This window comes from Sinohyriopsis cumingii, chromosome 15 (genome assembly GCF_028554795.1).
Source record: "Sinohyriopsis cumingii isolate HCF-2022 chromosome 15, ASM2855479v2, whole genome shotgun sequence".
NCBI classification, from domain to species: Eukaryota; Metazoa; Mollusca; class Bivalvia; order Unionida; family Unionidae; genus Sinohyriopsis; species Sinohyriopsis cumingii.
This window is the reverse complement of record NC_142975.1, coordinates 109,924,830-110,069,008: the sequence shown is the minus strand read 5'-3', so window position 1 is coordinate 110,069,008 and position 144,179 is coordinate 109,924,830. Positions and strand designations below refer to the sequence as shown.

General features: G+C 35.1%; 1 protein-coding gene and 1 long non-coding RNA gene across 8 annotated transcripts in view; one reads left to right on the top strand and one right to left on the bottom strand.

Moving 5' to 3' along the window:
* The window catches only part of LOC149782469 (uncharacterized), a 21,915-nt gene extending 15,234 nt beyond the window's left edge, over positions 1-6,681 (top strand). Inside the window, exons 4-5 of one of the 2 annotated variants that reach the window (XR_016414370.1) lie at positions 6,014-6,120; positions 6,573-6,681. This is a non-coding gene — a long non-coding RNA (uncharacterized LOC149782469). The other variant, XR_016414369.1, reaches the window with a different exon arrangement.
* A 31,476-nt stretch (positions 6,682-38,157) lies between these two features.
* LOC149782468 (mitogen-activated protein kinase kinase kinase 2-like) lies at positions 38,158-98,484 on the bottom strand. Of its 6 annotated transcripts, none has more exons than XM_089933880.1 (12): positions 98,382-98,484; positions 94,957-95,044; positions 92,864-92,982; positions 88,905-89,427; positions 81,896-82,036; positions 75,242-75,329; positions 73,146-73,178; positions 63,449-63,603; positions 61,801-61,926; positions 58,289-58,421; positions 40,706-40,883; positions 38,158-40,296 (listed from the first exon to the last, which is right to left on the bottom strand). In XM_089933880.1, the coding sequence occupies exons 4-12, from the start codon at positions 89,412-89,414 to the stop codon at positions 40,068-40,070; spliced, it is 1,593 nt and encodes a 530-aa protein (XP_089790006.1). In that variant the 5' UTR covers positions 89,415-89,427; positions 92,864-92,982; positions 94,957-95,044; positions 98,382-98,484; the 3' UTR covers positions 38,158-40,067. The 6 variants fall into 6 exon arrangements, with proteins under 6 accessions (XP_089790006.1, XP_089790007.1, XP_089790009.1 ...); XM_089933881.1 differs by lacking the exon at positions 98,382-98,484 and adding an exon at positions 96,488-97,025; XM_089933883.1 differs by lacking the exon at positions 61,801-61,926.
* Between the last annotated feature and the right edge of the window lie 45,695 nt (positions 98,485-144,179).

Genomic DNA, 144,179 nt, shown 5'->3' with positions numbered 1-144,179 from the left:
AGAGGACATGAGTGAACCAGAATCCAAACCCTCTAAACAAAGTTTACCACCCTTAGTCAACCCTGAAAAGTACTATGACATTCGAGAGACGGAAAAGCGTCCCTCTAGAAAATTTAGAACTACGGCTTACAAATACACAGTGAAGTTTAAAGATTTCAAGTCTGAAGTACTGTTAGAGAAAGCAAAAGGGTTCATCACCGACATGTGGGATTCTTTGCTCACCACACTCAAGCGACAATGTCAACCCAAAGAAGATGATCGCTTGAGACTTTCCATACAACATGACGGCTTGAAATCCCCTGTTTGGATCGAGTTTAGCAGCCCTGCAGAATTGACCACTTCCAAAGTCATGGACAAGATTCAACACGTGCAACAATCTAATGACCAGTTTGACATCACCGATGGAAAAGCCACACTGGACATGACCCACGTCTCTCCTCCTCAAGGGACCGGACAATGCAGAAAGACCTTATTGGTCAACAACCTTCGCATTACCAAAACAAGTCTTGTCCAAATTAACAATTTTCAAGACCACATGTGTTTAGCCCGAGCCATCGTGGTGGGATGAACCTATGCCGACAAGAACGACACGGTAGAATGGAAAAGAGCCTGGGAGAACATTCGAAAATCGAACCGAGCCAAACAACGAAATGAAGCAGAACTTCTGTTACAACAAGCATGCCTGTCCAAAGACACATCCTGTGGCATTCCTGAGATGCAAAAATTGCAAGATGCCCTAGCTCCACGATACACCTTGAAAGTGCACCCTCAAGAAGTGCGCGGGTCTCTGTTGTTTCGAGGGAAAGACTTTAAGGATGGAAAATACATTCACCTCTATCATCACGATGACCATTTCGATACCATTACCACTATCACTGGATTCCTGGGATACAAATATTACTGTGAGAAATGTGACTTATGATGGTTATAATAATCGAGAGCAACACAAACATTGTGGATCGAAATGCTCAGGATGTTTGGCCTCTCAACCCTGTCTGAGCGAAGGGCAAGAACCAGTGCATTGTCCTGCTTGTCTGCGCACATTTGTCAGCCCTGCCTGTTACCAACAACATCTGAAGATGCAAGGTTCACAGAAGAAATGTGCTTGTCAACTCCTGAGATTGTGCCCAATGTGTGGAAAAGGTCTATGTATCAACAGTACCAAGGCACACGTATGTTCAGGAAAGAAAAAATGTCACATTTGTCACTGCATTGTGGACTTGGAACACCAATGCTACATACAAAAATACCAATCCCAACCAGAGAAAGAGGATGGTCACAAGAAGAAGAAAGGCAATTTCATCTTTTTCGATTTCGAATGCATGCAAGAGATCAGTATTCACATTCCAAATTTCTGCGTGGCTCATCGAGCGTGCGAGAAGTGATTCAAGAACCTATCTTGAGTTATTGCCCTCACTGCAGTAAGATTCCTGGAGGGCGTGAAAAAATCTTTCAAGGACCGAACACACTAGCCGATTTCACACAATGGGTCTTAGACCCCATCGACAAGACGTGGAGCCAAGAGGACATCGAACATTATTATGGAGATTGTCATTGTCATGCCACGGTGATGGCTCACAATTTCTCCGGATATGATGGACAGTTTCTTTTGAGATGTTATACGGAACGTGGCATCGAGCGTCCTAAAATCACTTTGAACGGAGCCAAAATCATTTTCATGCAAGTGGGACAAGTGCAGTTTAAAGATTCGATGAGCTACTTAGCCATGCCTTTGAGTCGAATGCCTAAAATGTTTGGAATGACAGAAATGGCTAAAGGGTACTTTCCACACTTTTTCAATACAGAAGCCAATCAACACGCCGTTCTACCCCATTTGCCTCAGGCTCACTATTACGACCCTGACAACATGCGTACCGAACGAGAAACTTTCTACGCTTGGTACCAGGCTCATGCCTCCAACCCTTTCGACTTTCAGGAAGAAATGCTAAAGTATCGTCGTTCCGACATGGACATTTTACGGCGATGCTGTGGAAAATTTCGAGAACTGTTCATGGAACACGGAGGGGTTGATCATTTAAAAGAGGCTTGCACCATTGCCAAAGCGTGTTCCTTAGTCTACCGACAACGATTCATGCTTGAAAACACTGTGGCTGTCATCAGTCCTCGAACGACCAACTATGTCAAACGTCAATACTCGGTCAAAGCCCCATGCTGGTTGCATTACTTGTGCGACAAGGAAGACAAATGGATTCAGCATGCCCGCAACGGACAGGGCGAAAGATCATCGGAATGCATTCGGTCAATGGCTGGGACTTAGAAAACCCCAAGATCATGTACGAGTTTAACGGTTGCTTATTTCACGGATGTCCCGTCTGTTACCCTGACCGCGGCACTAAAAATCAGTTCTTACAACGAACCATGGAAGACTTGTACCAGGCCATTTGTCAGCCACGCCTAAAGTTAGAACAGGAAGGATACCAAGTGGTGGAAATGTGGGAACACAAATACAATCACCGTTTGAACACCGATCCCGAGTTTAAACACCTCATGGAAAGTTACCAGTTCATGGACCCCCTGAACCCAAGTAATAGTTTGTACGGAGGAAGGACCAATGCCACCTGTTTGCTGTACCAAGCTGACGAAGAGAAAGGAGAAGAAATCATATACTTGGACGTGTGTTCACTGTATCCCTACGTGTGCAAATATTGTTGCTTTCCTGCAGGGCACCCACAATTGTTCACCGAACACATCGACCTAAAAAACATTCGACAATACGAAGGCTTGATCAAGTGCAAAGTTTTGCCTCCCACGAACCTATACCATCCCGTCTTACCTCGCCATTGCCAAGGCAAACTTATGTTTCCTTTGTGCCGTACTTGTGCTGAAACGTGCAACCAAGATCAACCTTGTCATCACACCCAGGAAGAACGGGCCTTGACGGGGACATGGGTCAGCGTAGAATTGTTCAAAGCTCTGAACATGGGATACCAACTGTTAGAAGTGTACGAAATTTGCCACTTTCCCAAGACACAATAATTCCACAAGGGTGACCCCACGCAGAAAGGCATTTTCGCAGACTACGTGGATGCCTTTTTGAAACTGAGCAAGAAGCCAGTGGCTATCTGTCCTGGTGTCACACTCCCGAAGACCAAAAGACATTCAGAGAGAAATTCTGGGCACAAGAAGGCATTACTTCAGATCACATTGAGAAAAACGAAGGCAGGCGATCGTTTGCCAAAGTGATGTTAAATTGCTTGTGGGGTAAAATGGCACAATGACCGTGTTTACCCAAGACGGAGTATTTGACCGAACCTTCCCGCTACTTTCAGATGATTCACGACAAAGCCAAATTCATGAAACACGTGGACGTCGTTCGTGAGGATTTGATCTTGGTGAATTACGAAGAAGATCTGAACTTTGTAGAAGATGACCCCTTTGGAAATGTCATCATTGCAGCTTACATGACAGCTCATGCTCGCTTAAAATTGTACGAAGCTTTAGAACTGTTAGGGGAACGTGTCTTGTACTTTGACATGGACAGTTGCATTTATATCGATCACCCGAGTCAACAGCACCCTGACATCGAAGGAGACCGTTTAGGAGCCTGGACAGACAAGCACCCCGATGACAAGATTCTAAGTTTCGTTAGTGGTGGTCCCAAAAATTACGGCTACGAATACTGGGCCAAACAAGGAGAAGTGCACACGAAGTGTAAAGTGAAAGGACTTACTCTGAATTATCGTACCAGTCGAGTGGTCAACTTTGGCATATTGAAAGAAGCCTTGCAGTCTAGAGATAGTGACCACCTATCAACCCAACAAGATTGTACGTTTACCCACACACCACATCGTCAGTCGACCCTTGGAAAAAGTCTATCAAATCGTGTAGCAGAAGCGAGTGCGGCTTCCCACCCACTTTACTTTGCCGTATGGACACGTCGGTATAAAACATTGGTTGTAAGAGGATAGCCACCCACCAGAAGGATGACTTCGCCGCAGCAAGAATCGAGTGAGAAATCCAGTGAGAACTCCAAGTTCAAACCCTACCATTTTCCAGTCTTCTTACCTGACTATTGTGATTGTGCCCGTCGATTGGACATGTTTCAAAAATGGCCTACGGATAGGGAAGGATTACCTTCTTCGTATGTTTTAGCTAGAACAGGATTTGTCTACTTCGGACCCGAGTCAGGATTGGGATACGAAGTACAGTGTTTCGCTTGCGGACTGAAGTTACGAATGGATCTGTGTATCTACAAAGATTCAGCTATTCTGGAACATACTCGATGGTCTCCGCACTGCCCTTACCTTTCAATGGCCTTTCCACCCATTAAACTACGGTACAATTATGACGGTACCTTAGAGACGGTACCTTCCAAAACTAGACGTAAACACATTGCATCCTATTTCATTGTTGTTTCTTTTCCACATAATAGCTTATTTTTTATAAAATGTTAAACTTTACTAATCTTTTTTCAAGATCACTTTAGTTTGCAAAAATACATCTTGTCATTTATTGGCATTCTACATTGAATTTTGTAAACTAGCTATAAACCTGACCTAATTACTCAACTTAACTGCTGACAGAAACAGTCTACAGTAAATGTATTTCATTTCTATAGCTCGATGGATAAACATTACATCTTTTAAAGCTGTGCACAGAATAGGCCGACATATCACGAGTCAGGAAAACATGGGGGTGGTATCCCCTGTGTCCAAAATTAATATCATTTTGAATAGAATATTCTAGTGACAATTGCCTCTTTTCAAATGGTAAGCACTGCTTTTTTTTATTTTCATCAATCTGTCAAATTCGGTATGCATTTTGCTTTAATATTTGAGATGGAAACCTTAGGTGCATAGAAATGTCAGACAGCATTGTACATCATGGATGGTGTCCAACATACTTTTATGATCATAAAACAAAATCCCATTTTTTAGTTATGGCCACTGATTTAAAAAATATTCATCCAAGCTAAATATAATAATAATAATAATGAGGACTTTGTATAGCGCCTAATCTTTAGAAGCTCTAAGCGCTTTGCAACATTAGACAACATAAAAACATACACAATGATATGATTACAAAAACAAACACCATGAAATTAGAAAACATAAAAAACATGCTGAGAATATTTAAGGTAGTTAACATTATTAAGTCATTAAGTTTGTTTTTGTAGTCAGAATAAGTAGTTTTGAGAGCACTCTTGAATGGGATCACTGCGTCTTTGTGTCTAAGTTCAGTGGGCAATTCATTCCATGTTGCTGGGCCCTGGTATGCAAAAGAATGCTGTCCATGTGACTTTGTTTTCATAGTGAGAATAATGAGTATATGATTGTCGGAAGAGGAGTGTAAGTATCTTGCTTGTGTGTACACATAGGTGAGGTCGGATAGGTATGTTGGACTAGAGTCTGTCAGTGAAACGTAGCACAGAGAACTAATGTTGTGTTTGATTCTGGATCGAATGGATAGCCAGTGTTGGGTACAGAGCAGCAGGGAGGTGTGCTCTGATTGTGGTACTCTAAGTATGATCCAAGCAGCTATGTTTTGAACTTTTTGAAGTCTCTGCAGTAGATATTAAGATGAACCAGACAGAATTGAGTTACCATAGTCCAGTCTTGAAAGCAGTAATGAACACACAAGTGTTTTAGTGGCATCAACTGAAAGATATCTGAGAATGGAGCTGATGCGTCTCAGCTCAAGATACGCAGCCTTGCATATGTTCATGACATGTTGGTGCAATGTGAGAGTACTGTCCAGAGTAACACCTAGGTTTTGTACTGATTGTGTGAATTTAATGTTGGTGTTGCTGATATTTATTGTGTGAGGTAAAGGATGTGAATGAGAAAGTCTTTGATAAGTAAGTATGGCTTGATTTAAATTGTGTTTTTCATGTGACTTGCCAGAGATTTTTAAATGAATTGATAAAGTAACTTGAGACACATTTCAAAGTACATGTTTTAAAAATATTCCATTGATTATTGCTGGCATTTAGAAAAATGCAATGCATCCTTTGTTGTGAAACTTATTTTAAAACATTGTATTACTCATGCAGAAGCCTGCTTGAAAACTAATGGCAAAGCAAAGGCAAATGGAATGGAAGAGACCATATCAGAGACCCTCAAATATGCACCCAACCAACGCAGAATGATAAAAAACAAGGTAGTCCAAATGACTCTTATTTCATCAATATTGGATTCAGTTTCGTCTTTTAAAGCATAGTATTTGCAAAGCGGATGCATTTCTAAACTGATAACAAAATCAGCTTATCCTATTGCCCAGGACTATCAGAGCTAGAGTCCAGCTAACTACAATATGCATATATCTTGTCTGATCGGACAAGTGCCTCCATTTGGAATTTTTATTCACATGAAATATTTGGATGAAATAAATTCATCTTTGTGCAAATTGATTGCACCATCCACTTGCCAGAAATGACAAGTAAGTGCAAAGTTATCTTGTATCATGGCCTAACGATAGTAAGGGAAGCACAAGTGCAGTGAAGAAAATTTCATACATTTTTATAATGCTGATTAACATGACTTCTGCATATGTAACTAGTGCTGAGATGATATGACTTTATTTAAGCATTACAATTTTGTTTTAATTTGCAGGTGCCTGAGCAGAAGAAGTAATAGATAAACTTTACAGTGGAGTTGGAGACTGATTCTGATTCATAATCTTAATTAAATCTAGAAAATAAACATTAAAGTCATATTAAAATATCTGTTGTATTGTTTCCTTCTTTCATTTTTCTCTTAAAAACAAATGTCTGAACCTTTAGTCTGTAAATTCAGTGGATTCCTTATCAGCCCATCTACTTTTACTTTACACCATGCTACTTTAAAAAAAAAATGAATTATCCCCATTGGGGTAGGTCCCCCCAACCCCCCACCCTACTTTGTCAACTTACCTGCCACATTTAAATCTAATGGAAGGCCCTGCTGTAAAGCCTGTTAGTAAAACTACCCAACAAGAGGATTTCATACATTTGAAACTCCTAGATGGATGGTAATGTTTTCATTTTTGTAATGTAGATTTGGACATTCTTGCCACCAGTATGGAATATGTGTTTCAGAAACACAAGCAGCTTTCATCAGATTTGCATATAGGTTTTATATGTTGTGAGTATGTTGTAGGAAGTTTTTTTAAATAACATCATATGAGATGATGCCAGTGGAAATGGCAGAAAAGTGTCTGTATTGTTCACCAACTACACCTTGTTCTTACAAAATGTGGCTGTTACACATTCCCATGATGATGTCACTGACAGCCATCAGTGAGGAATGCCCCAACAAGCATAATACAAATTGCTTCCATTGTAATTGTTACAATTCCATTCTGACCACTCCGGTGTCCTAGTGGTTAGAGCGTCCGCCTCAGAAGCGGGAGGTCATGGGTTCAAACCCCAGCCAAGTCATACCAAAGACTTACAAAAATGGTATTAACAGCTACCTCGCTAGACGCTCAGCATTAAGAGGTTAGTGTTAGGACTGATCGGCCTGGTGTCAGGATAATGTGACTGGGTGCAACATCATACTACATGTTTGCAGCATGATGCCCCAGTGCTATACATCACTATAAACTGCCACACTGCAGACATCGTAGCAATATGACTGAAAAATTATTCAAGCTACGTTAAAAATCCAATCACACACACACAATTCCATTCTACGATCCAGAACCAACACTAATTCCGTACTACAGTTCTTGCATTTCAATCCAATTTTGCTTTTGAAATGTAGTGCCACTCAATTCATAATGAACCCATTCATTTCAAACACTCGCAAATACTTATTATTCCTGTCTACAACTGAAAAATATCTATATAAAAAAACGTGTAACTGTGTTTTATGCAAGGGCATGGAGATGCACAAAAACTTGCACCTGAAGCTTGAATAAAACCCCGACTGTGGATAAGACTTTACCCATCGATTACCCCAGCTTGGGGATAAATTCCGACCGTGGCGATTTATTATATATCCTATGACTGCTCCAGCTTGAGGGCAAAATCCAAGCACATCCCTAAAAAGATAACAAGTATAGCGGCTCTTTACCTTCTGTAAATGCCACTTGAGCTTCCTGATGCTGTTGTATCTGCCATTTGACAGAATCACGAATGTGGATATATTTCTTAATTGCCTCTAGTTGTTGAGTTAGTTTAGCTGTATGAAATTCCTTTGTGCAGACTCACTCATTATTAATATTACAACAGTGATTTAATTACACATCACCTGTCAGCACACCGATGATAAGTCAGTTATTTTATAACACACCAACAAGCTTGCCCCTTGCACCCCCCCCCTTTTTTTTTTATTTGGGCACCTGTGGACATGAATCTGCAAGGCTCAAATTGTCATTTTTAATATAAGATCTCAACATTTTTAAGGCCTTAATTTTAAAGACATCCTTAAAACCCCCAAAAGGTTATCAACTGGATCACCAGCCTTCGTTTAGAGTAACAGCAAGTATATATATATATTTAGGTCTAAGGAAACACAATAAAAATGTTTGATTTAACAATGACATATTTGCCTCAGGTCTGTGATCCTGAAGTGAATATTAACTGTCCATTTATTTTCTTGGCTTTTCTTTACTAGGAAATTGATTATAGAGATTTCTGCAATGGTGAAGGCAATGTAAAAATTGGTTACTATAACATACTTTTTACGCCATGTTTGAAAAAATAAATCCAATGGAAAGGTTATAGTCTGAAAATCTTCATTAAATTAAGTTAATATAGGGAAAAAACTTTAAGAGTTCATAAATATTTTTCAGTGCTGAATAAAGATATAACATAACACTTTCTGCTGTGATTTTAATAGTTTCTGAGAGCATGAAAAATTTCTAGAACTATAATGTATAAATGTTTTCAAAAGATTATATTAATATGAGGGAAAAATCTGTTATGAAATAAACTGACAAGATCTTGTATGAATTCATGTTATCTTTAAATATGATATTTGTGTGAAAATATCTGGAAGAAAAAACAAGATGGTGCCACTCACACATACAATGTGGTTGCCACAGTAGCCATATTAAGAAACTTTTTATCGCTACTTCTGAATGGATAATTGTGTCAGCGTGTCAACATGTGTACAAAATACTTATGTTGATGTCTAGCAGGTCCTGAATGAGAATTATGGTGCTGTACAGACATCCTATAAGGCCACCAATGTGGCCATCCTGAAAATCTTGGTATAACTACTTCTCCTGAATGAATCGTCATATCAGTGAAAGACTTCTTATGTCTAGTTGGACGTAAAGGAAAATAGTGCCAATCTAACCTCCAATATGGCTGTTTTAATGGGCATCTGGAAAACCCCTTCCTTGCTACTTCTCCTAGATGGCTGGTCATTTTGACATTGTGCTTTCACTAGATGACCTATTTGATGTCTGGTTGGCCGTAAATGGAACTATGCATATGGTTTTGATGTCTAGTTGGTCCTAAATGTGGTTTTTGCTGCTCATAAACTTCTAATGGTATTATAGTTGGTTCCTTAATGAAACTGCTGTACAAAATTAAAAGGCCTTCTCACTTTCTGTCAAGTTGGATACAATTATCTTTACCAGCTAGGATTTCTTGATCCTCTTTTTTATACATCAACCCTTCGCATATGTAGTTAGCTAAAACAGTATTTTGAACAATTAATTGCCCTCTTGCAAATACAATCCCAATTGCATGCTTTTACCAGTGTGAGAGCTCCTTATATAAGTAGCTAAGTATTCAGTAACTGAATTTCCACATCCACATGCATCAACTCAGAATTAAAAGTTGCAAAACATATACAAATTTGAAAATCTTGAGACATGTGTCACTTTGCATGGTGGGTGTTATGATTTAAATGCAACAAGGAAATTGAATTAGGGTTAATTTCTTTAAGCTGTATTCAATCATGGGGCCCTGGATTATAGAATGGTCTAGGCATACACATCACTAATCAACTCTCTCTAGTCCAACCAATGTGTGTATATGAGAAAGCTTGCCAGTAGCGTTATGTGTGTTGATTTCTTCCAATAAATATGTTGGCTGCCATGTAAAGTCTATGATGTCCTGAAAAATGGTGTTAAGCTCCATACAAGCAAGCTAAACAATCAATGATATAATGGAACAGTAGACACCATTTTAGCTAAATATGCCAAGAATTGATTTAGAGACTTGGTTAGTGATGATGACTTAAAATTGGCAAGGGATTAAAAAGATAAAAGAAATGACCTTTCATGGCACTGTAATATAACAAATGAGGAAAAACAAAAGTTTATTGCATTTGAACCTTTTGTTTTTTCACAGTTTCAATTTAAGTCATAAGGCCCCTTATTTTGCCTTACCAAACATATAGCAAGTTATTACCTCAAGCCCTAGCACTAATAATGCCTCACAAGTAAGCAGTCTTTTATGAAGTCTCAGGTCTGAGTATATGTCTAGCAATACTTATGTCCAGTTTGTTTATAAAATTCTTTCTCACATGGTACAGTTTTCAGAGAGACACGATAAATTCAACAAGTGTGGTAATGAAGGGACAGGCATTCTTTATTTATGCACACATCCCAAAGGGACATTGCTATGTTTGAATCAACACTGAACTGAAGAATGGAGCATCAGCTGCATCAATTAAAATATTGTGGCCCACACAAAATACTGCAAGGACTATAATCAATTTATGAGTGCAATGGGCATGAATTACTGTAGCAGACTGGAGGAAGTAATCCGAATTTATTAATATCTTGAAGCTAAATATAGTAAAGTTTTCATCTATAATCTGTGGAATCATTTTTGCACACAGTTTGCAGGATTTGTCTTTGGGTCATCGTTTTTCTTTTTCTTCATCTTTCTAGCTTATGGTATCTTGATAAGTCTTATGGTGCCGTGCAACTGCACTTGATGATTACCACAGCCAGTGACATTGTATCAAATCTTCTGGGATCAGATGATTCAATGCAAATTCCACATAACCTATCACCATCCTCATGTTTGCCATCTGACTTACTAAGTTATTTTGCCTAAATAATAATAAAAACAATCTGGTCTGATGTATTGATAGCGTTCTGAATGACCATAATATATTCTCTGTATCTATCCTAGAAAATCCTGAGTGGATTGCTGTTTGGTTTTAATAAACCAAAGTAATCCAATGAAAGGCATTTTACAGACACAAGTGTCTGTTTCCTGTATGCAGTGATTAAATGATAGTATTATGTCTTTATTTTTTTAAAACTGATGATACATATGATCACCTTCAATGTGCAATATTAGTTATGTTAATTAACGAGTGGGCAATATTTGAATTTCAAAGATAAAAGTGTATGCCATGATCACTTTAGTAGGATGATTTGTCAAGTGAGGTTATCTTTTCTGTTTGAATAAATATTGTTAACTAAACTATTTTCGCAAGTTATGACATAAGAATGATTCAAAGAAAGAAAATTCATTAAATTGAACATATAAAATGTAATACTGCAACAGAGTCTAGATGAACTATTTCTTCAGAGACACAATCCAGACTCTGTGGCAGCAAAATTATCAAATAGGACACAACTAAGAGACAATCACATTTTCAGTCACAATGGTTTGACAATTATCAATGGCTTGAATTCATTGACTGTGAAGGCAAAGTGATTTGCAGTTACTGCAAAAAAAGTTCCCAAACTGTCACAGATTTTAAATTCTACCAGTGGACTTGTAAGTGTAACTGACAAATTCAGGATTTAATCAAGCAAGTCTCATGATAGTATTATACCTAATAAAGCAAAATGTAGCACAGTATATTCATGACACTTAGGCCAGCATGTACAAAATATTCCTCAAGTTACAGTTGCTAGCACTCCACTAAGAAATGTCATTTTATAATAAATAAAAATGTAATGGAAAAAAAAATCGATAAAGTGATTGCACTCTTTAACATAGCCTACTACCTAACTCAATAATGAAAATGATTTGGTTCATTATATCTTTGTGTTTTATGGAATAAATGCATACATCTGATTGAATTTTAGGCAAGAGACTGAACTTTTGGGTTAAGTTAAAATGTATGTGGAACAAATGCATTTTCTAAAACTACTTGTATCAGTGTGCATTGTGACTTTTCTTTAAGATAACTCTAAATGGTACTGGGTATATATCATTTTCTTCAACTGCACACTGTTGTCTTCCATTTGATTTGATGACTTACAGCTATACTGTCTACACAGTAGGCCTCAACGTCAGGAAAAATTCTGTATACTTCAGTTACAGCTGAAATAAGTTTTGCATTAGTACCTGAATCAGACAAAAAAGGTTGTGTTCTGGTGTGTGAATAGAAATGGCTAAAAGTAATATAGACAAAAGCCATAAGAGTACACAAGTTACATATGAAAACCACCAATTCACTTGCATGTGTGGCATACAAGTTCAAAGATTTGCTTCATGTTTATTTCTGTACACACATTGTTCAACTCATAAGATATTTTAAGAGCTATTTCTCTATTGTATGCATAATTCATTTACAAATGTGATTAGTGGGCCACACCGAAGGCCATACTATTAGTTCACTTGGCAATATGGTAACGTCAGCTGAAAAGCATAATCATCCATTAAAAGAGCATTATGATATGAACATTAGGTATTTAGGACATATAGATTTTTCTTTTCCAAATGGAGTCCAAGTAATTATTGCCCAATCCAGGTATAATTTTTTTACACAAGTAAAGAACAAAATAAGATAAATCTTCATTTATTTGCAATTGACAATACACTTCTTAATGAATATACACTTTTGCATTTATTTTGTATCACTTGAATAAACAATATTTCTTTCAGTTCATTTTAAACTTTTATTTTATATCACTTGAGTAAACAATATCTCTTTCGTTTCATTTAACACTTAGAAACAGGTTCTTCCAGTTACAATAATCAACTCTGGAAACAATAAACAAACTGGAACTTTTGACCTAATTATATTACATTTACTAGGGTTAAAACAATAAATTCCTTAACATAATAAATTAACAGTTCCAGTTAATCAAACACAAAATCACCTTTTATACAGGGTGTGAACTGTTAATATTTACAGGATAAAGCTTATAGTTTCCAAATTGATTGAAGCTTACATGTTGCAGTTGCTGGCACATATCTATTTCCAGCATGGTTTGCATACATTCCACCTTTAATAATTTTGTTACTTCCCTACCCCACCCCATTCAGTAACAAGTATCAAAAATCAGGCTCATTCTAAGGCAAAGTCTGTAACTTGTGTACCACAGTCATCAGAGAGACAAAGATGCAAAACTTTATGATGCCTGTCAAAGGAAGAAAACAGTTTGTTGTTTACCCAAGTTTTGAACCAGTTAACTTGAATTCTCAGACCATCAATTGCTACAGCCCCACTAATTACAATTGTTAGGGAATAATGAGAACTCACCTTCAGTTATCTGTGTATATATATAATTTTAATAACCAAGAATACCGGATGTCTGGGAACATTATAGCATTCAATGGTAACGTCAGAACTGAGATGAGAGAATTAAACAAGCATAGTACATGACATAATATATCCATAAACTATTGACTGGGAAAAATACTACAGAACACCATTTCTGCTGGCAGTAAGATGTTGAACCTATATGTCATAAATATCAGGTTGGACATCTAGGACCAGTAATATTCATAATGGGCAGTACCCACCCCCCACCCCCCACCCCCCCAAGTGAGAAGGGCCTGATTTGTAATCTAAGCCACCCAACCTATCACAGCCTTTATAGTACTTGAAACAAATATTGAGTAATAGTAAAACAAACTCTGAAAGTTATTAAAACCAATTTGTTATATTTCCATAACTCTGCATAGTTAACTGTGCAAGCAGACTTAAACATATCAGTGTATGACAGTTAAATTGAGCTATAGCATCGATTAACAGAAGCTACGAATTCATCAACAAGCAGTGAACAATCATCTTCACAATAAATGTCAAACATTAGCATCCATAAGCTGTCAAGACAAGTTGTTACACTGGATATATAATCATCCATTTATTTCAAACAAGCTGTGAAAAACGAACCTCACGTCCGCTATATGTACGCTGGCCATTGCAAAGGATGCTTTAATAGATTAATGTTTATCGTCGTGTCTTGACAACCATTTTGCGCGCGCACACCGGAAAGTCATGCTATATATTTGTTACTTGTGAACGTATTCGTGGGCAGTACGCTATATATTGTTCCCGTGACCGTATTCACGGGCAGAATGCTATATGTTTGTTCTTCGTGAACGTATTTTTGGGCAGTTACTTTGTCATCTTCAACCTAAAGGTCAAAACTGCCCATGAAATATATATATCTGCCCACGAACCGAAAACATGAATAGGACTATAACATAAGTGTATATACTTATTTTCAACATATACATAATTACTATGTAAGAAATACAACCTATGTATATGTATTTTGATTTGAAATGTAAACTATATCATGTCCTTCCCGTAAACCCACTTTCGGGATGACTGCCCACAACGCACCTAAAACGTGTATATATATATATATATATATATATATATATATATATATGTGTGCCCCGATCAGATTAAGTTTCAAAGGAAAAAATAAACAAAGTACACAAAGCCTACGTTTGGCCACATAAACATACATCTGATCTTTGTATGAAATAAAACCTGACTGACAGAAAATAGGACCGAGTTTGTTTTTGTTTCAGTATGCCACAGAGACTAAAAAAATGTTATGTGGTTCCAAATATTTTCATGCATTGAGGGGTATTTGTACTACTTTTATGTGAGGCTAAGAGCTTCGAGGTTTTGAATACAGTGAAAGTAAATGTTTTAAAAATTATGGATCAGGAATTAAGATACAGGGTAAATTTTGAAATTTTTAAAGACACCGCAGATTTACATCATTTGGTTACATTAAATTATGCATGCCAGTATGTAAGCCTTGTGTGCATATATTGAAATATAGATGTAGTAATTTGTTTATTCTCTGGCCTACGATCAGTACCATCTTAACAAATTAAAACAGCTCAAACAAAAGCATGCATCCACGCCTACACTTAAGTAACACAATGCATTGAGGGGTATTTGTACAACTTTTATGTGGAGTGAAAGGCAATTTTAGTATGCTATGTTTGCATATATTTTAGATTTCGGGCATTCCAAGGTGTGCACAGCACATTTAGAATACCATGTTTACATATATTTTAGATATGGGGCATTCCAAGGTGTGAATAGCACATTTAGAATACCATGTTTACATATATTTTAGATATGGGGCATTCCAATGTGTGAATAGCACATTTAGAATACCATGTTTACATATATTTTTGACGCAGCAGCATTTAAAGGGGGTGTAATGCCATTACAGGAAGGTAAGGAAGAAGATGTTTTTCGTTTTGTCATTTATTGTGTCATAACACTTGATGCGCTAAGGAAAATCTGGAAACTAAGGTACATTTTTCTGAGACTTTATTTCCTTCCAGGTCTTTTTTAAAAATACCCTGGATAATGTCATAGGCTGAATGCGAATAGATTATTGAGACCTGTACCAGGAAAAGTACTTGGTGACACCAGTTGCCTTGCTTACTTGTGTACCGAACATTACATGCCTAATGAGTCACAAATCAAGTTGTTGCTAAAGTTCCTCGATGCCATTATTGTGGATTTGATTTGATTAGGAATTAAGATACAGGGGAAATTTTGAAGCTTCTAAAGACACCGCAGATTTACATAATTTCTTACATTAAATTATGCATGCCAGTATATAAGCCTTGTGTGCATATATTGAAATATAGCTGTAGTAATTTGATTGTTCTCTGGCATACGATCAGTAACATCTTAACAAATTGAAACAGCTGTAACAAAAAGCAATCATCCACGCCTACGCTTAAATAAGACAATACATTAGGTCTCTGCTTTTACATCTACACGTCACTTCAACAAATTTGGTGTCTTAGATGAATTTTATGGACATTTACATTACATTAGCTGAAATACGTTCCCAATTTATACTTCGTTATGTCAGCGTGCCACTGCAGCCAATCAGGTATCCGATATATGGGCTGCAGGTACATTCATTAATCTGATTGAAAAACCTTCGTTACTTGATATATTTCGTGCCTTGATGAAGAGCAAAGAGACATTGGAAGGATCACTGAAAATGATTTTTCATTAATTTCTCGCAATATTACTCCTTCTTTAAGCGTACAAATACTGATCTTGATTCTCTATTAAAATTAATCAATCGGCCATCTTTCATTGGACTAAGGTCTCACTGGACAGTTTATCTGGTGAATTTTCATTCAACAATGACCTATTGCAGAAAAATGACAATAATTTCACACTGAAGATACAAATAAAAACAAACTAATGATTTTTGAGGAAAGCATACATGTGATATTTTGACTGCAGCAACCAGGTTAATTCATGATGCAATTGATGGTTTTTATTCTGAACCAACACTATCACCAACCCCTAAATTTTAAATTCATTTTGACAGGAATTAGCTATTTTGAATATTTTCCTGTGACAAGGAAGCTAAAAGAATCAGTATGTACCTTATGCATGAATAATGTTCACTAGTACTATAACAAATTAGCATACTTTTAATCACTCCTCAACCATCTAGAGTTTTAGATATTTACCTCTGTAGCAGACACACGTAAATACGTAAGCGAAGTATGCTGCTCATTTGCAGCCCAAGTTACGTATTTGATCTCCAATGCTCATCTAACTGTGACATGCAGTCACCAACTAGCCAACTCATTTCCAAGCCTAACTCAAAGTGTATCTAAACTACATTACAGATTTAGCTTATGTGTTAATTTATAAATACTGGGCTTGTAATAATTAGACTCATGCCTTCTACCTTAAAAATTAGGTGGGTGTCAAAATAGGAAACTATCCAGTGAAACCTAATGAAAAGCAATTGCATTTGAATGGTATGGTTGAAACACAAGATATCTCGCCTATTGTATCTTCCACATGCAATACAGTTTCAAATGGACAAGATATAAGTCAGTAAGTACAAAGCAGTCTGGATCAGTTTTAAAGACGAGTGCACGTTTCAGATGACCTTCAAGTGAAAATGTCTTAAGTTCATTGTTCCAACCATGAGTGACAATAAAGTCATGATCGGGATCTAATACAAGATCCAGCAACCAGGGTAAACACTTGTTGTGTGTCCTTCCCGAAAATCTCAGTTTTAGGGAAAACACGGGCATGTTGACATCCGAGACCGAAAGCAAAGAATACTTAAGAAAGCTCACAATAACATTTGTAAAAATGTATCTTCTTAAACTTTTTACTTCATTAATTAGTATTTTAAAACTTGGTAAATTCATCCACTCACTCTGTCAGGGCAAACTTTGCTATGTTAATTTATTAACCGGCTTAATGTTTTCTAAGACCAATTCAATTAAGAATCAAATAAACAGTTTTCATTCTTTGGCTTTGGAGAAAGAAGACACGATCCATACATCAGGAACACAGATTTTACAAAGTGTTGGCAAATAAATACTTTATAAATAAATATAAAATATCTAAAGAATTGCTATGTAGTTGATCTTCATTTCAAAACAAGTTATCAATTTAGCTAAATTCTTATGTTATGTTCCCTGTTAGCTCTGCTCGCCATAAGCAAGAAATGCTCGTGCAATGGCATTTTGACCGCTGACGGTTGGCACGGTTATTTTATTGCTACCACTACTACTCCTGGACTACTGGAAGGATTGCTACCCGACTTTACAGACTCTTGTTTCAAATACCTGCCAACCATTATGCTTCTAGCACAATAATTACACATTTTTCACCAAATTACGTTTTAAACCAGATTGTGTATGGATTACTCTATTTTGTTTCATTAAAACTTAAAATATAAATAATGCAATAAAAGTTATTTTGTCAATTTTATTAACTCTTTAATGCCACACATAAATTTGAGAATATTTTTTTAAAGGTGAATACTGTGTAAGAATAGACTAAGAGTACTTTCCGTATTTGCTATTTATATCAACTGCATATAACCCATTCCCAAGAAAACAGACTTTCTTAAATTATGAACTTTTCTACGCAGATTTATGACACAGATAATCCAGTTATTAGGCGTACCAGTCTGTACTTTTAAACAGAATAACACCATATTCAAATGCTTTACGGTGTAAGTTGTGGATGTTATATGATGGAAAACATCATACTTCAAAACCATACGGATCCAAAAAAGATAAATCGCAACCACTTTGCAAACATCAAAAGAAGAATATGAGAGTAATATACTACAGCCCTCTGTGCAAATGACCATGCTCATCGGAAAATTGCAGTTCATGATCAGTCATCTGAAGTTACACATGTAGACTAGTTACAATGGATGCTGTAAAGAAATAAATTTTCATTATATTTTGCGTTTCCATTCTGATATTCTAATCCATACGGATGATGCCCTGTGTGACGAAAATTTTGACCAACTGAAGAATCAGGTTAGTAGCAAAAATAAATGCATCTTTTCAGTTGTGAAGTAATTCTGGTATGTAATAGATTACACATTTTACGCCCAAATTACTCTTTTTGCCACTTATAATAGAATAATTACACTTATACTTCTCGGGAGGTTGGCATGTATACTTTTCATCCCTTGGTCTAGTATAAATGAAAATAGTGCTCCTCAGATGGATAATATGGCCATTATAAAACATTTTCAAACTCGTATTATCGATGCTACTTGTATCACGAGTGGCCTAGTGGTCACACGAGCTAGCCTTTGTGATCACAGCCATCTCACCTCTGTCTGTCTTGGTTCGAGTCTCGAGCTCAGATAATGTAGGTATTAGAGATTACTGCCACTAAATTCTCGTAGGTCGGTGGTTCCTATCAGGATTCTCCTTGGGTTCCTACTCCAACAGTTATACTGGCCGTTATATATATAATCTATATTGCATTGAGAAATGACAATAGGCCCCCAAAACAACGACAGCAACTACTCCTAAACGGATGTTTGTATTTTGACATAAGGTTTTCATTATACAAATTCTTACAATATCAAAGTGGTCCTAAATTAAAATCGGTTGGATCTCACAGTACGTACGTCAAATATGGCAGATAATGTGCCAGTTTTGAAAATGCTGTTATTGCTACTTTTCACTAAAATGCATCAGGGATGAAACCAGCTTCAAAATAAAAACATAAAATTTCTTTATGCATCCAACAATTTCTGAAAATCTCCTAATCGCCATCTTTTTGTTCTAAACAAGCTCCATCTTAAACGATTTTTGCTGACTTGTTAATTTTAGTGATACTCATACAGTTTCCTCGAACAACGAATTAAAATAAAATGCCGTACAAGCCATAAACTTGTTTCAAACGATCTAGAGTGTGCGAAACATTGCTCAATACTGCAACAAAACGCATAAAGAAATAATGAAACCATGAAAACTATCCACGGGGACGCATAACTTCCGATACACGGTGTATTGGTGTTTTGTTAGTTTCTATTCAGGAAAATATATTCTGATTAAAGAAAATGGAAAAATGAACGCCCGAAAATTTCAACAAGAAAAGGAAAATCCAATGCATTAAAAAGCCGATTCCCCACTAAACCCCGAAAAGTCCCAACCCTGTGTAATGTCTAGATGGTCTTAAAATAAAAATGGTGCTGCTATGTCACTAATAAGGCCACAATGACAGCTTTCATGCAGATATTGTCAGTATATCTTTTGTATACTTTCACTAAAAGACTTCGCATAATTCTTCTTTAATAATAAATGCAAATGATGGCTGTTGGATATCGAATCTGGAACATCTTGTTATCAATACGCGTCCTGAATGGATGATCCTAACAATGTAGGGTTTTCACTATAAATACTTAATAGAACATCTAGCTGGTCCTTAAAAAACTGACCTAACTGAGACTGGATTCCAGCAAAAAGGCATTGCGTTCAATTTTGTGCATCACTGAGTTTATGAACTCTGAGAATTTTACATACAAAAGTGAATTTTGAGCAGACATTGTATATAGCTGCTTTCCAATAAAAACAATTTAGTCAGTAGTATGACTGTGATACTAAGGGCAATTATCTTGATTTGAGGTTTAACCGTTCTGGTATATGACTATCATAACAGAAACAACTATGAATGGATTTTATCATTAAACTAGGTTTGTGGATATATCTGAAGAATACATTGAATGATACCACTTACATAGCGTTGATATTGTCCCTAAAAGTATTACTTACAGATTTAAGAGCACGTAGCCGTGGGGTTATATGTTTACATTGAGACATGTTCAGAGAGTTTGTGTCAATGGTGTTAGGTTGAAGATCAAAAACCATGAGAAAGAATTCTGGCCTGATATTTCAAAGTTGCCAAGTTAGAAAATACAGGAGCAAGCACTGTAATCACACACTCAATGTCAGTCTTGCAACACACGGTATACCACAAGAAGAAAGGGGTGATAATGGCCCGCAGCTCTCCTCAAACGAATATGGTGTATTTGCAAAAAGCGGGGGATTCAAACACACTACAACAAATCCCAAGTATCCACAATCGAAAAAAGATTAGCAGAAAGCATCACACAAACTGTCACAAGAATTTCAATACGTGAAATAGATGGCATAAACCCATATTTATCGATACTGGAATATCGAAATACAGCAGTTGATGATATAGGATCTCAAGCACAAATACGGATGAGTCGAAGACTTCGTTCGACTTTGCCAACTACACACATACAGCTACGTCCCCAAGTTATAAAACACGAAACCCCAAAGAGGAAACTGACTTAAAAGAAATATAAGCAAAAGAAAGAGCATGATAGAACAGAAAAGAGCCTCCAAACCTTAATCTTTTAGACAAAATAAAATCAAGCGACAATATCTTTGTGACCAGCTTTTAGTCATTAGAAACAGAACATTCCAAGGTCGTTTAATGTGCAAACTCAAGATGGTGCTACCTACCGGAGAAACCGATGACGTCCGTTTCAAACAAACGAGACATTACCAGACACAAGATGCTAACAAGGAGGTCAATGAAATGAATGAGAAGGCGCCATAGGTTATGAGTGAGCCAAACCAGACTCGCGACGGGTGATTCGAACAAGGAGTGGACGTCTAATAAAATAAAAAAACGATTAGGTGCAAGATACAGAAATTATTTCCTTAAGTGAAATGAAAACTAAGTAACAGAAAAAAAACAACAACTGTCCGTAACATTACCAATACATTCGTGTCCCACTATTTTGACAAGAACTGATCATCCATTATGTATGCAAAATAAGCTTATATTAATTGTATAATAGGTCTGACATTGTTTTAGTCTCGTGCAGGGATGCTCTTATAGAAAGTCATTTATACCATCCTGTGTCAATTTTGGGCGATAATCTTTCAGAGTCTGATTACGTACTAGTGTAGTTCGATGTATGCCTGTCTGCAAATCTAATACTTTTAAGGCATTTTTGGCATGGTGGTAAAAAGACGCATATTAATAATTTAACTAATTGAATTTAAATTTGGATTTATAATAAGAGGAAATCCCAAATTACCAAAAAGAGCAACGTCAAGCCATAGACGAGACTATTTGATCGTAGCAATACTTGAATCGTTTCTTCTACCTATGCTATGGGAACTTGATTCTGTGAAATTTTTTAAAAATTGAGATTCCTATAACATGCAATAACTTGTTTTGGATGTGAAGTTTTGTGATGTGTTTTGGCATTTTTATTGTAATTCATATTTACGGGAACATGCCAACAACAAAAATGTAAGTATCACAATGTCTTTTTTTCTTTTTAGAACATGGATTAGATTCAGTCACAAACACACACCTTTGAAAATCTCTCTCTCTCTCTCTCTCTCTCTCTCTCTCTCTCAGATACACATCCATGTTTCATACTGCAATACTGTTTCCATGTTAAACTCAACTGAGACAAACAAATCTCAGTGTTGCACACTGAAGCTAGAGTAATGTCTTCATGTTCGATTGTATTGATACTACAGTGCCGTCTCCATGTTAAAAACTATTTATGCTAGAGTGCCGGATCATTTTCAATTTTCTCTCTTCGCATGTCATAATGACTAGCCTTTCTCGTACGAATAAACTCTGTAATATAAGCACTGACCAACGCTTTTTTAAACACCAGTATGTTTATCAAGCTACGATGCCATACCATTTCACGTCAAACAGGATCATCCAGTGAAACATATAAACCAAGTTTTAGTTATTACATCTTGTCCTACACATTGCAACATGCTGGCCTAATATTAACTTTCCAAAGTCGCTATAAACATCTTTACCCTGTAAACACAGGATGTCCGTTTGACTCTCAAGTACTTTGTTAAACTATGTATGTGCATCACGGGATTAATAACTATTTATTCACTACTCTGTGTCCTCTTTTTCTCTACAGATCTAACTCTGTGTCGTGCAGTGCAGATTTATGAGACCTGGTACATTTCAAAATTACATGGTAGCTCTCTAAACAATAACATCAATAATAATAATAATAATAATAATAATAATTTCTTACGGCAGCTGTGAACTAACTTCTTAAAGACTATTCGCACGGCAGCCGTGTAATTACTATATCAAATATTAACCACTTTATGACCGACTAATGGTCTATGAAGAGTCCGAAATATTCTAAATGATTTTTAACCATTGAAATTCTAATTGCGCACATTTTGTCAGCATAAGGCACTTAGCCGAGAATTATACCGCCCACGATATCTGTCTATTACAAACAATGTGTTTCAGTATATATGATGGATTATTCTGAAAACAGAGAAAGCAAAATGTGTTATGTGAAACCTCTTAGGAGCAGTTGCGCCATCCGTTAGAATTCATCAATTAACGAATGTGTGTCATCATAAGTGTCATAATCAAAACAGGAATATGCGGGAATCCATAACGTCTGCCTCCAATTTACTTTTCGAGTAATTTAAAGTAATGACTGGGACAGTAATGAGTGTTACATTGACATTTCATTTGAAAAATATTACAACTTTGCATTAATGGTTTTCATAGCAAGCACCATACAGTTTGTTACGACATGTATGCTCAGTGAAGCTAAGGTGCATTCTTTTTTCATTTCAAGTGTCTAAAGACAAAATAATAAAACATTAACTCGTGTACGGTTCTTTTTTTTTTTTATCTCATTTAAACTTATTGATTATGGCTTGTCTGTCTGTTACTTATTTCCTTGTGAGTTATTTTTCGGTGACTTTTGCACATTCGTCCGAAATAGTCTTATATTTGAATTTCATGGTTTTTTGTCATTTTGATTAAGCCTTATTTGGTAGAGAACATATTATTAGTAAATGCTTCCACTAAAACAATAGTATCATCTCATGCTCTTTATATTTTTTGTACCAACAAAATAACCCATCTTCATCTGTATTAGATCAAACGCTTAACACAAGCACAAGAGGGAACTCGGATGAGAAATATGCTGCAAATGAAGAGTTAAATCAAATGAAATGTGTTGAAACATATCTCAGATCTCGGGTAAAGACATGTCAAAGAAACCGTCTTGCAGCTACAATCTGAGGGTCGATTCATACGTCTCTGCTCCTAGCAGTGCTTCTAGTTTCTAAGGCAAACCGAACACCTATACATTCATCTTGAATTGACTTCAGTATACTCAGGTACATGATACTGACACCTGCCTAGCTATGTCAATCGGTTATCTCGAACAGGGTGTATTTGCCTAGTGAAATACGAACATCCTAATCGTACTGTTTAGATATATAAAGTCTGGTATCAAGAAGTGCCATTAGACATCATTACCTATCATTATTCAAATAATCGGCAAGCAGTAGACCAGGTTAATATTTAATTAGGTAAACTTGTACTTTGATCAGCGAGACAATCAGTCTTGCTGATACTATTGTCCGATTAAACGCATGCATACAACGTTAAATTGAAACGTTCACAGTCGGATTGTTTTAGATAAAGAGAGAATATGAAAAGTATGTGTTATTTATATGGTCACCTCCAAATCTCTAGCTATCATAAACTATCAGGCATTTACGGTGTCCCACCCCGAACCATTCTTCTAAATTTAAAAATTTTATTTATGTTTGTTTCCTCTCCATTTTCCGTATCTGAGTTGTATTTTTACACAAAAAGGATTTTCATTTTAAGAAATAATTTGTTTGGTTACGGTTTCTCTATTATTTTTGATCGGGAAGTACTCGTTTAGATTTCCGATGCCAGCTTATGTCCTATGCCTAAATTGTATTCCAAAACAAGTTTGTAATCATTTCCTTGAGGTTACACCTTTTGACTGCTTTCCTCTCTCCCAGTTAGAAACGTCCCTGGGATCCTTGCTAGCGATCGATGTATTTTGCCCTTTTCGTGTGTCGATAATATGTGCATCATTTGTTGCATAAAATGCAATAATCCCGTAGACATGTGTACATGTCAGACTGGCAATATCCTTACATTAAATCTGTTTTAAGTCACTAATTTATCTATTCCGTTGGGGTATATTATAAATATTCCACCGTTCCCACTGTTGCTTAAAGATTGTATATGGTCTGCTTTCATGTCTCTTATTTCCAGGTGTATTAGATTTATGTATGATCCAGTTGTACTTAATTTAAGTGATTCATACCAAAGTTCGCCTGCACAAAATTTCTTCCATGGTAGAAAGTATGCACTGCCAGAATAATATTACTCTTGTCATCGGGTAGACTTACGATCGATTTATGCAAATTTCCTTCCTCACTGTGAATGTAATTATGCGCGTTTTTATAGTACAACTGGAGTTCTTACTTCCGGGTCTTCTCTCATTCAACTGACGTGAAACTCGGGTCTTCATCCTTCAAAATGTCACTAAATTTATTACATTTTAATAGAGTAACGACTGCATTATATTCACAATTCATGTACGTAAGATATTAGTGACGAATTTCTCAAGGAAAAATTCCATCCACTGAAGATTATTTGAATATAATGGTTTTAAATCTATTGTAAAACTATGGTGCTCTTGGTAGAAATAAACAACTCGTAGTGTGGCAGTCAATGTTAATGAGACAACAGAGAATCATGTATGAAATTAAATTCATTATATTGCTTATATCAAAACTAATTATTGGTACAACGTTTTTGAATTATGTCAAAAACGTTTATATAAAATGTATTATGATATTAAACTGCCTTGTTTATTTCTCCAAAAATGACTTTATATATCATAAAAGCTTTTGCTAACAATAAATAGACTTTTGTTATGAAAACTATGCTGGAATTGTTTAAGTTAGAAAACCCAATTTTAACATCTAAAATACATAACTTTTTGTTTCATTAATTTGATATTTTCAAGTTCTTGTTTATTTATATAAAATCCTATTTTTTATATTAAATTAACAAAAATCTAATATTCATATATGAATTATTAATATTAACCGCTCGTCTGTTGATCAATACCCATTTATTAATCATTGAGCAGCTTGCAAGCATTAAATGGCGATTCCAGATTATGTTTGATCAGAAGCATTATCCAGTCCACCTTATAGTCTACTAGCCTATAATTACATGTAGTTCGTCGATGTTTCACACACTTTATCAAACTGCAGCTTTCAAAAACACTCCCGAACAAACTATACATGTGAAACGATTTGTTATATATTTGTATTGTCTTTTGAGTAATAAACTGGGTGCTTTTATATGTTTTGAGCATTATTCTTTAAAGAAAGATATTGAAATTGGCATGGGTAAAAGCTCGTATTTGAAATGGTTTATGCTAATCATTTTTGTTTAAAAAATATTTTAAAACATTTCTTGATCTACTTGGCCAAAGAATCAGTGCAATGCCGTAACGGAGAAACATAATCGAGGGACTCTTTTACGAAGCCATGCTGTCATAAAGTTTCATGAATATGGTCCAATATAAATGAAGCATGTATTGAAGAATTATAAAATAATTAATCGTTCGGGAATGATGTTTCCAACACCGACTTCCCATAAATAAAACAATAATCGTTAGGTAAATAATCATTAAAATCTAGCAAAGCTATAAAAGGGGACGTAAATACAAATAACACAATCATAGGTCTGTTATTGCAGAGAGAGAGAGAGAAAGAGAGAGGGAGGAGGAAGAGACATTCATGTTACTCCGCCACAAAGAAACTATATTTACATTTATGTTCAGTGCTTCTATCGCCATTCTCACGCATTTGCACAATTCGATGGAAATAAACTAAACTTGACCAATAATGGACATGATACCATTTGAATGGAAACTATATATGGGGGGGGGGGCTAGGAACAGAGAAAAGTAAACTTCCCCTATTCCTGGAACCCGTAGATGAAGGGGTTGGGTGTAAAACATTAGTTTAGTTTACTAAGAACGGTGCTACATTTTGTTTGTTTAAACTTTTGTATTGTCACAATAGGATACAATGGGATTGGGAACTAGTTCCAACAACTTAAATTAGCCTTCTCCCTACATGATACAAGTATTACAACATATTAAACATGACAACATAACAATGAAAAATTATTGGAGAAAGAGAGAGAGAGGCACAATGACAGTAATCACGATTTGAGTAAGTTACTGAAATCGTCCAGCAGTTGTTATATATTTGCATACATGATGTAAAATTCTGTGTTTCATTTGTATCGCCCTTTCCCTAAATCAGAAACTCTAAGCTAGTGCTTGCGCATGACATTGAAAGTAATTTTCTCATTAACTCAGTTCGATGTCTACTGTGCTGTAAAGTGCACGCTAGTTTCGATCCCACCGCAGGAACAAAACGAAGAGTCATCAGATTGAACATGGTCAAGATCAGCATTTAATGAACTTAAATTATGTCGTAATCTTATATGGAAAATATCCAATAAAACTTGGCATTTTGCTAGATACAATATTTGGACATAAACACTTTTCAAAGCACTGTACGACATTCAGTATATTGGATAACATTAACCAAGGGGTTACAGAAATCCTATCTTGCCCCTTTGATCTTGAAAGTGTCAGGTTCACTCTTTGCTAAAAAATTCTTCTCGTGATTTTCTTTTCTTTATTATTATTATTATTATTATTTATATTATTATTATATACTGCATGCTCATAGTTGTTTATCAACACTCTAATTACATATACACGATGTCAATATATTATTCAGGCTTTCCAACGCCGATCTCTATTTCCAAGTCAATATATATAATATTCACCTGGAATAATTACAATCAGACAATCAGAATTACAGAACGTGAGAAGTATATAGATGATAGCATAGAGAAATTACGGAGTTTAACCTTTAAACATTTAAATTAAAACTAAAATCTGATTAGTGTCAGCGTACAAATGGCCATGCTAGTGTCCCGTACTAACGCTCTAGTTTACAGGAAACAGTACGCATTGCAGTCAAAAAATAGAATAATGTTATTGTAATTAAAAGTTTTTAAAAAAAACAAACAGAATAAGGCTATCTTATATTACAATACTCAAATCATAATAAACAATAATATTGTGCAAACTAAAATACCAAAAGTATAGAATAATGTTTTTATAAATTAAAATGCCAAGACAGTATAATAATACTGCAAAATCAGTGTACTCCAATATTTTCACAAGCAATTTGCGTAGCTGAAATAAGAACTTACAGTTTGGGTATTGTAGCAGCGAATATTGCTGCAAATCTGGGCGCACTGTTACTAATGTTTGAAGATACGAGTTAGCCAGAGGAAGCTTGACAAAATAAGTAGTTAGAAATGTGTTAATGCTATAACGATTCTGTAGATTTCTCAGGAGTAAATCATTTCAAATTCAAATTGAGTTGTAACACTCAAATCTTCTAATTGATGATACATTGGCCTTATAATAACCTGTAATTTGCATAGTAATAAGCTCTACACTATTATGAGATACCAATTACATTATATCTAGAGGAATGAAATCTAAAACATACCTTTTCAAGATCTTTTTGCGACTGATATGTTACATACGCACTCCACATTTAGAGGAAGGAAATTTCCCCAGCATAATGTCCATTGTTTGTAATGAATCAATATTATATGTGTAATGTTTTACTGCTGCTTAACATAAACATATCAGTTTGTCGCGTGATCTTCTCCATTGTCATGGTTACATCATCATGGAGCTTTTATACAAATTAACTTTTTCTTGTCTTTCAAAATGCAGACATTCATATGAAAACAAGGAAGGGAGTTTCAAGATTTTTGGAGTGTATTTATGTTTCTGCTCCTTCTTTGTACCTTGTATAACAGTTTTAATTATGAATTTGTGCCATAGCCAGTTCTGTTTTAGATATTCAAAAACATTAATTTGCGATTTTGTAATAGCACCATGTTGAATTATATAACAAAACTGAAGAAGGTTTGGTGGGATAGCGTCTTCAACATATTCTTCATCTAAAAAATCGTCAAGTTAGCATTTGTGATCTAGCATATATAGTTGCATTATTTTAGGTGCTTTTGCAAGGAAGATAACTTCATTGTACACAAGAACGTGTTAGTGAACCACGCCAACATTTATCGTGAAAGCAAGGAATACATGCTTTCATTTCTGGTGCGATGTTATCTCTGGTTTTTAGGGCAGAACTGTTTTTTTTTTAAACTGGTTGAGTTGGCATCAGATAACTCTACCTCCGGTTGTTGAAGCCACTGTTTGAACGCTTGAATAATTTCGTTAGATCTGCAAACTAAAATATGGTGGGAAACGTGCCTTCATTGCAAGATCACAGGTCCGCTATATAGTTGACTAGTTCAGAAAGTGTCCTCTCTCTCTGTCTCTGTCTCTGTATCTCAGTCCCTTTGTCTCTTACACAGTTCTACCAAACAAGCAGGATGGCATGGAGCCACAACATCTCCACCTTGATTGTTGCCAACACCCTTCCATCACTGAGACCCCCTGCACATTCATTCCGTTTGTTCTTGAGTTGTATGGTTATTGCTTGTCTTAATGCATATTCCGGAGCCGATTTATCACTCACAAACAAATTCGGACGATTGCAAAATAATAGTTCTTGTATACAGCCAGGTTATATTAATTTGACCAGATGAATGGTCAAATCATTGATATCATGAAAAAGAGGAATATTCTTTGCAATGTTGCTATAGCCATCAATTTATTCCACACTATGTGAACTTGAACTCGTCTTTATTGTCCTGCAGACAAACGCAACATGTACTCAAATCGAACAGGAATGGCCATTTTGAGTGTTTCAAATTAATAGTTCAAGGTTGGGTTGAGGATTTATCATTTTACTACTTCTCTCACCTAAGCACTTTAATATATAGTATACAGTTAGATTTATGTCTTGCCTTGCACCAAACCCGATCTTTCATCCAGTGTCATTTAAGTCAAGTGTGGCTACCTGTAATGAGATCTACAAAGGTGATGCCTCCCTGGTGGTACACTGACAACCTTTCAACTCATTCTCATCACAGAGTCCTGAAGGGATACATAGACTATCTCGGAAGTTGGAAAATAGTAACATCAGTTACTACATGCTCTTAAACATATAAGTTGACACTTAAATCATCCAAACTGTAGAAATCGGTCAATTTATGTAATGCAAATAACAAATGGAAAAATGGCTAATACTTTATTACCCAAAGATACACAATTGTGAATATCTCGAGCAAACTTTAAGCTTGTATCAAAATTTGAACGATTCTTTGGGGCAGTGAATGGCAAGGATCGGCACTTTGGATTCAAGATTGGATGGTCATGATAATCAGTTAAATTATCTTTCCCGTGACCTGTGTTACAAACTCTAGTTGTAGGCTGCCATCAGTACACTTTAAATTAAACTGTTTCAGTTTGTAATAGCGTATTAACGAAATAAAACTTGAGAGAATGAATGATCGGCACGGACGTAATGCGTATGTGGTGGCTGGATTGTAACGCGATTTTGTGCACCCATACTGAACTGTGGTAGCATAGATGATATACAATGTTGTTTTATTCCATCTCGAGATATTCCCAAATCCCACAACACATAGATCTCGGCCAATGGGCTTAAATATAATTATAAACAAAACATCAATTTCTCTTCTTAAGTTAACACCAGAAGTATGTATGTTCACTCGTATATATTTCATCCTTAGTATAAGATCTAAAGGTATATATGTTCACTTGTATGCCTCTCATCATTGCTATAACATCCACAAATCAGTCTGTTCACTCGTATGTATTACATTCTTATTATAACATCAATAAATAAATACGCTTGTATGCATTGCATCCTTATTATACCATGGCGCTTCTGTATTTTTGGCTACTTATATCTATACCCCGTTACAAACATTGGGAACTGTCCGACCTGTTAAATATTTGCCTTTATGTCACGGATATGTTTTCATTAGCGAGTAACACAGGCCATGGAAAAGTAGTTAGCTCGCTGAATCAGCTAAAGTGTTATGCTCACTAACATTTGACAAAAATGACCAAATAGATTTAGAGGAATCATAATCAATATCTAATAAAGTCTCAGTCTGAGAAGTTAGTGAAACTGGGTCTAACATATCACAAATGCTTGATTCTTAGTTTGAACTCTGAACCAATAAAAGACAAGGTTACAAGGGCAAGACAAGAAAATTGATATGGGATGGGCTAACACAAGAGCAATCTTGTATTTATAAAAGAACTTTGTTTTCCATATGTATCCCTTATTTGAATGATTTACTTAAATATTTGTCATCTGGGGTAATATCTTTGATGCCCAGGTTGTACATGATAGCATAGTAAGCTGTCTTCACTTACCTTTTACTCTGAGAGAAATAGGTAACTGTATCTATTTCTCCAGGATTAAGGTAATACTTGTGTATTTTCGTAATTTGTCTTCATCAGTGTGACGAAATTTTGTCATGTTCCGTGTTGAATCTGTTTATAATTTATTGTGAAATGTGTGCCATTTGTACTTTGTTTAAATAAATCGGGCACCATTTCTACTACTGTGATACATTGGCTGTTCGGCTTCACTATTTGGTAATACTCGTGAAATCTGTGTCGTTGAATTGCCCGAGTGTATTCCCAAAACCTACAAATAGCGGCGAGATCCGCCGTTCTGGCAGTTGTTTTTCAGCTGGGTTCCAATGTAAAAGAACTTACGGTTTTACGAATTAAATTCCAAATAATCCTAGAATTTCTAGCACAAGTCGCAATGAATAAAGCTATGAAAAAACATTAGTAGCAATCCATAATACATTCAACGTTGAAGGTGTTGATGTGAATGATGGCCTGTAAAGTGGAGATGTGCCAAACAAAGGTCTTTTTTTTTAAAATCACAATAATGTTATCCAAGAATTTATCCTTATTTAATTTACATTATAACTTTAAGTCTCCCTGTCCAAAATATTATCTTAAAGAACTTTTTATTTCCAGAGAAGAATAATTTGAATAATTCCAAACCAAAATACTGTACACAGTGATACAAAGTTGATTCTGCTAAAATGTTAATGCAGGAATTATTAATTTTCCAGTAAACAAGATTTATAAATAAAAACTAAACCTGACATAAAAGAAAACCTGAATAGGGGTCAACATTTCATTGTTCTAGAATTATCTAAGTTATAACTAGAAAGTTTGTAAAATAAATCATAATAAAGCATTTGACAATCATCAGATCAAAAGGTATAGCTAGATAAATTACACAAATGTCCTTAACTCAAAATAATAATCCTAATTTTCTTCCTTCGGTAAAAAAAAATGATTTGTTTACAAAACTGTCACTGATTCTGGACACGATCAGCAACTAGATACAATTTTACATTACCCATATCATATTGTAACATCGCCCTCTTAGTATGATGGCTGGTTAATTGGATTTGGCTGGCGTTATCTAGGGAATGACCTCCCTCAATTTTATAGCCCGGTGGGAGTGGAAAGATAGAATATTAACAGAAAACTGAGCAAGACTATTGGGAAGAAATAGTGCAATACAAGCCCCCTTAGACAAGAAAAAAAAAAAACCCAAATTAATCAATAACAATTAACATCGGCAATTCCAATTCAACTTAAGTTATGTCAAAAGAATTTAATAGCAGTGTCTAATTTGGATTTATTTCATCATGATAACAAGTGATGAAAAGAGCGCAATGTCCTCGACTGACTGCATCACCTTCCTCCCTTGACCGTGTATCAACGTCTTCCTATTTCCTCGAGCCTTCCTATTCTCTACGCTTCCCGCCTTCCTGGACGTCCTAAGTCCTTATTCTAAACTCGTCACTTCTTTCTTTGGACTTCCGTATTCGGACTGTCCCGTCTCTCCCCAGAAAGCTGCTTCTCCTCGAAGGGCACAAACCCCTAAATCTCAATATGTATCACTTTCTATACGTACATAAAATTCCCTCACATACGTTACTCAGAAGCATAAATAACTATCCGAACACTGCATAAATTGTGAACTAATCCGATAGAACATCACCTTAGCGTCACAGCGACTGGCCATAAATTAACACCTGAGCGATATATCTAACATTATCGTATCTCTTTATCTATGCTACCACATGCTCGAATATTATTGCATAACATTCACAAAATTCTAGCTCACAGAAATCCCTAACTTATAAGATTATTTAAGCATTACAAAATCGGATATAAATGTGATTTTCGTTAACTCACGATAATCAGTATCGTCCTAACCGACAAAGGAAATTATTTCATATAAAACTCTGAAAATCTACACATATGAAAACTTGGATAGCATACAATCATCAATTCTATTAATGAACTAGTAACTGTAAAAATAAAGAGATAAATTGCATATCAACTATAGCATGAACAGCATTCCGTGAAATTGAATAAACGATACATAATATGGATCCTAGTCATATCAAACATATTTGAATAAAAGAAACAATCAAAATAGAAAATTACGTGAACAGTTTAAATTGCATACCTTAATGCTGCTCTCTTTCAGAAATTGTGTGTCCTAGCACTAAACCCTGTCTTCTTTTACAAGACAGCCACCTGGTCCCCTTTTCTTGTTTAACGAGGAAAGCACTATTCTTTTTATTCTTCCTCGGGGCCAAACTACTCCTCTCTGAGGAAATTTAAGACTAACGAATTTCGACCAATGTCGTCACTTGAAATTCACATTATGTTCAAAGTGTACGCCGTAATTTACTCTGCCTAATCGTAAGCAGCGATTCCTAAATTATCCCGAGATAATCATTTCTCTCGACAGAATTTAGATAGCATAGAATCTCTGAACTACGGTCATGTCAGTTTCCCTTTGAAAATGATAATTTGACATTGGTTCCTATCAAGCGGTTATGGTTGGTAGCTCAAATGTTTACTTTGTCAAGACAGCGCTGCAATGCCCTGATCAAATCTCAGTGAGTCATAAATGCCAGCCTGTCAAGTTTTAACACTAACACGGGGGGCGGGGGGGAGAAGAAAGGTCGAAGTGACCCTTCATAAAGACTTGTTGGGGGCTTAAATGTGATAAAATGTTAATGCTCAATGTATTCAACTTTAAAGTTCATTACTTCTTCAAAATTCGACACTTTACACATATAATGAATTAAGAATGAAAACTAACAAGCAAGCATGCAAATTAAATATAGATAACAATCACACAGAAGTCTATCTCGCTCATTTGATCTCGACTGACAACTCTGTGTGGGGGGGGTGGGGACTTGGATTTTTAACGTAACTTGAACAATTGGTCAGTCATATCGATACGATGTCTGCTGTGTGACCATTTATAGTGATGTATAGCAGTGGGGCATCATGTCCCACCCAGTCACATTATACTGACACCAGGCGGACTATTCCTACAACGTAAGACACATCGCCCGATATTTTTGTTCTGGGAGAGGGCTGTTACTAACTAACAGCGTTGTGTAGCGTGTTTTGATGTCGACTAACAGTGTAACGAAAGTCAAATTTTCAGGAATATCATACACAACTGACAACCAATAACGACGCTATTCTACAAAGTAAAGTTATAATGTTTTTATCAGACTTTACTTACCATTATGTCTTTTCTCTAATAAATCCAAATTCTCATAAAAAAATGGACCTGTTTCTTTGGCCGACATTTCAACTGGCTGGAAAGCGATGAAAACCGGGAATATCGAATAAAAATATATTATGCCTATTGGAACTGTAAGCAACGTTTCATTTCGTTCAAGAAACATATCCCCCACATGAACCTACTTCAGCATATATCGACTACCGTCGCATTGCAACAAATTCAAATGTATGTAAACGGAACATGAAAATGCATCCATTTCCTAGTGTCATATTATCATTCCGCCAAGATAAAGACAACACAGTAAGTATATTAGTTACATATAAATTAGTGGAAAGAGTGTTGATATAGACTGCCAAGTGTGTGAGATATTCCTGAAACTTTGACTACTCATTCTGATGTCAACCGAAATCGGAACACGCTATACAAGGCCGTTACTTGGGAAGTAAGACATATTACTAAAACAAAAACAATATGTGCTATGTTGGAACTAAAATAAAAACAAAATTTGCTATGTCTTACATTGTAGGACTACAGGCCGACCAGTCCTAGCACTAACCTCTTAATACTGAGCGCAGCTAGTTAGCTGTTAGTACCATTTTTATAAGTATTTGGCATGACTTGGCTGGAGTCCGAACCCGCGACCTCCTACATCCGAGGCGGCGACTGATCATTAATTCGAGCATTATTTAGCAAGGTAGACTATTTACTTCCGACACATTAAATTATCAAACATGCATTAGACCTAGATTCATATAGTCATTTTTAGTTCTGACCGTTCGGGTGTCTTCACACGCATGGCAGACCACATATTGAGAACGGTGTTTTATTGGTCATTTTCCAGTATCAACGTTGTTCGTTGAAACATGCTATGTTAGTACAAATAATGCTATCCATTGGTAAATTATTATTTCGACTGGCATTATCAAATTTACTACACTGTTACATGTATTATTTTGAAATCACATATTTGCATCCATTTTGTATGTTGTTTTGTTATGTGGATGTTGAAATAATATACGCGACACACCGACAAACTTTGTCGCTATACAGAAATACAGAATGTCTCATCCAACCCACGCAACACACTACTGGTATCCTTTCCAGAATGAGTCAGAATTGGGTCACAATTATTACTTTCTGTTCAGAATGTAATTCCATGCTATTTTTGGAGCATTTTCTTCTCTCTCCTATTGGTGGTGATAAAAGATTTAGGAATTCTTAGTATTGATTTATAGGTAATTGTATGTTCTTTGGAATCTGAGCATTATGGTGTGGCTTTCTGTGTATTTCTGTGACAGTGACCAGAGAGTAATGAGGAATTCATGATGTTCCAGTAGTCAAATCTGTGACACAATGTAAAGTGCTTTGTTTACAGTCCAGCACCTCCAAAAATTCCGGATAACATATGACACGAACTTCACCATAACTTTAACTTTGAGGCTACTTAGAATAAGATACGATTTATCATCATTTGGACACAGTGGAAGAATCAGTACAAAGAAACAAATGTAGAGAACATAGAGTAAACTTATTTGTGACCCGAGTCAAGTCACTACGAAACGACAAACTTTATCGCATCCAACTTACGCAATACACTTGATATCCGATTCCTGACTCCGCGTCCAACATATTTACCATCATACTCTAACCACAAACACAGGTCTGGTTCCAAAACTTGATTTGATTCGCAAAATCACTACAACTTCAGTACGTCATATGAACAAACTTTGGTGACTATTAATGTATTATTTTGTGCAATATCAGTTATGAATTATGATGAACAGAATATTTTGGTTGGTTTTCGCCCGCTATTGAACACTGATATCAGTGCTGTCAGTTCAACCTGCTTCATCACTCGTCTGTTGCTTGTATTATTCTGCTCATTGATAAATATTATATTTCGCCATTTTGAATACTACATTTTGTGTGAGGATACACATATAAGTCTTGCCGCAATATAATAAACTATGTTGATTATTTCTTTGTTTTGTTTTGTAACTTAAGTTATGTCTGTGGTGAAAACATTATGTCTTGACACTACAATACACTGGAGATATCTAGTAAAAGAAACGGTTTCTTCTGTCCATCTATTCATTTTATTTGGCTTTGATTGCCAACACATTAACATATCGTGCAAAGAAAACAGTAAAATGCCTTTCACAGGTTTCCTAATCATCTGAGCCCTTAATGATACAAGCATAAAGATAATAACTGCTTTTTTGGGTTGAAGTGCTCAAACTTGCTAAAGTCGCTCACCTTCCTGGGAAAGTAAATACCAGACTGTTATACATGGTAGCTTGGTAGTCTTTCATAATTACATCGATTCTATCCTTCTGCTCTACAAAGATGGCAGGCCTGGAACACAAGATCCAACCCTGCACCTTGGAGACAGAACATGGAATATATAATATCCGTTAACTGGATTAAGTACTCCTCATTCAAGATTGCACATATTCCACTTGTGGGGCCCAGTACTTTGGTGCTGGGGACAAGAGATTCAAACTTGTGCCAAGGGGCTGGTATCGGCGGCTCCATCCTATGCTTGGGAACTATAATGGTGTGGATGAATGAAGAGCCTTGGTTGCAAGTATTGTGTCACAGCGTAATGATATTCATCCCTTGTTATCAGTCTTGTTCTAAGCAAATCATTCCGTTGAGTGTTGGTAGTCATTGCTTGTGGTTTATAACAATTCAAAACTATGCCTTCTACCTCCTTGCATACTAGCATATCTGCACTTGGCTGTCTTTATTACAGCATTGATATGTATGTGACTGAAACATTCTCATCTGCGAAAAACAATTGACATAGTTCTGCTAATTGGACCCAAACAGTTTGGGTATTCGCTCTTCCAGCTCCTGCTTTGCTAACTATGACCTTTTTCATACTTAAATTGCCAGAAACGTCACCATGTGGATTTTATTCGATTAGTGAATTATTAGCCAAGGGTGGATCACAAAGGGTGATGTGAACTATAATTTGCCAAGTAGTGCCATACAATGAGGAACTTGTGAAACAAAGTTTGTATGATGGGGATTCAGTGTCTTTACCTCCTTTACATAAGGATTAACGTTCTCAATGTATCATTAACATACCGCTGCGCATCTAATTTAACTGAAATCCAGCAATCCTTAGTACAGTAATGCTGCAGATACTCAGACGGACAGGTAATCAGGGGCTATAACTCTTTTCAAAATGAAATAGAATGCTAGAAATTATATTTATTGACTCTTATCAATATAACCTATATACCAGATATAGTTAAAACTAGGAATTATTGGTAAAGTAATAATGTGGAAACTATATATGCACTGTGAAAGCCAAGGCAGGAAGACAAATATTCACTTCTCTAAACAATGTCACTGAATGAACTTTCAATACAGAGCACACATTGGTTGAAGTCCAATAATCCTTGGTAAAGGTAATCTGTACAAATTAATGTTAAGATGACATATAATTCGGGGTCGTCACTCCCTTAATTGATATCACAGGAGTAAAATTGGACTATTTTGAGGTCTCAATCGGTGTTAATTTATATAACAAATTTAGCTGAAATCCAACATTTGCAGTATCTTTTTTCTTACAGAAACCAAATTGCTGACCGATGGACGTTTTGATGGATTGATGGATGTGAACCTCACTATAGATTTTGGTCATAATAAATAATCTCGAATGTTGAATGATTTGATATTGAATGTATGTAATAAGTTGAACAATTTTGCACATTGTTTGCACGCACAAGACGGGAATCATTCAACGAGTTTCAGAAATGTAATATTAAATTCTTACCCATCTGAGAGTCTGTTTTTATACATCTTTTATTTTGTGGAAACAGTTTAGATAAAAAGAACAAACACAGTCAAAGAGAAACAGCCCTTCAAAATCAATAAAAAAATTTGACAAGGATATAATGAACTTACAAGTTCTGTCCATAAATGTTAATGGAATAGACAGAAATAAACTACTTAAATTTCCAAAAGATTTAAACTATGATATTATGCTTTTTCAAGAAACACATAACGGTTTTAACAATGAAATTAAAGCATTATGTTTAGCCATTTAAATGGTATTCTTTTAATTATGATTATACAGGAAATGATATAAAAGGGGGAGTAGCCATTTTGATAAAAAATAAAAGAAGTATTTTTTGGGGAAAAATAAATAAAGATAATAATAAATATATCTGATGGTTATATAGAAGTGAAATACAGAACATTATATACAAAACAGATATAATGTTAGCGTCATTACATATGTCTCTACTTTAGTTATGAGTGAAAAGTAGTAAATATTTATATGAAAGTTTTATTCACGTAAACGAACTGACAGAAGTTAAAAAGTTGGACATTGATCTACACAATCTAGCTCATGCAGAATGGCAATAATTTTATTTATTCTTGCTAAAGAGATATATTGGTCAAAATCTTGCATCTTCGTTAAAAACAACTCCTTACAAAAAAATGAATAAATGTGATTAAAAAAAAGAGCTATCGCAGGTAAGGAAATAATATATAATTCATCTAATATTTGAATACAGTGGGTTGACACATTCTTGTAATGTTTGAATGCAATAGGCTGAGACAATTTTGGAATCACTTATGTCATTGACTTCAGATCAACTTTAACTTACAATACTATAAAACCATAATACAAATACCTTCTTTTAGAACATTTAGGTAATTATTACAAAAATGTTTTTTCATGTAAATATGTGATCAAAATAATAAAAGGATAAAAAAGAGATAGCTTTCTCACATGATATACGCCTGGCAATTATTATTTTATAATATATTTAAGGATTCCAAACCCCATGATCACAGTCTCCATGTACTTTTGAATACAACATAAAATATACTAATTTCAAAATCTCCTTACACAATCTCTCTGTCTGTCTGTCTGTCTGTCTCTCCCGTGTCACTGTAGTTCACCGTAAAAAAGGCTGAACACAAATTATAAAATTAACATATACAGTTTCACTCACATACCCTCATATCTCCCATTACATTCCAAAATATATAACCTGTTATATCTTAAGCCAAGCACATCATTGAAAATTCAGATGGCAGCTCTCAGTCATTTTTATCTTTATATTGCTCCATCACTTACATATGGTGCCACCAGGTTGTATATGTTTGTAAGGCGATGATCCTAATGTTTCCAAAGCTTAAAACTGCCTTATCACACAGGGTTAAATATTAGTAATCTAGCTTGTATTGTATTTCTTACTGTACGAGTTGCATGTTAGGTCAATAACAAGTGATCTAAAATCCTCTACTTTACTACAGCTGCATTTATATATTTTCATACTTGACTCGAAAGCGTTTTATTGTTAATTTTTGCAATAATATATAACAGTAATTATCGAGTTAAAATGTAAGGGGAATGATGATCGTTGGCCTCGGCATGTGTAAGTATTAGGGAACAAAGCACACTATTTGATTGGTAAGTCCTATGTCGAGCTAACCAAACGAAGCAATATATTCTTGCATGTTACGAAATAAACATTGTTCAGATTAATTTTAAGCACAGTTAGTCAAATCCTCTGTAAAAAGTCACAACTGTTATTACTTCACTTGAAGAATTGTAACATTCCCCTTTATCCACTCAAAAATGTATCTAAGACTTTGTTTTGATAAACATGTTTGATCCTCCAAATTATCAAGATCTAAATAACACAGTCTTATAAATGAGTGTTTTATTTTTTATTTTATTTTTCTTATTGTCTGCTTTTTCTTTTGTTCACAAGATGAGTGAAAATGTGAAACGTAATGGTCACACCTGCACTATCTGTAAGTGTTCTTACAGATTATGCATCGTTCATCCTGTAAAACATATAACAATTATCCAGGAATGTAATGTAATGTAATCTTAATCATTAAAATAATATCGTGAAAGTAAATGGGTCATAATTTAACCGTTTGAGGAGGATGATAAGGTTATGTTTCAAAGCTGGAACATTCTTCCAAATTATGACAATTCCATATTCGTGCAACAGTCATAAATTATGTAGCAACAATTCATGGCAAAAACGTTATAACTATTGAAACCAAACTGTGCGAAACGATTGAAATATCGTTTCATAAACACTTGTCGCAATGTTTGCAATCTCTTTCTCTTGTGTTGAAACATCCTTGAACACTACTGAGCACAAAATGTCCCCAAATTAGTCAGTTCATCACTTAGACTGATCAAATCCTATGAACGAATGAATGAATGATTCGAAAGTTCTGTCGCATTAGGCCTCTCTTTGGATTTTTGTCGGAAAGTTTGGCTCAAAAAGTCCTTTAACTTGGCGGATGAATCCGGTGGTAAATGGTATATGGGATCAGTACCGAGACCAATTTTGAAGATAGCAGCATGGGTTTCTAACTCGTGCCAAGGTGGGTGCATTGTAAGCATCTCTACCACTGTGCATCCAATGCTCCTAAAATACAAGTTTATAGATCATGTGAATAAGTTAAAGAGACATGGGGAAAAAGACAGAGAAAAATGTGAAAGGGAAACAAAAGAGATAAAGGAAAGAGAAGCAGAGGGTAGATATAGATCTAAAAGGCTCCCATCGGCCACTAAATGTATATGAAAAATGTATTTGACAACAAAAGATGTTCGTCTGCATTGATGTAGCATCAAATTAAGACACAAAAGAAATATAGCTGTAATTTATTGAAAAAGCAATAGAAAAGCGAAACAAAGCATAATGATATTTTTTAACAAAAATAAATCAGTGATAATTGTTAAAACTGATATTTATAATTGGAAATCTCATATCGGAAATTTGGGAAAACTTGAATATCCTAAATCATGAAACAACATTTTATGCACAATTAACATACCAAATGTCAGCTCTTTTGCCATATTTTTCTGCCCTGATTCGCTCAGGTGACATCCAATATGGAGATCCCACATATGTATTACAGCACGTGTTACTATTGGTCAGAGTTTGAATTTCCTTTGATATTCCAAAATCACCCAGCTTTGCATTCATTTCATTATCAAGAAGCACATTGGAACCTGAAGAGGTAAATTAAATAGTCATGAAACTATAAACTAATTAATGTCTAGAATTTAATGTCTTATTATGAAATATTACATTTATTTTGTTCAAATAGAAGTATGCTGACGCATAAAATGAAGCTGAAAATCATTCTTAAATAGTTTAAAGTTAACATTAGGGTCTTATCTACCATATTATTGTCACAACAGTAATGGTGTGAAGTGCATCAAGTGCTCATGTAGTCCTTCTACGAAATATGAATGATAAAATCAAATATAGGATTATATAAATCGCACTATAATGCATTGAAACACCCATTTTTCATAACTTAGGATGCCATCACTCTCGCATGTATGAAGCTATGTATGGAAAGGTAGAACCATGCTGCATTTTAAAAAATGAACTATACCTAAATCATCAACATAACAAATAATAACGTTGTTCTTCCTCCACAACACGATGTTCATTTTGTTTTATTCATTGATGATACTGTTTGCATTTTAAAGATCATAATTAGTAGTGAAAGTGGGCCTAATAGTAGTAGTATTAACAAGAAAAATAACAAAATATTTGATCTAACTATACAACTGCATAACTTAAATACTATACAAGACACTGACAACAAAGATCGTCTAATATGTAACCCAAGGTCAGAAGTGTGGCAGTTGTAACATTAAATACTGTCAGTATGCACTCAGATCCAGCCAATTATTTATGTTTTTGTTTGTGTTTATTTACTAAATAGATTAAATTTTTTAATGAATTAAAATGAGTTAGTATATATGGTATAGCAAAGAAAATATTCCAACTTACGTCGATGCAACTCTGTTTACCATTTAGATACAATTCTTAATTTCTTTCATGAAAATGTGTCAGTACATTTATTTGCTACATAGTGGCCTTTGAATTTTCTTTCATTTTGTAAATGTGCATGTCAAACGGAATAGTATTTCAAGTATATAAGGGATATCTACATATTTTAGTAGATATCAGACATTATGTTATGAGTTAAGTGGAAACATTGTATTGTCACAAATGACTACAAAATGTTTCCACTTAACGAGTGTCAGCTCATGAAAAGTATAATTTCTTTTCCTTGTATATTGAAAGGCAAAACCCTTCGATTTGCACAAGTTTGGTTCTCAGTTATGTGTCAATGACACTAACGCCAGCATTAATAAGTTGACAAAAGAAGTTCCAAAATTTTTGCAATAAGTTTAGGACAGCTCCTTTTTAAAAATTTAGACTGTACATATAATGCTTCAAACTGGGTATTTTGTCATATTAATGATTCTTTTCAAGCAAAAATGGAGAGAATTGTTTATTTTTGTTAACATATTTCTTGCGTGGATTGATACTGTTAACATTGCTGAAGAGGGGATACTATTTCAGCATGAAAGAGCGCACCAATAAATTTCAGAGAATAAGATCATTAAACAATACATTTTAGTGAGTGTGGGTTTTAAGACTATTTTTGTTTACAGTTGCATTCAGAGGTGAATTTTGTGTTGTTTGCAGTCTATTGCAGTAACAGACACTGCATTGAAATCTCGTTTTTCACTTAATTTCGGTTTGCAATCGACACTAGTCAATGCTTGATTTCTCCATCGTTTTCAGACATGATTATGACTGTGATTACAACTAAATTCACTACTTAAACAATTTTCGATGATATGCAATCAAGAGTTTTCATTATATATTTTAAAATAATGAAGCTAAGGACACTTAAGTTTTTTTCTGTTCTTGACATCCAATAGGTGTAGTTTAATAGCAATCTTGAAGTAGATCACAGATGCATTATGTCTAATTTCAAGTGACACTTTGTTCCGCGTAGATATGCCGTTATGCAAAGAAGGGTTGTACACATGGGTGAGATCAGATTGGTATATTGGACTTTAGGTAGTCAGTGAAGTGTAGCATAGACAGCAGATTTTATGTTTGATTCTGGAGCGACTGGTTATCCAGTGGCAGGTAAAGCGCAGAGTAGCGTTGGGTTCTTGGTACTCTATGATGATTGCAGCAGCTTGAAGAGTATGTAGTATGCATTGATACGAGTCTGATAGAAGAGAATTACAATAGTCCAATCTAGAAAGTAATAAGGATCACACACAGTGGCATGAACTGAGAGAAAATTATGAATGGTGCTGATGCATCTCAGATCCAGATATGCAGCCTTCCATATGTTCATAACATGTTGGTGTAATGAGAGGGTACTGCTTAGAGTGACATCTGGGTTTCGTACTGATTTGTGAATTTAATGTATTTTGTTTGCTGACACTTATGTTTTAGGTAAAAGACGTGAAGAAAAAAGTTTGTGAGTGGTGACAAGAATGGCGTCAGGTGCATCAACATTCATCTGCAGCTTGTTACATATCATCCAAAACTTCTTCTCGGAAATGTACCTCACTACGCCTTGGATGGTAGCATCAACTTCAGTTGTATGCCTATATCTGCATATATGGGTGTCATCTACATACAACTGTTGAGACACCAGATGACAATCAATGGCACTGAAGGATTGGTGTATAGAACGAAAAGCATGGATCTAAGGACATGAATAAACTGAGCTAGAATGGTTTCCATTTACAGACCCAATTTGTGGCTTATCAACGATATTTTACTTTAAATATAGTAAGCCTGTATCTCGAATGCCAAATGCATACTGGAGACTGAGAAATAACATATTATGGTATATTGTGTAAAATGCTGCAGATAAGTCAAGTAATGTAAGAACTGTAATCTTCCTACTAGCCAAAGCAGAGGGAATGTGGCTAATTAATTTCAGAAGAGCTTTTTATGCACCATGTGTGTGTGTGTGTGTGGGGGGTGATATGAAGGATGTACACTGATAAAAAGACTATATAAAATCAGGTGAGATGCAAGTTGAGACAGAACACCTATTTGTAAGACTGTTGACATGAATGGGAGGTTAGAAGAAGGGCCGTAGATTGTTTTCTTAAATCATTAGGGTCAGGCGTTGACTTCTTCAAAAGAGACTTTACAATAGCAGATTTGGAAAATGATTGGAATTCCTAGGCTGACAGAGTGGTATTGATATCATTTGTTAGTAATATTGACACTTAACACTCAAGTAGCAATGAAGTCGGAATCTGATCAAATTCACATGACTTGGGGGGGGGGGATCTCTCATCATCAGAATTTAACGTAAGAATTTGGCAGAGACAAGCTCAAATATTGTTAAGCTGGCTTTGAAATTATGTAGCTTCACGGTGTGATGAGGATCAGTTGATTAAAATTGGTTTGTCAAATTGATCTACAATATTTTGCAATTTATTATGGATGGAATTTGACTAACATGAAGAAAATTGCATGTTTATTTTTATAAAGCAGAACAAATAATTAATAAAGACAAGAAATATATAAGCAAAACAGGTGAAAATTGAGCCTAGACATGCTTAGTTTCAACAGATAAAAATGATTTAACAGGTCCGGGCATAGCAAGCTTAATTCCAAGTATTATACCATATATTGTTTGTTGTATACATGGATAAGTTGGAGACAAAACAATCACTGCATTATTTGTTTTGACAGTATCGTGCACCACTAAAAAGATAATTTAACTGTTAATTTCAGGACAGTGAGAACCATAATAAAATATTCAAAAGTGTAACTAGATATTGATGCTGTTCCATTTTGATTACTGCAATTTTACTACTGAATGACACCGCTAAAGGGTAGTATCATTGGAAACAAATGTAGTTTACAGTCATTCAACCACATTCTGCATAATGTGAACCAAACACAGAGCCCTATGTGTTTATCAAGTCAGGAACTTCAACTTCATCTGAAATTAATTTTGGATTACGCAGGGATATTAGCTCATCTGGTATCTGCCTTATTATTGAATTATGAATAGAACAGCTGTCTAAATTGTATTACCATTTGATTTGAATCCTTTAGGTGTAACAAGTAATGCCTGGGTGGTTATTAATGTTTGCAAAAAAAACAGAGAAAGAGACAGAGAGAGGCACTCAACAGAAAAAAGTAATTATAATTCCCAGACAAAGTATATATTTGCTTAAACACCTCAACATCAAGTGACAAATGACATAATGATCTTCTAGAGACTAGAAGCATGGCAGGCATGACATGTATGACATGATTCATTATGCACTATAACCTGATTATGTTACATCCTTTGGACCATGCATATTGTGTAAGGACGTTTGTTGAACTTACATATTATTTGTATTGTGTGCATTAATAATTATGTACTAATGACTGTCATTTATATGTCACGATCCAACATAGCTATTCATTACCCATCATAGTCCTATTAACTTTTGCATTCTATTTTTGTACGAGCAGAGGTTTAATGATTCCGTATGTATGTATGTATGTATGCATGGATGTATGTATGGATGTATGTATGATGGATGCATGCATGCATGCATGTATGTATACTTATTGCAGTAGACATCTGAAGATTTAGCAGCAAGAATACATGCTTCATTTTCCTGTCTCTGCCATATTTATCAGATAACGTCAATTGTTTATTATTTAGTTCCAAAATTCAGTATAATTACAGTCATAGTGAACTATATGTGAAAAAAAAAAAAAAAACATTTACCCACTTTCTCACTTAGCATCAATTGATCCAGCAACGTTGCACTGCTGTAGAACTTCATACTTCAAGAGTTCATCGTGCTCACATTCGAGTAGTGTATCATTTGTATAAATGAGCTATATTAAGTTACAAATTATAAGACGATTAAATTACATGCATAATGATGGTAAGATTAGTAAAAATTAATTTCGACAGCCATCAGCTGTCTTCTTGTGTGAATGCATTGCACATCTCTATTTATCTGTATACACTTTAACTTAACCTATCTTTATTTTGATCATCTTTTCTTTAATAGTTGATTGGCAGCAAATGCATCCATTTTTAAAGCTGTTTCTGATCCCAAATATTTACTCCATGTCTTTTAAGTATCCTGAATAATGATTACATGACTCACCGAATCGTAGTTGGACCATTTAATGGTAGATTGATTTCAGTGAATGAATTCCCCAAAGATATTACAAATGATTCATTTATGCTAGTCTGGTAAGTTTATTTTAAATTAATGGCAGTATTAACTACTTTGACAAAATACCATTTTGTCTTTTTTCGGCAAAGTCTTTAGGAAATACACTGAATTCATCTTTACTCGGGATCTTTTAGGAAGATGAGAACTCAGAATTCAAACTTCACAAATTCGACTTTGTATATCACTTAAATGTTTTTTTTTATATCAATGTTTGAGTAAAGAATGTCATATTGTATGACTGAACAAAACACGTTTAGATCACTCATTTCTCAATTCGGATTTTGCCATTGTGTTCCAGATTCAATAGGCAAAATCATGGCTGATGTATAGCATTGTCGTGCTGCACTAAATCAAAAGTTGAAAGTGGATTCAATTAGCTAACCAATGCTGCAATATACGTCTTGGCATTACCTACTACAGAAACGTTAAAAATACAACTGCTAGAAATCGCTCGTAGCCTATGCAGAACTGAGCATACCGCCCTCTGTTATGTAACTTCCACTGGCTACAGGTTTGATCCAGAATCAAACACACAATCTGATCACTATGCTACATTTTGTTGACGGGCTTCAGTCCAATATACCCATTTAACTTCACCCAAGTGTACACTCCTCTTCTTACAATCATATTCTCATTGTTCACTCTGTTAAAACGAAATAATACAATGTTCTTTGCGTAGCATTGCCTAGCTATAAGGGATGAATTGCCTTAGATGAGGGACACAATGACACTGTGATTTCATTCAAAAGTGGTATCAAAACTTACCAATTTTGACTACAAGAACAGACTTAAAGACCTTTATTTCAGTAAGTATTGTCAGCACGTGTTTGTGCTCTACTTTCATGGAATTTGTTTTTGTAATCTTGCTGTATATGTTATAAAGAGCTTAGAGCTTCTAAAGATTAGGCGCTGTGCAACTTCCACATTATCGTTATTATTATTATCTACAGACGCTAGTCCAAGAACAGCACCATTTGGTTACCATTTCAACAGTCTGTTGAAACTGCCAGGTAAGTAGGTCACTCAATGAAAGGGGTTTTAAATGATAATTAGCTTCTAAATGCACCAGTGTCACAGTTACAAGATCTAACTGAAATATACGGTTTGTCGAAGGAGATAGATGACCCAATAAGGATAACTACAACGACTCAATCATGAATTGATCCAAGACTTATTTCTGAATAAATATATATATATATATATATATATATATATATATATATATATATATATATATATATATATATATATATATATATATGTGTGTGTGTGTGTGTGTGTGTGTGTGTGTGTGAATTAAAACAGTTGGCAGTTGATTTTAGAAACGAAGAAACGAACCATGTGATCAAACATTCACATATAAGTCTTTAAATGATAAAGTTTCTGTTGTATCTGACAATCAAGGAATTTATGTTTTTCCAAACAGTTATTATAGTAAGACAGATAACCCTAAATTTGGCATAATTCTGACAGAAACATATCATATTTATGGCGGGCTTGTGTAAAGTATTGTTTTCACAAATAAAGCCGAAAAACAATCAAAGCAGCCACACACACGCATAAACAAAGTTTCAAACATGAAGACACATGCCCGTGAAACCTTTTTCTCAAAGCTACAGGATAGTATCTATGTTATAAAAGAACTGATGTTAAATCATTTTGAAAGCTGGTGGGAATATTTGTTAAAATTCTGGTTATTTGGAAGCTATTTCCCTACATTACTTATGCAATAAACCGAAATGTACAGCTTGGGATGACCATTTATGATCTATACCATCACGTAATAATTATGATATTCCACTTGTTCCAGACAGAAAGAATAACGTCTTACAGGTTTTGTACTATGACACATAAATTGGTGATGATAATGATGATATATCTTTTTTAGATGCAAAGAAAGCTTCAGGACTTGATAACATAGCCACTTAAATGATGACAACTACTACCCACGAGATTTCAGTGCCATAGAATCTAAAATATCAACAGTCTCTTTGTGCGGGTTCTTTCAATAACCACTGCTATACCTTTGGCCAGAAATCTCCGGATGATCAAGACACAGCATGTACAGTCAGTCTTCAGTGATATTTCAAAGCATTTGATCTAGTCAGGCATAGAGGCTAGTTTCACTCATTTTCTTTGCATGACATGAGATTGTTACTGGTCCATTAACTGTGCATAATTTATCAACTTTTACAAATCTTTGCGCATTATATATTAAGTAGCTCTGTATTGGATATACAACCTATTATAAAGTACGGTTATTGTCAGTTGGAACAATGGACATCGAAGTAGTTAGTAAAACTTAATCCGGAAACAAATTTCTTGCATGTGTTTTCTCTATTCGTAATAATGATTTAACGTAGCTGATTGCCATACAAATCATGGCATAACTCTAGAAACTAATTCTATGTGTGACGTAAATATAAAATAATGTTCTCAAATTTATGTATGTATTATCAATTCCAAACAGAAGTTATTTGACAATCCTTAAGCTGATGCCTGAGCATGTGATGTGAAGGAAGATCTCTCAGATTTGTAACATATGGACAAGGACATATTACATTTGAGGCATATAGCATAATTACCGACTTACCAATCTATGTTGACAGCAATGCTATTTACTTTGAATAAGGATGGGATGAAACATTTGCAAATTATCCATGTAATATAGAATCCTGCATAGTAAGGTTTCACACTGTTTGTCTCAAAAATCTACATTTTTCTTATACACAAAGTGTTTCTTTCTTGAGATACATCAAGCTACTTGCATGAGTCCAGGATCGAATAATTTTTTACCCATTGTTTTCAATGTCCAGTTAAATATTGGAATTCCATCCCTTGGAAGGCTTAAGAAATAGAATATTACTTCAACCAACATGATATATAACTGAAATAACTTAGAATCTTAACTAATGTCAGCATTATATACTAACTACCTTGGTTATATCGTCTCCATTAAAAAATCTTCCACACCAATTACCAACTACACAGAACTCAATTCGTTCAATTTATTAAATTGTTGCTTTCTCTGACTATCTCCAACTAAGAAATGATAATATTTCTTTTCAAACTATTACAAAAATTTATCCTGCAACAACCTCAAAATTTAAGCAGAAAATGGATAGATTTGACTCATGCTTTTACTTTTGTTCACTGTGTGGGCCAGATCAATCTAGTTTTTTATGTCCATCATTTATTGTTTTTTCTCCATTTGGTCCTTGCTCATTTTCAATTCCATTACTTACCAATTATTGTAGTAATGTGAATCTCTTGTTTGTCCTTTGTATGGTATTTGCATCATTGCATGCCAAATAATAATTGGTTTACTTAGATATCTGTTTATACTACTTGCAAGGGATAGTATCCATTATGAATTATGAAAACATGTGGTCCTATCACATCATCATACAGATAGGCATAAGAATTCTTTAAATAAAATGAAAAAGTTCGACAAAACAAGAAAAAGAAATACAAAGCCTCCTTTAAAGTAAAATTATAAACAACAATTCTTATCGTCGTAATGAATGCGGGTATTTGAAAAAAGCTAATAAACAATAGATGACAGTATGCCAAGAAATTTAAGAGGACACAATGAAGACAAAACAAATACAGTTATGTAAAGAAGAAGAAATATCACAATATACTTGATGTCCAATCTAGTCATACTCGGAATTTCAGAAAACGCATGAACTGTTATAAAGTGAAAATCAATATTATTTAAAGAGTTAAGCTTCGCTAATTTTATTCTGATAGATTAATGGTTTAAATCTTCAATCAAGCATGCAAACAAGAAAGCCTCTTATGGCTAACACAAATCTGATGGAAAGAAATAAAATACAACCATTTGCAAAATCCAGATTTTTTTACACTACCAATATTTCCAATAATTTATATTTTACACTACTACCAATAATTCTAGGCATTCATCAAACAAATAATTAATTACCAATATACATTAATTCCGTTTTAATGTTTGATCAACAAAATGATTCGTCGATGACCCTTGATGAAAACATGCACCATATTATCGACATACTACAACAACCACAAACCTTTTACAAGTCAATTTTGGCAGAAATAGTACATGTTGATAATGTCATATCTAAAGCAGTGGCTGTAGCAACTCTTTGCATAACACATTCTTGCGATCATTGTTGTAGTGTTTCAAGTAACATACTTTTTTTTATCTAAACTTCTAAATTATTTCTCTAAAATCCGTATTTAACTATATTAGATGTCAAAGAATTATGCTCTTTCACTTTTGAAAATATAACTTACTTCGGTTTTTTAAATGCGGTACTTTTGTTTGCATGTGTTTGCTTGGTCTTGGCTTTTCCTTATCTGTAATATGTTTTCTTTTATGAGAGAATTCAGGCTTGATAGATTATATATTTGATTTTCAACATATACAGCATTTACATGTGTTCATTTCACGTGTATGTTCTACGTCTGAAGTCTTCATGGTATTTGTCTATTAAGGTATTACTTAGTGATAAAACAGATGAATCGTACTTATTATGTTACAAGCAATTTCCTAAGTAGGTTTTATAGCTTAGCTTTGTATAACAGTTGGTTGAAATGCATGTTAAGTTTGCATTGATCTTTGCACAGACTAACTCCATTCAATTTACCGTGAAATTCAAATCTTGGAAGTAGGAATAGTTTGTTTATTTGCTGAATGCTAATATAAAATCTGATCCTCTGGTGATTTCCTCTATTGTATGGTTTGCTAAAAGTTTTGCAACAACCAGTTTGGATGATCGTTCAATCGACAACATTAAAAAATCTATCTATGGATTTAATATATACATCCTCCATACTATCTCAATACATAATTTTTGCATATTTACCTGCAAAGACCAAACCTAATTTATCATAAAATTTGTTTTGAAAAGCTTTCGGAATTTCATTTTGTTTAGTTTTTCTTATAACTGTCCAAAATTTACTTCCTTAAAAAACACTGCACTGCAAGCCTACTAGTATCATCATTATCTTATGCTTTTGTGCAGAACCATTAATTTTGCATGCTGGATTTACAAATGTATAATCAAAGTCACCTTCATCATCCCAAGCCAATATTTAATTTATTTAAATAGCTAAACTTTATCGTTAGTTAAAATGACTAATTACAACTCTAAAGAACTGGACTTCATCGAAGACAAAAATATATACAATATCAGTGCAAACATAAATTGAACTCTTGCAAATGAAACATAACAAAGAGAAAGCAAGTATGAACGTAAGTGAGGGAACTTCAATAGATGGACGGAAAGCACATTCAAGAAGACATATACAGTCTGAGTAGCGAATGCAAAGGCTATTTAAATTTCTAGGACAATGTTTGTCACAGTTGGCAGACAATTTGCAAACTTTTTGCAAGAATTTAATGTATTTAAAGCAATAAGATTAATGGCCAAACAATTAGAGTGTATTACACCAATGGATAATGCAAGTACGCTGCGTGAAATAATTGACAAAAACTCAAACAGTGTGCCTTCCTCACACATGCAAAACATAATATATTATAGATGGCGATATAGCCGTCTGTGGTATTGTGTTCACATGGTCTGAAAACGAAACCGCCCATGTCTTGAAGGCTGATTATGTGGCACATAATGTTGATATTGTAATGATAGATATCAAGAAAATAAACTCTACTAAAGAACAATAGTAATGCTGTGCCTATGGCACAAGTGCACATCATGACATGTACACCTCTCCGTCGATAACACGCGCACATCGGGGTCCAACAACAAAGACTGCACTATAAGCAAGAGTGCGATTTACTGAGGGACCTCCCAAAAATCAGCTAGACAAATGACATCCAGAGAACCGGGTGGTGAGGGGATGGGGGTTGGGGTTGGAGGGTGGGGCTGAGCTGTTTACTGACTGAATCCTTGTTTTATAATCGAGTCGAGAATAATTGTCAATAAAGCGCTTTTTCTGATGAAGTTCTTTGTTATTCTATATAAATCACATTTATTTTTATAATGTCCAACATCTGAAAGACTGATAACATGTTTCCAACGGTTTCAACAACCAACACGGTACGCAAAAACATTCGTGTATTAGGTCACGTCTTTTTGTTTTTGTTGATTAGTCTGCTTCCCGGAGTGGTGTGTACTCAGTTTTTCGAAACAAGGAGTCTTCGAAGCCCGGAACCAGACTAATTGTTGATATAATACCAAACAAGATTCCTTTTTTTAAAAAAAACGCAATATTTCGTGTTATAATCTTTTACATCGAAACTTAATTTTTGGATTGTTCAATTAGTAAAATATTGATATCATGATTTCATTGCAAGTAACAGTGAAACGTCTTATCATCCTTGTGAATATCTCTACGTGCGAATTCACGAATTCTCTTAAACTCGTTTTCCCCACAACTGTCCATATCTGTGAAACAAAGCACTTTCATTTACTAAGTACTCATTTCGTTTGGTTGCCTTGCTATCTTTAATCACAGTTATGATTGAGTAGGTTAATTTAAGGTAGTTTAATTAGATTATGTACACAATAACGTTGATAACAGTGTTCGATTGATCAACTGAAATGAGTTACCTGACAGACAACCGGAGGCGCTGGTTCTTAAGCATGTAGGATTTTATGCCTTTTAATTATTTTGTTTACTCCATCACCATTTTTAGATTCAAAAGACATAATTGACGATAACAGAAAAGCATGCTCGCATTTTATTTAGTGCGACAATACAACAAATGTTTACGCTAGTCCGATATCAAAATACTGTCGGCATTTAATTAGGTTCTCAGAGAAACGCTTGCGGACAGAGCTGTAACGGTATATTTACAACTGTACATTTAATTACAACAGGACACATTGCATTTACGATGATTACACTTAAAAGAAACTAAAAGATGGAATTAGAACACAAATTTCAATTGATAAAAAAAATTATTTAATTGGCATTTATTTATCAAAGTACTGCCTCCACTAGGTGTGATTTGGATTTTTAACGTAGCTTTAACAATTTTTCAGTCATATCGCTACGATGTCTGCAATGTGGCAGTTTATAGTGATGTCTAGCACTGGGGCATCATGCCGCAGACATGTAGCATGATGTCCCACCCAGTCACATTATACTGACACCGGGCCCACCAGTCCTAACACTAACCTCTTAACGCTGAGTGCCAAGCGAGGCAGCTGTTAGTACCGTTTTTGTAAGTCTTTGGTATGACTCGGCCGGGGATCGAACCCACGACCTCCCGCATCCGAGGCGGACGCTCTAACCACTAGACCACCGGAGTGGTCCACTAGGTCTAAGTGACATTAAAATTGATTTTAAAAAAATATTGAGTATCGTTAATTGCAGTGTACTAAGAATGTCATTTGGAAAGAAAATGTAACAAATGTTACGACTTTTTTTAACAGTTGATAGTTCATAATGTTGATTACAATTTCCAGGTCCTATATACTGTTTCCAACGACAAAACAAGCGATATATCAATTTCTGTCACCAAATTTGATCTCGATTTTCTTCAAGTTCAACAAATAGGAATACATTTTGTTTTCTTTCTAGTTTTAAAAATTGGATCCACTCCTGACCCATCGCTACAAGCGGGTTCGTGAGTTATCAAGGCATGATTTATCGAGGGACTGGTGTATGAAGTTCACTATGAGATGATTTTCTCTGCACGCAGTGGCAAAACAGAAGTATCAAATAAATACATCATGTCCTTAAAGAAGATGGTTAAGATTTCCACACTTCCAAATTCCACCATCTAACATGGGTATAGTGGACATAACAAAAATAGTTATTTCATTTTTATTTTGAAATAGGCCTATCATAAATTATTGCCTGTTAACAATATACGTTCACCAGATAAAACTGTCAAAACTATACAAACAAAAGTAAACTCAAATTTATATTGCTACCAGTTTAGCGTTTAAAATAATGAAATCAGCACACTGTTTCTTGTTAAAGCAGTACAGCAAATCAAGACCTAGAGAAATTAAATGGGAAAATAGGTTTAGGAGAAAGGAAAGAATCTGAAATAGGAAGAGAATCAATAAACATTTGAGAAAAAAATGTTTATTAAAGAAGCTTACAACGAACAAAATCACACTGAGTAAATAGAAAGTGTAAATCTCGGGTGTTTAAATATGTACTATACAATTGGAAAAGTAGATTGCAATAGACAACAATCGAAATGTTAAAGTTACATTACATTGCATAAAAAAATATTTTACCCTTAGTCAGTTAGTTGCTGCAATATTTCACTTAACTAAAACACTAAAATTGTACTACAAAATTGACAAGAATGGAACAAAAACTGTTTTGATTTAATGTTAATCATTTCATTACATGAATGGAAGAAATATCATTAAGAGGCACAAGTGAGTTGTTACCTTTTAAACACTGAGACGAAAACAGCAACAGCAATGAAAAAGTCAATGACCATTTTTCAGCATACAATTACATCAGTCTATTAAATTAACGAAGGAGCTACTAGTTAGCTTTGACAAATATATTTTAGCACTAAAGTAGAATCTAGGATAATAATTTTAAATCACACTATATATATATCTATATCTATATATATATATATATATATATATATATATATATATATATATATATATATATATATATATATATATATATATATATATATAGTGTGACCCCGCTATAGCATGCTCCGTTATAAAGTGAATTCGGATATAACGCGGTCGTGACATGGCTCCTGAAATTTCATATGCATGTATTTTTCATGTGCACAAAATAACTCTTAAAAAGATGCTTATCATTTTGGGGAAGAGATCGCATATGAATAATACAAGACGATCGTGGCTTGGCTCCTGAAATTTTATATGTATTTTTCTAGTACAGGAAACAGTATTTTGTTTTTTCTTCTTAAAATTAAGAAGAAGAAAAAACGCATAAAAGGTTTATTCTGGGATCGCGTAGGTCTTCACCAATGTCGCAAACTTGGATTGTTTTTCCTTATTGGCTGCAAAACATATCATGTGGCTTTTTTATTTGTTGGCGACATTGTTGGCTGTTTAAACTTTTATATACAACCATTGCTTTGGAGTGCAGAAATTTAGAGACCCCATGAAAGAAGCCGCAAACTGGATATAAAATGCACTGAAATTTATCAAGTGTTACATGAACAAATTCTTTGTCCATACTGACAAACCACCTAAACAGTGCATTGTCATATCATAATCCGCTTATCTTGACATCTAGCACGAGTTCTGTATGTTGTGAAATAAACGATTTTTTGTTGTTGACATTTCTGGTAACGGAGATCAACCGGACGAGGCATTGTTTTGTAATCTATCTTTCATCGGATTTTCGGCTGCTCGCTAGTAATTAATATATTTACAAAGACTGACACATGTATGTGGATGGTAAGTAAAATTCCTCTTCGTTTCACTCAGAATTAAATTCTTCAAAACGCTCATGTTTTCTGCAATAATCCCTGTCATCAGAACACCTGCATCTCTATCGTCCATTGACCATTTGTTAATTTTCAGAGGCATGCGTGGAAGGCAGCATCTCACTGCTACCACAAATGTAAAAAGATTAATAAATAAAAATAAAACAATCTTACTTATTGGTTTATTCAGTAGGCATGGAGGGACAGTAACTAGCATAGTCTAAACTACGGCCAATTCCTTTTTTAAAATGTACCCAGATAAAATAGTTTGCTGAAATTTCAAAGGAAACAGATTACCTCTGAAGCACCGACTGTTATGAAAATGTGCTCAGCAAATGGACAAAATACCAGTCTCAATCATGCAATACAATTATTTGATGTTGCCGCCACAATAAGAAATGGGCATTCGTTTGGTTCTCCAAAGCTGTCCTTTAGCGGTGACTTCAGTAGGGCATGCAGCCTTCATCAAAGAAAGCCGACTATAATCTTTCAATAACAGCAAAGAACTTTTCTTCAAAGGAAGTCAGTACCAAACTTAAATAAAAGTGATGGAATTTGATGGATTTTTGCATTTTCCAGTGTGACTGGAACACGTTAACTGTGCTGTGAAAGTTTCATTTTTGTAGGGAAAAAGTTTATGCAACGGCAGCTTAAAACGCAAACTAACTTTTACCGACTTGGAACGTACTTTAAAGTAAATGTGCTTCGTCATTTGTTACGTGATTGTGCTATGTTTTTTCAACTGAATTCAGACCAATATGACCCGTTACAAAATTAATGAATATTTTAAAGCTGTGTGTGCATATTTTCAATGGAATCACTTGTATTGTGGATTCAATGTATAAGATGAGGTTCGCAGGTGAGTACACGGTCTTGATACTATTCATGCTATACAGTAGACATTTATATATAAACAGGATTCACGTATATGTACCAATTCATGGTTCTCTCAATAAAGTAAACTATTATATTATAAAGGTCTTCTCTGTTTTCACTACAGGTGTATTTCTCGTTTAATATGCATCAAATCAAGATGGTAACTGTGCCGACGAAGCACGTATTTTACCGCCCCCATTTATTACCCACACACACCCACAATTTTTTTTTTGTGGCGGGGGTACATTTTCTTCCACTAACTGACTTGGTTGCATATAACACAGTTCGGTATATAACGCGGTCGGGTGTTATGGCTCCCAACTACCGTGTTATAGCGGGGTCACACTGTGTATATATATATATATATATATATATATATATATATATATATATATATATATATATATATATACTGTATATATAAACTGCATCAGTGCCATCTGTCGCAACTGCTCTTTACCACATGATTGTTAATGGTGAGTAATTATTCAAAGATGAAAAGGTGGTTGCAATACTTCATGAAGGTAAATTAGGTGAGTGGTTAGCGATATTTGTTGAGGTTTACCAATGTACGCTTACCTTTTGTCAAATTCATGAGTGTGCGAATTTAGATGACATACAAACCAAGTAGCATAACCCAGCTAGATGCTAGTGATAGTCAGTTTTGAAATATATGTTTGGGTAATAGTAAAAGTACATCTCTGAGTCATGTTCAAAAGTAAAGGACAAAATTGCAGATGAAACTGTACTTGGACCAAAATAGCATTATCTCACACAAAACGAAAAGATAGTATGATTCCTGAAATATTCAAACTGAACATTTAATGTGACTTTAAGTTTTCTTTTAACTTGAATGTGCTTGTACTCTGCAGTACATATAATCTCTCTCATACTTTCATACCAGTGACGTACTGTCAATCAAACTATATGCTATAAATTTAATGCCTTTATGATGTTATTAAATAACCGAAAGTTGCCAAATAAAACACACTTATTGTCCTATATACACCAATGCAATTATTCCTTTTTGTGCTTTAAATTGCATGACTGTATGTTCCTACTACGTGATTTTACAGGCAAACCTTTCTTGCGGTTACATAGTTAATCTTGGCACAACCTATATTTCAGATCTTTCTGATCGCGCATTTTGTTAATGTTTTACAATTTAATTCGTCATGGATGAAAAAAGTGTTATTATTAATCCACAGAACCACCTAAAAGTCAACTGTTTACTTCAGGAGATAATACAATAGATATGTGACATGTATATTTTGTCTGTAAGGGACAATTACATATAGATGCTACAGATTTCACACACACACACACACACACACACACACACACACACATATATATATATATATATATATATATATATATATATATATATATATATATATATATATATATATATATATATATATATATATATATATATATATATATATATATATTATACTAATGTCATAAAACTGTAAAGCATCCTTTATATCATTGCAGCTGCTGCCTTTCTGATCAGCTGTGCACAACAAATCAGCAGCAGCAAGAGGAATCCCAGCTTTGTTGCTACATTTGTTTAGTAACCTTCATTCCTTAGCCATTTAATACCCTCCATAAATTAATTTCGTATATGGATTTCTGCAATATGAATTACAATAGGCATTTTTAATAGTAAAGTTCGCATACGACATTTGTTCTCGCCAGTCTCCTCGCAGATCTGATCCTTACACTACTTTACTGCAAAGGCTACAGAAACCACATTGCAATGCTAAATGATGTATCTCATTTTCATTAACAAATGTTAAAGTTCAGCATGATTAAGATTATGAGCACTTCATAATTTTAATGTTAATATATTATGAGAATGTCGAAATATCATCATATGATACTTACATTAAAAGATTTAATTCCACTTTTACTTGTAAGCTGTGCTCATGAACCTTAAATTAAAATAACGATAAGATGATACAATTATTCAACAATGTCTATTCAAACTTGTTTCGCCTAATAAAAAAGCAACAAAACTTGTAATTTTATTTGCTGGATGAAAATCAGTGAATCCAGTACAAAAAGATATTTGAATGTGAAATACCTTTGACATCTCTATGCAAAATGTCTCTTCCATGTAGGTAAATAATTCCTTCTAGAACGTCATTTGTTATTTTGGCAGTCATAGACTCGCTGAATGGTTCGTGATGATTGGACATGTAGTCTTTCACAGAACCCTGGAAATTAGGAAATAATCATATCACTAAAAATATATAAATGTGAGTGTGTGTCTATTGTTTTTGTTTTTAATGTAACCATCTGAGTCATATTTCTATGATGTCTGCAGTGTCAGAGTTTAGAGTGATGTCTAGAACTGGGACATCATGTTGCAGCCACGTGATATCATGTCCCACCCATTCACATTATCCTTACAACAGGCCGAACAGTCCTAATACTAACCTCTTAATGCTGAGTACCAAGCAAGGTAGCTGCTAGTGCCATTTGAATAAGTTTTTGGTATGACTTGGCTTGGTTTCGAACCACGACCACATACATTCAGGATGAACAAACTAACCACTTAGGCCACTGGAGAGGTCAAATAATGTATAAGCATCAGGCCCATATATATCCCCCACCTGCAGTTGAAAATAACATTAGTACAGAATAGAAGACGTTTATTTATAACTCTATAACTCCTGTAATCAAATTGTTTTCTTGCTGATTAAAAATTAAATCATCTTACCTGGTTATATGGAAAAACTTTCAATAATTCATATTTTTTCTTGCATCAGTTTATGTGCTGCGTATGACATTGTCTTGTACTCTTTCAAAAAGGTAAGATTTTGAGACAACCTAATTCAAACACAATTGCAATGTTTGCATGATTTATTTTGCAGGTTTGCATCAACAGGGTTAGACCATCGGTTGTCATGAATGCTAACAGATCATGAAACAGAACCTCCCTTTGGAAACAAATGATTCTATGGCATGAGTAGTGTTGATACTTTCATTATTAAAAAATAAACCACATATTAATTTCTAATTGTAAATAATGGTGCTGAAGGCAACTGGTACTTTACTGTGACTGACAAAAACGGGGCTCATTAATATTGATACTTTATAGTGTTTCTGCAAGGTACGAAGAAAGGGTTTGAATTAAATTTTTCTGTTTCATACATAGTTATATTAAGTCGAGATTTGTATGCTAGAGTTATATATTTCAGATTTAAGAACGCATCAAAATACCCTCAGAATGGTGGTAATTGGTCCCTTGGCTCTATAGATCTATCTAAATGTTTGGGTTGGATTCTACTATTTTTATCTCTGAAATGCACATGCATAATAGACAAATGACGCATCTGCATTTAGTAAGAAAATTACATACTAAATAGACACAGTATTAAAATTGAAAGAAACTGATGGGTTTCTTTAGCTATATACACTTTCCAGGATATTTTGTGCTACTAATGATAGCTACGTTCTTTCTGATTAAGTCAAACTTTGTAGCTCATACTTAGCTGTATTTAGGTGTTTTCAAAAAAAAAGCTATTAGATTATTTACCGAGAAAGCACAATTTACTCTCAGTCTCGGTTCAACTAAAACCCGACAGAAACGTCATTTCCTATTGTCTTGAACTGAAAATTTGACTGTTTGTTTATAACGGGCACAGTGTAGAAGAAGACCTGAGTTCTTCATGTAGAATCCACACCTGAAGCACTGCAACTCTGAATTTGATCTCAAGGTCAAAAGGAGAGCAAGTTTCGCAAGAAAACTATTCTGACTTCGAAAAGCGAAAGACCGAGTAATAACATAATCCATCATGGTGAGCAGAGAGCATCAGTAACGCAACATAAACGCAATCATTTATGCACCTGTGAACTTGACCCCAGAGGTAAAAGGGACAAATTAGTGTCTCTTAGCATAAATTGGTTTCGCTGCATGAGTCTTCAAACCCATTATGAACAGAATTAATTAATGAATTTAAGAAATATAAACATGAAAAACTTCAATCTAAACCTGTTCTTAAACTACTATGAACGTAAAATTGACATCAGGGCCCAAGGGGCAAGCCAATGTATTATAATCAGAAATTGCCTTTCCCTGGTAATGAATCATCCAAATATGAATGGAATCCATCTTGAGGCGTAGGAAATATAAGCATATAAATACAATTAACTAAAGCCAAAGCACAACTGTGAACATCGTCGAGACAGAAAATGTAACTGTTGTAACTCTCCTTTCTGTCATTATGGCCTTTCCAAAAATAGTCTGGTAATGAAAATGATATTATGGTATGGTATAGTTCATATACGTCTTCATAGTAAGGTATATGTTGATGATGCAGAAACGGTTAAATAATAATTAAAATGCCACTCTTAAGATCGGCGTTTTTGTTTCAAGGTCAATCTTTGCAGACATAAAAACTGATATATGGAGAGTAAGAGTTTCTGGATTTTATTATTCATTAAAATAATTGATAGCACAGTAACTTGTTTAACATATAACGAGTGCTCACACACTTCTGGATAAATATAAGTATAAACAAAATGGTACTGTACATGTCATTCTTAGGAGACAAAGCGTTTCATATATTATATTATCGGAAAATCCAAGGCAGAGTTGACCATTTATTTCAAGAAAAGTTGAATGATTCAGAACAGACACAATGATTGAAAATAAAAATGGCAAATTATATATATGTTGTGGACATACAGTGAATTGCATGCGTGTGTGATATGGATTTTTAACATAGCTTTAATAATTTTTCAGCCATATAGCTACGATGTCTGCAGTGTGACAGTTTTTAATGATGTCTAACACTGAGGCATCAAGCAGCAGACATGTAGAATGATGTCCCACCCAGTCACATTATCCTGACACCAGGCCGACCAGTCCTAACACTAACCTCTTAATGCAGTGCACCCAGCAAGTAAGCTGTTACAACCATTGTTATGTCTTTGGTATGACTTGGCTAGGGTTTGAACCCGCAACCTACTGCATCCAAGACAGACCATCTTACCACTTGGCCACCGGAGCGGTCTACAGTGAAATGTACCTGTGTGTGTGATTTAGATTTTTAATGTAGCTTTAACAATTTTAGTCATATCGCTACGATGTATGCAGTGTGGCAATTTAAAGTGATGTCTAGCACCCGGGCATCATGCCGCAGACATGTAGCATCATGTCCCACCCAGTCACATTATCCTGACACCAGGCCGACCAGTCCAAACACTAACCTCTTAATGCTGAGCGCCTAAGTAGCAGCTGTAAGTACCATTTTTAGAAGTGTCTGGTATGACTCGGCCAGGGTTTGAACCTACGACCTTCTGCATCTGGAGTGGGCGCTCTAACCACTAGGCCACTGGAGCGGTCGTGAATTGTATAACAGGAAAGATACACAAGATGTTGCATCATAGTATAAGTAACTGACTAGACTAAAATACCCAATATGAATTATCACATTAGATCAAGCAAATTGAAGACAAGAGCTTTATTTTGAACATTTAAACATGTTCATTTAATCTATGCACAAGTACAGTATTCTTAAGAAAGTTAAAATATCACCTATTCCCCAATTTGAGATAAAAAAATTAAAAATCTTAAATAAACCTTACATTAGGCACATATTCAAGAAAGATCTCTATGTATGTCTCCTCTTGTAAACATCCATGGAACTTGATCAGTCGGTGATGGTCCAGTTTCCTGAGAATTTCAATCTCATTTTTAAGGCTACATAAAACCTTAATAATAATAATAATAATAAAAATAATAATAATAATTATAATAATAATAATAATAATAATGATAATAATTATTATTATTATTATTATTATTATTATTACAAGAAAATTTATTCAAAGGAAAATCTGATACCCGATTTATAGCAGCATTCACCCAGCCATATCACTGTAGATAAAACCATGAGCTTATTATAGGTTATAGATCATGTAGGATTCATGAAAATCAACATTTTTCTCTGTCTCTCTTTGTTTCTCTAATACATACACACACATGTGTGTGTGTGTGTGACAAAGGTACACAAAATTAGCAAGCTTGTCACATTTAGATAGGTTTCTGTGTTGTACTTTCATCCTCAAGAAAATAGTTTAAAATTATGGTAATTTAGTAAACGTTTATTTTAACTAACCTACAGTAAATTTTTCCTAAGAAAGATCTGTTAATAAATGAGAATCATTAACTAAAATTTGACACTTTTCAAATAAAATTTAAAACTGAATACATTAATTGCAAACTAGATTATATCTCATTTTTTAATCTTTGTAAAACTGAAGAAATAATTTATTTCCTAAGAATATAAAATGAAAACGAGAAAATAGAGCTTACGGTATAAAAAATAATCCAAGAATTACAGACACAAGTCCTCATAATTTAAAGTCCTGAGTGAAATTCAGTACAAATCCGGAATAAATCCAAAAACGAAAAGTAATGATATGTCTGTGGTAGCTTGTAGAGTGCTAAAGTGCCAACAGCCTTTTGTTGAATCACAGTAATATAATTCCAGGTTTGAACTCACTATAAATTCCACTGAATGTCTCTATCCAAGAATTTTAACAGAGCACTTTTGCAATTCCAGAGAAAATCACTTGAACTCAACAATTTGAAGAAAAACAATTCCAGCCCAAAATGAAATACTGGTTAACAACATATAATACAATTTAAAAGTGCTAGATCTTAAAGCACGACTGAATAAATCCTGTCAGTTACAAGATTTTATAGTTCTCTACTTGACCCCAGGTCACAATTAGCATTTTCTATTAAACCCATTACCTAATGGAAATTATCTGTCAAGAAAGATCATGATTTTTACTAAATAAAAACCATCACTTGGATTATGTAAAATTTATGAAGGAAAGTGAACAACCTAGACCCAAATAAACATATTTATCTCCTCTATTAATAATGATACTGATATTAAGCCCATACACAAAGAAAACAATTTAGCTATGTATCAGTTGTTTTTACAGAATAAAATAAAAAAGTAAATTCGGGTCAAGCAGAAATGAACTCGATTTTGGACAAGGTCAAGTCCAACATACAGTGTTACATTACAATAATATCTAATAAATTATAAAAAACTAATAAAAACAATCCTAACTAAAACACTGTGAATTAAAGATACGTATATATCATGAGTATCTACCGTATTTCTGCTGATCTTCTTCTGGAATTTGCAGCTCTGAATACATATTTTTCAAAGATGCATTGTTAAAGGGACATACTAGCCACAAAACATACAATTACCTCTGACATTGTTCCACAATGATTAATTATTTTCACTGCTATTGTAGTATTAGATTCATCATTGTGCCTTCTATATACTTCCCCAAAAGAGCCTCGACCTAATAGCTCCTGGCCATTTTTCATTCTTTTCATCTCTTTACGCAACAGCGGAGTTCCTATTCAAAAGTTGGAAGATGACAAGTGAGATAAAATTGATTTCAATATTGAAGTGCATTTGCACACTTCTTGAGCAGAAAATTAAGAAAAAAGAACATTTATTATATATATAAACATTTTACTGGAAGTGTTTAGTCATAGCCTAAGACAATATTAGGAGATAGAGGTAATTATTTAAGTAATTCTTGATCGTTACGAATGTTGGAAGATTATTATAAGACACGTGAACTTAAGTTTGTTTGCATCAGTGTATAACATATACGAAGTGAAGGGGTGTTAGCTTACATTCAAATAAGGGTTGAAAGATGTGGTTTGCAAATATTAATATTTGAAACAAGCTGAAAGTTCCACCAACAGCAAGACAGACATTTATGACTAAAATATGTAACTGTTTATTTGTATACACATCACTGAAGAAACAATGACATGTATATTAAGATAACATAGGCCAGACTGTGGTAAAATATATTCGAAATACTGAACCACTGAACCAGCATACACAAATCAAATTAAGAACGTATCATTTCAGTTTGGGATGATAACATTAAAGAAATACAATGACATAGATGGCAAAGTATTATACATTGAGCGCAGAATTTCATATCCTATATTGTTTCCCATAAATTGTTATTTTCACTTAAGCATATATGCACTAATATTGATATTTATATTACTAGGTATTAAAATTATCAGGAAACAATTGCAAATTCCAGAAATTGCCGGGGAAACTCTATACAATCGATCAAATATATTATGGAAAACAATTTGGGGTCATCTTCTTCAACTCTATTGTATTCTAAAATACCTTTCTATTTTCGGGATTGCCTATCATACAGAAAATGTGACGTGGTTTATACAAGTCATGTTTCTTTAGCTATAAGACAAATTTGCTCCCTCCCCATGATTACCTTGTCTATAGCATGAGTTCAATCACTTCATTGTCGTGAGCTCTTGATAAAGTCAAACGTGACAAATTTAACAGTTTACAAAATAGTTAATAAATCTGAAAACGGTAAGTTACTTAAGTGATCACGATCATCTTGCAAGAAAGTACAGAGGTCCAGCATACAGGTTTTGTAATTCATATCTCAGATGTGCACGGCATATGTCAATGTTATCACATAACAATTATTCCAATGTGGCGTTGTCTTATCAGACCATCAAGCTAGTTTAAATATTTACCACACTGCATCTCTTCTAAAACTCGGACAAATGGTTCCTGAACCGTAAGGGTTGTCGAGTCAAAATTCATGTCATTTTAAAGTTTGAATAAACTGATTTATGAATGACAATAATATGGTTCAGGAATAAAACCACAGATTTAAAACCAATGTATTATATAACACTACAAAAATAAATTGCAAAACTTGTATGCTAGCCTACATGCTTCTGCCATTCATTGAGTATGTGTCAAAGAAGGTAGCAAACCTGAGCCAAACAATAAACACAGAATAACCCATTGAATAAGTAATATGTGCATGATTATATCTAATGCAGTGAAAGTGTTGACTATGGGGCCTTTTTTCTGAGGTACAGTGTTGTACTCTAGACACAGTGTTTCTGTAGTAGCAGTAATAGACAATTACTAATGGAAATAATACCAACGAGAAATACAAAATCAGTAAGTGATATAAAATATCCATAATGAACTAAATTAGCGAATCTTGCTACTCGGACATAAGGTCTAGATTACGATGTCTTCATTATACATGTATAAGTCACTTTGTTTCAGTAATCAAAGGAAAAGTATCCAGTATGATTCCGTTCCTTTATTGGTTTCTGGAATCCATTTGCAGCTGTTGGCTAGTTGCATGCTAATGTTGAAAGTATCAGTAGTGGAGGAGACATGTTCTGCAACTGGACATATGCCCAGTTTCTTTGTCATCTAATTAGCATGGTAAGGATTCATCCTTTTGCTTACATCTTACAGTTCCTCCGGCATAGTTTAGATTAACAGATCTTACATATGATAACATAGAGTATTGCTATATTTTGCATGTTTATCTAGACCATATATGTTTAATGTTGCTCATAAACTGTTGTAGAGAAAGTGTTGATATCTGTTATATGTTGAGAGGAATTATCACATCACGTGCAAGATTTTACATATTCCGCATATCGTATTTTGTGTTTTGTTGTTGAAGAACTGTTTGCGGAGGAGACGTTAGCGGGGAACTGAAAAAGAATATTCACCGTAAAGGCTTCAATTCATGCATTTTCACATATGTATCTAACTATAATAGCTACTCTATTTTATTCCGTGCCATGAAACTTGAATGAGCAGATTTATAATGTCTTCAAAAGGCATAGTGGATGGTGCAACAATTTCCAGCTGATAACGCTAATAAAAACATTTTATATGTAACGCTGTAGTTATTTTATGTTACAACATTTATTCTAATATCGCTAGCTCTGAACGACGCATGGTAAATATTCTTTAGCAAATACATTAAAGAAATCCTGCAACAACATTTTGCAATCTACACTGTTCAATATATTTGACTGTCACAGAATATCATACAATGATCTGTTTGTTCTCATGTAGCAATTACTTCCACATTTGCATGCATAGTTATTAAAGATGTTTATTTTCGTAGAAGTGAATATTAAGTTGCAGTATAGTTAATCATATTATTACATGCTCATTGTTCTTCTCTGTTAGCTATACATTGTTAGAATCGTGAGGTATTTTTCATCACTGGGACGGCTTGATACTGCACGACACTTGTGTCTAAAAATAGCATCGCTTATTAGGAACTACTTTCCAAACAAATAATGTACGCTCATGTAGCAAATCCTTTAGCTTTTGGTTTATAATAGATTTGTTTGTAGATGAACTAAACAAGCTGTTTCCTTCATTTCAATGTAGAGATGATAATTTTAAGGATATGGATCAGTCACTGAGTCCCAAATCTAACGCTCAAACAGGAAAACAAATGATCGCAATGTCCATAGCAAAAGTGAGGGACGCCATACTAAAAATATCATTTTCATCATTTAAACAGTTATTAAGAAGAACTTTTCATCATTTTTCGCAAATAGAATAGTTCAGACTAAGACGAGTGATCTCTAGGGTCTATAGAAATAACATAGGAAAGCATGTTGAGGACAAATGGTATCGCATATCTATCAGATACATACAATTTGACAAGTCGGTTAAAACACTAAATTCGAGAAAACAATGCAAAGGAATGTTTTGGTAGACAACCATAAGCCTGACAGCCAAAAAGCCAAGACCACGAGGTCTTATTTCCACTAGTTTGCAAAACTTGATACACACCCCAAAATTGTACTTTAATTTCGACTACATTTCCAACAGAAATCAAATTCTCCTTACCGCACTTAAATAGCAATGAATGTAAAAATCCACGGCATCCTTTTGATAATTTTAATTATAAGAATTCATTATGATCACAAACAATCAATGCCAGAACATAAACAGAGATACTGATTCGAGCAATTACGATGAATTGTGCTGGGCAAACAAATTTTGCCATGATGTTAATAAAACACCCATGTTTGTCAGGTTTGGTCCTGGTATTTTTCTTGGAGTTAACTAGCTGCACACACCATGCCTGTGGTCCCTTGTCTCTTCCTGAATAAAAATTGAGATGCCTATATGACTATCGCAGGACTGTATGTTGCCTTCTGCTTGTACGAATGGACAATGGATGCCTCTTTGTGCTCCTGGGGTATAGTTCATTGAATCTACATTGACTGGAAGAGTTGTGTCTGTCTCAGTGCAGTGCGCAAGGTTCCGGCTTTGTAGTATTCTGCTGGTATAACTGGTTCCTCCATATTCATTCAGTAGTTCACTCTGATCAACATGTCCTCCATACTCACTCAGAAGGTCACATTGGTCAACATGTCCTCCACACTCACTCAGTAGGTCCCACTGATCCCCATGTCCTCATTACTTGCTCAGTGGATCTCACTGATCAACATGTCCTCCATACTCACTCAGTAGGTCCCATTGGTCAATATGTCCTCCATACTCAATAAATGCCAATGATCAAAATTTCCTCCATACTCACTCAGTAGGTCCTATTGTACAACATGTCCTCCATATTCATTCAGTAGGTCCACTGATCACCATGTCCTCGTTACTTGCTCAGTGGATCTCACTGATCAACATGTCTTCCATACTCACTCAGTAGGTCCCATCTTCCATACTTTCATTATGGGTCTCATTGGTCAACATTTCCTCCATACTCACTCATTAGATCCCACAGATCAACATATCTTCCGTACTCATTCAGATTAGTGGCTTTCATTTGGTACCAATCAAACAAATAATGTAACATTGCCTGATTATTTGCTGGCTTTGCCTGGTGATCACTACTGCCAGGAGTTTGTAAACTTTAAGTGACATTAGTTTAGTATTTGGACAGACATATGGATGAACACCACACAGACACCAATGTAATTTATATGTAGAGCTTCAACCAGGGTGTGCTTGACAAAAAAAATTACTTACATGAATAATAGTATCAGAAAGTAACTTATGGCTTTTTTCTTACCAACAAAATGTAATACAACATGAGGCCTCAAAGAAACTGATACTTTACTGTGTATGCATTTATGATGTGCGATTCCCACAATATTGTGAAACATGTCATAAAAGTATGGTGTCATGAGGCTTAAAATGACAGAAACAATAAGCACTGTTCTACAAATTAATATAAATTTCATGTTAGTCTACACTGGCACAGTCTGGAAAAATAAATACACCTGTCAATGATGTTATTCTCAGATGTTAATTTCTGACTGGTTGTCCGCCCAATTCCTAAAGCCTATTATATGACAGAATGGAGAAACGCTAAACTTTGTGAACTTTTTTTTAGAGAGAAATATTTCATTATCAAGCACTAAAAGTGTCATGGGTAAACAACAGGAAAGTTGAGAAACTGAAGAATTTTACAATGCTTTTATACCATCCCATATCAAGTTCACAGCACACTTTTCCTTATAACTGACCTGCAAAATTGTTTGACTTTTTTATTTCATAGGCAAATGTTATCATAATGTATTTCATTTTTATGAGCTTTTAGTAACAAAAAGCCCACCTGAAACAAAACAGTTGAGTTAGATCATCTGAATCATTCTGCGGCTGTTAGACTACTAAAACACAAGGCCTCAACGATACTGACACTCTACTCTGTGTGCATTTATGATGTGCAATTCCCACAATTGCAAAGCGAAACATGTCATAAAATTAAGGTCTCCTGACGCTCAAAAGGACATAAAAACTATAGGTGTGTGTGTTTTGCTTTTTTGCTTTCTAACGTAGCTTTAACAATATTTCAGTCATATCATTACAATGTCTGCAGTGTGGCAGTTTATAGTGATGTCTAATACTGGGGCATCATGCCGCAGACATGTAGCATGATGTCCCACCCAGTCGCATTATCCTGACACCAGGACGACCAGTGCTAACACTAACCTCTTAATGCTAAGCGAGGCAGCCATTAGTACCATTTTTGTAAGTCTTTGGTATGACTTGGCCAGGGATCAAACCCACGACCTCCTGTATCTGATGCGGATGTTCTAACCACTAGGCCACCGGAGCAGTCAAAAAGAAAAGAAGAAATCAGCTATAGTGCACGTATAGATAAAAAAAAACTATGATTAACATGTTTCCCACTGCACCAGTAGCAAACAATTCTCCACTTTGCATCACATACACTGGACATGGAGTGTCTTCTGGTCTGAACGATGCACCTGACAACTCTACTGAAATACTTGAATTGCTTCAATTAAGCTTAGTGTAAATATCGATAATCTGTGCTGGGCTGTTGTGTAAGAGAAAGCCCAGTGCTGCCTGCAATGTCCTGGGCTGGTTTACTAGCTGGTCAGGAAGATTGCTGATCCTCTATCACTGGGGCCACAGATGGGGTTATCAATTTTTGGAGCACTTGTGGAATCATCCAGAAGGGTGGGAAGGCATAAGCAAGTAGATGATCCCATCTTAGACTGCAAGCAATCACTGCCAAGGTCATCTGGTCTGGGACTTGGGGGACACAAAAGTGGAGCTAATTGTCCAGTTTCATTGTGAACAACTCAACCATGTGTCTTCACTACAGCCTGAACAGGGAATCGGATTTGGACTGATGCAGAGACTACTCCATTCTTCCTGGGATCAAAAGCCCTAAAGAACTATTCTTCCTTCTGGCTACAATTGAGTACCTCACCCAGAATCTCTCACCACCATGTACTAATAAGAGTGGATTTCAGAGTCATGCAATGGAACTCCAGTTAGAAACCTGACCCGATTGGAACACCAACTCGGGTGATGATGAAAATCCAACCCCAGATAAATCCAAGCTTACAGGAGATCCTCGTGCATTTGGAACAAGTCCTAGCTGGGTCACTGTTGACCAGCAGTGGTACACAACTTGAAAGCGGGACTCTATGAAGCTCTTATGTAATAGACAATCTTCAAAATAAGGCATAATGGGGATCCCCAAAGACCTCACGTTGGTAGCAACTACTATTACCCTGCTAAAAGCCCAGAGTACTGTGGCTAGGTCAAATGATAGGGTTTGTGACTAGTGAAAAGTATAGGGGTTCCAAAAAAAAGATGGTGTTCTTGGAAATGAAGGTGGTAGCCCTCCCTTAGTATTGAAATGCCCCATGTATCTTCCATGATGTCCGATCAAACCTCTGAAAAGAGTGCTATCTGAATAACTCCAGATATCCTGGAAAGAATGATGCATGGCAGGAGACGGACTTAGTCCCTAGGAACCCCCGACATAAGGAAATGAGGAGGAACTTAGACTTCCTCACTTGGCCTTCCCAGCTGCTGCGTCACACTGTAGACCGGTGAAATCACTGCATCCGCATAATACTCAGGGCCAAGAAGACCTCATCAAGTCAAGTCATTAATATCCTGTACTGCTTTGTTGCACTTTTTTTATTATACAGATGTAATTACGTGTAGCAAGACTAACTTCAATATGGATTTTTTTCAACCAATTATTCTTGTTCTCAATACAATTTTACCAGTATATTACTTGTTACATTAATCTTTTTTGTGTAACTTCCATCATGAGAACAAACTATTGTCTGGGTCTATGTATACATTAAAGAATGCACCTTTTTTTTTTCACACAGACGAATTAGCTTAGATTATGATTGTATGTCCTTCTCATGTGGCAAATATGTTGCAGGCAAAATGCTCCCTTTGAGACACAATTTATTGCACTACACAATCTTACTGAGCATCACCCACTGACAAAGACCATGGCCTCTCATATTTGTAAACAGTATACTTATTGTGACAAACTTCTATAAAATGAAATTTATAAGTGGCATGTGTTCTCTTTTGTCCCCTATGCCTGTGCAGAACCCTAGTGAGCCCATGGTGCATGAAATTATTTTTGTACCAAGACAAGCATATGATAATGTGGTACCATGATGTAGCCTTGGCCCCAACTGCTGTACTTGAGAAAACTAAACTGGTGTCATTGAATTAACAGAGTGTCTGTTGATAATTTCAAATGAAATCTGATAATCAATGGCAGTCTAAATAAAATGTTTTTTTGTTTTCAAAAATTAATTTGTTTGAAATATCTCATTACAGGATTAGTTAATATTAAAATGTTACTGGCATCATGGGAAAATTGCTAAAGAGTGTCTTATCTTTTTTATAATCTAGTTATAAATCACTGTCATCTTTAAACATCTAATCTATACCCTAGAGGTTCCCTTAATATGAACTATTTACCTTTGCCAGAAAATCAAAATAACATAAAGTGAGTAAAATATTCACATACAAGTTACCTAGAAAAATGTTCAAATATAGTTGTTGGTCTCCATTACTTTATGGGGTCTCAAAAACATAAACTGTTCCAGAATAACTATGCCAAAAGCTTTACAGTGAATCATAGGTGACTTCAAAACAATTTTGATAATTAGGATTCTTCAATTTTAGTTTTATCCTGAAGCACCCTCCAGTAAGATCAGTGTTTATTTTACATGAAAACTGAAATGACATCAAGAGAGCTAATGACTGACAGGAACATGGTTTTAAATTTATGAAGATAGTTTCCAGTTTTGTATTATGATGTTGAAAGTAGTCTAAAAATGATTTCAACCCTCCCCCATAGTAACCATGCCAACACAGCTTTGACGAATGGGATGGGACAGGCATGGTGAGCACTATAATATGCTCATTCTACTGAATCCTTAAAGACACAAAATGCATAGTCACATAATCAATAGATGGATTTTAAAAGAAATCATGATGAGACATCTTCACACATTAGAGACATAAAGATTGGATTTATACCATGGAACACATGAAATTATCAGATTTGTTTAGTCACAATTTAGTGGCTTGTTTTTAATAGATTGAACAAACACAGGGATTTAATGAGATGCCAGTTTATATACTAATAGACTGAACAAAAATAGAAAGTTAATGAGATGCCAGTTTGTATGCTAGCAGAATGAACATGAGTAGATGGATGCTTAAGATTAGCCGTTTCTGAATTTTATTATAGCCAAAAACAAGGTTGAAAGTATTTAGATGCATGCATCTGTTTCAAAGACACAATGAAATCATAAAACGGTAATTCATTAAGAAAATGTACACAAAAGGCAATTGATGTGATTTCAACAAATGATATAAGCATTTGATTCCTCTGAACAACCTTCATTTTTTTTAAGTCAAATCTATTGAGAACATATGTGACTATTTCAATAGCATGGCCTAAACTGTGGAAGCTTTCAATATCATGGCTTAAACTGTGGAAGTTTTCAATAGCATGGCCTAAACTGTGGAAGCTTTCATTAGCATGGCCTAAACTGTGGACGCTTTCAATAGCATGGCCTAAACTGTGGAAGCTTTCAATAACATGGCCTAAACTGTGGAAGCTTTCAATAGCATGGCCTAAACTGTGGAAGCTTTCAATAACATGGCCTAAACTGTGGAAGCTTTCAATATCATGGCCTAAACTGTGGAAGCTTTCAATATCATGGCCTAAACTGTGGAAGTTTTCAATAGCATGGATTAAACTGTGGAAGCTTTCATTAGCATGGCCTAAACTGTGGACGCTACCAATAGCATGGCCTAAACTGTGAAGCTTTCAATAGCATGTCCTAAACTGTGGAAGCTTTCAATAGCATGGTTAAACTGGAAGATTTCAATAGCATGGCCTAAACTGTGGAAGCTTTCAATAGCATGGCCTAAACTGCGGAAGCTTTCAATAGCATGGCCTAAACTGTGGAAGCTTTCAATAGCATGGTTAAACTGGAAGCTTTCAATAGCATGGCCTAAACTGTGGAAGATTTCCATAGCATGGCCTAAACTGTAGAAGCTTTCAATAGCATGCCTAAACTGTGGAAGCTTTCAAGTCCGTTAATTGCATAAAATGTTCGAGTTTTGAAAATAAGCAGAAAAAATATTTAACAATATCCAGGAATTGAAACTGCTAACAATCCATTAAACTAAGAGCAACTAATTTTTATACATTATATATTATTTATATATTATTGCAAACACTATTTCTCACAATCAATTGGTTCAGTAAATTCTTACCGATCTGCATCAATGCGTGTGTACCAGATGTATCTAAGAAGACAGATAAACCCCTTCGTGATTTATTTATCAGTTTATTGCAGTAGTTGATGACCCACTAAACCTATGCTTAAAGAAAGGCACTATGAATGACTGAGGTGAAAAGATTTCTTTACGATAATTCTGCTGTTATATAGCATGACATTTAGACAGCTGTAATTGGCAATGGAGTAAAACATACTGCTGCTCAAAAACAATCTATAACTCATTATTAGCTGACTTATCAGTGCTTCCTTTTAGCATCCATTTTATTTATCTTTAATATAACTTGGTGATTTTAGAAAATACCCCATATACACTAAAATTTGTACCATATGCACACTATACACTATTTTGCTAACCTCTAAAAGTAATGATTTACCTTTGATGGTATTTTTGCATAGTCACATAATTGAGAGATGGGTTTTAAAAGGAGTCATCATGAGACATCTTCACACTTTAGAGACATGAAAGACTGGATTTATAACATGGAACACATGAAATTATCAAATTTGTTTTGTCACATTTTAGTGGCTTGTTTTTAACAGATTAAACAAACACAGGTATTTAATGAGATGCCAGTTTGTACACTAACAGACTGAACAAAAATATAAATTAATGAGATTCTAGGTTTTAAATTAGCAGACTGAACATGAGTAGATGGATGCTTAAGATTAACCGTTTCTGAATTTTATTATAGCCAAAAACAAGGTTGAAAGTATTTAGATGCATGCATCTGTTTCAAAGACGCAATGAAATCATAAAACGGTAGATCATTAAGAAAATGTACACAAAAGGCAACTGATGTGATTTCAACAAATGATATAAGCATATGATTCCTCTGAACAACCTTCATTTGTTAAGTCAAATCTATTGAGAACATATGTGACTATTTCATTAGCATGGCCTGAACTGTGGAATCTTTCAATAGCATAACCTAAACTGTGGAAGCTTTCAATAGCATGTCCTAAACTGTGGAAGCATTTAATAGCATGTCCTAAACTGTGGAAGCTTTCAATAGCATGGCCTAAACTGTGGAAGATTTCAATAGCACAGCCTAAACTGTGGAATCTTTCAAATCCATTAACTGCATAAAAAGTTCGAGTTTTGAAAACAAGCAAAACAAAATTTAACAATATCCAAGAATTGAAACTGCTAACAATCCACTAAACTAAGAGCAACTAAGTTTTATACAGATTGCAAACACCATTTCTCACAAATCAATTGGTCCAGTAAATTCTTACCGATCTGCGTCAATGCGTGTGTACCAGATGTATCTAAGAAGACAGATAAACCCCTTCGTGATTTATTTATCAGTGTATTACAGTAGTTGATGACCCACTAAACCTATGCTTAAAGAAAGGCACTATGAATGACTGAGGTGACAAAATTTATTTGGTTAAGATAATTCTGCTGTTATATAGCATGACATTTAGACAGCTGTAATTATCAATGGAGTAAAACATCCTGCTGCTCAGAAGCAACTTATAGCTCATTATTAGCTGAATGATCAGTACTCCCATTTAGCATACATTTTATTTATCTTTAATATGACTTGGTGATTTTAGAAAATACTCCACGTACACTAAAATTTGTACCATATGCACACTAGCCACTATACACTATTTGCTAACCTCTAAAATTATGGATTTACCTTTGATGGTATTTTTTGTGTATATTTTATATGTTTGTACTACGTTTTATCTCTGAGTGAAATTAAGTTTGATTATAGTCTATAGTTAATGATTTACATTTTGATGCAGTTTTGTTATACTTGTATTTATTTAGTCTGTATTTGATGATTTACATTTTACTGCATTTTGTTGATATTTGTATCTGTTTACTATATGAGTAAATTTAAGTTTCATGGTAGTCTACATTTGATGATTTACCTTTTACTGCGTTTTTGTTTTAACTTTTACAATAAATTTTAACTCTCAGCAGATTCGATTTTGATTGTAGTCACCATGTTATGTGCAAGGGCATACTGAGTCATACTGAACACATCCTTTCCAAAACTTGGGCCAACTGTGATCAACTTTCTGAACATTAGAGCAACACAAAAATGTCCATCATACCAGTTTGCAAAGAAATTTGTTCATCATTCTCCATTTGTTCCTCAACAGCAGTGTTGCTTTGTTCTTCTTCCTCATGACTATTTTTGAGCTGAAAGAGAAAAAATCTCCAGTATGAACTATTCCAGAATTAATTTCATTTAGTACAATATCTAATTATATCTAGCAAGAGTTTCAAAATAATAACAAGTTTATAAGTGAAACCCCATGTTGATATGACCGTACAAGAAGGATGACTGGCAATGACAAGATTTTCAAGATGGCCACTGTGGTACAAATATCAGACATCAAATTGGCAACATTTTCATTTATGACCAACTAAACATCATGTAAAGCCTTTTGGTGAAAAATCTCATGCATTAAGAAGTAGCAATAACAATATATTCAAGGTGTTTACTGTGAAGGTCATACTGGATGCATGCAGCAACATTTTTATTCAGAATTTCAGACTGACTAAGCCATGGGATGAATGTGTGTCAGGTAAGTTATGGCAATCCCCCAAACAGTTTATGAGAAGAAACAATAATAAACTTGTGTTAATGGACGGATGGATAATGGACAAAGGATCATCCCATAAGCGTTTCTGGTCTATAACCAGCAGAGCTAAAACAAAGATACTGTAATCTACCTTTTGTGGATGTGAATAACTACAGGTATGGTAAGAAATTTCCTCACATAAATATACAGACACCTCTCATACATTACACCCACATCCATGATGGAGAAGAATATATAGTACAGTCTCAGAAGAAAACAACTGTGACTAGTTGTATCAGAAAAGGGAAATAATTTGAAAATGTAATGGAGCACCTGCAAGATATTTATAAATGATGTTGGTGAAGATGACGATGATGACCAAACCAGCAAAACAATGACCAAGAATATATTGGGAAATAAATGTCTTGACCTACCGACCACAATGAATAAAACCTCTGTATTATTTCTGATTAAAAACTGTAGTGTGTATGTGAGATAGTGAGAGACAGACAGACAGTCAGACTGAGATAGAGAGATCATTACAAGCTACAAATCAATGTATGTACAGAAGTGAACTTACTTTCTGAATGAAACAGCTACACCATACTTTACTTTTTAGCTATATCAAAATGGTTATCTAATAACTGCACTATTTTTAGCTAGTTTTATTTATGTTTTAAATACTTGAACCTTTTGGAGGTTCTCAGGTTGTCATTTCCAATTGCAGACAAGTAGCAGTGTCCACTGTTATAAATCAGAAGGTAAATGTGTGTTTTATGCAATACTTTGTATTCTACAACCTTCTGAGCTTATCTGATAGTAATTGCAATACAAAGAGTATACTTTTATAGTGAATTTTCATTTCACTATTTGCAAAATAAGATCAAATTCTGAACATAATCTGTCATTCACTCCTGGTATGAAAACCCCCTTCTCTTTATTAGCTTGTCAAGCCCTGTTGGAAAATCACAATGTATACAGATGGATATGATGTACATCCATTTCTTTAAATCAGGGTGTGTCTCAAAATGAGCTCTTTCTCTGCGTCACACATACACACACACATACACACACACACACACACACACTTCATAATTATAGTAACACCAGGATTAAGTCAAGTGAATCACTATATCTGATCAATGCTTTTATATACATAATGAAAAATCTTTAAAAATGAAAAAACTTAATAACACATAAATGTAAAGAAGTAACATTTGATAAACTATTAGGTTAAATATGAGTACTGAAAGAAAAACACTTCTATTTTTACTGTTAAAAATGACATTTCCACTATTTATATTCATCCTAATCAAGATTTTACCATATAACAACCTACGTTTTGGATAATGGTTTATGAGAATTGTGTGGATTTTGTAAGCACTAATGAGAAATGCTGACAATATCTGGTGATGGAAGAATAGATTAAGATAATTTGAATTTAGGTTGTGCATATATGTTTTGATAGCTCTCACTGAAGAGGGAAGCCATCACAAACATCTGTGGTTTTCTTTAAATATGAGTGGTCCCATGCCTATCCTCAGAGCTGCATTCAGCATTATAAATATTTGTCATCATCTTGGAATTTATCACAGAAGAGTATCTCCAAGAGAGACTCACAATTATGATTAATATAATCTTAAAAGTATTTTAGGCATTTCGAACAACAGCGACCATATATTCACATGTTTATATTTCATCAATTTCAGAGATATTCCTATTTTATATGATTGCAATGGCACCTTTTATTAGAGTTATTGCCTATGTACATTCTCAATGTAGCTAGAAGCAAGTGTAAAAAGGGATGGACTGGAGGACTACATTTGACAGTCATAAAAATGTCCCTCAATTTCTGAACTACTTTTGGTACCAGGACTGACCGATTGAAGGTGTTAACCCACATTCCATCCCAGCTGACTGATAGACCATTGACCACACATGCTTGGCTCTGCAAAGGGGGGAATGAAGGTGGGCCCTTTGTTGTTTCCCTCATTGTGAAAAGATATATCATCAATTGGCCCAATAAGGCACAAATTCAACTGAATGAGTAAGACTGGAGAGAGATCATTATGCATTAAGTAGCTGTCCTCCCCATGCCAGTGAGTTGAGTAAAACATTGAGCTGTCCTCGTATGTGGTAAATCTGAATGTTTATCTGGTACTAGGCACAACAGCGAATTTAATCCGATATCATGGCAAAAAGGTCCACTGATTTCGTCCCTCCTTGTTTGAGGATGTAGCTGATCAATAGCAAATTGTCGATAGTATCAGAACTATGTCCGTACAAGCATTCTACCCAACTGTTAGATGTACTGAGGGTGGCCTTCATTCTAGGAGGCTGATGTGAAGAACCATCTCCTGACACATTCACTTGCCACTGACCTGAGTCCATTGTCAAGTCTGGCAACCAGTGTGCTCCCCAACCCAGACAGAAAGGCATCTGTACAGATCATAATTTAAAGTTGTGCTTTTTGTGGGGTAATCTTGCTGTAAGCCACTTCCTGTCTTGCCACTGGAGAAGGACATTTTTTATATGGGTTGATAACACAATATTCTGATCGAGAATGCCCATGAAAGGTCACCACTGGGATAAAATGACCCATTGGTAATAGGCACATGTAAATGCAGCTCAAGTGTACAAAATATGCTACTGCACTGAACAAATAAATGTTTCTTTTTCTTTATGAGCGGAGGTTTTATGTACATCTATATTGTATGCTTAACTGTAGTACACATCTGTAAGTTGTAGTTAATGCAACCGGGGCGTTTGTAAACAAATGTTTAGAAAGCAAACGTTTGCCCTTAGTTGTGGTTTGCACATTAAGATACAATTTGTAAACATGTTCATATGGCCTTTTGACAGTTTTGGAAGAGAATGTATGACCCACATTTTGGTCATTGCATTGTGTCTTACAACTTTATATAAGGTTCTGACAAACAGAATTATATTATTCCCACTTTAATTTCAGTCTCTTTAATCATTGTTAGTTGTGTTCAGATATAATTTGAAAAGAATCATTCATTCAAACATTTATTAGAATTACAAAGTGCTGAATGATATTTTGGACTTTTGGACTAAATCATTTTTTGGAATACTGTGAATTTATTCAAGAACATTATGAATTATAATAGTGTGATACATCAAGACTACTGGCAAATCAGCACAATCAATACTGGAATTCATCTGAAACAGTCTAAGCTTTTGGACTTGTGATATAAATTTTATAATTATTTGGGATTTAATTCACAATATTGTCAGTTCTTCTTATATTTTTACTTTGTAACTTAGAGAAATACACATGTCTGTAGATTTGAATAAACGTGTTGTTTTCACTTCTCTAAGTTTAAGATAAATGAGTTGTAACAGCAGTAAGACGAGAAGGCAACTGACTGGGTCAATAAACAATTTTTGTAACTTTTGCTGACTAAGGCAATGTCCAAAATGATGGACTGTCAGTGTCATCCCCTACATTCACAGAGGTTTTGACCTTGCAGATACGGATGACAGTACGTAGAGGTGGAGATTTGGATGGAGGCAGGATACAATAGATTAGTTCTATATCTCCTTGAAAGGTGAATTATGTCCATTCCATTGTGAGACTGGATGATTCAGGCATTTTTATTTCACACCTTTCTTCTAACGGGGAATTACCTCCTCTTGTATACTTTAGGCAGAGCATTCCATATGGTAACAATGATACCATATATTCTTGGCATGCATACTTTTTTCATAGGATATGCCGCTAAAAGTGGTGTTATACTAGAATGCTGATTTGGCTTAGCTGGCTGGTTCTATGAATAAAGTCGCTTTGCTATGAAGTACTTTACTAATATTTGGACCAGCTGATCAGATTCATTGAACTACTCCTGTGGCCTAATTGGTTAGAGTGTCCTCCTAAGATGTGGGAGGTCGTGGGTTCAAACTTCGGACAGGTCATACCAAAGACTTATAAAAATGCGTGCGATACTAATGCTAGATGCTCATCATTAAGAGGTTAGTTTAGGACTGGTTGGCCTGGTGTCAGGATAATGTGACTGGGTGGGACATCATGCTACATGTCTGCAGCATGATGCCCCAGTGCTAAACATCTTATAAACTGCCACACTGCAGACATGATAGCAAAATGACCGAGAATTTTTTTAATCTATCCAAAACACACAAACACACACTCAGAATGAGTGTCCGGTATCTTTGGCAGAAGATAATGTAGCTGTTGACATTTTGTGGATGGCTGGCTCACCGTCCAAAATAAGCAAATCATTACCACTGTAGTCATATACTGCACTCTCATACTGCTCTATTGGTTGGTCGACAGTTGGAACGGTATATGGTGGGTGATAAATGTCATGGTGGTTGGGATGAACAGAGTTGTCCATCTGTCCATACAAGTCAAATTGTAGCTTGTTTTGTTCCACTGGCTGTCCTTTATGAGTCAAATAAAAGACCCTCATGGCTCAGTAGGAAGACTGACGTACATGTACATGGATAGAGTACTGGATATTGTATAATCACACATTATGGGTCAAGATAAGTACAAATCTGCACCCTCATGCCCCATATGCGGGGTTGTATTTGACTTCAAATTATCATGTCTCATGATTGGAGCTAAAGGCTTATCCTCATTGAGATCCTGAAAAATGTCCTGTTCCATAGTCCACAATCTTGATTATATAGCCTTATTTATATAAGACTGCATGTGTGATTTCAACTCTTAGTTGGAATCATCTTTCATCCTAGCTGTATCAAGATCTGGTATTGTCTTGTAAATCTTCATGGAGGTTGGAGGGGGTCATCTCCCATAAGTCTTGTTAGAGATTCTTAAGTGGTAACTCATGCTGACAAGAAATAGATATTGCTCTTTTTGTGGCCCCTGAGTTCTTTTTTTAGAGACAGTACACAATATTCTGTATCCACATTGTGACACACTTTTATTTGAAGAATATAATGGACTGTCTTGAGGATATCCCGATATGAGGAGTACATGCCTATCAATTCTCATGCCAAAAAAAAACTCCTGATTTTGTGTTGTAACACGTACTACCTCCTGATTTCATAACATCTCCCAATGTTTGCAAAGAACTCCCAATTATTACATTATGTCTTACATTATGTCTGTCGATTTGCATTCTTCATAAAGAAGACCACATAAACAGATGTCTTATGTTGCATCCACAGATGCAAGGTTCTATTTTATCACTCATGAATATTGTTGTGACGAAATATTATCACACTATAAAGAATGTTTTCTTTAGTAAATGGAATGTTAAGTTTAATCACTCTTAATGTCATTTTATTTCTAAGACGTCACACCTGGCCATATCAAAGTCTACAAACTGGGAACTTGTCCATATGTGCTCAACCAGTGCACACAACACGCTTTCTGACACCTTACAGCATTAAAAGCTCTAAAATATAAAGTTCATGCAAAACAAAATGATACAGAACCAAAAGTGGGTGCATAATACTTACCCTAGCACTATAAGAATGAATTTGCTGAGCAATGCACAAAAACTCTCCAAAATTTATAAAAACAACATATATAACACTCAAAACAATGGCTGGGGAGAGACATACACTAAAAATTGATACACAAAGGTAAGTCAAATGTTGAAAGGACACTAAAAGATGAAGCCAAAAGCAAATTGCGTTGAGCAATATAGCACACATGTAATGCGTACGATGTCCACTCATACAAAAAGGATGTTATTTTTTAATTTAACAAAGGAGTCTGAGTCAGACTGGGATCATGCTATGTTCAATTGTGACCCTCCAATACTAACTGAAGGAGGGAACAATTGGAGACTAAAAGTCCTGGAAAAGGAAAGCAATTGAAACAAAACGCAGTATTAGCAGGTAAGGTATCATTGGTTTGATGACATCCTCTTATGGCAAATTTATTCCATACAAAATTGAGATGACTGGAAGTAGACATCTCTTGGACAAAAAATGTGAATGGCCTTAATATGTAACATATGAAACAAATATAATACCTGTCCATTATATTTTGAGGCATGTTAAACAAAATGATAGTGGACACCCATTCTAAAGAAAAGTAAATCTGACTGGAATTAAATCCTTATCTCTAGAGTAATAAATTTGACCATCATAATATATTCTAGGAATATTTTTGTTTGTGTTCAGATGATGCTAGAGGATGTTTTATCAAATGTATAGAATTACCATCTTTAATTCGGCTTGGGCATCATCTTGTATTTTCAGGTCATTGAGAAGCTGAATCATCACGTCAATCCAACTGTCTTTATCGCTGTCTGCAACTTTCATGTCACCAGAGTGTCGAAGCTTATTTTGAATATCGATCAACTGAAAAATTAAAATGTAAATTAAAATCAGCTTCTGCAATCATGTGTCTGTGTAGTAATTGTCATTTTCAAGACTAAATACTCTATATTTTAGTTACGATTTTCCCGTCTGTTTATCTTTCATTGACCACAGTAAAACCTGAGAGTGAATACACATGAGCTTCATACTGATGTAGTCATATAATACAGGATCAGATATACTGATTTCAACGTTGTAATTTTTACATTTTGATATCAACATTTACTATTTACTGGATGTGGTACATATCACATCTTGCCTGGAAAATAAAGTGAAAACATAAATTTGTAAATACTGAAACTATGGAATGCAAAGTCTTATGTAATTTGACTACATTTTGATAGTTGCCTCTGAAATTCCAACATTGATGTTTTGCTTGGCACTCCTGGTGTCAGGGACCCTCTTGGCACAGCATGGAATCAATCACTGTTTACTACAATAATCAAACATTTCTAATAATTTCAGCTATTTTGAAAACTTTATTTCTTTGGCCAAACAACTCTGAAATTTGTTAGAAAATATCAATTGATTTTACTAATCTTGGCTTATGGTGAATTCTGATGTTAATTTTTTTCTCAGAGAGAACGAAAACCATGCCTTTGGGTCAAACAGCTGAACAATCAAGTGTCAATCAAGTATATATTTAACATTTGATAAACTAAATACTAAAATAGCTGAAAGAGAGATGACAATAATGAATTTCTTTCACCTACAATTATGGCACGATTCCAAGAGTATGTTTGAAGTGATATATTTAATTAAGACTTATTAAAAAAATACAAAAATAACCATGCACGAAAACCTTACAGAAATTCAAGGTGTGAATGGCACTGTTACTTATTATTATTCAAACTCTGTTGGATGCACAATAATGACAGACCTCTGTGATGAAACTTAAAAATAATATTGAATACAAATGAATGAATTAAAATGAATAATCATCAGCTACAACGGGAAAAGAATAAAGATGTCATCTGCTACTCATAAACTTTTCATTACTTTGAAAGCTTTGTCTCTGAATGATACCTCTCATGGGAACAGTGTCTCTGAATGATCGAGCAGTGTCTCTAAATGATGGAACAGTGTCTCTAAATGATACCTCATATGGGAGCCATGAAATGCAGTAATGACTTATGCTTAAGAATTCAAATATAATAACATATCTTTTATCATGCTTTCAAGAAAGATTTATTCCAATTATCTGAAAATTTCATCCTTGGATAAATTTAAGCAATAATAACTCCTGTTCACATTGAGACTATATAATCCCATATCTTGAAAGGCTGGGGAAAACTTTGGTGTACAGGCCAATAGATACAGTTTTTGCATTGCTATAACAGCACATCAATGAATTAAGCATTACATTAGGCACATTTTCCCAGGAAAGTCCGCTGTCAACAGCATTTTTTCGTGCAAACAATATGGTGAGCTTTCTAAGAGTTGCAAGAGTCTCACTTCTGTTTCAAAGACAGTTGGCACTGATAATATGTATGAATGGGGATAATCTTAGATATGATATGTATATCTATATTGTTTTCTTAACTTCTGTTAGTGATCCCACCAGATTTTTGTCATGATTCTAAGATGTAAGTCAGATGTTTACTTGGACCCGAGTTCAAGACTTAGGTTTTTCCCTCGGAAATTATATTGTATCTCAGGTCAAATGAAATTAGTATATATAGGATATGGTAATCAATTATTCACGATCAAGCCTAAATAAGTCTGCTTATCAATGAGTATCATATACAGAGCCTTTTTATTTTGGGAGATAAACTGTATCACCAAGAGTCAGAACTGTAACATGCTTGAAAACTGCCAACTTTAAAATTTTCAGGGGTGGTGGGTTAGTGACTCCAAAGTATTCCTTCATTGCCTAACCAGAGAGAGAGGGAGAGCATGAAAATCTTCTATAAATTTGCTTTCCTCTACAGTCTCTCTCTATCAACAATCAAGTTGAAAAGGAAATTGATGAGAAAGAGGGGGTAATAGATTAATTGCTACTTAATTAAGTCACTTTTATGACAGTAGTAGGAAGTGTCTGTTACTTTGCAACCTACTTATCAAGACCTGCAAGTAATTTCTGGACATTTGACCTTATTGTCAATTTCTTTTTATTCAGCTTTGTGTTGTATAGTTTGCATAGAGCTAGTTTCAGAAGTGGAACCTACCAAGGCAAGCTGATTATTTTTCATTTTTATCTTCCTAAAATGTTTGTGAATTGCAAGTTACATAAAACATACTAATAAACATTCTTGATAAAATTATGTATGAAAAAAATGTTAATCCACTATTGCCATTTAATGCATAATAGATATAACAAAATATGCTTAATTCAAATTAAAAATAAGATTTCAATAGCAACTTGAGACCAAATGTTAAAAACTCACATAAAAACTGAATCCATTAACAATTATCAAGTGATTCAGCAACATCCAAAAAATGCTTCTTTCCTTCACAGAATATTTTTCGTCAGGAAAAATTGCTTAATCTTGGCACTCTGTTCATAATTAAAAATCATCAATTTTTCAAATTTCACAATAATGAAACTTTAAAAGCTTGATTGTAAATTTCTTTCTGAAAACCAACGACACGTGCATACACGTGTACTTCAATCTAAAGCTCTCCTCAGTGTACACACTGTTGTGTATTTCAGTCTTGTTTTGTATTCCAAGTAGCTGAATATTAGAAGATATAATAAAATGTATAAATACTAGTTTTCAAGCAGTTACACGGATTTGGCTTAAATAATCTGTATTGTTCTGAAACAACTCAACATACATAGATGGGGCTATTAGAAACAATTCAGCATAGGTAACGACATCATGCGCATCAACCTAGCACTACCAGGGTTAATGGTTTCTTTTTTCACTCATAGCAACCATATTTGATGGAAGATCAGCCTCTTTAGTCCAAATCTGAAAGGGTTTTAAAAGCTAAAATCCTTTATGTCACATCAGATCCATTTCTGCTGAGAAAGTATTAGAAGAATATGTTCTGTTTTTAGTAACAACAGTCACAATGGGCAGCTAGTCTGCATCATCTGAATAAACTATATGGGATAATGTCATGAAATTTGACATTCTATTGAACTGTATTTTGAGATGTAGCTGTTGAAAGGTTCTTCTATCTGAAAATAATTGTGGCCATATTTGTTGCAGGATTAGTTTACATAAACAATTTGCTTATGGTTAGAAGCACTTTAAGGGTTTCTAAGCTATTTTAAGGTATTTTTGTTTTTAGTAATGCTGGACATATTTTATGGTATATTGGCACCATTTGTGCAACTTTAAAAGGCAACTCATGCCAGGATACTTTCTGTAAGAAATGGTCAAATGATATTGATTAGTTTTCAAGACGTTTCTTAAAGCAGATTCCTCCCTTTTTTAGTAACAGTGGCCATATTTTGATGGCAGATAAATATCACTGGTAACAATATGAAAGGCCTTTATGTCTGGATATGCCTTGCTAAATTTGGATTATATCAGTCTGGTGCTTTTTGGAAAGTTAAAATAGTAAATGTGACAAAGAATGCTAGAAGACAAATGACGAATGGCAGTTGCTGGATACAAGAGCTAAATAAAACAAAAGACCCAGTTGAGACTGAACTCACTTACCAGTTTGACAACTACTTAATAGTTAAACAGAAAAGAAAGCCAGGAATTTTTGTTTGTTAGAATACCTGGTCAAAACTTTATTAAAATTCTATTTATCTGTTATGTTTTCTCCATCTCGGACCACTGATCAGCATCATTTGTACAAAACTGAAAGATCAGCATCAGTTGTACAAAACTGAAAGATCAGCATCAGTTGTACAAAACTGAAAGATCAGCATCATTTGTACAAAACTGAAAGATCAACATCAATTGCAAAAGAAAAGGGCTTCATGTTTGGATGCATATTGAAATTTGTTGTCAAATTCTTATAGTGGGTTCAGTGGTTTAATTTATTTTAATGCATAGTAACATTCACCATATTTGATGTCAGATGAGCATAATTCATACATAATACACTGGCCTTAGTGCTGCTTTTTATGTTAAATTTGATTATATTCTGAGAAGTGGTTTGGAAACAAATTTGTCTACAATTTTCTTTTATGAGCAGCCAGCTCTGGCATCACAATAAATATAAATGACAATCTGAGGCCTATCCAGAAATTTTGAGGCCTTCTAGACAGAATTATCTTGGCCCCAGTTGGATGATAATAGCAAAGGGTGATGGAGGATTGATACACAATGGAGGATGCATAAAAAATGATGCATAATGGATTAGTGTTATACCATAAGACTTAGGGTCACATGAGCACATGAAGTAAAGCCTTCCTTTTAACAGAAACACAGAATATTTAGTAGATAGAGAAGTATATTTAATATAGTTTCCTGATCAAAGACAAAACGTAAGCATGAACAATTATTTTATTTGACAATGCATATAGTGAAAATTTATTCCAAGTTTACCACTATTTCAGTTCAGATTTGACCATTATTTACATCTGACAGTATCTGTACAATTGGGAGATCTTTTCTGAACCATTTGCAGTATTTCATAAGTGGCAAAATCGCAGAAGCATCAAGACCCTCTGGCATCATGATAGTCTTGCGTTGGCCTTGTGGCATGAATATTTTGGCAACCTGATAGCAATCAGTAGGCCACATGCGTACGTCAGCATTTTTCCAATTTATGATACAGCTCTAGGGATCTTCATGAACAGCAAGAATCTGTAGAAGCCATTTGTCACATATGCTATTCTTGCAGTTTATGTAGCAATCTCCACTTCTTCCCAATCTGTCTGCATTAACTTCATCTGCCGGTACGTCAATGACTGAGCATTCATGTGAATGGTGTAGTTAACCATGTGTTTATAATGCTCTACTTTTTTCATTAAAACCATCTTTCATGTTTAAATTATAAGTGTGTACTATATTGGTTTAATCAATGTGAAGAGAAATAGAAACTCAGAAAAGGAAACAATCAACTTATCAATATGCAAAGGTGATCATGAATAGCCACAAAATACACAGAACTACACTTTGTAGCGGATACACTAGGCAGGGATGTGAGTAGTTCATTCACTCAGTCAATACACAGTTGCCTGTAGTCTGTGTGTGATTTGGATTTTTAATGTAGCTTTAACAACTTTTCAGTCATATCGCTATGATGTCTGCAGTGTGGCAGTTTATAGTGACATCTAGCACTGGGGTATCATGCCGCAGACAAGTAGCATGATGTCCCACCCAGTCACATTATCGTGGCACCAGGCTGACCAGTCCTAACACTAACCTCTTAATGCTGAGCACCATGCGAGGCAGCTGTTAGTGCCGTTTTTGTAAGTCTTTGCTATGACTCAGCCGGGGATTGAACCCACTAGCTCCCGCATCTGTGGCGGACACTCTAACAACTAGGCCACTGGGGAGGTTCAGTTGCCTGTAGTAAATCTTAACTTCATTCAAAGGGCAAATATACGTATTTGTATGTGATATAAATAAAATATATTGATATTATGTACGCTGTATCACTGATACACCACTATGTAATAAACCCACTCTTTGGACAGCAACAAGAAGCATCTGTTTCCTGGCAATCTGCTAAATCAAGATCATTATTAAATACCTGAACTTTTGTATTTTTGGTCAACTTTTTTGTATTCAATATTGTAATGTTCAGTTTTTACACAGCAAATTTCAGAAGTTGGGCAATGAATATGCAAACTTGATTTAATACTATAACGAAGGTAAGACCTACCTGTACAAAACAAAAATGTACAATAGTTGGTGTCCCAACACTTACAAACGTATCAAGACGAAATTGGCAAGATCCCCATACATCACACAGCAGTGACCAGATCTTGTTTTATTACCCTGTCAATAAACTATTACAATCTAATATGATTGTTTTTATGTCGTCTATTTTGCGTGTGTATATTTTCTGATTTCTCCATTATGAAATAAAAGAAGAGTAAACAGATTTCATACTTCAAAGGCTGCTTAGATTAGTATGTATACTCTTGTTTATTCCTAAAAGTATAAGATGCATATTTGCTTCATTCCTCATTTTTACCAAATTTCATTCTTCCAGATCACATTTTAGCTACGTGTCCATTGCTGTTTCAAAGACCTGGTTTCATGCACTCATGACTTACTGTTTTTCAGTGATATAAACAATCCTACAGTAATTTATATGAAATGACACATGTTGAATGAATATTTATAAATATATTAAGCACATAACCAGCATACACCTCTCCCTCAATAACTCGCGCACAACGGGGTCCACAAACATAGACCACACTATAAATGAGGCACGAGTTACCAAGGAACCTCCAACAATTTTTAAAAAATTGCTTTGACATCGAGAAAACCACGGGGGCAGCAGCGTTAGGGAACTGGGCTGTTTATTGACTGAATCCTGATTTTACAATCACGTCAATAATACTTTTTATTAACGTGCTTTTTCGAAAGAAGTTGTTCATTATTCTGTTTAAATAACATTTATTTTTCAAAATGTCTCAACATATGAAAGATCGTTCCAACTGGTTTCATCAACCATCACGTGTACGTGAAAATTTAGGCAATGGAGGCAAGACACAGTGGAAGATGCATGACAAATGACATAACATGGTGCCAGACCATAAAACTTAATGACAAGTGAGCTAAAAAATATGAACACAAGTCTTATAATTTTCACAGAAGGATAGAATATTTAGTACATACAGAAATATATTTGGTATAAATCTGTCAGAAAATTATAACTACACACTACCATTAAGAGGCATTGCAGAAAGGAAGCAAGATTAGTCATTTATATTTGCCTCGATATATAATAAAAATTCAGTTCAAAGTTGACCATTACTTACATAAGTCAGTATCAGCGTATTAGGGAGGTCTTTTCTGAACCAATTGCAGTATTTCATTAGTGAGAAAATTGCCGGAGCATCGAGGTCCTCAGGCATCTTTGTAGTCTTGTGTTGTCCTTTTGGCATGAATATTTTGGCAACCTGATAGCAATCAGTGGGCCACATGCTTATGTCAGCATTTTTCCAATTTATAGCTGAGTAATGAGGATCAGCATGTACAGCAAGAATCTGATGAAGCCATTTGTCACATATACTATTCTTGCAGTTTATGTACCAAGTTCCACGATTTCTTACTTTTAGTTTGATATTCTTCCATGAGCATGAGCCACATTGATTTCCAGTTGATGAACCACATGGTGTGCTGAAGACTTTTTGTGTGATGTCACCATGCAGTTTTTTAACCTCGTCGTCTATATAGTCATGAAGAGCTTCCTTCATGATAATCAAGGACTGGCTACATTTCAGCCAGTTCTTGTACTCTCCATCACTGAATCTGCCTGGTGTACTCATGGCATGATAGTCCCTAAAAGAACATTAAAACAATGATGTATACTATATATGAGTAAGACTCCAAGGTGCAGCACCAAAGGAGCAGGCCTTCTTAAACCCATGGGTAAAGATGCGACAGAGTATCCGGGTACCTGCCCATTAAAGTACCCAAATAAGAAAATGAGTCATAGGATACCTGCTTAGTTCATATAGAAAAACAATGTTTCCAAATTCTGATCAAAGATTATATCTGGTGATGTCAGAAGACTGCGAGTCACAGAATAATGAGTTCGTGGAATGATTGATCTCTTCTGTAAAGTAACCGGAAATATGAATCTAAAAACATTGTTTTTCCTATGGTATGTGCATTCAGAATAAATGGTACATTTGTTATGCAGCTAGATCATTAAAGCACAGTTACAAGATATAGAGATGATACTTTTGAACTACCTCATGATTCCTTACTACTCCAACTCAGCTCATGCAACGCTTGATCTTTGTATTTCAGGGGAACATCATAACTTATCCTCATACTCTATCTGATTTAATTCAGACATTTCATATCTAACAGAACAATGGGAACAGCATAACTTATCCTCATACTCTATCTGATTTAATTCAGACATTTCATATCTAACAGAACAATGGGAACAGCATAACTTATCCTCATACTATATCTGATTTAATTCAGACATTTCATATCTAACAGAACAATGGGAACAGCATAACTTATCCTCATACTCTATCTGATTTAATTCAGACATTTCATATCTAACAGAACAATGGGAACAGCATAACTTATCCTCATACTCTATCTGATTTAATTCAGACATTTCATATCTAACAGAACAATGGGAACAGCATAACTTATCCTCATACTCTATCTGATTTAATTCAGACATTTCATATCTAACAGAACAATGGGAACAGCATAACTTATCCTCATACTATATCTGATTTAATTCAGACATTTCATATCTAACAGAACAATGGGAACAGCATAACTTATCCTCATACTCTATCTGATTTAATTCAGACATTTCATATCTAACAGAACAATGGGAACAGCATAACTTTTCCTCATACTCTATCTGATTTAATTCAGACATTTCATATCTAACAGAACAATGGGAACAGCATAACTTATCCTCATACTATATCTGATTTAATTCAGACATTTCATATCTAACAGAACAATGGGAACAGCATAACTTATCCTCATACTCTATCTGATTTAATTCAGACATTACATATCTAACAGAACAATGTCCATTTCATATTAGACACCACTGAAGTATGGCATTGCACTGATCAGGACTGTGAGTTTTGCTGACATGAGTCATGTACAGAACAAAAAGAAATTCACTTATAAAGCAACTTAAGGTCTCTCCAACTTTAATAGCATCATAAACAATATTCTGACACAGACACAGAGACATGTCGAGCTTTTTGGTAGAGCTCCAGACACACAGGCAATACACATCACTGGCCATACAAAGCCAAAGTCCCCCCAAGCGCTACTGCAAAGCTGTCAAAAACCAGAAATGTGCTATCTCAAACTGGTTTCTTTCTAACTTTGTCGAACACCCACAATCCACCCCAGTGGAATCAAATACAACAATGAGATTGCAAATGTAAACTCGCGTACTTGCCAACCAGAGTGGATCATTCACCAGTGAACATGCTATTCCATAAAAAAAGATTTCCATGTAGTGTTTCACTGCACTCATAATAGCAGCACTTGTCATATCTTTAGGACAGAAACTATAAATTTCCAAGAAAGTAATGAATTAGGCATTTCCTTATGTCACAACACACTTCGTTAGAACTGTACACTGTAGGCATACTGTAATGCACAGTGTCGTACCATTGTTTACCATGGAATGTTTTCCAAATCAGAACTGACGAAAGTTAAATTTTAACCGTATACAAGATATCAATTATCAATTTCACATGACATCCATCGATTACATGTGATAATACAGTAATAATATCAAATGATTTTATGTTTCTATTTTCTCATGCTTATAACTTGTGTACTTCGGGTAGACAGATCACTGCCCTCATTAATATGTTTGTCTTAATGCACAGCACATGTATTTGGAAAACCAAAAGCATGTGGCTCCATATGCGCATTGTGCAATACTTCCAACACATTACAATTATGAATTGTATCTTGATTTTTTTTTCTTTTCTAAGAGTGGCATAAACATATTCTACTTAAATAATTATTCAGATTTTCATAAAAGAGTACAAACTTGGTGATCTTTATATAGAGTGAGAGGCAATAATAACACCTGAAAAATACTGTGTTTTCAATCTGCTAACTAAACTGCAAGTGTACACGGTTATTTTACATCAATTTGGGAAAAGTTGACTTAGAAAAATAATCTATGTCAATCTTTGCACCAAGACAAGGAAATCCCAGTAGCAGTGTTGTATTATAAATAATATAAGCCCGGATTTCCTTGTTCCACGGAGATGAAAGAGCAATGCTTACTATGTCTAAGCATGACAGCTATCCATCCAAAGCTTTGACATACATGATTATATGGTCCAAGTATGACAGCCATTTAAAAAAGCTGTGAGACATATGATTATACTGTCCAAGCATGTTAGTTATGAATCCAAAGTTTTGTGACACGTATATGATAAAACAGAAAAACTTAAAATACTTATACCACAGTTTATGCTGCTCACTGAATGAGTGTCTTCACATTTTCTTTGCTCTAGTAGGCAAGGCAAAAGTAAGAATGGCTATTGTGCCTATTCCGCTGAATGAGTGGCTGCATATTAGTGTCTTTGCTCTAGTAGGCAAGGCTAAAGTACGAATGGCTATTGTGCCTATTCCGTTGAATGAGTGGCTGCATATTAGTGTCTTTGCTCTAGTAGGCAAGTCAAAAGTAAGAATGGCTATTGTGCCTATTCCACTGCATGAGTGTCTGCATATTAGTGTCTTTGCTCTAGTAGGCAAGGCAAAAGTAAGAATGGCTATTGTGCCTATTCACTGAATGAGTGGCTGGATCTTAGTGTCTTTGCTACAGTATGTAAGACAAAGGTAAAAATGGCCAAAGTGTCTATTCTATTGACTGAGTGATGTATAGTGTCTTTGATAAAGTAGGCAAGACAAAAGCAGGAATTGCTAATATATCTATCCTATAATACGCCATTTTACTTTCATCTTTGATACATGTTGTATAGCAATCACTGTGTCCGCTAATCAAACATCTGAAATGTTTAGTGGTATAATGGAACAATACAATATAATACAAGGTGGATAAACTGACAAGAAAAGGACATTTGTACCAGTGATCAATAAAACTTAGCAACGAGGAGGTACTGTTTCTAAAACATTTTCTACTGGGCCTACTTATAAGTTTCTTTTCTGATTTTGGCACTAATTTAAGTGTATTTTTTAACATTACATGCAAACAATTAAACATATGCAAATAGCCCTTACAATATATTACCTGGTGAGATTATGACAGTATCTTCAATCATCAATGCAAGGCCAGCAAGCTGGAGTTTCCATGATCTCAAAGCAGCATAGATATTTCAAACATATATGCTATTATGCTTTATTTCTGCCCTGAAACAAGAGTCACATTGTTTTTACTTTATCAATATTTGTTCAGCATCATTTGTCCAATAATAAAAGACTTTTTCTAACAAAATTAAGGACATCTGAGGCTATATACACATACTGGCTAAAGCAGTGCATAACATAAAAAGTTGCATATTTGTAGCTTTTCAAGAAGAATGAGTTTGACCTCAGTTTAAATCATTTACCACACATGGTATAGTGACTATAGTGGAGCGTAGCATAGTCACTATACCATCTATATGCATCCCAATCAAGGAATCCTACCTATGCTTCCAAAGAGCCATATTCAAGGCAGCCACTAAGTCTGTCCCTCGTGGTCATCGTCCAGTTTATAGACCCTGTTTGGATGAAGAATTTCATCCTCTTCTCAAGCATCGGGTGACCCAGACATAGCAGATCACCTGATCGAATCCCTGGACACTGCCAGGTGCACTCGCTGGGAAGGAAATACAGGATCACTCAACTTTACATGCTCCAGCCAGAAATGCTGGAACTTGAAGACTTGGCACCGCTCAGCAACCACCAGTTCAAGCTCACCCTGTTGTCAAACCAAATGTTGTAGCTAGCCACTTATTACAAATGGCAAAAGCACCCCTGGAGAAACAGCACCAATGTCAAGTACAAGATGAATGGTGACAATAATGACATCGGAAGTCAGATGAACTAGATCAAAATACTCCAGAGGCATTTACAGCAACAGAACCTGAAATGGTGCTATGCATCATCAAATCAACAGGATATTTTAACATCCTGTCTGAGTTCTTGAAGCATTATGGCCCGAAGGCAAAGGAATGGCTCGACGCTTTTTACACCTGGGTTGTTAGGGAAAAGTGCATGCCAACTTTGTGGCACCAGGCAAAGATTAGTATGATCCCAAAGCCTGGCAAAGAGTTATCAGCTGATCTCCTTGCTTTCAGTCTGTTTTAAAGTACTGGAGCACCTGATTCTCCAAAGAATATTATAACTGTTGAGCAGGCAGGTTTCACGCATGGCAGTAGCACTTGCGATCAAGTCCCTGCCTTCACTACATTTGTTGAAAATGGTTTTCACAGGAACCTTGAAACTGGAATTGTTTTCCTTCATTCAGTCAACAGTGGTAACATGGACAGTTTCAAAATGTTGGTTAAAATATATAAGTATTCACACATCAGCATAGTTAGTTTATTGTATGCAAGTATTCACACCTCAGTAGTTAGCTTACTGTATGCAAGTATTTACAATTCAGCATAATTAGTTTATTGTATGCAAGTATTTACACATCAGCATAGTTAGTTTATTGTATGCAAGTATTCACACCTCAGTAGTTAGCTTACTGTATGCAAGTATTTACAACTCAGCATAATTAGTTTATTGTATGCAAGTATTTACACATCAGCATAGTTAGTTTATTGTATGCAAATATTTACACCTAAGTATATTTAGTTTATTGTATGCAAGTATTCACACCTCAGTATAGTTAGTTTATTGTATGCAAGTATTTACACCTCAGAATAGTTAGTTTATTGTATGCAAGTAGTTACACCTCAGCATAGTTAGTTTATTGTATGCAAGGATTTACACCTCAGTATAGTTAGCTTACTGTATGCAAGTATTCACACCTCAGCATAGTTTATTGTATGCAAGTATTCACACCTCAGCATAGTTAGCTTACTGTATTGCAAGTATTCACACCTCAGCATTGTTAGTTTATTGTATGCAAGTATTTACACTGCAGTACAGTCATAGTTTATAATAAAATCTTAAAGGAGTGCAGCCAGGAACATTACCCTTGCTAAACTAACTGATCTGATACCAATAACATTAAAACTTCTAAACTGCCTTGCCAATTATATCAGCAAAGGAGATGATCAAACACTAATTACCTATAAATATGTGTATTCTTTAATAATTGTGAACATAACTTAATCTGTGCTGGCCTTTAAAAGACATGTCATACGCTTATGCTCTACATAAACTTACCTTTAGTAGACAAGTTATACATGATTTCAAAGAAATATCTGTAGTGTCAGTCATTGTATTGTGTCATGCTCGGATTCGTTGTCAATATCTGAAATAAATATTTAGATATAATTTATCATTCATAAATCTTGCCTGGCTGAGTTTGTAAAAAGGCCAGGGTTGAATCATAGCCATAAGTAGTCTGTATTCAAGCATTCATTTATTTTGTTTAAAACAGTTATCTGAATATTATCCACAAAGATCTAGATATGTCTAGAATCCAATTTATAGATTTGTTTTATAATTATAACACAAGGTGTAACAAAATTAAATTTAGTGGTAAAATAGTGATGATCAATAATGTTTACACATCTTATGATTATGCTAAATGGACATTCCTCATAAAAATATTTAATGAGTACCATGCAGTAATAATTGTTTCATTCTATCCTAGTGACTGATTTTTGAGTTGGGTTTAAGTTATTAATAAATCTTAGTTTTATGGCTATTTGGAATTTGGTTTTGAGGTTTGTAGCATTTCTGTCCGTCTTATCATTGTATTGTTGCCAGGATAAAATAGTTGGAATAACCTGGAGGCCATATGACAAAAAAAGAAAGAAAAGAGAAACAAAATAAAACATCTTGCTATATCAAAGTAAAAGTATGAAAGGAACTTCATTCAACATTAAGCTTATGCACTGAAAAAATATAGATTACAAACAATTGCACAACATCTTGTATCATTAACATGAAGAAAATAATAATCAACAAATAAGATAACATTTTTTCTAGTACTGTCAGTTTAAAAGATCTCAGTACTGTCTTTGTCATATTGTCTTTGTGTTCTTGCTAGTCTGTGCTATCCTGATGTGTCTACACCAATCTTTGCCTGTCTTTGCAATGTCCATTAGGACTTAAATAAGGTCATCATAAAAAATCTCAATCTAAACAAGCCATCCTATATCTTTCTGTAGATTATTAACTAAAACACAGCATGCACCTTTGAGAATACAACTGTCAAAATATCTAAAGGGGGTGGGGGCTGCAATTGTTTCGATGGTACATACAGGTATAATGGTATAAACAGCACAATCGATACGAGGTGGAGCTAAAGTGTAGGGAATACATTATTCAGAAATAAACAACAAAGCTGTGATTAGTGCATTATTATGAAATGTAGTGTATGTCAGGTAAAATTAAAGTTGTGTCATTGGCTATATGTGAGGTTAAGTCAGTTTATAGTGACATGATGCTTTGTATTTTTCGTGACTTTTTTAATGTGATACACATCAATCTGATGATCAGTGAAAATGTATCTCTTTTTACAAGATTACCCAAGTCTAGTTCTAGCAGAGTTACCCCTCTTAAATGCAGTGGAAGATAGTTCTCTCGTGATACCTACAGACCCACTCTCCACTAGTCCTATGATGTAAAACGCCTTCCCTGATATTTGTGTTTTGGGGGTTTGTGGGACCCCAATGCTATGCCAGTCTCACAATTTTATTTTATCTAAATGTTTAGTACAATTATTTAAAATGTTGCGTACATGTACCTTGTTGCACACTATTACGTTGCCTTGAGACGGTCCCTCGTTGAAAGCACATGTCGGCTTTGAATGAGATCGACCGACACTCATTTCATCCATTCTGATGATTATTTCGACTCGTCACTATGTTTCGAGTAACTGTTAGATAATTATGTATTATTAGATGACAATATTTTATTTTGCCTTACTTGTTTACAGTGTATTTTAATCAAATATTGCCTCCCGGATCGTGTTCCGCTAGATTTGTAATGGCGCCACTGTTCGCAGTACTTTAGGTTGCTGAGCGCGAGGTGGTAGCGTTCTCGTTTCTAACCCGTATCTGGAGAACCTCGAGTGTCCCCGTTGTTTATGTTTGTGTAAACATCCGAGGTTCTCCAAGGGTATAGAGAGTATAAATAAGGCCCCCGTCCTTGCAGACGAGGGACTGACAATATTGAAATCACAACCGTCTGTCTCCTTTCGGATCAACATTCTAAATCAAAATTTGTATCAGTCATGACTACTTTTATTCAGGTAAAAGCCCTTTCTGAAAGTGTTTTGTTACTACCAATATCAAAATTCGGATTTGTCCAAAACTTGGATTTACCCGAATTTTGATTTATACAAATTTCGGATTGGTCCAAAATTCGGATTTGCCCAGATTTGGATTTATACAAATTTCGGATTTGCCCAGATTTTGATTTATATAAATTTCGGATTGGTCCAAAATTCGTTTTTGCCCAGATTTTAATTTATACAAATTTCAGATTTGTCTGAAAATTTGGAGTTACCTAGAATTCATTTAAAGGTTTTATTTGACAGAATTTCTATTAATAGGGTTAGTACAATCAAATACTAATAGAATTTTACTTTGATGTTATTACATCAAATCTAGTTTAAAAACGTATTTATGCTGAAATTGTTATTTCTTAAAATATACATATACACTGGCGTATTTAAAACAATAATCTTGTTTGGCTTGTGTTGTATAGAAAATGTATGGTCATGAAGTAAAATTATTATTGTGTATGTCAATGTAATTGTGATTTGGTGAGAATTAGAAAAAGGAAATAAGAGAACACAATAAAAAGTAAAACATAATTTATTCTGTATTTATTTACAATATAGATAGCACACATTTCTTCATTCTTCTCTATAATCTCCTCTGTCATTCTAGCCTTTTATTGAAAGAAATATCAATACAAACACTACAATCAAAAGGTTATATTCGTTTCACCTCAAGAAAGTACCTGGCGAACCCTAAAATATTTTATGACTGAAAGAACCGTAGGAAACAGTCGTAACAGTACATACAGGTATAATGGTATAAACAACACAATCGATAGGAGGTAGAGCTAAAGTGTAGGGAATACATTATTCAGAAATAAACAACAAAGCTGTGATTGGTGCATTATTATGAAATGTAGTGTATGTCAGGTAAAATTAAGGTTGTGTCATTGGCTATATGTGAGGTTAAGTCAGTTTATAATGACATGATGCTTTGTATTTTTCGTGATTTTTTTAATGTGATACACATCAATCTGATGATCAGTGAAAATGTATCTCTTTTTACAAGATTACCCAAGTCTAGTTCTAGCAGAGTTACCCCTCTTAAATGCAGTGGAAGATAGTTCTCTCGTGATACATACAGACCCACTCTCCACTAGTCCTATGATGTAAAACGCCTTCCCTGATATTTGTGTTTTCGGGGTTTGTGGGACCCCATAAACACAAATATCAGGGGAAGCGTTTTACACTGTAGGACTACCCCACCCCTTTCACTATCCAATTCCTCTACTCTGTAGTCTCCACGTTATGGACCGCTGAAGATATAGGCTGTAACCGTCCTTAGGTTCCTGTGAATATATGTAAACGATACACACACTCATTTGCTATACAGTATGAATTGAAAAAGGCTTACTATATTTTGGATACAAAACTTTGAAGTTCTTCTTTAACTCGTAATCTATTCCATCTCCAATCCAGTTTAACCGGAATAATCCTGCAGATTTTGTACTGAAAAGGAAACTTCCGTTTGCACACGGTCCTAATGGTTATTCCCCAAGTTTCGCTTTTACGTTTGTGTCATATTTTAATGAATAAAAAGTATAATTTATTCTTTGGTTTGGAAATATTGTTTTGTATTTCTAAGCTTTAATGGAACTTTTAACGCATATTGGGTATGAAAATAGGAACACTAAAGCTGCTCTGACTTCATTCCTTTCAGAGTAACCATAGGAATGCAGGGGATGTAACTCATTTTAACTTACGGGGCAGGACTCTGTTTTTATGCACAAATTTAGCGACAACAACGTAGCTAGAGGGCGCTTCAGTCGGGCCGAGTGCCGACATCTTACTATTTTTGTACCGAGAGGGTACCCTTCTTTACAGGGCTCCCATTCTTTTAATTTTGAACGGATAATTTCATGAATAGCGGGAAAATTTTACGTGATAACGTGCGCAAAGGAAATCATTTGGATTTCCTTTTAAATTATACGTTATTGGTAAGAATTTGATACGGCTCAAAGAATATTTTCATGAAAAGTCCACCATCATGGATCATGGAGGGTTTCACAAGGGAGAGGTTGTATTTATGTATCAAAATATAGAATGTGCCAAGAATATTGTCGTACTTATCTTCGTTTCGTGGGAATAGGGCTGTATTATAACATACTATATGTCTCATCGTCAACCGTAAATATGTGTCAGTTTTCTCCCTTGAGCACCTGGTAGAAGTATCAACCACAGATTCTGACGTTTTATCAATAAAGTACAACGAAATCTGTGACAACACGAAATCACCTTATCAGTATAATAAATATACATATATTTATAGTACATATAGTACATTCAGGGAAATTATTGTAAGGTACTTTGCTGACAAAATGTCAGACTTATTCGGTAGCAACTATATACTCAATAAATATAAATATCGTTGCTACCGCTACCTGTAACCAGCAGCTTGTTTTTATTATTACTGCTACAAAATAGTATTAAACCTGTTTGATACCTTTGGACATGAAATTAATGTAGTAGTAAGAAAGATTAATACAAATGTATAGTTGTATCTTCACAGATGAAATGTGATTGTTTTCTGTTTGAAGAATAAGATACACACACACACACACACACACACACGTAATAATTTAATACAAACGTTTGAAGTTTTTAAGGTTACTCACAGTTCAGGCTATTGTAGCATCCATACCCCCTGCATAAACATCTTCATTTGTCTGTGATTTTATTGTAATTTTACACTGTTTAAAATAAGTTGATATTTTTACGACAACAAAACAAAAAAAAAATGCCAGCACGATCCAATTATGCAATAAAGCAACTGCAAAATATATAAATAAATAAATAAAAATAAAAAGTATATACAGTACTGTATTTAACTTTTCACAGGAAATATTAGAGAAAAATAAATACTTTATGCAAACTTTCAGTCATAAAAACAATATTTTTGATGAATTAGTCTAAACAGATTCTAATATAGGTAGTTATTAAAAAGGAATAAATACCTGGATTTTCTTGTTACATTCTCCTTATAGATTTCTTTTGAAAAATAAGGAGGCATATGGTACCAATCCATTTTTTTTTCACTTTCACATGAATAAAACATGAATAAGAACAAGCTTTGCACATAATAAAGCTTTTGGACTGGACATACACTCATAATCGTAAATTCGGAGCAATTAAAACTGTAAATTCTGGATTGTCCGTTGCACATTTCCCCAATATTTCCTTTTGCATACTACATACATTTGTAAATTATGCCTCAAGAACCGTCTGGCTATATTCTCTAGTGACCGCTTAATCCCAAAAAAATTTCCATTACGGATTTGTTTTCAATATATATACTGTACAAAAAAATGTTCACTTTTTGGAGAATTCTTCTTCTGTTGCAGGCAATAAAATAAGTTATTATATGCTCATTTTTTTCCCCGTTAACTTTACATTGACAGAATCGTTCAATATTCCCCGGTACTGAAAGCGCACGACAATTCACATATAGCATTCACGCGAATAAAGGAACTACTTTCTTTTGTAAATAAACAATGGACTCAGACGCCAGCACTTTTGATTTGTAATCAAATCATGTACAGTCGCGTAAGAGGCTCTTTACGTTGTGGTTGTTTAAATTTGTTTCTAAATGAACTAAAACATGTTTCGTGGACTGCAAAAAACCCCAGCTGTCTTGACATTTTGCGTTGATACAATGTTACGGATTTAGGCTAGCTATCTTATATAAATGACGGATTAGGTCCTTACAAATAACAAGGCATATACTGTTTTCTTTAGCTGGTGATAAGAATGGCAAAATAAAATATACTTACAGTTTTACGTCCTAAATTTCCTCAAAATGTTTTTCTTAATTCTGCAATTCCGAATTACATGAGCCATGTCATAGGTTTTCAATCTGGATTACACATTTCGAAAGTGAGCTGTAATTTCGATAAGTGCAATTGCATCCTCCTTACTGCACTCAAAATGAAATACACATTAAATTCCATAGCGTCTTTTTGAAAATTGCAATTGGAAGAATTCATATTTTTCCCACGTTATGATTTCAAACATTCAATGACATAAACAGAAACACATTTGCAGACGTAAACACGCTTCTCCCGCGCCACTTCAATCCAATGTATTTCATGTATAATTTGCACATATGAATCCAGTCCAAAATCACAAACTTTCGTCGAATCGAAACAAAATACCAAAATATATTCATTCCAGATCAAATGGAAAAGTCGCTGCAATGCCCATTCATTCACAATATAATTGCAATGCCAGTAGCTGGTACAGGAAAGTAACATTTCCATTGGTCAGAATGTTACCACGTAATCAAAACGAATTGCGTTCATGTCATTTTGTAATGTCCAATCTGCGCTTGTGTATTTAGTTTGGAATACGGCATTCATTCATTTACGTTGTTTCTTGTGGTGTATTTTGTTTATATAATTAAACCTTAGGAAGAATAAAAAAATGAGCATATAATAAAAAGGTTACTGCATTTGTATGGGAAAATATGAACTCGTTTTGTCGGAAGGATATACTGCACTCACAAGTTCGTGCAGTATTCATTCCGAAAACTCGCTCATATTTTCCCATACAAATGCAGTAACCTATAATTGTTTGCACTTGCTATGAGCAAAAACCATGAAAAGGAGAATACTTTATTTGCTAATTTGTTATTTCTGATGCTTTGACCGTCTCAAAAATATCATATTTATTAACCTGAGATGAAATTTTAAATTTGGCCTGTTATCCCTAACAAGTTTAATGCCGCAATCACCGGCCTAGTATTTAATAAAAAAATCATAAAAAATCAAATACACAAGTGAGGTCAAAAAGGTCAATATTTTTGGATAACTATATTAAAACAAAGCATAAGAATATTATCCACTTGACCAGAGGCGGCGTTAGGAGTACGCGGGGCCTAGGGCCGACCATGACCGCGCGGGGCCAGAGTATGTATCGGTATCTCGATTGGCATGCTACTGCAAACACTGCTTATGTCTAGACTAGATCAACTTTCGCGATTTGGTGCACGAATTTAGTTTTTTCATTATTCATAAAAAAATCCTGTTTGTGGACAACGTTTTTTTTAATCGAAATATTAACATGGCGAAACCATTTTGAACCACTATTAATAAATGTTACCGCGCACACCGCTATTGAGACACTAGTTGAAGGCAGTGTTTCAAGAAGCAGACTGAACTAAGTTACTGTGGTATCTATAAGGGGTTTCACGGTTTGTATCTCCCCTTGAAAACACCAGAGGGCATCTCTGTACAACTCACTTCCGGATAGTTCAATCAATTAAGATGGCAGATGTAAATCAAGAAAATGTGACAGACCGCTCACATTATGCAAGCAGGATCGATATCTCACTATCTTAAAAAGAAATTCTATCAATATTTAATCAATTGGTTTTACATCTTTCTTTTCCCACTAACTTGCGCTGCTCCCAGCTTTCAAATAAATATTCTCTGCCCATTTGAGAACTTCATTATCTTTCCATTACTACCTTATGCTCTAATCTGTATTATTTAATTGTACGAAAGTGTATCGCTGCGTAAAAAGTTCTTGCAATTTATCTCGCTTGAAGAATATTAAAAATATGTTTATTATTTACAGCTTCAATCATAGCAGTTAATGGAGGTTGAACGACAGCGAGAAAAAAATCTAACTTCTTAAGGTTCTTTTATTATTGATTTAGACTGTTGCTTTTTACTAATGTTCATTATATTTTTCCATGAAATAAATTGAGCTTTTTCAAAATGTACAAATGTCATCCACGCTTGAACAGAGAGGTGCACGTGCGAGTCTCCTTGATCATTATTTTAATTGTATTTCCTTGAACGGTTGGAAATTTTAGAGTATACAGTTTGGAGAAATATCAGTGTTAGACACACTATGCATGTATATGATATTTGTGGCTCTCACTTATCTGCCTGTCTGTATGTCTGTCTTATTTCATTTGGTGCATGGGTATGTATATCCTCAAATGAATGTGTGTTCGCATGCGTATATTATATAAACATACGTCTGGTTAAAAACGAGCATAAAATGATGCTAAGATAGAGTGACTGATAGATAAAGACAAACAAATATGAATATTTGTGAGGATCCATTTATGATTGACCTGTAGAGCATGTTCTTACAAGCAGTCCCTTTTTTAAATTATACTGTTTGCAATTTCACATCCGATCACGTGGATCAATGAAAGTTAAACAGAATTAAATTAATTTTAAGAAGGCTGTTCTAGATGAATTTGCTGGTGGCAATCAGAAATGTTGTCTAAAGACCCCAGCAAATTTGAGAGATATTACCTGTCGGCATAAGCAAAGAAAATCATGCTGGAAACTATTGCATATACCGTCAGATACTTGATGTTTCAAAAGTATAAAAAAAGAGAAAAAAAACGTCATTGTGCATGCTATTTAATCTGAATATTGTACGAAATTTACACCCAAATATGAATAAATATTCCGTCTGCATTAATTACCCTCCTTTATCGTTATGATAGCTAATGTAATTATTGCTTTATTAAGTTCCTCTAAACACATTAAAATACTGTGTTCCATTTAAAAAATAAAATTAAAAAATTTCTGGTTAAAAATATTCAGCATTACAAATCAGCTGACGTATCTAATTCGTGTTAAAATTTTCTTATCGAACTTGTGTTATAAATTTCTTAACTCATGTTATAAACGAACTATTAGCCTTGCGAAAGTAACTGAGAAAGAAGGATGTATCAACATATGAAGAATGCAAATTGTTGAGATTGTTTTCGTTAAAGTTATATAACCGAAAATGTGCAATAAATGATTAAAATCGGAGAGAAAAGTGAAATGTTCTTACGGATGTATCTGAACTTATGGATAATGAATCTATATTATCAGGTATGGACAGTGCATTTAATTTAATTTTTTTATATCATTTAAGTATGGAAGGTAAATATTATTTAATTATCCGATATAATGTAAGTATGAACACTGAATCTAATTATCTGATTTAATGTCTATAATTATTCACTTAGCATGAACAAAATATGTTTGACATATATAATTGATACATTGGATTAACCATAATGATCTTTAGTACAGTTAAGATTCCTTCCTTTGATGACTTTATGTTTCGCTAACCATGTATAGAACGGTGAACTATCCAGAACTGAAAATGTTTTGTGGGCATGCGCATTGGAGCTAAGGGAGCTAATTTTAGGCGCTACGATCAGTAACTCCGTTGAAACCGTGAAACCCCGTATAGGCTATCCGGGTACTATGTGCGGCCTGTATCAGCGTTTCCAATTTACCGGAGAATATAGCTTTACAAACTCATAAGGACGACCTTAGGCCTGAAGCACGGGGCCCCCTTAAGAGCGGGGCCTGGGGCGGTCGGCCCACTTACCACCCCCAAACGCCGTTCATGACTGGACCAGATAAGTCAATGACAGTTCATAGCAGAAAAAGTTTATACACCCAATCCCAAATTTATACGTGCAGTTTTCACGTCCGAAGGTCATTGTTGACACCATGTGATGCTCACAATGCAAAACCGCAAGCCCGTTTCCTAGATGATAATTCTGCAAAACAGTGAACACTAAACATGCTGATGCAATTGAAAATAGTTGTTATCCAATCCGTTTTTGAGATATGCTACTTGCCCCATAGCTACGATGTCGTAGCCTCAACTTGATTTGTTGTGGTTGAGGCTACCAACTTATCCCATATCATGTAATGGAGCGAAACAAATCATCACTAATGTCAGAAAAAGAAATAGTGTAGAAATTTACTACTTAAGTATAATCATGTTGTGAAAAAAATTTGGCTTATTTTGAATTTATTAAGCCTTTACACGATAAAATGAATTGGCATGGTTACACTAACCTCACCGTGTCCGCCATGACAGATAAAGCGAGACTCTTGCCGTGACCCCTTTTCTAAATAAGGCTTACCAGACGATATGTAGATATCCTACGCTATGTTATCATTTGTTGAATGACAAAGCGCGAAGACGGAGAATGGATACTTGCATTAATTGCGACAAGTAATTTTTTTGGGAAAAGGCAAAGTCAACGACTTTCCAAATCCAGTGGGTAGCATGACTAATGCATCCTTTTTATCAACAAGTAGCGAATAACGGCTTCTTGGTGGAATTTCAAAGTTATCGATAAACCGTATTTACTTTTAATGCGCAGAATTTCTGGCTCAAACCGCGCCATATTTTTAATACGATTTGTTTACGTTTCCAAAAAAGGCCTCAATGTCCTTATATGGCATACAAACAAACGAGGCTGAGAACTGGAGTAGTCATTATTTCAACTAATATGGCAGACGATCTAAATAAAAATTACGGATAAGAAAGGTAAACGAGATTTCACAACTATTTCTACAATGATTTGCGATACCTCGGTATTAAATAAGAGGACTACTCAGTTTATTTCATTATATGCGAGGAACATGTTCAAATTGTTGCTATTAGGCTTTAAAAAAGAGTGCGTAGTGTGAATCACACCTGGCTTGCTCTATTGACACACAGAGGCTCATGTTAGTACCCCGTCCACGCGGTAGGAGTAGGGATACTAATATTAGTACTACTTGCCCCAAACCCACGTGTTTACTGCTATGGGAAGCTAACTCTTCATTCCAGCCGACTATTGCTACTTCACTGTCTACATACTGCAATAAAAACAATTCGTCTTTGAAACATGCGCTTTGAGTGGAATCCATCATGTTTAGGTTAAGGCTTCTAAGCTGACTCTGAAACAGGATTCGACTCATTAGCGTCAGTGTACAAAGTAATTGTCACTCGGAATCAAATGGTCATTCAACTAAATAAATGCAGTCCCAAATTCAATAAAATAGACTCACAGGCGTCAGCGTACTCAGTAATTGTGTTTCAGAATCCAAAGGCCATTCTACTAAATTAGTGCTACTCATTATTATTCATATATTATACCATTATAGAGACTTAAAATTCCGAATAAGTGTGCAATATGTATATGATCTGATACCTTTTAAACACAATAAATACAATTTTAGCTATTCAAATATTTTAGATATCCCAAGAATTAAAACTTCTTCTTATGGCAAAATGTAATTTTAGATATAGATCTGCCATTTTAGAGAATCATTCACCAGATCACATTAGACAGGAATAAAATTTTAATTAATTTGGACGAATAATTGTATCTAGGAGACGTAAAGGCTTTAAATGTAATATCTGGAAATAATACCCGGCCCCCATCACTGCCATGGTGACGAAAACATTTTTCTTTTTGCTTTGAAGTAAGACTTAATTTGCATCTCGGCATGTTTTTTGTCCTAAGCTGGTTCTTTGTTTGTAATTTAATTTTAATTTAAAATGTAACTTATAATTTAAGTTATCAAGATTTCTCTTTAGCATCTATAAGGTCCTAACCTGTGGCGTTTTATTTTGTAATCTAAATACTAAATACGCTTTTAATTACTGCCTTTCTGAAAACACTTTCCTTGCTTATATTTTCATGTTATGTGCTATGTGATTTGCTCTATTGTACTTTGTGCCGTTGTTGTTGTTGATGATGATGCTGTGGGCTTAACGCCAGTTTTCAGCAGATGAAGGTCAGTATATCTGGTGGAGGAATAATCCTGGAAAGTATGAAGTAGGATTATGTAATTTTAATGTACGGTAATATATTCTCCCGATATATTGTAGCTCAGATTCCTAGATAATGTAGTATTTATGGTCATACGGTTATGCAGAATGTTATGTCTCGCCTGCTTCACCAGTACATACTGCGAAAACATATGACAGACGCTTGACTTTGTCAAGAAAAGTGCGTCATTACAACCACAATTTACTTATAACGAATGTTATCATAAGTGATGCATGAGAACGTGCAAGTTAAATTTAATGACCATGTGAAAATGTTAAAGAAATGAAACTACAATATTTAGTGATAAAACCTGTGTCTGGCGTAGTTTACCCAAGAAATTATGACTGCTGAATATATCTAAGAACAATATGCTTGAACACTGTTTTGTTTGTGTGTCACACCTAATTTTAGTTGCTCACAGTAATGATTAAAATTATCACAGATCTGTTTTGAGTCGATCCACCTCCCAAATACAGACACAACACACTCTGAAGTGTAGGGTGTATTTACGCAGATACCATGACATGCATGCCTAACTTAAAAAGGATGCCCAATAAGCGGATAAGGATAAGATCAATTTGTTTGAAGCAAATTATTATTTTCAGTTTGGTTCATGCTTGGTTTCGTTCCTAAACGGCATAATTTAATTGACAAAATTACACTTATTCAACGATGATTTGACTTTCACTTGATAAAGCCGTGACAGACAGTCCAGTATTCTCGGCCACACTCTTGTGTGGGTACTGGGTACACAGTTCTCTTTTTCTAGTACAACTTTCTTGCATCAGTCTAAGAAAGGCAGTCATAAGGCTGCAAGATTTAACAAAATGTTTAAACAACCGAAATGATGTCGTTTCAGTGAACTCAACTTTTTCCTTATCGACATACTTGGCTTACTGACTAGCTGACAACTATTACAATCTGCATGCTGTACTTTGCTCAGCATAAGATTGTTTTCATTTGCCCTACATTATTTGCCACCTAATTTAATAGGATTCAGTTTGTAAGACTTGTCTGTGTTAACTACATCTGACAGCTTCAGACTGTTGTAAATTTTTTTCTAATGCTAGATGTATGTTAATGATGAAACATTCTATAGCTGAACCAGACATTCATTCACATGGAACACTTTTGTAGGATCTACAATGGCTATAAAACAATGCACTGGCTTACAAACGAGAAAAAGATTTTGCTTCAAACATTACAAATCAGATGTCTTATAAACAAACATATTCTTTAAATGTAAATGTTGTAGTTTAAAGACATTTTTTTTGAGTGTTAAATGTAAATCAGCCTGATCTGTACCTTTGTGCATTGTACACTATAACAATTCGTGTAAATTTTTTTTTTCCCTGCTTTGCCATATTAGGTGTGAAAGTCAAATATAAACACTTTTAAAAAGAATGTACATACAAATCATATAATAATCTTTAGCAAAGATGTACAAATTCTTTAATAACAGCTACATGCCTGTTCATTTACATATTTACCGATTTTGTAGACATTCACTGGCAGTAAAGTAAACTGAGTTGTTGACAGGCGTAAAAATGGCAGCCTTCAAACAAGGAAGTACATTTCTACTTCAAGGAAGAAAAACACCCTCGCCTCCAACTCCCCCAACCCCCAAATGTAGCAAACCAAATATAATCAAGCATCCTCTAACAAATATACACAGATAACAATTTGACTCTCTACTGGTCAAAGATTTACACCTTCTTCGCAAACTGAATCGGATGCAAGACCATCCATTTAATTGCGGGGATAGGGGTGCGGGAGCTTAGCTTTTTAACAAACAATTTCCAGCAATTGTGGGAGAGGTTACATTATGCATATCCTCTTATAGATCTGTTGAGGCATCCAGCCCACAATTATCATAGAATATATTATGGGCTGATTGTGGACAAAATATTCATCAAACGCGTCTACGTATATAAAACAATTACCTCTGACAGAATGTATTGTACTCATTAGAGAGACTATTGTCCATTCTGGATGTTCCATTTTGATGAATCCAGAGAAAAAAATGTGCAAATTAGTTAATAAATCTCTTTTTATAATAATTGTCTCAGAACTAATAGTGTCTTTCAGAATTATTTTGGGATGGAGAGAGGAAAAGGACCCCCATGAACTGGAAACGTAATGTTATGACAAGTAAGTTTTAATTTTTTTGTGTGGATTTAACAGCTCTTTTGACACATTGGCTATATCATGATGAGGAAATTGGAGAAAGGACACACCGAGGCAGCCGGCCTGACTAACCTGAGCGGATATCGAACCCAACAACCTTCAATTATGAGTAAAACACTCTACCATCTGAGCTACGGCGGCTTCCCAAGTGAGTGTGAATGCTGAAAACTAATGAATTGTTTTCTAAAAATAGAAACATTTAAATGTCACAAAAGCTCTCATCATTGTTTGCACATTAATTATTTAATACCAAGGTGACTAAAAGAGCTAAACTGAAAATCCATTAATTTCACTATAATATACCCCATATTCTACAAATAAATTTTTATCAAACTTTGCTAGTATATGCAAATGCCAAATTTATTGCACCCAGACGTGCACAATAAAGTTTGATTTTCTTCAATCATTCACATCACACTAACCTACATAATATGCCTGGCATTATCTTCTAGTCACACGGTAACCTATACATAACGCCTGGTAATATCTACAGTCACACAGTAACCAATATATAATCAGAGAGGCTCGTATCTTTGATAACAATATACCTATCGTCATCATGTACTATAAAAAATATTACAAGCGAGGAAACTTCTCTTCTATATCGCTCGACCTTTTTAATTATAAACGCTGATATTTCAAAATCAACTTTGCGTAGCGTAACAAATTTGGTATCGATATTTAGCTCAAGCAATTGGCTTCTTATGCCTACTCACAATTTGACGTACTAGTATACCTTTTAGGAATGACTTACCGTTTTCCCAGTCTACCGCTCGACATGGCTATGATCGCAACCGCTTAATATGCAAGTGCAACACACTGAATGAAATACTTCCCCCTTGATGATCAAATATAAATCAGTTTATCTCTAGGTTCAATACGTCATTTTCGGTCGGCCAATGAGAAGACAGTATTATATTCAGCTCGTTGCATCATGACCTAGTCCAACAAAATCCACAATGTAATACATGTGTTATGCATGAATATGTTGTGGTTTTGTACTCATTATGCTTTCTTAATTATACTGTCAACTTGGTTAACTTCGTAATCATTGACAGTCAAAGATCAAAGTATGTATAGTCCTTTTTGTATTGTATATACTTCCAGACAGGATGAGGGCCCTTCGGACAGTTTATGGTACCACTGCACTCGCAGAACGGGGTATGTTGCTTTCAATAATTTGTATGTGCATCGACAACTAGCACTACTTCACCTGTGGTCTCATCATGTATAAATCAATAACAGTGCACCCATTGCTACCAGTGACTTCAGAAATTAAAGTTGTATTCCTATTCATGCAATGATAGACAAAATAAGACACAGAGAAAGTTCGATTTCTGAAAATAATCTCCTTAAATTTTTTTAGAAATCTTAAAACTGGCCCATAGAAATGGACAGCTTATGGGATGGTATGTCGTCCATCATCCGTATAGGTTTGTTATCGTTACCTTTCTTCTGCTACTTCGACGGTTGCCATGACATGAACATGCTACCAATCTGACATCTAGCAGGGCCTCTATAGCTGCTATCTTTAAAATCTTGTTATCCCTACTTTTACATGAATGGTCATATCAAAATGTGATTTTCACTGAAAGATTTCTTATGATGTCGATTTTGTCCCAAATTAAAAGGTTGTCAATCAGATATCATGTAAATCTTGTTATTGCAACTTCTCCTGAATGAATGGTCAGTTTCCACTAAAAGGCTTCTTATAATATTTTGCCGATACTGAACAGATGGGCGAATCAACATTAGATTTTAACTGAAAACAATTATGGTGTCTACCTGGTCTTACATTAACTTGGAGCCGATCTGACATCCAACATGGCCACTGCATCAGCCATCTTGAAAATCTTGTTGCTGCTATTCCTCATGAACCGAAAGGGATATATTTATATGGGGTTTCTACCAAAATACTTCTTGATATCTAGTTGGTCATAAATGAAAATTGTGCCGATCTGATGTCCAACATCTCTACCACGACTGTTATCTTGAACATGTTGTTGTCACTACTCGTGCTGTTTTAACCAGCAGAGTTCTGATGATGCCAAGTAAGTCAGAATTGAACATGGTATCTGTCTGATGTCTAATATGGCTATCATAGTGGTCAGCTTAAACATCTTATCATTATCCTCAATGAATGGTCATACCAGCATCGCCTTTTCACTAAAAAGATTCTTAAAAACGTTTGCTAATCCTAAATTTAAGTGGTGCTAAACTGACATCCAATACGTGGCCATCTTGGAAATGTTGTTTTTGCTTAGCCTAAATGGAAAATCATTTTGACCAGAAGGGTTCTTTTGGTGTCTACTTGGTCCTAAATGAATATGACTAAAGCTCAATATGACCACCATGGTGGCTATCTTGAAAATATTTTTATGTCTACTCCTCCCAAATGTATATATCAACATGGGTTTTTTAACTTTATACTTTTTATGTAACCTAGTGGGTCCAAAGCGATGATGGTGCCACTTGTACATGCAATGTGCCTGCCATGATGGCTGCTTTGAAAATCCTGTTGTAACTACTCCACCTAAATGCATGATCATTATGAACTGGCGTTTTCACCGCAAGTCTTCTCATGTTTGTCTATGAAAATGGTACCCTCTGACATCTGGTATATCCGTCACTACACCTTATTTGAAAACCTTGCTATAGCTGAAAAATATAAGAGATAATTTCAACATTCAGCAGTTTAAAGGAAGAAATGATATTATATAAAACTCCTTTTTTCTGCAGTAGAGGCAAACACATGTCTGTGTAATATTGCTGTCACTGAAAATTCTACTAAATGATTATTAACGGTACATTTTCATTTCCTTTGTTGTTGCAATAGATAAAGGTGCTCGTGGAAAGTAAGAAAATGTATTGTGGACAGTGTCTGTTGTAAAACTACTACAGCATTCTCTTCAAACAGATGGATGTCTGTTTGGCACTTTGTTGGTGGGATCTTAGTCTGTCAGAATGATACATATTTGGAACATTTATTTTTGTGGGTAATACATTTTGATTGAAGCTTATTTCACCATGTCAACTGGAGACGGTTAAGTCACAAACATTTCCTCACTAATATAGTAATTCACAATACGATATATGATGCTTTTCTGCAATTCTGTGGTTATCAATTTATCACAGTATTCGTATTTTGTGTCTACTTTTAATCGATTAATATATATTTTCCAAAGATGGCTTTGGATCTGAGCTACATTTTTGTTAAAGGAAGCATTCATAACGTGACCTTAACAGAGGAAAACGAGGCACATAACATCATTGTTAATGTTACTTAATCCTTAAAGCTCGATACCCTTATGGGCTCTTCAACTCTACATCATAAAACAAAAATACAAAATTGTCAGATGACAAGTAAAACTGACACCTCGTATGTCTATTCTTCCTGTGGGAAAATATTTGCCTACGTACAGAATCTGAAACGCCATGAGGAGAGTAAACATAAAAGTAATTATAAACACATATTCACATATTGCAGTAAAGGATTCCATACAAGAGGTCACTGCTGGAGCGTATTCAAAGCCATGCTGACATTAAGATATATCAATGCTCGGAATGTGGGAGAGGGTATTCATCTAAATATGACATACAAAGGCGAATGTGTGCATGGTTTTCAAAATAAGGGGAATCATACCAAGCAAAATAGATATACTTCTGAAATATGCTGTCCAATTCGGTATTGACAAGTTTTTTAAAATGTTTTATTTATGACAGTTTTGCGTACACATTGTCACTGTTTAATTGAGATATATCAGCACATAAATAACAATGGAAAAAAAAATATAACATAAGAATTTAAAACTGGCAACTGTTTTCAAATGCTCTTATCTGTGTAGTTTTTCATGCAGAATAGTGGTACACACCATTCATGTACCATGGTTTATTTTGGTAGGAAACAATATATTTAATCTAAGGTTTTCCATTGAAAAACTAAGCGATTAGAGGAAAGTGCCTTGCTCCAGAACACACAATAGTTGTCTATCTGGGTTGATCCAATGGTAATATTTGATTATGCACCCGTTCGCTCATGAGTTCGGAATGCCAACCATTGAGTCAATGTGGCTAATTCCAGAGTCGAATATAAAACAACCTTCAGTTGTGAAATTTGCGCGATTCTCCATCACCCACCCAACCTTGACACGTCAGAAGACTTTCTAATGAGTAATTTTGCTGTCGTTGATCATATATTTATGCTGTAAAAATAAATTTGAAAAGTAATAATTCTCTCACTTTTAATATTTAGTTAGCAAAATTATTTTCCCTTGCTTTAACTTTTTGTGCAAAATAAACGATAAGTCTGTTACCTTTCAAGAGATTATAATTCTTGTAATATTTTATACAACTTTTAATGTAACCTTTAATCATCAAGATCTCAGACTAGTTTGGTTATGTACACGATTTATAATATAGTAATTAATGATGCAATCCTTCTTATTGTTTACTAATTGGTAGAGCATTAGACTCGTTATCAAACTGTTCCAGATTTTGTTCCTACGCAGGATATCCTGGACCAACTGCCTTAGTGTATCTTTGTGAATATGCACTTCACTTCCATTTCTTGTCTTCCAGTTGATGATTTAGCCTTTAATATATTGCAAGTGCTGTTTAAGCTACGGTCAACTATTGCGACACATGTCAGGTAGGAGATATCATGCCTTCTTGGGCCTCTTGGTTTGGTAAATCTTTGGGTTAATATTTGAGGTTTATAATGTTGGTTTTATGACGGCAAGTAGAGATTTGCTGATGAGCACATCAACAGAGCATACAAAATAGAATTGCCACATAAAAACGACTTTTAACGTGAAAATATCTTAAAACGCACGTATGTTATCGCTAATCTATAAACACTTTTTTAAATGTATTTGGAGCAATAGAAAATGTGCAATTGATAGAGATAGAAAATGTTTCCCCATTGATATCATCAAACTTCCAAAACAACATTTGCTTGGTAGCACTCTATTAGCTAAATTTCTCCTTTGATTTTGCTCAGACCTGGAATATAGGCCCGTGCTATCAAAACTAGGATGAGTTTGATGATAAGCTAGATTGATGCTTATTAACGAGATAATCTTGCATCTGATTGGCTGAGCTTACTAAACAATATAAAGACCATATATATGATCTGACTTCGTTCAAATTCGGAATATGCACGTATATCATTAAGGAATGGATGAGCTCAAGAATGAGCAAGACTCGTGCATATTGATGAGGTGATTATGCTTCTGATTGGCTGGGATGATTACCACTGACTGATGAAGGTATATTTCTGATCTGAAAACTTACAATATGGGCTTATATCATAAAGACCTTGGAAGAATTTGATATTGAGAGAACATAATTCAGGTGACCTTAATGCTATTTGACTGAGGTTGATGGAACTCTGGAAGCATCATTTTTGACCCGATTTTAAACAAACTTGTAATATAGGGTTATATGATAAAATACCTCTCTTAAGGTAAATGATGCTTGAGATCCATGCGTTTTAATAAGCTGATTTTGTATGTGATTGGCTGATTTTGTATGTGATTAGCTGAGTTTGTTACCAAACCATGATGTATGTCTGACCAAATTTTAATCCAATTTGGTATATAGGCTTCAATTATTAAGATCAATACACGGGGTGAGTTTTCATTGATTGGACGATCTTGTCAATACTTAAGAAATTATATTTCTGAACTGTTGTTTATCAAACTTGGTAAATAGGATTATATTTTCAAATTATCCAATGAATTTTTTTTAATAATGAGATATATGCATATTAATGAGGGGACCTTGAAAATGATTAGCTACGGTTCCTGCTTATTGAGAATGGATTTCTTGCCTTTTTCAATCTTACTTGCTTATATAATCAGGATGCTGGATGATTTGTACTATGAGCGTCCTATGAATATTTATGAGATAATCTTGCATCTGGTTGGATGAGTTTTGTTACCATTCCAGAGACTGTATTTTTATTGGAAATTTAGGAAACTTGGCAAATAGGCTTATATTTAACAATATCACAGCTGAGAATTACTATGAGTAAAATCCATGTATACTATTGTACGAAGAAAATGTTTATAAATAAACAATTAAAGTAAAGTTTGTTATATGGTTTTGATGAAGTGTAGAGGGGCGTTTAATTTTGTGTGCAGAACGGCAGGTAAAACATGATGTTACAATTAGTTGTACTAGTGTACTCAGAATACTCTATCTCAGCACCAAAGGCAATTCAATGCCGAAATTAGGACAACTGATTTAAACATCTGACGCACGTTGTCCTGCACGGAATTAAGTGTGCCATACAGAAAATTCTTATGGCTCCTACATATAAAAGAACAATCAATATCGTATCTGATCAAGAATTTCGGCCTGCAAATCAAATGTTTGAAGAAAGATGCAAGTTGTATTTCTAATAGAATAATGCGACAGCAGAGTACCATCCTAAAATAAGCACAATGGACATGGAAAAACGTATTTTACTTTCAGCCTTCAAAATTGCCTGAAATACTACAACATAAAATGTGGTTGTTTCAATTTTACAGCTTTGGCAGGGAGAGACTAAAAACTTAATTGCATGAACATTTTGAAGACTGACGACAAGGAACGTGAGTACTTGACTTAAAACATGACTCAAAGTCAACAACATGTGCAAGATTTAATAGTCGTTTGTCATAATCATGAGGAATGAGCCAATGTGTTCAACAACGATGGTACTGTCATTGCTTGTATTTTGGGTAATGCAGAAGGATGGGGCTTATGGGGTCCAAAAGTGATAGCTCTCTTGAGATATACAGGCGTACAAAGTTTGCTTCAGTAAACTAAACCCCCAAGTGTAATGTTTTGTTCCAGAGGATCAAAACTACCTTAGAGGTGGATGGAATTTGGTTTGATGTTTCCCTTTTGGGCAAAATAGGATAAAAGGAATTTACGAAAACTATATCATAAAAGCTCCTTGTCTTATATTTTCACCGACCACTGTATGCGGGTTACTGCGATTACTGATGTGAATTGTTTTAATATAAATTGACATATAACATGGTCACATCTAAGCTCACAACATTTTGTATTAAGTTCATTTGATGTCTTTATCACACCATTATAATATACTGACAGACAGTTGGCTAAAGTTGTTGTTGCTGCTGTTGTTGTTTTGGGTTTAACTCCATTTTCAGCTCAAGATAGGCTATACATGGCGACCAGTATGATTGGTGAAGGACCAACCCGGCAAAACACCGGTAAGAACCACCGACCTAAGGGAAGCTACTGGCATCTTCTCACATACCCACATCGGCCAAGCCAGAGATTTGAACCCACGCGGACAGAGGTGAGATGGCAGTGATATGTACATTCTAGCGCTTTAGACCACTTGGCCACCCCGGGTCCACGTTGGATAAAGAACGATAAACCAACAGTCTGAATAACATCACTATACGAATAATATGAACGGTAAGCCTATAATCTATAGATTATGATTATATTAATAACAATCTTTCCGTCGACAATGATAACGTGTAGCATGCATATCATAATTACACGAATAACATTGCTTCCATCGGGAAAATGAATATAAAGATTTCATTTTGAAACGATCACTGGAACCATGATGTATGTATGACCAAATTTTAATCCAATTTGGTATATAGGCTTCAATTATTAAGATCAATACACGGGGTGAGTTTTCATTGATTGGACGATCTTGTCAATACTTAAGAAATTCTATTTCTGAACTGTTGTTTATCAAACTTGGTAAATAGGATTACATTTTCAAGTTATCCAATGAATTTTTTTATTAATGTGATATATGCATATTAATGAGGGGACCTTGAAAATGATTAGCTGCGGTTCCTGATTATTGAGACTGGATTTCTTGCCTTTTTTAAGCTGATTATGATTAAAATCCATGTATACTAATGATATGATCTTGCTAAACTTTTCAACACTCTAGCAACTATATTTCTGATGAGCTTTTGATTGCACTTGTTGAACAGAAATACATTTTGAAGCTTGTGGATGAGTTTGCTCATTATCAAGAACAGTGCATATTAATTATGTAATGTTATATTTAATTGGCTGATTATTCAAAGGGTATTTTGTTCTTGCCTGAAAAAAAAGGTTATATTATCACGCTCTGTGTACTGAGTGAGATCTGTGCATGTTAATGAAATGATTTGTATCTGATTGGCTATGCTTTTGACCTCTCTAGATCTAGAGACTTTATTTGTCATCCACTTTTGATGAAACTTGGTGAACTGGTTATATGGTATATATCTTAGATGATTTTGTTTATAAGCAAGACATGATGCATATTATTTCTGCTTGCATCTTTGGACATATGTTTTACCATACTGTAGTACACTAGGGAAACTTGTCATAATGTAAAGTTTGGGAGATAGTTTACATAGTCTGTGTGGTTACAGTGGTGAAATAGGCAAATGTTATATACATCAGGTGCGCAATATCAGGCCAAGTTGGACCTGATTGTATTATTAACATAGAGAATATATATTTGGATTTAAAAATGTTTTTAAGATTAATTATAATCTCTATTTTATTTCTTGAAAAGTACCAATTTATGTTCAAGAATTTGACCTGTGATAATGCGGAGATACAAGTGCAGATATATTTTGCGTTGAAGTAATTCAATTGTAGAGAAATACCAATTTTTCCACAAACTAAGTGTTTATTATTGTATAAAGAAAATGTTTATAAATAAACAATTAAAGTAAAGTTTGTTATATGTTTTGATGAAGTGTAGTGTGACGCTTAATTTTGTGTGCAGATTGGCAGGTAAAACAGGGTGTTACAATTAGTTGTATTAGTGTACTCAAAGAATCTAACTCAGCATCAAAGACAATTCAATGCCGAAATTAGAACAACGGATGGAAACTTCTGAAGCCCGTTGGCCTGCACGGAATTAAGTGTGCCATACAGAAAATTCTTATAGCTACTACATATAAAAGAACAATCAATATCGTATCGGAGGAATAATTTCGACTTGCAAATCAAATGTTTGAAGAAAGGTGCAAGTTGTATTTCAAATATAATAATGTGACAGCAGAGCACCATCCTAAAATAAGCACAATGGACATGGAAAAACGTATTTTACTTTCAGCGTTCAAAATTGCCCTAATTGCTACAACAAAAAATATGGTTGTTTCCTTTTTACAGCTTGGCAGGGAGAGACTAAAAACTTACTTGCATGAACATTTTGAAGACTGACGACAAGGAACGTGAGTATTTGACTTAAGACATGACTCAAAGTCAACAACATGTGCAAGATTTGTCATTGCCAGTAGTTTGTCATAATCATGAGGAACGAGCCTATGTGTTCAACAGCGATGGTACTGTCGTTGCCTGTATTTTGGGAAATGAAGAAGAATGGGACTTATGGGGACCAACAGTGATGGCTCTCTTGAGATATTACAGGCGTACAAGGTTTGCCTCAGTAAACTAAACCCCTAAGTGTAATGTTTTGTTCCAGGGGATCAAAACTACCTTAGAGGTGGATGGAATTTGGTTTGATGTTTCCCCTTTGGCAAAATAGGCTTAAAGGAATTTACGAAAACTATATCCCAAAAGCTCCTTGTCTTATATTTTCACCAACCACTGTATGCGGGTTACTGCGATTACTGATGCGAATTGTTTTCATATAAATTGAGATATAACAGGGTCACATCTAAGAGCACAACATTTTGTATTATTTAAGTTCATTTGATGTTTTTATCACACCATTATAATATACTGACTGACAGTTGGATAAAGTTGTTGTTGTTGTTTTGGGTTTAACTCCATTTTCAGCTCAAGATAGGCTAGACATGGCGGTCAGTATAATTGGTGAAGGACGAACCCGGAAAAACACTGGTGAGAACCACTGACCCACGGGAAGCTACTGGCATCTTCTCACATACCAACATTGGCCAAGTCTGAGATTCGAACCCACGCGGACAGAGGTGAGATGGCAGTGATAAGTAAATACGAGCGCTTTAGACCACTTGGCTACCCGGGGTCCCCGCTGGATAAAGAATGATAAACCAATAGTCTGAATAGCATGATTATACGAATAATATGAATGGTAAGCCTATAATCTATAGATTATGATTACATTGATAACAATATTTCCGTCGACAATGATAACGTGTTGTCTGCATATCATAAGTACACGAATAACATTGTTTCCATCAAGAACATGAATATAAAATGAATATAAAGATTGCATTTTGAACAGAGCACTGGAAGCATGGAAGGGAAAAGGAAAAGCACGTGTTCGATGTTTGGGGTAAAATTCTTTCTACACAGTACTTTACCTGACTCCTCCCCACCTTGTTTGATGCATGCATTAACTGGTAACATGCAAGCTGGATGTCTCAGTCAACGTCAGTCAACGAAATAAAACTACAACCACCGGTCTATATTATATATAGCTGAAACAAACATACACGAGGTTTCTGGACACAAACTTTTAGGAATTATCTTGACCAGTGATGCCACCTGTCATGCACATATGAAATATATTTATGATAAAGTGTGGGAGAAATTAAACCGTTGAAAAAGTTTAAAAATTGATTGTATTTAAAAATAGTGTACAAATGTTACATTTTACCAAATTCTAGTTACGCTGACCACTTAGAACTCTTAGGAAAATACATATCGAGTTGATGAGATTTTCAACCAAACGTACATCCAATGCACAATTGTTCCTTGAAACCAAGTATGAAAACCTAAATTATCCCTATTATAAGCATACATTTCTCCAGTTATTTAAAATTATTTATAGTGATTTATTGATTGATTTTGTTTTTAAAGGCGCATCAGCACTGTTAGGCTATTTAGCGCCAAACAAAATGTTATTTGAATAATGTTTTAAAAATGATAAAAGGTCCTATATCGACCAGCGATATAAAATAACAAATGGTTGAAATTAAAACGGTAAGATGGTAACGGTGCAAAATAAAGCTTCCCGATCAATGGGGGATGTAAATGTTCTATGTTAATGAAAAATGATGAAAAGGTATTAAAATGGGACGGTATATATATTGCATAAAACTGTCCAAGGTGATAGCATAAAAGTTAGAGTTTAGAGTAAATATTTACTGCTTTCAGGAACTCTATAATACGAGTTATGTTTATAGTATCGAAACGTTCTTTCATGTCATGCACAATGTAATAACGATTGCGCGTAGGTTGCAGGTCAAAACACTCTATCATGAAGTACTTAACAGTGAATGGTTCATTGCAAGAAGTGCACTCTGGTGGGTCTTCACCTTTTAGTATGTGGGAGTGGGTGATATAATTTGAACATTTCGGATTCTTGCAATGACAACCTCCTCCCAACGCATGATTTTATAGGAAGGAGTCCATTCTCCTAGAGTTGACTTGATTGGATGAAGTTTGTTATTCACGGCATCATTCCATGATGCCTGCCACTTCGGACGAAAGAACTTTCTGATACAATGTTTAAAATCAGTATACGGTATTTTAAAATCAGATGGTTCTTGAGTAAAGTCCATTTTATCAGCGCGATCCGCTTTTTCGTTACCTTTAATGCCAATATGGCTAGGTAACCAACAGTATATTATATTGTGGGAGACACAAAGTTCGGTATTTTTGACGAGTATGTTTTCCAATAATGGATTATCCAGTTTTATATTGTGTAGTGACTGAAGTACTGATAGTGAGTCAGAAAAGATGATGCTGTGTAACATACGTTTGTTTTCTATCTGTTGCAGAGCTAGGTCTATTGCTCTGATTTCGGCTGGAAAAATTGATGTTCCATTTGGTAAGCGAACTTGCGTTGTGTTATTTCCACAAATGAAGGCGGCAGCAGCCTTTTCATCATCCTTTGATACATCCGTGTACATTCTTGTGTAGTTTTTAAATTCGGAGAGGAGTGCATGGTAAGAGTTGTGGAAGACAGAAGGACTTGTCTTGGATTTGTTTCCATCGTGTAGCGTATAAAGTACTTTTGGTTGTTTAAGTAGCCAGGGTGGTGTTTCGGAGATGAACGTTTCTGAATTTTAGAAAGATCTATTTTTGTACTGTCAAGGCTGGATGATATTCTGATGCCAAAGGAAGGTATGGCGTTTGGTTTATTTTCGTGCAAGGTTTTGTATTTGGGTTGAAAAACAGTCAAAAAAGCAGGATTCAGAGGGTTTGATTTTAATTTGAGAGCATACTGTGCGGAAAGCATTTCTCTACCATGCGATAACGGTGGTTCGTTCACTTCAGCTAGTAGGCTTTCACAAGTGGTTGTTTAAATGCTCCCAGAGCCAGTCTTATTCCCTGATGATGAATTGGATCAAGCTTTTTCAAATATAATTTTCTGGCTGAACCATACACAACGCAACCATAGTCTAGTCTGGACCGTATAAACGCTCTATATAAACTGAGTATGACTTTTCTATCAGCAACCCAGTAGTGTGCGCTACTACTGTAAGTAAGTCAAGTGCTTTTAAGCATTTATCTTTCAAGTTTAGGTGTTGAATAAGTCAGTTTTCTGTCAAAGATAATACCAAAATTGTTATTTCCTCAACAAATGTAATAGTTGTTCCGTGCAGCGTGAGGTGAGGTTCATCGTGATGTCTTCGTAACTGACAAATGCATGCATACTGTTTTGGACTTCGAGAATTTGAAACCGTTTGCACCGGCCCAATTTTGAATCTTGTTTATATTTTGCAGAAGTTGTCTTTCAATTATATGCATGTATTTTGATCAATAGCAATGAAAAAATCATCAACATATAGCGAGCAATCCACACCAGGAGTCAAACACTTGGTGATGTTATTAATTTTGATATTGATAAGTGTCACAGATAAAATACTGCCCTGGGGCACACCAATCTCTTGCTCGTGGAGATCTGAGAGTAGACCCCACTCGTACATTGAATTATCTGTCTGAGAGAAAGTTAGATATGAAAGAGGGCAGACGGCTCTTTAGACTAGATACTTCATGTTATTTAGTATCCCGTACTTCCATGTCGTGTCATAGGCCTTTTCTAAATCAAACAAAACCGCTACTAAGTGTTCTTTCTTGAAAAATGCATCGCGAATGAATGTTTCCAGTCTAACCAGATGATCGTTGGTGTTCCGGCCATATCGAAAGGCACTTTGGAAAGGATATATTAAATTGTTAGTTTCCAAGTACCAGACAAGCTGAGAATTGATCATTCGTTCCATTGTTTTGCACACACAGCTGGTAAGTGCAATAGGTCGGTAGCTGCTGGGATCTTCGCTATCTTTACCTGGTTTGGGAACTGGTATTACAGTTACTTCTTTCCAAATTATTGGTACATTACCAGTAATCCATAAATCAATAAATAGTTTCAAAAGAGATGTTAATGATGATTCTGGAAGGTGTTTCAAAAACTGGTAATGTATTTCGTCAGGCCCAGCGGATGTAGCATTGGCCTTATTTAAAGCCTCCCTAAGCCCCAATAGTGAGAACAGTTTGTTATAACTTTCAGAGTTGTTGGATGTGAACTTAAACGTGACTTTTCTGTTTGAGGTTTAAGTCTTCGGAAAGCTTCTGAATAATTAGATGATGATGAATTTTCAGAGAAACTGTCAGCAAGAGCATTTGCAATGTCACGTTTTGAACTAAAATTGTTATTGTTCAGTATCAGATGTCGGAGAGGATTTTGTTTTCTCTTTCCGTTTGTTTTGCGTATAGTGTCCCAAACTTTCTTAATAGAGGAACGAGAATTTTTAAAAGAAACATATTTCTTCCATGATGTTCTTTTACTTTCTTTGATTATGCGGCGAGCTTTGGCCCGGACAATACGATATATATTTAAGTTTTCGAGCGTCGGATGATTATTAAATTTTTTCAATGCTTCTCGGCGTTGTCTAATGGCTTTCTTACATTCCTTAGTGACCCAATGTTTTGGGGTTCTTTTACAGTTCAGCGAGGACTTGGGAATGGATTCTTCTGCAATCTCTATTAAAATAGAAGTAAAATGCTGAATAGGGTCATTAATGTTGAAAACTGTATCCTCGTTGAACCTAGTTTGACAAAGTGTTTCAAACGTAGCCCAGTCGGCCTTCTTAATATTCCATTCTGGGGTTGCGTCATTAATGGTAAATTTAATATTTTCAAGGAAGATTGGAAAGTGATCACTGTTGTGAAGGTCATCAGCGACCTTCCATTCAAAGTCCAAAAGCAGCGAAGGAGAACAAATTGTCAAATCGATGCACATGTATGTACCCGTTCCAGGTGTAAATATATCGGTGTTTTGGTGTTATATAGACACAGATCGTGTCTATAAATAAAGTCTTCAACTTTGTGACCTCTGTCACTTATACGATTTGAACCCCATAAAATGTTATGGGCATTAAAATCCCCGAGTGAAATAAATGTCGAAGGAACCTGTTGAACAAGATTGTCCAATTCGTTTGGTACTAGGTTAGTGTTTGGTGGCAAGTAAATAGAGCAAAATGTAATCACTCGATGTAGAGAGACTCTTACAGCAATGGCTTGCAAATTTGTGGTTAAAGGGATGACGCTATGAGGGGCTCTGTTGTTTACAATAACAGAAACTCCTCCTGAGGTCCTGTAAACATTTTGGAAGTAGGTGTGAAACAGGGAGTAGTTTTTAAATGTGATGTTGTCCGTATCTTTCAAGAATGTTTCTTGAAGGCATAGTACCGCTTGATCATGTTCGTTACAAAGTAGTAGAATGTAATTGTAATTTGCTTTAAGTCCTCGACAGTTCCATTGTATGATGGTGTTCTTCATTATCCTTTTAAATTGAAGATTGTGGACCTAGGTTAGACTTTTTGCGGAAGCAATTTGTGTGGTTATTTGTCTGGAGGTAGTATAGGGATGTTGTTTTTGTTTGTAGGTCTGGAGCGCATGAAGCAGTTTCTTCTGCATCCATGCTCTCAATGTCTCCAAACCTGTTGTAGAGTTTGATGGGGTCATCTGACCCCTTTTGTTGCCTGTTTCCATGAGATTATTTACTTTTTGGTGATTTTGGTGGTTGGGTATTATTTAATGTAGTCTGAGTAGATGACTTGTTATTTTGTGCTTGATAATGAGGGGTCTTTGAGCTTGGTGTTGAATCGGGTGTTTCAGTTTGTGTTTGAGCGTCCTTTGTTGTTTTCGGATTGTTTTTCACTACAGTGGAGAAGGATGGGCCAGTATGGGCTGTTTTGGCCTGAACGAGGTTTCTGGCTTCTGGATAGGATATGTTAGATGTATATTTTACCCTCTGAATTTCCTTCTCCTGTTTCCAGGTATCGCAATCCTTGGAACTGGCGTGGTGCTTCTTTCCACAGTTGACACAATGCGGAGTTGCTCTACAATCAGCTTCCTGAAGAGAATTGTCTCCGCATCGGCCACATATTTGGCTTTCTGAGCAACTGTCTTCGTGATGGCCGTATCGCTGACACTCATAGCACAGAAGGGGGTTTGGGATGTAAATCTCGACCTTCACTTGTGAAAAACCAACATTTACCAGTTTGGGTGCAGTTGGTTTGTTGAAGGTGAGTACAATGGTGTTGGTGTAATGCAGGTTATTATTACGTTTGATACGTATTCGACGGACTGCAGTCAAACGTTCAATTTTCATTCCTTCAATGATATCTGCGTCGGTGACTTCAGCCAAGTCACGACAGCGAATCATGCCTTTGGACGTATTGAGTGTGGTGTGAGCGAATGAGGTCACTGGAATATCAAAACCTCGTTGCTCACACTCAACAAGAAGGCATTCCGATTTCATCTTATTTACTCTCTTTGGCGTACCAATCAATCCTGTTATAGTTTTCTCGATCACAAACTGAGAGAGTGAGGCAAGGGATTTTGTGGCATCTTTAGATTGTACAACCATGAAGCATGGAAATGAATCCACACTACATGGTTCGTCATCAGAGTCAGAAAAAGGTTTCGTACGTTTGTTTTGATTCTTTTGGAAATATCTATGTTGGCTTAATTAAAATGCAGCAACCGTGCTCCACGCCCACCAAGGAGCCCAACAAGGGGACACGTTTCAAGTGCCAGGGATACACAGATGCCATACTAAGTTGATAAAATTACCTTTGATTGACCATTGAAGTCGCCAGTTTCTAGGGTCGGTAAAATTACCTCCCGATTGACCCGTTAAACCACCGCCTTCTAGGAAGTCTTCTAAGACTTGGGAAAGGGAAAGATAAAGGAATAGACTATAGGGGCAACGGTAGTATCAAGAGAGATACAAGGAGAAAGATAAAGGTGAGAGAGTAAATAAAGACTTCCTAGGGCTTGGCCTGACCAGCCGATTTGTCGAGACCGGGCCCATCCCGACCACCCGTCTAAGAGAAGTAGAGGCTAAATTAGTTTATTGCATCGGAAAGCCTCTGCTCAACTACCAGGATTCTTTCCTCCCCCGACACGGGACGCAACCCAAGGCAAACAGGTTGCTCTCTACTTAGTCGCCTTTTACGACACGTAGCGAGGCACGTCGGGCCAATTCTACAACCCCGGACCCGCAGGAGGGAAAATTATTAATAGATTTCTCCTGCTTATCATCAAGATGTGATTTGACCATTATGTATACAACATGAAATCTACTTCACACGACCATTTGTCGTTCAGCCTTTAGCGTGTGAAACAACATTATTCAGTAATTCGTTTTTACTGTCAATGATTCTAAAATGAAACTCGGTACCCGCAGAGGAAGGAAATAATCCTAACTAAATAATCCTACCTGAATCAAGAAAAATATTATTTATTATACATTGTTGATTAGCATGTTAGGTTAAGAACAAAGTTTAGTCGTTTAAATTATCGTTATGTATGAATCATGCCTCTAAAAATACACGTCGTTCCAATAGTGAAAAAAAGATGACAGTACACTAGGGTTCTCAAAATAGTTTCTGGACGAGGAGTCGTGGACTCTTCACTCGAGAAACTCATTCGACCCAGCCTACTTCTGAGAGTCACTGCAATACATGCACGAGTCCCTGAATGATGAGTAACCCAATTTAAAAATGATAGAAATGAACATCAAAAAGTACATGGTTATTATTTTCTTACTTATCAGGATTACATCTCACATTAGAAACTATTTTCAGTAATTGTCCAAAACATTTGTATCATATTGCACTCTACCATCTGCAAACTAGATTTTCAAATCAGTTTCATTGTCTTTTCACTGTTCTTTGACTTAACAAAAGTATCATTGGCATTCGGAGTTTGAGAGTCTTTAAGGTCAGGATGAACATAGATTACTCTGATTAAATCATTCACTGCTTCATTGTACAGGACTGTGCTGCTTTACAATAATTTTTCACATTAAAATTTCTCGAGTTTTCTAAGCAGCATAATGGACTGCTTGTTTTTTGTTTCGAATAGCATGACACCCCTCAGCAACAATTACATGACCCATGTTAAATTTGTGACTGCTTAGGCTGAAAGTGGCAAGTGAATATTTCCATTTCGAGTTAAAGAGTTTCTTTTTCCTACAGTCTCACACCATTCATAAATTGATTTTCATGTACCATCTGATTGCATTTCTCTTCAACCACGAGAACTACCTTTTACATTCACCTATCTAAGTTCAAACGTTCATAGTTCCGTTCCGCCGCAATTTTAACAGCTTCCATCACTGTAATCAAAATGCAGTCAACGTTAAATTCACGTTCTGAGTTTTGTGTTTTCACTTGTGTTCTCACTTTCGTCTATTTTTGCTTTTTGTTATCATTAGTTCATTTTCATCGCAAGTCTGTTTCTTTTTCAGTTACGTTTCCCAAACATAATACTTTAGGAGAACTACTATCACGCAAATCCAGCTAAAAGTTCTCTGCCACCTCGATAGCAATTAGAGCTATTATCCTTGATACAGAAACTGGCACCAAATCCCAGTAACTTCAGTAACTACTTTCACTTACGCCGAGTAGCACGATATATAAGGACAGAGAGCCGTTGCAATCTCCATATAAGTATTTTGAGGTTTTCGACCTTAAAGCAGGTTGGAGGAGTGTTCTCTTAGAATGGAAATATACTCCAGCTATACGTTTCTATATTTTCGTTGAGTGAGATCAAGATCAAAACAAACTACCTCAGTTAATGTCTTTCACTTCAATGTCATACCAACCATGTTGTCCCCGTACCACAACGACCCGGATTATGTCATGTTTGTCTGATTGCAAGCTTCATAATGACGCGGCTTCATGACTTCCGTTTGCATTGGGGAAAACATTTTCATTTCAAAGCCGTTTCATGACAGATGGAGTCTGTTCTAAAGTCGGTGACCTAAGATGACTTATTCAGAGTAAGGGGATATAATTCTCACCACTTCTTGCCAATTCTCCAGAGGCACTATAATCTGGTAATTTATTTGAAGAAGAAACCATCTTTCTAGCTATGTGTTTCTTTAATTATACTTAGTTGATTCTAATACGCATACACCCTCACAGCCTCCACGCAGTTATATCCTTATGGAGAGTATGCCTTCAGCTCCAGTAGTAAGTTACGTATTTACGAAATTTGGCGCCAATCCATTTATCAAGTAACAAATGTGTACTGTTACTGTCTTGCTCTAGTCTATACAGTATGTACTGAAGAAACAGTTATTATTATTATTAGTATTATTATTATTTGTATTAGTATTGTGCCATATTAATGATTTGACTGTTGGTCAGGACAAAATCGGAGAAATCTTTGATTATTTGAACAATTTATGTATGCGTTTTTCACCAACTTAAACACTGAAAACAATAGTATGCATCGCGTATTTGCCAAACAATCACAGACGTTTACATATATTCAGTAGAAGTTAAGAGAAGAATGAACTGTTAATTAGTCACACTGAGACAATTTACACGGAGAAAAGGTAGGTCTGTTGAGAATTTAACATGTCATTGACACGGAAGTTCAGGTCCCAGAGGGCATTGAATAACTGCCTGTCAGACTATCCAGTATATCTACATTTGATTGGTCACATCTTATAAACTCTTTCCCTTACACAATTTAAATACTGTTATTTGGCAGCCACAGTGATGTTGCCGTGAATTGGCTGGAGAGAAGGAGATTCCCGCATGGCTCCTAAGTCTTCATATTAAGCACTCTAAAGAAAGCATTGTTCTGTTGACGCTTGCAGAAGTTGGACTGTTTCTTAATATAGTGTGACTATCAGTCTATGTACATAAAAACTTCTAACAATCTCTGATAAGTAAAGGCATGCTCATGGTTTTTCTAGCTTGAACACAGACACAACCGTTGAAAGTTTGACTTATTTGGCTGGCGGTGAGGGCTTCACATGAAATATGAGAACAAACTGTCTCCATATTAAAATCACTAATTTCCAAAGAAACGTCAGCTGTTTAAAATTGATCTGAGGCTCCTGGAGATATATGTGAAGTACTAAGAGTCTCCAGGTCACCATTGTCATGTTCATTATCCTGATCTCAGTAGGAAGTCCCAGCAGACGGAATTTTGTTAAATAATCACTTATCAACCTTTAACTGTCCATTATTTTAAGCATGCCTGAATGGATCTCCCATCATATGAAGTTGGGCTGTGGGAAAGATTTAGGGAAATGCCAACAGACAAAAAGACCTTGGAGGTCAAGTCTAAAGTAGATAACTTTACAAAAAACCAAATATGGCCCAACTTTGTTTTGAATATTCACACATGACAGGATTTTATTTGTGGGAGTTCAGGTATCATTTTGTGTGTTTATACACATAGCCAATTTCAAATTACATGACGGATGGTAACTTTTGCGAGTTCAGTGAACTTACGCTGCCTGGATAAATCACCACAAACCTGCTTACGCTAAAGAAAATATCTCTAAAACATTCTTGTCTGTGCAAGCCTTCAATAAGATGACAAAAATATTTAAGTAGTCCGTAACAATCACAAACGTTTATATAATCCTCAGATTAATATTTTGTTTCCCTGGGAACAAGCTCTATTGTCGAAATCGTTATGTATATGCTTCTGCTCATATATTGATTACTTGCTTGTCCTTTTTCTTTGCAACCACTTGCACCATCATTCAGACTGATGCTTTTATATATTCGGTACTCCTTTGGTGATAGTGCTCTCATAGTCTAATATTTTCTACTCAAATCAATAATCATATGTCTCTACTTTCATTTTACAAAAAGGTTCCAAAATAAATAAAGTGTCAAGCTCACATTTCTTGCCGATTTTAAAATAGAAATAACTTAATCATAAGTTGACTCAACAAGACGAAACCTTTAAAAGGCACATCTGCGTAACAGGCAGTTAATCTACTAAATGACATCGAGTTATGAATAAATGTTTTACTAGTCACAAGAAGTGTGAATGGACTGTCCACATCTTACTGCAGGGCCTGAATAATTACCATTTTCATAACAATGTATTAATGACAGCTGTATTGTGTAAAAGGTGCAGAGATTCAGTGGTTACACAAAGCGTGAATGATCAGAATAGATGATTACTATAGGACTCTAACATCTTGATGCAGGGCCTTAATAATTACCATTTTTATGACAGTCAAATATTAGCTATACTGAGCAGCCAGCAGTTTTCAGCAATTAATTATTCAAGGTCGCCCAAACCAAAACAATTCAGAAATGAATATCTGTTGAGAAAGCATCACTTTTAGAGGCCATTTTTCAGAGTTGCTAGAGAAGGCTAATTAAGACAGGCATGACTGTTATAACCGTTAATTGTACCAAACGGTATACATCTACCAAGCAGACAATCCATATATTTTATAACACACGTTGACACAACAACTCAAAGAATGGCCAGGCATGACTGTTTATATTCAATTGTACGAAAGTGTATTTATCTACCAACCACACAATACATACATTTTTTACCACACCTTGACTTTTTTGCTTTCGAATTAAAATTTAAAACTGCATTTATTTGGCTGTTTTGCTATGTATTCAAAATGTATATATTCACATTAATTCCATTAACGTTATAAGATCTACATATATGCAAATATAGATGTGCATATAAGTGTGCACATATATGCAAAAAAGTGTATGCGAAAGGGAGGGGGAGCCTATAAGCGTAAAAATCTGAGCTTATGTCAATGATAGCTAACAATAGTTTTAGAAAAGCAATAATGAAAAATATTTGATAGGCACGCTGAGGCTTAAAATGTTGGTCACAATAACCCAGTTTATAAAATTGTACATTCCTCATCGGAATGTTAACAAGCTCATGCGAATAGATGCATGCAGTATCAAGAGGTGTTGTAAGCACATATATCCGATCCGAGATGGTATGGGTCGGTATTGAACATACAACCCATGGAGTACGAGTCCAGCACGCTACCATCTGAGTTTTCACTGTCTCCTGATCACAACAGGACTAGGAATATAGTCCTTACAGTGGGAACAAAAGCTCATCCAGTCACTTGCAAGTTCATATTATTGTGTATAGTAGTATGAAGTAGTGGTTGTGTCTTTTTGTCCCCTTTGAGTCTATACTATCCTTCCTCGTCTTTGACCCGAATTAGAATGTTATCCATATGTGAAGCTGCATGTTCATAACTTTATTTTGCACACACGTGACTCAGTTATGGAAAGCAGAGTCTACGACGGATAATAATGTCCCCAAAGCGTTTCCATAAGAGATTCAAAACCCAGCCATTCATAGTACTCATGCTGTGCTTTGCCATAAATGTGGTACCGATCGATAATACTACTGCCAACCTCATCAGTGAATAATTTTAACAGCTAGTATACTTCGTTTGAACATCGGGCTTTTGCTTGTTGGCGATAATCAATGCTGTATGTCACAAATACTACGGCTGACCCTCATACCTTTGAAACGACAATTCGGTTTTAATATTTATCTAGCGTTTCTTTTCCCATCTTTTGCCTTCTTTTTCTCCATGTCGTTGTTTTGGAGTATATTCTACGATTTTTGTCACAAAGTGCGATGATACTTCCGTATTATTTGCAAGTCTGAGGAGTTCAGTTTTTAACCTTTTTCCATATTTTCTATCTTGTCTTTGTTTTTCGATTGCAAGATTATCACAGACATAGGAAAGCTCAGCATCGGTAGAATTTCTTGGTCTTAAGGCTACCCTTTATAAGCTGTAAATCTACTTAACTGATATCAGATGGTTTTACATCATGGTAATATTTGAGAGCATTCCATATCTGACATAATTTGGTAGAGCTTATTCCATATCATTCTTGGACTTCAATTGCAGAAAAAGAAACACTTAGGTTCTGTATTTCCTTGATAATTTCTGGTGGAAAGTCAGCTTGTGCCTTTTTAAATAAAATGTATATATCCTTTTGTTTTTAATAGCAGATTACTCGACTTCGACTTTTTGTTAATCTGCAATTAACAATTTGGAATAGACGCGTACACGTTAATGCAGTACAATCGGAATTACATTCCTAGCACCACCAGAGACACCGCTTACGATAGATAGAGCTCTGTCAATAACACCGACTGGTGCAACTAAGACAGTTACTTGGCTGTGATTCCAATGACGCCAAAACCAATAGTCGTTGCTGCGGCAAGACCACAAATAGCATCGGTGACCAAACATGCGCGTTTGTATTTAACGATCAGCGCGTTTCTCTTGGTAATTTCATCTCGCAGCTGCTGTTCCACTTCGATTAAGACTGAGGGTCCATCACTCGGATAGAAACCAACAACAAAACGACTAGTACATATAGTAGCAGACCTTCTCAGATCCACATCAACACCATGGCGTCGAGGTGAGAAACGTCCGTAAATGTGAATAGACATGCTGTATAAATATTATATGTACTTTAATGTGAAATCAATAAGTGTTTGCGGTTTGGTGAACGATCCATGCATGCAACGCTTCAAGAACAGAATGACTGCATATGGATCCATCCAACCAGGTTTGTAATGACACAGTCGAATAAAACAACGGTTGTTTACGATACAGGAGACTAGTGCCCGAGTTAAATAATTAACAACCTCAATGGGTGGTACAAGTCCATACGAGTCTAAATATAAATGATGTTGAGATGTCACTACGTATGCGACCCAATAAATATCAGGTCCTGTTGATTAATCCAGATTGACGATACCAATTTCACGTATGTGTGACACCATCCATGAAAGTTCATGTCGCATAAAAAATGCCAAGAAAATGTTTGATTGATTTAGCCATGGCAAGTAAGTCAAGATTGGTCAATGGACGCGTGATTTTCTTCGGCCGGGTAAGCGGAGACCGTTCCACGATGTTATTCGACGGCTTGTTCCTGGTAATCAAAGGAATTTTCCTTTGTTAAGCGGCCTCCAAATGCCTTGTTTCAAAAGACTTTTCGTGTCTGACAGCCCTTATGCTGCAGCGTTTGCAAACGCTGGAGCAGGTGCTGCCAACATTGCTCGAATGGCTTCAATGACTGGAAATGATTAATCTATAGTTTTAATTTGTTGTCACCTCTAAATTGGATAATGTTAATATCAGGTTATATTGAGCTAGCTTTGCTTGGGTCAACCACACGGAGTGATTTGCAGTTTTGTTTGCCGCAGAAAGTTTTAGTGTGACCCCACAATTGGTTTTGATTTTGTTTTCTAGTCTTGCAAGTTGATTTTCAGTAAGACGATATTCATTTCGTAATAGGAAATTATTATCTAAATATGTAACAGATTTAATTCTACGAAATTTTACATGTTCATCGATGACCCTCATTCGACCACCAGCATCCTACAGAAAGTATCAGAGCATAGCATAGATAGCTGCCACCAGCGTCACCGAAACGTGCGTGAAAACAACGTCGAAGTGATTCCCGACTGCATTAACGATAACATACATGACTCTGTACACAGTGAAGGGATTACCACAGACATCCACAATGTTAACGTTTCTACTACAAATTTGCCAAGATTACCTCCCTTGAGCCATATTTCAGCGTAGGGGTTATTTTTACGAAATAAGGTGACTGTGTGTTTAGCTCCAAAAACAACTTTCCGAACATCTCTGCAAAACCCAAAGATGTGATTGAGCGGAATTGCGTAAGAAAACCTCAATGAATCACAGATGAGTTGTGAACGACGTTCTGCAAAGCCAAGATTGAAATTAGCATTGGTACTAATTTCAACAGGTGTTTACGCGTCTCCTGCAGCGTTTCTGACATTTCAAATTGTATGCGGCCTATGATCTGCATGATTAGTTGGGCCAGCTGCTCTGGTGTAATGATCGCTAAATCTAGCGGGTCTGAGCATTATTATTAGCTACTTCAACATTGTCCAAAATGGAGTTGATTTCCTTTCCAACAATGGAGTAATGTGCACTATTAAACAAAGCCATATTACAGTAATTGCTATAGTGGCCTGTACCAGTTTTCCCTCAACTTCTAAGAATGCTTCACATAGAAGAAAAAAAACTAAATGTGTTATGTACTTTCAGTTCTATTTGTAAATGATTCGGAACCCTGGCTGGATATGAATAATACTGAAAATCTATCTTGCTTTGACCTACTAACACATACGCACCCATATCAAATGCTGCATCAAATACATCTTCGAACTGGGCCAGAAGGAGACTTTAGATCCCACTTATAAATTAACTGTCTTTTATACCACTTACCGTCAAAATCCACTCTCCCTTGTCAGATTTGCAGTGACTGCATCTGACAATCGCTGTTGAGCGGCCTCTTTAATGACTTTGCTAACTGAAGGCGGCATTTATTATGTTGATGATAACGTACTTGCTTTTGATGGTGTTCGTGTTACTAATCGATCTCGATTTGATTGAGTTGCCTGCGATCCCAGTTGTTTCAATTGAACCACAGTAGCACTTTTAATACTATGAACGACTCACACTGGAACTAGTTTAGCGATGGGGACAGTACGTGATGATAAGGCTGGGAGCACCTTGGGTGCGCCTGTAAATAACCCACGAACAACATAACCAAACCCAGTTCCATAATATGTCAGGTACACAGGTTTATCCGCACTAACTACGAGAACGGGTTACACACGTCATTGTTATTATTAAATGTCAGTTCGATCTCTAATGTATAGTTGCATCGTAAATATTTCACTGAGTATATTCACAATGTGCCCGTCTTGATTCACAGGAGAAAAACGAATATGTTTCAATCAATTATTATGGCATGGAAGATAAACAGGCGATGAGGGCGTAATTGATATAAAATCAACTGGTTCCCCAGTTTGTGAAAATCCAAACAGTATATAACGTTGAACACCTACACCTCTCGTTAACTACCTACTTTGATAACTGTCACTGACAGCATCACAAGTCAACTTTACTTGCGTTCTTGAGGTAATGATTACAATATCAGGTGCGATATGATATTCCACACGAAAAAATCGTGTATGATCTAAAATGTCTTCAAGCCATTCTAAAACTGATCTTGCTGATGACCACTCAGTACCAACCACGTAGGTTTGAGGTTCTATTGCAACAACAGAACTGAGTGTATGCTCATGGGTAGGTATGGAAATTTTAGTCTGTGCCAGGCAGCACCCAGATTCTTTGTCGAATTTCTTCATTGATTGATTCTATGTCGTATGCGTTGGCAGGAAGTTCAATAGCATTCAAGGTGCACTTTCAAGTGTGCGTGATTCTGTGCTTCAAGTCGCTGACAAATCAATGTGGCTTTATTAATGACTTCGAGTGTGTTGTTACCCTCACGAACTGGTCCCACAAGTATTTCCATGCGATGCGCAAGGCCTTTAGGGTCACACAATGAACCAAGGCCCTCTCCTTGTTTTGTGGGTGTGCGAGTAATAGTTTTTTTTAAGAAAATGCTAATTGTAACCCGAGGTCCGGTAGAGGACTATATAATTTTGTTTTTATTTTAAAAATTAGTTATTCGTGCTGTAATATCTTAGTCAATTCAGTTGAATTATTGTTGTGTCCAGTAATTCATTTGGGCTGGAATTCATTTATTCAAATTATTTAATTCATGTAATTTTTCGCTGAAAATACAAAGTGCTAAAAAATAACATTCTTGAAAATAGAGACACGGATTTATAGTGAAATTTCAAATAAGAATATATTCTGATATTCTATTATTGTGATCCAGCAAAAAATTGTTGACACGTCCACACTACAAGGGCCACCAATTGGCACATTAACGCCTTCAGCATTCATGATTTAATTTGGATTTCTACTATTCATAGCGTTAATCATTAGGACTTATGTCTGTACTTCCATGATTATTTGGATTTAATTCGCAATACCATATGTTTCTTTTTGTTTACATTTTCAGTTTTGTATTCTAGGGAAATAAATTATGTGTTGAATTTTACACAGCTTGCTGCTTCTCACTCTATTTTTATACGTATTTTAAGACCATAGAGTCATAATACTGACCTTGGAGGTACCTACACCGGTGTTGATATGTAAGTGGATCCATGAAACGGTTAATACGGTGTGAATCTTTTAGAGTACACTCCGAGCCTGCACTGGTGTATTTCTCCAACGTTTGAGAATCTTTTAAATGCCTCAGTGAATCTATGGTTTAGTAGTTTTAAATATATCTCTGCCACATCTAAGTGGCATAACCAGAGGCGAATTTAAAACAATGTCTGCTTTAAACCAAGTGTGATCAAATTTATTAACACTAGTACGATTTCAGGAATCATATTTTTTTACAAGTTGTCGAGCGTCTTTACCTGATATGTAGTTGGGTGCCACATGATTTTCCAATTCACCACTATGCGTTTGAAATTTGAATTCGGGATCCACAGGGCTTGCAAAGTTGATTATATGATTTGACTAAAATGGCACATTTAGGACATGGTAGTGGACAGTACTCATAATGGCATATTCTGCCAAAGAGTTCATATTTTCCAAGGCAAAGAGCTTTGCATTTGTTGCATCCCAATGCCTTGGAGCTTCCTATGCATACACACGTGTTTTATCTCATTGGTGGAAACACTGCTTTAGCGCATATGAGTCCCTCGCTGCTATATTGTCTCATCTGCTGTAATATCTGTAATGCTGGATGGATATAGTGTATCATAAAATCCATTATCCATAATTATGTGGTAAAACAGTTTTAAAACTGGAATTCTCAAATAAAGTTTTAATTTCATCAACATCACCTTCAAAGTCAAATAAAGCCTATTTCATCCCGGGTTCAACCCCAATAAGCTCAAATTACCTGTCACTAAGTATTATATCAACTACAGATTGATCATGTTTTTCATTGGTATCCAATAGCATCAAATGTCTTAAACACGGGTAAATGTCCCCATCAATTTTGCTTCGTCGTTCTAAAATTGTTCTCATTGTTTGTGCTGAACCTCTGCAACATCGTATATTACTTCATACGACTTCGTTTGGTTGGTGGGTGGGTTGATTGCCACTCCTGTATATTAAATTGGCACAAGTCTGAGTGCCAGGTATAATAAGACCCAAATCATTTGTTTAATAGACCACCTCTTGCGCTTCTTTTTCGTTACAGCTAGAGCAGGTCTTTTCTACTACTCGAATCTTTCATGTACTATTTTCTTCAAATTCTTTATCTTTCTTTGCTTGTAAATCTGCATAAATTTATTTGGTTCCATTGCAAAGGTCACTCCCAATCTAGTCAATTTATCAATGTGCTCTGGGCTTGTTTCGGAAAATACATACATCATCTGGGCCTCTTGGATATATAGAATCTCTGTTAGAGTTTGGACCGAAACAAGGAAATCCCAGTCAAGGGGTTATATTATTTGTCTCCACACGAGGGTTGCCCGAGTGTGTGTGTGTGTGTGGGGGGGAGGGACATATAATGTAACCCCGCGACTGGGATTTCCTCGTCTCGGTCCAAACCCCAACGTAGATTATTTTTCTCACCCAATATTTTCCGTTAAAGTAAAAAGAATTCTTCACTAATATTCACGTCCAATGTTTACACGCGGCGCATGAATATAAATATGTTAATGAGGACTGTGGTGTGACTGTTGCGTCCGATGTACACAGCTTATACGTGTGAGCAAATAAAAATAACATAAAACGTCGAATAGTAATGAAGTGTTATCACATTTAATATATGGATGTTATATTAAATTGACAATAAATAATTAATATGTATTACAAGAAACTGTTTTATTTTCATCAGTTCTAATTTTAAAAAGTTATATTGTAAATAATCAAACGATATTGGCTTCTCAGCTCTACTGTAGTTATATTTTGTACAAGCTGTAACAAAGAGTAACATCTTGCTCTAGATTATTCATGGGTAATTAGAGATTTGTGTCACTATCGCATATAACTATTCTTTTCTTTGGAGGAGGTGAAACTGTTCGTGACATACCTGAGTTGTCCTTAATATTAATTATAAAATTACCTCTGTGTATAATAGAACTTCCCAAAACGAATTCTAGCGGATAACTATGCGCTAAACTATCAAGTTCACAGATTCTTTGCACATTTATTTTTCTGTCTTGGAAGTATGGCAGGTGATACAGTGAAATTTGCTGATGGATTAATGTGTTGACGGATAAATGATTCCTTCTGGCTGTTAAGTGCATTATTTGTCATTAAATAGTCTAGATATATTTGTTTATTCAAACGGGGCACAATGAAGATGCTTAACAAAATTAGAATAAAGCATATTTTATATAACACTTTTCTGGCTTTTTGCTAAATTTTCCATAGTTGCTAAGAGAGGTGGGAGGCTCTGAAGTGTATAGTTGTATATTTTATGCGCATGGGTCAGTGGTTTCACAGGATTGAGAATTTTATCCTATCTGTAACAGGCATGTTTTCAGGTCAGCAACATTACATATAGCTAACAGTATATAATTTGTCTCACACGAAGTATTTAAAACTAGTTAGGTAACTTTAGCAACATTTAATGACGCTGACCTGAAACTGTACTGAGCTAGGCCTGCATATAGGATAAAGTGACCATTCTATGTGGAAAGAACTAGAATAATATAAAAATGCTCGACAGCGTATGAGATTTTGTTTTTGTCTCTCTCGAAATATTTTTGTATGGTGTGTTCTCAAAGATGGATTTACCTTAAGTTACTGTGATTTTGTTATATAGTTGTTGCTGTTGTTGATTTTAGTACAACTGTGTCAGGCACAGCAGAAGACAACAAGGGTTTCTTTTTTAAAAGTAGTTCTGAGCGTGTGGACTCCTTGACTGAGACGACTGGTCTGAGATGGCTAGACCGAGTTAAGAAAAGTAAGGTTAGCAAAACAGCTTGATTTCTCTGTCGCATGGGTGAAAAAAACTCTGTATGATGTATGAAATCAATACAGCGATTTCAGTTTTTATGCTATACGTCTTCTATCCCAGTCCTTTGGTAATTTAATTCCATTGTTAGAGACATTAATAAGCTTGTTCATAATACTTTGTCAATTAAATGCCTGATTATTGTTTAACATCTGTATATAAACCACAAGTATTTCCTCAATACGAAATTATTAGCCATGTTAGGACTATATCACTCTGCACAGGCATTGATGTGGAGAAAAGCAAGACACAGATTCTGCTGATAGAAGTACAGTTAACATTATATTTGCAATTAGTTTACTTAATTTATCTTGTACCATGTGATCCAATTACTTTATGGTTTCTTTATAGCACTAAGATAATACATGTAGAATTGAACATATTCTGATAGCCTTAATATTTACTGATATTTGTTTCTTGAGAAATACTAACTTTAATTTTCTCAAACATATTTAACACTTTCCTTCCTTTTAACAAGCGTTGTATAAAATAAAGCTAGAAAAACTATGAATTTCCCCTCAACATCTGACTTGCTAATACTTTAAATAAATTTTAAGAAATTGCTTCAGCCGAAAATCTTAAAGCTGAAGCCACCTCTATAGTCATCCCTGAAACTGGAGCAATGCAAGCAGGTCAGCAATTGCATGATTAGAAACATTCATTTATGTATATTAGCTAATCAACATGCTGAAAATAAATTAATACAATGGTTCAAAGAGATATAAATTGGAGGGAAGTGTACTAGTAATAGACAAAACGGTAGACATAAATACTATACACAAAGAGTTTATTTTAGTTCAATATTAGATTTTGATGTGAATCTACAAAATATATACAAATGACAAACATACATGTATATCGATTTCATTTATTCAATCAACCCTTGAATACAAATATGCTACATTCCAGTACACAATTAAATCCCACTCAAGTACAAACAAATAGCAAAGTATACAAATTCAGGTTTGAACTGGTTAAACTTACCAGGCACCAGTTGTACTTAACAATGTACATTTCGGTATTCAAATAGTGGTTTTAGAAATTTTTGATACTGTTTAACAAATCTGAGGAAAGCTTAAACTATCATATAATAACCTGGTTTGATTTGAGAAAAAGAATTATCGGGTGTAAAGGTCATAAACTTTAGAAACATGTACTCCTTTCTACTAATTCAAGATCTGACAAATATTCAACTATTCTTACAAGGGACAGATGTAATTTTCTTACTGAAAAGTAATAAGTTGTTACATTGCACATTAACAGTGGTTAATTAAGACACTGGATTCACATTTTATTTGTTGACATAATTTATGTTAAGAATTACAGAACCTTTAAAACAATTTACTAAAAATTTCAAAATAATATCAATAGTTGCTATGTTTCAAAAGCGCTTGTATTTGTTATGTAATCATAAAATTTAATCCTGCCATGATGTCATCAGTGTCAAGCAAAACTGAATTTCAACATTATCACAATGTTGACTCTGTGACAACTGTAATAAATGTTGACATATTAAAAATAGGATTTACATAAATCATACTCAATTTACTAATAACTTGTGTAAAATGTCAGTGATTAATTTTAAATTACTCAATGATGGAACTAGTTCAATTATTTCCCTTTGATCTGCAAATTAATCTACCAATAAAATGGTCCTAAATATAGAGAAAAAGAACATTCTGTCGAATTTTTACTTATTCTTTCTTTACTGACACATTATTTATTCTGTTATAATGACCTTTTTTGTTGGCAAAACATTTTATTAGAATTTTGAATATTCAAATATTTGATTAAGGATTGGTACTAACTATTCTGGTTACACGTGACTACACATAACAAGCACAAATATAATTGTAACAACTTGTATGTATTAATATCATGTTTATATTGTGATTAAATAGATCTACCAAGCATTAATAAAAGAGTAACAATTTGTATGCATCACTAGTCTGGTTACAATGTGATTAAATGAACCTACCAAGCATAATTAGAAGAGTAATAATTTGTATGTATCGCTATTCTGTGGAAAATGTAACTTCATAAATCTACAAAGAACAATTCGAAGATCAGCAGTTTGCTTTGAATTTATTAAAGCATCATCCTGAGCTCCAAACTCAAACTGCAAACCAAGATTTCATAATAATTTTCTAGGAGACAAGAAACTCCTAACTCGATCTCCAAACCAATAGTTTTATTTTAACATACTACATTTGTAGACAAGAGATGTGTGTCTGTGTGTACTTTGGGTTTTTAATGTACCTTTAACAATTTTTCAGTCACATCGCCACAATGTCTGCAGTGTGGCAGTTTATAGTGATGTCTAGCATGGGGTCATCATGCTGCAAACCTGTAGCATGATGTGTCATCATGCGGCAAACCTGTAGCATGATGTCCCACCCAGTCACATTATCCTGACACCAGGCCGACCAGTTCTAACACTAACCTCTTAATGTTGAGCGCCTAGCAAGACAGCTGTTAGTACCATTCTTACAAAATTAAGATATGAATTGACCACTGTTGAAACCAACGACCTCCCACATCCAAATAGTATGCTCTAACCACTAGGCCACCAGAGTGGTCACACGAGAAGTTAACAGTGGCATATATTTACACTCATAAAACCCTCCATAATTTTTATTCCAAAATGAATCAAAGTTTTTTCCATCAAAGTTCAGTTTTTATTTCATGATCAATTAAGCAAAGTTTGTTCACTGGCAACATTTACAGTTAGCAAACATTTGTATAAATGTTATTATTACAGTCTGTTATTATACCAAGTTCACTGGCAAACATTGTATAAATGTTATTATTAGTTTGTTAATACCAAAAAAGTTCACTGGCAAACATTTGCAGTTAGTGAAGATTATCTGTCATTATTTGCATTAGCTAAAAGTTAAGTTCACTGTCAAACTTTATATTTAGCAAACACTATATAGGTAGCTATTATTATTATGTTATGAATCATCCAGTTTATCCCTCCCAAGTTCACTTGCAACATTCACACTTAGCAAACATTGCTTAACTGTTTTTTTATTAAATTATAGATTACTCACCCTTTCAAGTTCATTGACAAACATTTGTATTTAGCAAATGCTGTATAGCTGTTATTATTACATGATGAATCATCCACAGCTTGTCCAACCAAGGTTCACTTGCAAAACCTTACATTCAGCAAACATAAATTTATATGTATCATTATTCTGGTGACAATATGAATCAATAAATTTATAAAGAACAATTAAAAGAATAACAATTAATATGTCTCATTATTCTTGTAACAATTTGACAAAATAAATCTATAAAGAACAATTAGAAGAGCAGCAGGTTGCTTTAATTTGAATTCAACAAAACATCATCCTGTTATTCTTAAAACTTTTTGAACTCCACACTTTAACTCCAAATTGCAAGTTGCATGAACTTAGAATGTTAACATACAGTTCCTTTCACGTGCCCTAGTGTTGGAAAAGTCTCTGCAATATTGTTATAAATTCTAAATTCTAAATTTGCGTCACAATCAAAACTGCTGCTAACCCCTTCTTATCCTCTGATTTACTAAATAAATTCCATTACTTGATAATCTTTACATATTTTTAAACTCTGAAGCGGAATTGGAATTTAGCAAAGTTGGTATTTTTGATGATTTTCATTGTCGAATATCTCTTGAGAATTGAAAACAAAGGGTAAAGATTTTTTCAAACTTATTGAGTCCTTCTTACTTCTTTTGGATTATTTAAAATTTCAAGCACAATTTCAGTGACACAGTACTTGATCCCTCTAGCCAACACCTACTTTGCAAATGAACAACACACTCATGAATTAATCCACTGAAAGGTAAAATAGAAAGGTCATTATTTTTCCCTGCATCCAATTATCATACATATGTACAGAAACAAATTGCTCTCCTGGTTGACCTAGAATCAGGTATAATACATATATAAGAAAGAAATAAACTGTGCTATACAAAACACAGTAAAACTGCTCCCCAGGCTGATCTACTACAGGTGCAATACATATATCAAGAAAAGAAAAAACTGCTTGTCAGATTGTCCTACAAGCAAGCAACATAAACAATTCAAAAAAAAACAAATACATTTCTCCAAAGGATAACCCATAATTTGGTTGTATACATACGCATGCAAAACAACTAAACTGCTCATCAAGTTGACCAATAATGTGCCAGCATATCCATGTCAAGAAAACAAATAACATACACAAGTCAAGGAAACAACTACGTCACAGATAGACCTGCAATCAGGTAAAATAAATTTATATAGAAAACAACCAAATCAGCTGTCAACAAGTTGGCCTGAACGACAGACAGCAGATAGCAAACGCGTGTCAATCAAGCAAACAAACTGCGTACAATCATGTAGAACATTATGTATGTATGTATGTATGTATGCATGTTTGTATGTATGTATGTATGTATGTACATATATACAGAAAACCCAACTGCCCACCAGGATTACTTAGAATCACAGTATAGACAACAACCAAACTGCTCACCAGGATTGCCTACATATAGAATACACATACATGTATATAAAGAAAACCCAACTGCTCAATATGCAGACAACAACCGAACTGCTCAGCAAGATTGTCTACAGAAAGAATACATAGATAGACGGAAAACGCAACTGCTCATGGGATTCCCTAAATTCAGAATATATACACACACACACGCACACATATATATATATATATATATATATATATATATATATATATATATATATATATATATATATATATATATACAGAAAATGAAACTGCTGCCAATGATTGCTTACAATCACTCAACATTATCACAATTTCGACATATGCATTTGTTACAGGACCTTTTTTAGAAACAGACTTTTTGAAAAGCTCACAAAAATCATGCTGAAGTTTCTAATAATTTGTGGAAACAAGCCAGTCATGATTCACTTTGAATTACTCAGTGTGGGCTTAATTAATATCATTATTATTCTTTGATCTGCTAACTAGTGCTACCAATAAAATGCTTTCCACAATTAGGAAAGAAGGACATTGTATCCCTTCTTTACTTATTCTTTCTTGACTGACACAATCTTTATGCCATAAAATCACATTTTCTTCAGGCAAAACACATTAAATATTTCACTATTCAATTATCTGATTCCCGATTCTGCAGATTCTTCTATTACCAACAAAGACGTGTTTTACACAAGTCTCATCTTATTTAAAATCTGATTTTAATGAATTTGAAAAAGAAAAAGAAAGAGGTTTGACTGGTTAGGGCACAGTAATTGACACTTAATATAATAAAACATTATATATATCAGCAAAGAACAAGCGTAAGTGTAATAATATGTATGTATCACTATTCTAGCAACAGTGCAACTGAATCTACAAAGAGCAATATTAGAAAAGCAGCAATTTTTATTAAATTTCAATTGAAAGTTAAAAACAGTAGCAAATATTTACACGTATCAAACAAAGTATAATTTTTTATCCATCATGAATCAAGAAAAGTTTGTTCCTGCAAAATTCACCTGGTAAACATTTACACTTAACAAACAATGCAACTACATTTATTACATCATAAACCATGCATGGTCGTTCATAAATTTGCTGGCAAATGTTTACAATTAGCAACCATTGCATAAATGTTGTTATTACATTTTGGTCCTCCAAGTTCTCTAGCAAACACTTTCACTAAGTGAATAATATATAAATGTTTTCATTACATGATGAATCATACATAGTAAGTTTCTCCAAAGTTCACTGACAAACATTACAGAGTGTCCTTCTCCAGTTCACTAGCATACATTTACGGGTATACTTAGAAAAGAATACACTTTGATAGCATTATCCTATTTATATGACTAGTGGATACTAAAGTACTCACAATTCAGAATCTGAGTACACTCTGATATCATCCTGTACATCTACCTCACTGCTTTAGTTTAATGGCTACTATCATGAACATTTGAGTTTGAGTACACTTAAATAGCATCATGTATATCTTACTGATGTTTCTAAAGTCCACAAAATTTAGCGTCTGAGTACTCTTTGATGTCAGCCTGTATATAATCCACCTTAGTTTCAATCATCAAAATTTAGACTTAATACTTAAGTTAGGCCATGACCTGATATAGATCTGGTGTCCATGGATGACAAATATTAAAAGGGAAGATAAGAAATTTATCAGTTTTACAACGTCTAGGCAATGTCCTGTCTTCCAGCATGTATTGAGCACTGACACTGTGCAAACAAAATGACTGCTGAAGCAAGGATCCTAGAAACA

Coding starts and splice junctions, on each gene's coding strand:
- LOC149782468 (XM_089933880.1), bottom strand. CDS start 89,414: ATGAGTACACCAGGCAGATTCAGTGATGGAGAGTACAAGAACTGGCTG. Junction 82,037..88,904: donor ATACGCTGATACTGACTTAT/GTAAGTAATGGT, acceptor TTAATTTTTCAG/TTGATCGATATTCAAAATAA. Junction 40,884..58,288: donor TTTGCATAGAGATGTCAAAG/GTATTTCACATT, acceptor TTACCTCTTCAG/GTTCCAATGTGCTTCTTGAT.